Source organism: Ammospiza nelsoni, chromosome 2 (genome assembly GCF_027579445.1).
Source record: "Ammospiza nelsoni isolate bAmmNel1 chromosome 2, bAmmNel1.pri, whole genome shotgun sequence".
NCBI classification, from domain to species: Eukaryota; Metazoa; Chordata; class Aves; order Passeriformes; family Passerellidae; genus Ammospiza; species Ammospiza nelsoni.
In genome coordinates, this window is record NC_080634.1 from 20,126,063 (window position 1) to 20,270,241 (window position 144,179).

Here is a 144,179-nt window from a genome sequence, read left to right on the forward strand (position 1 = left end):
AAAAAAGAAAGTAAGAGGGAAAGTTTGGTTCAGTTTCATCCCACTGCTCACTTGGAAGATCATCCCCAGGCTCTTTCCCTGTCTCCCTGATGCTGCAGCTCCTGTGCCAAACTGGCTCTGTAGCTCCCACTGCACCAGTCCCCGGTCAGGGCATCACAGGGATGTTACAGCAGGCAGGGACAGTCAAGGGGGACAGGGATAATTACACACTAGCAGTAAGGGAAATGCCCACAGACAGCGCATTTTGTAGCAGTTCTTTGCCTTGCAGATGTTCTGTAGCTGTCACTGCACTGGAGGCCTAATTTATTGCAGCCCTTAGGATAAGAACATCTACTTTATTATTAAAGTATTTCTACTTGTTCTAGTGGTGTTTGCTCTCCTCAGGTCCCAAGAGAAAACAGAAAAGTGAGACACTGGCTTCATCTTTTTAGTGCCTTCATGTGTCACCATGTTCAATATTTCTGTGCTGGAAGAGTCCTTGGGCACTTCTGACCATTTCAGTCAGTCACTTCCCGGTGTTTGCTGGGTGTCTCTGTTTGCACTCAGGTATTGCTGCCTCATTCTTTGCATTGTTTTCTGCAGCGAGTGGAAAAGGCACATTACCCTGCAAGCTAAAGGTGGTGCAGACTCTTCTCAACAACACCACTTACAGAAACCTGTACAGGTAGAGATTTTGGTATTTTGTTTAGACCTGCACAGAAATTTCCCTTTTTGCTGCTGCTGTTACAAAGTGTACAGCTCTCTGAAATTGCTGTTTGCCTGCTAAAGGCTTGCTTTCAGGAGGCAGGAACTAGTATTTACCATTCATTTCAGCACAAGGCTGTAAAGGAAAAGGTGCTTTTTGACTCATTTTGACATGTAGCTTTTGATATTTTTCTTCCAGACTGAAGAAAATGTTAAAATAAGACAATTGCAAAACAAACATGACACTTCACTTTCACAAATGTTGTACTTAAACCCGATCTTTTTCTGCTAACCGTGTCACATTAAGACCTACTACCAAATAAATTATTTGATGAAAATGTTTGAGGGTTTTTTCTTCATTGAGGTTTTTTTCTTCATTGTTCATGCTTTTATCTTATTAGAGAAAGGAAGATATAAAGAAGGAAATAAAATTGAGTCAGAAAATTATTAATGACTTCTAAATGAGTTGCATGGGAAAGTGAGAAAGTTCCAAAAACAAGGCACTGGATAAGGATCACATGTATTAAGAAGAAAATGTAATAGAATTACAGCCAGATGTAGAAGTTCACATTTCTGGGATATAACACAAAGGAAATGATAAGTGAAACAAATGTTTGAGGAGGCATCAGTGCATGTTAAAGTTAATATGGTTTGAAGAGAGAGAAAATTAACAGCTAGGATGAAGTTTTTTTGATGGGGTAAAGAAAGAAAGAAAGTGGTTTCTGATTGTGGTATGCCTTCCACAGAAATGAGAAAATTAAAGATCTGAAAAAACTGCAACATTGATGACAAGACAGGAGGATTAAAAAGAAAATTACTGCATTCTATTTGCCTGTCTTTGCCACTTAGTGCATAAGATCTGGCTGATTCCTTGATGGCACAGCTTCAATGCGGCTGTGTAAGGGGCAGAAGGAGAATGAGCCTGGGCTCTGAAAACACATGAACTGTTCAGGGGGCGCATGCCAAACAAGGAATCAGATCTTTTTAAATGAGATCTTAAGAGAAAAAGCAACTTTCGTCAGGGCAGGGAATGGATATAATTTATTTTATTGAAGCTGACAGTTCTAGGTAATTTATGGCTAATGTAAACTATTAAGACAATATTTTCAGTTTTAGGTGGTTAAATGAAGGCATTTAAGTTGATTTTCAGCACAGACAGGAAGGAAGCTTGGTTTTCAAAAGCCACAACTTCAGATGGGCTTATTGGTGCTCTGTCAGTTCCTAGCTAGCTGTCAAAATATGGACTTAGGAGCCTGGTCATAGTCAGCCAAGACAAAAAGTCTAGTCACAAAATATACTGCTGAGCTCTCTGTGAGAGCCTTAAAAGCTCAGAGCAAAGCTTTGGAGATAAACACTATATATACAACAAATTTTATTTCTTGTTCAAATATCTGGGCTGATTTACGTGATCATTTTACTTGTTAGACTACTTCATCAGTATGTGGATGTTGTCCTTTCAAACAGGTGGATTTTCTCTTACCCTCACTGAGTCACCTTGAAACTTTGGCTTGTTAAAATGACAGTGCATCTTTAGCAAGCACTACCATGGCCTGGTCTGACCCCATCAGCTGGACTTGGGCAGGGGGACCATTGTGGGTTCCTGAGCAATGCCAGGTGGAGATGGCAAGCCTTGGACCATTGTTTCCTAGTGCAGGGCTCCATCCCCAGCCCAATCTGCCCCTCACACAGATTCTCTCATTTCCCTCTCCTCATGTGAAGCCTGTTGAGTTGTGTCAGCAGCACAGGGAGAGACTTGCCCATAGAATGCACAGCATCTTCTCCCCTGAGAGGGTCACAGTGACTCCCTCAGGGCCCCTGCTCTGTGTGCCCAGCACAAACAGACCAGAGGTGGGAATGGGGAGTGGATAGGAGAAGGAAAAGGGGCAAAACAAAGCCATAGGTGAAGTTGTTACCTGTTTGGAGTCTGTGTTCCTGGGAACAAAATACGTGACAAATCCTAGAATTGCTTGTCTCACATTTTTCCTAATGTATTCCCTTAAATATTCTTATGTTTCTCTGTACACAGGCAAGGAACAAACAGCTCAGGAAAGACATTCATTGGCTATTATTTTAACCTGAATTTCATTTACACTGTTCTGTGGAGAATTAAAGTTCCTGTATGCTTCTCCTCTAATCAAAAGGCAAAAGTCTTTTACAATATGGAATGATTAACAAATTAAGTTAAAGTATTAAAAAGATGGAAATAGTATCATTTAGTTTACCTGAAACAACCATAATTGATTTATTCTACCCCATTAAATTTTGAGTAGTTAAAAACCTAGGCTTCAGCTATTTGTGAGAAACATTAGATTAGAAACATTAGATCACTCCTTGCTGACTCATGAGTTTTCCCCATCATTAGAACAAGCCCCCAGTTTAAAAAACAAAAATGAAGCTTTTGTTTAAAGGAATCTCTAAGGTTTATTCTGAAAGCAGTGTCCAGCTCAACACTTTTTAATATTGATCTATCTGAAAATCACTGAGGAACACTCAGATACCTAAAGTCAATAATAGGTAAACTGAGGGACCAAAAAAAATATTGGTCCATGCTAGACAAGGAGCACTGAACACATTTGTTTTGTCAAATTAGGAGAAGATACACAACTTACAGGCTTCTAGCAATGCTGTAAAGGAGCTCAGGGAAGTTATGAAGCTGCAGGAGTGCCTTGCTGAGCATGATAGTTTTCATCAATGAAAAGCTGGCAGCATTCACACGGCAGATTATACTGGTGGTTCTGCATCTGGACATATTTTCTGCCATGCTTTAAAGGTCCAGGTTAACATGTTTCTTCTACATAGCAGCATTTGAACATCTCTTTGTGAAAGTGGCTGGAGAAAATGAAGGGCACCAGAAGTGAACAAAGCAGTCTGAAGTGCATATATAACTGCCCTGTAAATAGCTGATAGAGGTTTTTGATAGAGACACTATCTGCACAAGTGCATTAAAAGCCACACTGAATATCCTTCAGTGTAACTAGCTGCAAGATGAATTTAAGCAACAGTTGAATAGACAGTCAGGACATGATACCCACATTCAAATCCCTGGATTAGCCCCACAGTTTACATAATGCAGTCCCCGAGGTCCACTTTGTAACTGTTTCTCATCATCCAAGATTTTCCTTTGGATTCATGAAAAGATTAATGTCTGGAAATCCTTTTAATTTCCTTTCAGCAGCATGAGGAAGCAGTGAAGTTATTTACCCAATTAAACATCTCTGACTTCCCACCCTTATTTTAAAAGTGGTGATTTGGCAACATAGATAAATGAATATTAATGACAATTGTCTGCCCTTCCTTGGCTTATCTGTGCTTCATCGTCAGCTGTTGCTAAAACAATTTGCAATTGTATTTGTATTTAAATGTATGTAAATAGCGGTGCAAATTGGAGTTGCAGTTTCTGACAGAGGTCTAGAAAAACATCATTCCAGAGATGCTTATTCTTAAATGCAGAAATGTGAACAACTTTCTTTTCACAAAGTCCTCCCTAGACTGTGAAATGCTGCTCTCCCTCACAGATTTCTATCAGAGGATCTTTCAAACAGCTGACCACTTTCAAATCGGGCTATTGTCCCTACCTGCTACAAATAGCTTAGCCAACTTTGAACCAAAACCAGTCTTTTCACTGGATTATGCATTGCAAAAGGCTTTGGATTATTTTGTGTGACTGGAGCCCTTATTTACAACAAGAAGATTATGGTTTTAAACAATAAAGAAATTTTGGACTCATGAAGATTCAGATATTTTAATTAATTTGCTAAACATTTCAGGATTGAAGGATCTTGGTAATCTTCTAGTGCAATTGATACCATAGCAATTCCTATGTTTATGAACACTTTAAAAAATAGTATGTGCAGCCCCTCTGGTACCCTGGGTGACAAAACAAGTCCCGCTCGCTTATGCTATGCAGATACTGACTGAAGCACCCAGGCTTGTTAACTTGGCTACTAGTTTTTAAAAAAAACAACACTGGAGACCTCATAAATTCTGGCATTAGTTATTACTCTGTTGCTATAACATTCAGCTGTCTCACAATCTTTCCATTTATTCATGGTTATTTACCCATGGGATTTGTAAATGAGATGAAACTCCCAGTGGTAGAAGAAGGTCCCCAGCAAAAAGTCCATTGCACAGGAGGTTCCACAAGCACCAGACTGATGAGGCTTCATTTCCTGTGAAGTGTTATCTCATGGTTCACTGTCTTTGATGTTTTCATTCTGAGACCAAAATGAAACTTCTGCCATGGTCAGACATTTATTACACCCTTTATGTGTGCATTTTCATGTCTGTATTAAGACTGGATCTTAAATGGCAGCATTTACCATAAAAAAATGCAAAAAGGGTCTTGTTCACCCCTGTGACCCCTTATTTTCATTACATTTGTTGAAATTGAACTACCTTTTCAGCTGGTATCTCTATTCAAGATTATTGGAGTTGGCCAGCTTGCTCCCAGTGGCAGGAAAGGTGGAACAAGAGTAAATGCCCACTAAGAATGCCAACTACTTTATTTACACCACAATTGAAATCAGCCCATGACCCTCTGCCCTGTAGGAGTTTTGGTCCAGCCTTTGCTTTAATGAATGTAGCCCCACAGGGCAGTAACCCAGAGAAATGTTTTGCTGCTGCACCATGCAAACTGCACTGCCTCACAATCTCTTCTCTTACTATAATAAGCAGTAACTTTGAAATTATTCAAACTGTAAATAACTTCTGGGGCTTATCAGAAAAGGAACAGTGTGGAGAATGATAAAATTGTTACTGCAAATAATAGTCGGAGAACTCCAGGTCATCCTCACCTACAGTGAGGCAACTACCTACCTTCTCATGGAAAACAACAGCAGCTCCCTTCCCTGAGACAAGGATCCATGCTTTGAGAACAGATGGCGTTACTTCTGATGCCAAGCACTCTGCACTTCACTGTTTATTAAATTGGCCAGAGAAGACTAGAAGATCAACTCTCAAAAAACACACGTTAGCCATGATGTTTGCACAGTGCACACTGAACCAGTGCTCACTGAGGACCTTTTACACTGTAAAGACATGCAATATGCACAGGTGGAAATCAGGCCCTCTGGGACTTTTACTCCAGATGATTTTTTTTAACTCTGTTTCTATTTTGTTCATAGAATTTTCTTTTCATTTAAATAATTTCTGGAAGATCACAGCAACTGCCTTATAATGCCCCCAGTACAGATGGTGTCTGTGTCTAAAGCTGGTGGAGAAGAAACACTATTGCTTTGACTTCACATCTTTCTGGCTCTCCTTTGAATCCCTCCTGTGACTTAGGTACAGAGTTCTTCATGACTGCTCTACTTCTCCCTAAAACAAGTGCCAGAACTCCCAAGTGCCAGAATTCCCAGTCTTCAACATTAGCATGCCCATAGTTTTCAGCAGAGCAGAAAGCAAACCTCCTAGCTTTCCCTCTGCTCATCTCCTCAGTAGTGACCCAGTGTCTGGGTCACTGGCTGAAGTCTGGAACACTCAACAGGTTACAGGTATTTGCTGTTGTAGAGGTAGTACTTGAGACATTTACACAACTGGCATTTCTCAGGATTCAGCTTGGTTATCATATTTATCTTCTCAATTTCAATTGTCTTTACAGCACTGTAGTATACCACAGTTTTATGATCTAAAAAACAAAAAAAGAGACATGAAACAGTTAATTTCTGTGAAGGAGCAGTTTCTGGAAAGAATAATTCCTGTTATTAATTTTGACTATTTGGTATTTATGGGATTTTAGAGATTGCTCTGAAAAGAAAGTATGACCCTGATGTAGAAGTTTGTAGCACTTCACCACAGCCTCAAGTACTTGACAAATGCAGTTATACATTACCTGTAATCATCATCTACAGGGGTGTCTACATTGCTCTCAGCAGTGAAAAATCACACATTGCTCTGTTAGGAATGCCTGGCAGTGGTAAAGCTCCTGGGAGAAGCTCTGGACTTTCAGCTTGCGTGGGTTGACTGCTGAAAGATGAAAGTTGTTTAACAGGGCCTATGCCCTCTGACCACTCCTGCATTCACTCCTTTGGCTTCCCTTCCTTTTCCTTTTTTTTTTTTTTAATTTAATTTAAAAGAAACCCCCAAGTCTGCCTTGTGATGCATTAAATACCATGTTTTTGTTCTCAGTTTGAGGATTGAAAATTGATCTCATTACAAATAGACATACATTGGACAACCTATCTCTTCAGGTAAAGGTTTTCCAAGTCTATGGAAATCAAAGTGGCTCTGAAAATATTAAGTTGGAGAAGCTTCTTAGTGGTCAAACTTCAGGTTTACAAGCCAGTGGATCCTGCATAATCAAATCAGGTCTCAGAGTTGGTTCCAAAGTCACATCAGTGGGCAAGGTGGAGAAGCTGCAGGATGGGTCTATTGAAACCCAGAAGCCTCTGGAAACAGCAAGCAGCAATGAGAGGGCAGGGAGAAGGGAGCCAGACGAGTCAGCAGGGAAGCAGCAGAGGAACTCTGACCTAAGACCACACACTTTGTTCCATGTGGCTGGAAGCCATTCTTATTTCAGGTTCATTATTCTTCACCAGCCAGAGGACTTCAGGAAATCAGCTTTTTTCTTCTTTAGTCGATTCCTGGCTAATGCACAAGCAGAGCTTTGCTTGCTAAAAAGAAACATTATTTACCGGGATTTTGACATAAAGTTGGGTTTGCACAGGAAATCAAATCTACCGAGCATTACAATCAGCCACTGGCCAGCAGCAGTGGGGGTACCTGTTGTAAGAGCCCTTGCAGTGTCAGCTTTCCCTGGATAAGGATAGACCCCTAAAGCCGCAGTTTTGCTCAGTTTTTAACTTCCAGCAGGCCAGGGCCCTACATGACCAGCACAATATGTACATAAATTGTTGTAAATCCCACACCTCACATAGAAAAAATTTCTTAAATATCATAGCTACAGACATAAGATGTTCCACAGTGGCCATTTCTGGAGGAATGGTTTCTATTGTCTATTTACAAATGTTTTATGCATGTACAATCCAATCACTTCAGCAACAGGGACGTGTTGGTACACTCCAGCCAGGATGTCAACAAACACATTTAGGCATAGAAATTACTTTTATCAGGGGCAATTTCTAGATCAGTCTACAGTTCCCACTGGGTGGGCTCTGATAACAATCAGTCAACTACTGCATTATGAAGGTCCAGTTAATCACTTAGTTTCAGTTTAGTCCATTGTCTCAAGCTTGTCCATTATCTCATCCATGAGGAGACAGCTGGGATATTCCTGAACCCCTCAAGAAATTAATGATTTGGTGTGCACATAGGCACCGTGTTACCAAGCAGCACCAAAATTATAACTAAAGAACAAGCTTGCTTTCACTATTTATAACTCACAAATTAAGTCCCACAGTTCTTGTCACACCTAGTTGTCCTGGATGGAAGGGAAAAGATGTGGAATAGTTTTCCTGCTCTTGATGATAAACAATTGTCTGCATTAGAATGTCTCACTTGCAAATAATTTAATCAGCCAAAGCAGAGGATGACCACTCAGATATTTGCCTGCCCTCCTTCAGGGTAGCTGTGGGGAACTGAACTTTCAGCTGTAAGTTGGAATGTCTGACTTGTGTAGTTCAAAGGGAAGATAGCAGTTCTAGCATACCTGTTATTTCCTCTGCTCTGAGAAAAGAAAGAATTGAGAGCATGATCTGGACTTTGATTAGGCTGCTTTAATTAAAATATACTGAATTTTTCAACTCTCAGCCAGGCTGAAAGAAAACTCAGATTCAGTCTTCATTCTTCTACTGGATATACAATTTATTAGTATGAAGTTAGCTTCTTCATATTTGAGAGTTACAATATCCTATAAAGTCTACTACTCTTGATGCTCATATTTCATGAATAATACATTTCTAAAGTCATACAGAAAGGAAGGGAAGGGAAAAGGAACAGAAGCTTAAGGGAGGGAAGAGGAACCAAGGGATGGAGGGAGAAGAGATGGCAGATGAGAGGAAGGGAGGGGAGAAGGCATTTTCTATATATTTCAATGTAGTATCACTTATTCTAGCAAAATTGCCATGCTTTATACTAAATGAGAATCTAAATTGAAGTAACTAAATTGGTATATATGCCTGACTCAACTAAAAACAAATTAAAAAAAACCAAACAACCTGAGCATCTACTGAACCTGACACTTTCCCTTTTGATATGCATTTATGTAAAACAATTATTAAAGGCTTTTATGGGAGTTCATTTACTTCTGTCTCTCCAAATAATGACATTCCCATGGTAATCTTTCTTATCTTCAAAGCTTTTATCCTAGCTTTACAGGATTTTTGTTTGCAACAGCAATGCTGACTGAAAGGTATCAGCAATGATATAATTCATCAGTAGATATTCCAGTAAATATTCTTTGGGACAGTCATCTTCTAATATGAAAGGAAATATGTAGTCAAAGGGAAAATAATATGAAACTCTCTCCTTAGATCCACATTCTGCAAACACTTGAATATTCTCAATATTAACTGATCGACACATGAATGTACAATAGTCCCTCAGTGGAAATAATCTGGAGCTCACAGAATCAAATATCTTGTTTTAATGTTAAAGCAGCTCATGTAAATCACATGTAGCCAAAAACACTCCCTATTCAAAATTGTATGATTGATTTGTATCCAAACAACCAAGTTTTAACCATAGGTATTCAGACAGCTGTCTGAATGTCATACATGTCTTTTTACATGTATGTAAATGGTCATTAGAATGTCCAATAGCTTCCCTGGAAGATTAGTGAGATTTTACTCTGGGGTTAGCTAATAAAATTAAATTGTTGAAAACAAACAAACCAAAAAAAAAAAAAAAGAGCAAGAATAATTGTCACAGGAATTAGATAAAATAATCCTGATACAGTTCTTGGGGAACAACTCCATTCCTTCCTTCGGCAGCAATCACTTCCTGAATAGTACATTAAGCTGTGTACAATGTTATGTGTGATTTCACAGAGCCTGACATCAGCATCTTGTTTCTAATTGCCTTATGATGGGATGCATTAACTTAAAATACAAACCTATTGGAAGTGATTCTTATCTCAACCTCACTATCAACAACATAGTACCAAAAGAGTCACTTGAATTGTCAATATTTTACTTTCTACATCTGCATTTGTCCAGCTATAAAGAAATTATATTCATCACTTATTAAATCACCTCAAATAAATAGATGAAATTTGCTGGAATTAACAAATATAATATCAGGAAAACACAGACTAATTCAATATGTATCTGAAAATATGCTTTTATTATTTTAGAGGTATTCTATGAACAAATGTGTTTTCTTATTATATGTTTTATATTCAAAATTGCTATAAGTTAAGGTGATCAGAGTTCTAGCTAGCTAGCTAGTTGTTTGAACTAAAATTCTTTCACTAAGCTTTTGGTTTCTGCTTTTCTGTCCTCGTTACAACAAAGATCTTCAGATTTGAAGTAATAAAATGCCATGCATTCCCATGGATAAAACCAGAGCTTAAAAAAAGCTCAGCAAAGATTTTGCACAGTTCACATGTCAGACAAACTTGTGCGGGCTCACATTGCAGCAGAATACAAAGAACAGAAATTCCTAGCAGTCTGTACGTATGCATTCACTGAAGTTGTCTGTAATTTTCAGGTGATATTGGCACAATATTGCACAGCAGAAACACAAGCATTTACAAAAATCTCCTCTACTAAGAGTCTGAGAAGACAAAAGCAAGCAAAGACAATAAGAAGCCTGGGTGCAGATTCTAAAGCTATTTTAGTCATGGGAATGCAAACATGGGCCAGTCGTGTTTTTCAGTAAGACGAAATGAAGCGAGTCAGAGATCAGCATGGTATTACAATGGCATGGATACTGAAAATGTAAGAATTACATACAAATATTACAAGGTGAAAGAGAAATCTCAAGTTACATCATTATTTGCAAAAATAAATGTGAGTGTGTACACCATATGCAGACTCCCTCCCCCTGACTTCTAGTACAGAAAAACGTAAAGAGAAGATTTTCTTATACTCTTTTACTTATATTTTTTCTAATGTTGGACGACTTTGTCCTCCTTTCAGTCCTGTTTCCCACAGAAAGGTGTGGGAAGGAAAGGAGGTTCCATTAAGAAAATCCAGTCACTGTAGGCTGAATGGTGAATCTAAGGAACTTTCGTCTAGCAGATAATTTACCTAAGAGGTTTTCTTTCTTTGGGTACCAGTCCTGCAACAAAGATCATTTAGATGATAATCAGAAGGGGTGGGGGACACTGGCTTTTCTATGACTATGTGGCTTCAGAATTGTATCAGTATGGTTTCAGAGGTCTGATAAATATCAAGAGTAACTTTAACACTGAAAGTCTAATGGCTGCTTTTTTGCACAAGAATTACAGAAAGGAACATAAATTGCATTCTTGAAGTGCACTTCTTTCTCTAATACATATGAGCATTAAGCAGGACTAGATACTGCATTTCATTTTTCGAACCGGTCATTTTTTTAACTTTGCCACACATTTCTTCATCCTGAGAAACACAAATTAGACTCACAGTTTTTACAGGGGTATTCACCATAACATTTATGATTAGAGCACTTTCCTATTTTCACTTAGCATCCCTGTGTGGAAGATTGTAGTTCTGTACCATCATTACCCTGAACAGTAAGAAACATTTAAAAAAATATTTTTAATTTAAGTGACTACCACTTAGACAATAAAGAGTTTTACCTACTATACATGAGAAGTAATGACCCAAGTGAAAAAATTGAAAATAAACATCTTAGGTGATGAACATAACATTTTAATGCACCTTGTCAAGATACTGATTTGGCTTGAACTCTGGAGTGACTCCGGCATCTTTTTATATATCAGTATTCTCTATATATTTTATTGGCCTACCTTTTAGGTTTCTGAGTAAGCAGTGACCATAAATAGTAACAGGATAGAATATGTTAGAGCATATTTAAGTAAGGATAAGATGGTCAACCAAGACATCATTCTGAGACAGTATTTAATTAATTCTATCATGACAACAGGAGATATCTCTGCTTAACTTGCCCTATTTTCCAGACAAGCTTATCCAAAGGACTCAGGCTTCTGGTCATTAATGATTGTAAAAGTGCCTAATGAATTAGTTACACTCACAAATTTCAATATTCTGGTCAAACTATATTTTAGAAGTGTATGTTTCCATTAAGTCCTCTCAAATTTTCCATTGAGGTTTTAATTTTTACTTCTTTAAAATATCTCAGCAATGGTATCCCTTCCAAACACCCATGCCTTCACTTGGTTGTGTTGATGTCATAAATTTGAAGTCTTGTGAGCACCTGTGAAACATCACCATGTCTGATCGTAGTTTGTTAAGATTTTTTAATTTCGCTTCCTGTTACTGTTTTTGGTAGGTAGTTTTTTCTTCAACAGAAAATGTCTGCACTCTATCAAAATATCAAGAAACATCACTGGCTGTCTCAATATTAATCTTATTTGTGGTAAAATGATAAAAATGTTCCCTCTGAAAAGTGCAGAAGAGATGTTACAACAGCCATAGGAGTTAGTTGATATTGAATCTATTTGATACGGGTAAGAAATTTTCATAATAACTTGACAAATGTTACATGCCTCAGGTTCAGAAGCTACTCAGTGTCATGACTGAAGTTTTAGTGTACGGCACTAAGCTGGAAAAGCAATCAGTAGGAGGTCCATAAAAAATTACTTTGATTGCATGTCACTGTGCGTAGGTCTCCAAAATGTTAAGCTCTCCCAAACTATATCCTTCAGTGGAACTAAAGGCTTTGTCATGTGAATTAAAAATGTAAGGGTATGTTCTGCAAATTACTTCTCTTATGGGATGCCAGAAAACAGAGAAAACACCATCCAGATTTCACATTTGAGATGGATGCCTCTGAAAGGAGAAGATTTAGAGTGGAAAATAGGTTTTTATAATTATAAAAAATTATAATTTTTTATAATTAGTCAAGGGTAAATCTCAGAAAAGAGTGCTTTTACACATGAACTCACACATACGTGTACACTTATGTCCTCATACATATGGAGAGAAGAGTAACAGCACAAAACCTTTTACCAACATCCAAACAGGCCTCTGTGCCCTTCAGAGCCTGACACCCCGTACGTGTGTCTCATTAAAAGGTGCATATACAAGAGCAGCATATGCACAGTTATGCTTGTGATTCAAGTCAGACAAAACCTCCATTTGGAAAGAAGACTGACGGTATTAGTGCCTCCAAGGTTTCAACAGAGGCTGTTCCTTACTTGTGTATTCCATGAAATTGTTGCTCTCAGTATCTTCCCTGTATGCTGATAGTGTTTATGTTCTTATGGGACAGTAGAAATTTTTTAAAAAAAACCTGACAGGAATATAAAACTTCAGATAAGTAGAAATAAGTAAGGAAATTCAGAACTTCCAAAAGTTAGAGCTACTGTATTTCTTGTGCATGTGAGAAAACAAGAGTCACTTCTGGCAATTAGTGGAGCTCCACTACAGAGCTGCTCAAAGATTCAGCGCTGGGACACAAATGGAAAGAAATGCTGCACCTTCCCTTCTGCAGCAGCTCTGAGTCTGGGTTAGTTACAGCGTGGTGCCAACAACTGGCATTACAGCACAGCAGACAATGCACACAGCCAGCAGTGACCACAGAGGGCTGTAGTCAGAAAGGGTGCAGCATCTTTCCCCTTTGCTTTGTAAACTATAGCCCATTTTCACTTTCACACACTTCTCAATTTCCTTTTCATGACTATACAGAGGACACTGAGGTTGTCTCCAGTCACATAAAGTCTGTTCAGGTGCAATGTTCATACATAAAAGACTCGCAAAAATTGTGATGAATCTCGGCCCACAATATATTCCTAAAACTTCCCTTTCCCTAATTTACATGTCTATAATGCCAATGCCTGCACCTGAGCTAGTTAGTTCAGCTTTTCTAATTGCCCAAAGTTAGAAGCAAGCACTTTCAAAGGTATGTTCATCTACTTTATTTTGATTGTCCATTTAGAATGAGATGCACTGCACCACAAAGATGCTTTTTCCTCTACACTGTCTTTGAAGAAAATCCAGAATGGAAATAATAAATACATTTTTCATCAGATTAATCTCTCTATATTTTTCAAATCAAAGAACACCTTATAAAAGACACTTCCTCTAGCTGTCCATAGGTTCATCCTGAGCCTCAGTCTTTATGTACAATCCATGTGATAGTTTAATAACCTTAGCTAAGTTTTTCCTATCCTGCTGTGAAATTTTTATTCTGGTTGGTTATGATGGGAGAAGGGGGGCACTCCTTGTTGAATTACTAAACTTTTTAAGAAGCTATCAACTGTTACAAAGCTTCCACAAAGCCATGTAATATACCTTCAAGGGAGGTTGCCATAACCATCTGAACAGACAATTAGCCATAAACTGTGGCTGCACCGCCAAACACCTTTACAAGGTTTCCTAGTGGCAACTGGATGTGCTACAGAGATGCAGTCCATGGATGGGTAAGTGCAGTTTCCCTAGCTCTGTGCTGTGTTTCTCTCCAGGAAGTAAAATCTGTCTCAGCCATTCAGACGCTGAAACTGGATCTGTTGTGTTGCTGGGGTTCCATCCATTAATTACCCTGAGGATTAAGTTTAAGGCCTTCGACTGACTTTGGGAATAGTCTGGAACCAAAAGAAGGAGAGTGGTAAGAACCTCTCTTTTGCAAATGTCTGAAGCTAGACAGCAGAAGGTGCTACACTTTGCAACACATGAATTTGTCATCTTCGCCTACACCTGCAAATTCTGTGAATTATAGTTACTTTGCATGGAGGCAAACAATGTAGGAACCGTTCTATTTTGTTAATTAGTCCCATGAATTTTTACTCATATAAAATATCAGAAAGTTGCACATTTGCACCTACATGGATATATTAATGTCATTAGTTGTCTATTCTGAATGAATTGAATGAACTTTAAGCTGAATTTTGCATAGAGAGCAACAAAGTTCTTTTTGTTAGAGAAAAGAGCTGGTTTTGAATGTTCATATTCCTGTTTGGAGGGATCTATGGGTAGTCTGGAATCCTAACACAGGGAGTATTTTGTAAAAAATAGCTGGCTGCCTGATTGAGTCAAAAAGTAACTGCTGCTGCACTAAATCTCTGCCAGAGTTTAGCATGAAGGCATATCTGAATGGGGAAAGAGAGCCTTGCATTTTAGAAGCATATATGAGAAATGAAAGTGTCACAGGTGACAAAAATGGCTATTTCACCTGGGAAGGAATATATATAAAATCAAAACACACCATGAAATTGGAATCTGTGATACATTTCAAAATGAGGGGAAACCCAGCAGATTAATGTTGTTTGTACATTTTCAGCAATCCTGCAGTCACCTTGTACTTAGCATTAGCCATGAAATGACAGCAGAATCAAACCCAGTAAATATTTATTTAGCCCTAAGGTATTAAGACTAATCCCTTCTGTTGTCCCCTCTGTTGTTCTTTCACACAAATGTGAAAGAAAAAGTTGGCACATGCAAACTTTAATTCATTAATGATAACCAATGGGGATATAGAGCTATTTTAACTTACAGAGGTACTTGCATAAGCAGTTACAAAATCATTATACTGTTCCTGCAATGTAGGAGAAAAGGTTAAACTTTGTAGTGTGGTGGCTCTTAACTGACTGGTGGATCAGAGGTTTTCTGTACAAAGGCCTGAACCCCATCATCTCATGAGGAGAATTTTATGCTGAGTATTTTTGTGCTGCAACCAGGAGCTGACAAATGCTTGGTGGGGTTTTACTGGATCAGCTTTACATTAGTTCAGAAAAAAATAAGTGAAAGAACATGGTCCAAATCCTTTTTGTCTTTTGCATCAGCACAGCTTTTTTAATAGTTAACACTTGTGCACCCTGGAATTGTGCCACATATCCTAACTCTTCTCTGCCCATTTTATGGGCTCTGTGTGTTCCACTTCCATGCCAATTCTCTGAAGCTGGGGCCTGGTGTGCTCCAAACACATCTTCTAGATACTCACTTCTGAGTGCCATGAGCTTTCTGCTTGTGTAGCTATTTCATTCTGCTTCTTCAGCAGATCTCCACGAATTCAGGAAATACAGCAAGCTTACACCTCCCCCAGTATCTGTCTATGCAGGATGGCCTTAAGACAGTTTTTCAATGAACTCTGTGGGCTCCAGATGAGCTTCTTATCATGGCAGGTTTTTTCTGCAAAGCTGCCTGGTCATACCCTGTACATCTTTCAAAGGACAGTTTGAATTAAGCCAGGCCTATTTGAAATCCTGACCTCATTCCTTGCTCTAACATACTTCAGCTCTGAGGAATTTTGCTGGTCATCCATTCACACATGGTCTAGATACCTTTAGCCCATTGTGTTACCTGTGAATATTGAAAAAACAAATTAATTTCATTGTCACACACTTATGAGATGGGCTTTTTTCATTCAAAATGTAATTGGGTCTAAACTAATAGCCATTATTGATGCCTACAATTATTATTAATACAGCAGAGCAAATTATGATTCTATTTAGTTCAATAATTGCAATAAAAATATAGAAAAATCTTCTACATTGAATTAGAAATTGATTTGTTCTGTGTTTTTTCATTGTAATGCTGCATTTTGTTCCCAGATTATGTGCCTCTAATTATTTTGTCTTTGAAAAATATAGACCACTTGCCAATGAAAAAATGTTGTTTGAAAGAAGAAACCCAAAATGATTCATTAAAATATGTCAAAATAAGCAGTTGGTGATTTTAAAATGAAACATTTCTGATCTTTTTACACTGCTTCCATATTTTTTCAGCTGCAATTATTTGCCAAATTACATTCATTGATGTGAACAATTTTGGTCACTTTAAAACTGTACTTTCGGTGACTTTCACAGTAACTGAAAAAAAAAATACCTCTCCCTGCTGTTATAACAATAAAGGATGTAAAAATATTCTCTGCAAAATGGAGCAGGAACAGTCATAACAGCTGAATAAGAAAGAATATTTCTGTTTCGTGAAAGTATTCCAGTAGGCATTTTCCATCCTGTGTGAATTTAACAGTTGTGAGTGCTCTACAGCTGTGATCTAAAAGCTTTCTAGCACCTCACGTAAAACATTTTTTCATCTCCCAGGCTGAGGTTCCTCTCTTGCCTGAGTTAGAGTCTGCATTTGAGTCTCAGATACATACCCCTGAATCAGTAATTTAGTGTCTTCTTTCTTTATCAGGGCCCACACTGTCTTCTCTGTCTACTGAATATGTTTAATGTAATAAACATAATTTAGTAAATAGGGGTTTACATATTTCAGATAACTTTTAGTCTTGGAGATTCTCACTCACCAGAAATTCCAGCTTTTTTGAAAATGGTGTATACTCCCTTGTGAGAAAATCTGGTTTGAATTCACCTACATTTTCTTATTATAACAGAAGATTTTGGTGTAATTTCCCAACTCACTGTAATCAAGTCAGATCAGCGCTTCTGTACTGCTAAGATTAACACATAGGCTGAATTCTACATGCACCAGAGACACTATTTTTGTCATACCAAGCATATAAAATAAATCATGTGCATAAGTCTTTGCAGGATCAGGTTACTTTTAAGAAAAGTTGCATCTAACACACCTATTTATATAAATACATTCATACACAGGTAGAAAGATGAGAGATAGAGAAGATATGAGAATGATGACTGGGTTGCCGCTAGAATTCTATTTTGTGTAGAACACAAGAATTGTTCCTCTGGTAGTGTATAACTAGGAAGCCATAAATTTCTCTCTGTCTTCTACCTCTGAGACCTTAAATTTTAAAAGATGTACTTATGTATTACTGGTCAGGGACATATAAATATTTAATGGCATAGAGCTCTGCTTATAATACACCAAGATTAAGGACTATAGTATTTTTCCTTCTGGAAAGGAGTTGTGCAGTACATAATTTATCCTATTCTCCACACATATAGTGGAGGGCACAATGTCTTCTGTTTATTGACTGAACAGAGCACCAAAATCACATTTTGGCCAAAGTTCTAACACCCCAGCTCTCATGCAGGGTTCACATCCTTACAAATGAAGTTATTTACTAGTGCCTCACTTGAGTTATTTGCTTCCCTCATGGGTTCCTTATGGGTACAAATTACTCCTGTGGACATTCTAATTAGACACAAGATGAAAATTTTTCAGAAAGAGAATAATCAGCCTCTGGAATCCTGCCAGGGACTCCCCAACACTGGACACTTTTAAGATTCAGCTGGGCCATCTTTTCCACACCATGCTTTTGCCAGAAAAGATTGGACCATATGATCCTTGATGTCCCTTCCAAGCCAGAGTTCTATGATTCTATGACTGTCATTTCTGAGATTATTAATAATATTATTAATAAGAATATATCAATCAAGTCAGTCTGACTTTGGAGAAGCTTTTTTATTAATTCACCTTTGTGAGAACTTAAGACCTTGATGAAGGTGCTTCATGGAAAATGGAAGTGATACAACCAACAAATGGTGCAGTTAAAAATGGCTGTCAGGGTTTAGAATGAGTATTTTAGATCAGTCACCCACAAATCCTTGGAAGTTTGATAACAATTGGCTACACATTTTGCGTTATCACAATGTGAAATTTTTCTGTCCTGGCAAAAATGTGCTTGGTTTCTCATTGAATATATGGTTTTGGGGGCTGTTGGCATTTATGCCTGAACACCGCCTCTCCCCAACAAGATCTGTTAGAATCACTCCGTTACTGATATAACCACAAGTATTTATGCAGTTTATTTAAACCTCATGCTAAAAAGGCATTGCACCATTATACATCTCATGACAAACCATTCATTTCTGATATGTTTAAAAGAGTCAGATTTGGGGTGCCAGGGATTCAGGATGACCAGGACTATCTGCTACTTCTCTGTATTTCCCATTTTACTTACTGTGAGTTTCATTTAATTGATTGCCAACAGAGAAGAACACAACTGATTAAAAATAAAGAATAGAAATAACATAAAACAATATTTGCAGTTTAAAATGTGTAAGTTAAATATTCAGCCTACTCAAGGCAGTGGTCTATAGTGGAACATGTAATCTTCTCTCGAGATGCAGTTCATTAACTGGATGATGCTCTTCCTGAACCACATGAAATCATTTACACAACAGAACTGCAAATATTAACAAGTTTTTTGTGATCATATTATCATAAACAGGTAAGAAATAAAGAAACTATGAGAAAAAAAACTCCATGAAGTTCCATGCCCTGCAAAGTCATGAGGTAATGACTTTTCTAAGATTTGTCATTCTGGGTGTCTCTGCCCATGGCAGAGGGATTGGAACTAGATGATCTGTAAGATTTTTTACAGCCCCAACCTTTCTATGATCCTATGATTCTACGATTCTATGATTCTACGATTCTATGTTTCTATTGCAAAAAAGACCCCAACTTATTTTTGCCATTCTGCCCATTATACCTAGGATTACAGCAGAAAACAAAGAAAAAATGGCGTTGTTCCTTTCAAGTGCAAAGTGTGACTGCATTTCATTCTGCTCCACCCCTTCTGCAGATTAAAGCCCAAGAGTGACTACTATGTTTTTACACCAAAATATAGATACATAAATAAATCACTAAACAAAACTGATCATCTGCTGCAGGACAGATGTTAACAAAGCACTTGTGGCACAGAAGTGAAATTGATATTAAAAACATTTGCAAACAACCCTATGACTGGGAAGCATCAAAAACCAAGAGATTCATATTTAATGTTGTTACTTTTCTCTAATTCAGATGTATTAAAAAAAGAGACACCATATGCTCAGGGGTGGGAACAGGGTGGATATACTAAAGTGACATTATATAGAAACTATAATAAAATCACTGTTGAAAAATTATTCCCATATGACATGCCGTTGAATGTGCTTGAATGTAAAGGAACTGACAAAACATAAATAATTAAATATATAATTAGATCTTAAAACTTCCTGTTGAAGGATAGTATTGAGGATGCAGCTAATTTTATGAGGCATTAGCAGGTATGAGTTTGTGGCTAGGAGAAATATGTTTTACAGCCTGTGTTTCTCAAGGTATTTCCATCTACATGTCACTTAGAGTGAGTTTTCTTTTAAGTGGGTTCCTCTCATTCTTAAAGTCACACAGGAGCGTGTTCTACCAACCAAGCCTCCATTCCTCCTGGACTGTGTCTGATAAAGGATGACATCAGAAGAATGTCAGGTGTTTCAGTTACTGCACACCTCATGTAGCATATTCCTTTATACTGATATATTTCATGTCAGTTGAAAAGAGGACTTTTGTATTTCTGTTACAGGATAGGCTGATTTGGATTACTTAATCCTTTCTGAGTGGATTGCTATAAATTAGGGACAAAAACCTCAGGCCTCATGAACACTTAAATAAGGTGGTGTAGGTGTACCCTTATTCCAGCCCCACTAGTTAAATATAACAAATCCAAACCTCATTTTTGCGGAATCTGAAAACATTTGTGAATTTGGGACAGCTTCCAGAAACTTGCAGAATGTCTCATTCTGGAGGACTGCAACAAGGAAACAGTAAATATTTCTGAAATGAAACATTGAGACTTCGCATTTAAATTATGCTTTTGTTGAAAAACTGACCTAATTTGAAGGGGTCAGAAATGCGTATAAAAGCCAAAAAGCCAAAAAATTGAGCTTTTTTTTTTTTTTTTGGCACAACTGAAATTACATTTTTCCCTGGATGACCAAATAAAAAAATCCACTGTTATGTGCTCTTAATCTACTCAGATTTTGAGCTTGTTACATAACGATTTTGATCAGGAGGTGATTTCTTCATAAAACAGTTATATAATTGCAATTTAGGTGCAGTTATTATTAATAAAGGAATTTTTTTCCTTGCAGGTATAAGGCTTTTTGCTTCCTCATAAATGCAGCTTTCTCTTGTATATGGGAATAATAAAAGGGGTGCAAGATATTTGCATAGATGAAGACTCCAGCCTCAGCAATGCCCTTGCGTGTACCAGTGTCGCTTTTCTTGGTGTGAAGACACACCTTGGGATGGATCTGAGGTTAAAAGAGCATTTTTGAGGCTTTTCACCTGCCTGTAACAGTGTCTATTAAAAAAGACATGTCGAAATGAAGCACTTTTGTGCACAGAGATCTGTTTTTAAAGCTTCATAATGTTCCTTCAGGTTTTTTGGGAGTTTTTTCTGAAAGGATCAAAAAGCGTGTAGGTGCATTCTGGGCTACCCTTTTCAGGCTGAAAGTAGAAGGGGAAATTCAGAATTCAATTACATATGTAAAATCATAAAAGTAAAGTGTAAAAGCCATCTAAAATTATTATGCACTCCTCTTTGCCACTCAAAGTTTTAAAATACTTGATCCATGAGATAAAATGTGCTCAAAATCATTCAAAGACTGAAACCTTCACTTAGTTTCAGGCCAAATCAATTTTTGTTGATACTCAAAAAAGGCAGAACAGAAGATGCAATGTACGCAGGCTTCATAAAGTAGAAACCTACAGGTATAACAATGTGACCTTTTATTACTGAACCATGCTATGCTTCAATCCTATGCTGGTTTTTGAATTCACAGAAGTTAAGATGGTTTCAAGAATCAAACATGGATGTAAGCAGCAGGAATACAGCATGTTACTGCAGTCATCTTGTGACTTTACCTTGATGCATCTTTCATACACTACATCTCCAAGCTGTATCCCTAAGGCATAGGCAGGCATAACCTTTTGGTTCATGCACTTCACTCATCACACAGTGGAAAACCTGCTGCATTTAACTATCAATCCACAGAGGAAAAGATGAGGAAAAAGAAAAGAACCCAAAGTTTACACCATTTTTAGTACTTAAATCCTTGCCAGGATGTGCTCATTTCTAAGGGTAAGAAAAAGCATTCTCAAGGAAAATGAAAAGATAAGGGAGGAGCAGTTGAGAAGATGAAGAGAGTAAGTCTAAAAAGAAAAAAGAGCAAGCTCCTCCAGGGAATTCTAAACCTGCTTCTACTTTCATAATTAAGTGAAGCTAGTGTAACAGCGCAGATACTAAAAATGAATAAATGTTCACATTAAAATGGATGTTAAAAATCTCTTTTCCTTTTCCTTGAATCGGGAACCAACTTCCTGTTGGGGCTGAGATCATGTCAGTGAATTGGCATAATGAACATATCACTGCAAAATGTAGGTATGCACTATAAAATTGTGACCTCATTGAGATATATATTTCTTTTTTGGGAGTCATCTTTCTTCTTTTTGGCACTGTAGACAAGAGGGCTGATGGTTATCTCCAGTTGTGGGAGAGCTCTGTGAAGATACCAATAATCCTCCTACAGAGCTGGACTATCCCTCCATAATCATCCCTCCTCCACCACTATATGAGGTCAGGGTCTCTCTCTGGTGCAAGGAAGTCAGCCAGAGGTGTGAGGTGTGCCTGGAGGCGTGTTTGACCACTGGAGAGACCAGTGCCAAGGGCAGGGAACTGCCCTATAGGGATGTCCACCTGGCACCAAGCACACTGGCAACATCCTCAGCTTCTGGCTAATAGTTTTAGCCAGGGAACAGCCCCAGGGTGAGTGAATCACTTAGCATTCTCCCTCTGCTGCACCAGCTAATCCCCAGCTACAGAGCAGGGCATGGTCCTTTGGTTTTCTTCCCCTCTTTCTACCTTCTAACCACATACCTGCTTTTAAAATGTCATAGTACCATAACAAGCCCTCACTCACTTATTCTCTTTTTCCTCTCTTCTCTACCTATTCCCTTCACTTTTCTCCTTCTTGTCTTCCTGTGGTCCTTCTACTCATCTTAGGTATATAATGCTTGTGCCTAGAATAGTTGTAATTTTAGAAGAAAAGTATGGAAATTGTGCATCTGTCCAAACAGACATGTATGAATCAAGTAAGTTTTGTATTTATTAGTATAAAATATCATACTTCAATAAAAATGCAAATAAATGAAGAAGAAAAAAAGGCAAGAAAACAAGCATGCAGAAGGAGAGCAAGAGACTACAGTAAAGGGAAGCAGAGCAGAAAGAAAACAGGGAAGCATTGCCTTGCAAATATGCTTCTGAGAGGAACCCTGAAGTTTTCTGTTCTCTCTGTCAATAAGGTAAGTGGAGACAGATCTAACTGGGATGTCTACCATTTCCTCACCTATTATTTTTTGTCTGCTAGAAATGTATGAGGAATTTACTTAGATGGCTGTGGGTTTTAAATCTCTTGGCTGAGACAACAGGAATCACAGTTGCACTGCAGATTGGATGATATGTACTCCTGATCACGATGTGAAACGCAATGCTGGAGAGTGATTATTGTCAGTAACTGCATTACTCTTTTGTGATAAAAAGCCTGAGGTCTGGAACTTTTCTGAGATACATCGAGAACTTGACCACTGTGAGCAAGAGAACCAATTTCCTAGTGGTACTTTGCAATGCAGAAGGAGTCAGACACTCATATTTATCCTTGAATGGATAGTCCTTGATTGAAACAAGATTTAACTACGTCACCTTTAATAGGATTGGCAAATAGATTTTAAAAATATCATATACCATGCAACTATATGTATATTATTCTTGGCTGAGCTTGTTCATTATTTAAATCAAAATATTATGATAGATATTTTATGAAGTGACAACACAGATTGGTTTTCATTATACTGTATGCAAAGAGTGGGAAACATAAGAATAATCCATCTTTATAATATATTCCTAATTTTAATCATTTATGCATAACAGACATGATTATTGAGCATCCTTCCCTCAAAAATTTCTCAGTGTATCCAACAGTATTAAAAACACACTCTACTAGTGGTAAGGCAAACTGTGTGCTGTGGGGTGTTGTCTGAGCCCTTCCCAAACACATCCATGGATGATCAGAGCAAGGAGTCCATCACTGGGTCAGGAAATGCATACACATAAATATGCAGACCATGTCCTTTGGTCTGGCTGGCACTGCTGTCAGTCACGCCTGCTGCACAGCCTACAGAGATGTTTTTCCATCGCTTTCTAGACATGGAATTGGACAGGCACCTTTCTCCATACAGCACAGAAAACAGCCCCTCAGGCAGCAGTTTTGCTGAGGCACACCCAGAGACAATTAGTCTGACTTCAGCTGGAGGGACGATGCAGAAGCACAACCACCTGTTAGCAAATCACAGAAACTCCCTGCAATAACAGGCTAAATGCCTCACCCAGCTGGAAGCACATGAAAAAAAGAGGCAGGTTTTGTTTGGTGTTGGTTTGGTGCGGTTTTATTTTAAAGGGTCATAATGGGTGGTGGTGTGCAAGCATACATTGCCAGGGAGGCGCTGGTCCCATCCATTGGAATGGAGGCAAGAGTGTTGAGAAAAGCACATTGTTCTGCAACAAATCTATTTGCCCATTCTCACTGAAATGAATAGCCCTTCATTCCAGTGGGAATTTGTGCCGTCACTTCAAATGTTATGCATATAAATTAATTTCACACTGCTTCAGGACTCTGTTTTCAAACTACCAAAAGGGTTAAGAACTGAGAAGGAAACACTTGCCAAACTCCCCGGTCTAAACTAAGCGTAAGAGATTTTTTTTATTTTTTTTTTCTTGGGGGGAAGGGCTGGTGGGTGAACAATGGCCAGAAAGAGAGGAAAATGGGGACTGGAAATAAAGTACAGTCTTTTGTATTTCTACAGCTCAAAGATGCTTTTGAACAGGACAGCTGCCAACTGTGGAAAAGCATCTTTTATGGAAAAAATATGCCAGTGACAATGGATTTACAAGAACTGAGCCAGTGTGTCCTATATGCATTTATTCCATATTATGCAAGATTAATTGTTTGGAGCATCATGCCTTCAGGAGTGTTCTAAGCATCGAGAAGCCAAATTTAGACTTGGTATCATGGAGTCAAATTTCCTTTTGTATCACAAACTCCCCAGGATGCCTGATTACAACAGTGCTGAATCTGGCACTGGAAGATGTTACCTACAGACTGGGCACAGTTCTGCTTAAATATGACAAATTGCATTTGCTTCCTTAGCCTGCATGAATTGATGTACATAATTTGGTGCTAGACCTTCAAAACATTTTATTTTAAACAGACTTAATGCTTTTTGTTGTTTTGGAATGAGAAGGAATAAAAATATAGCAGATGGCAATTTGAATATACTTGTCACAAACAGGATTTTAAGGTTGCACTCTCAATTACACTGTGGCCTCATTATATTCCCTACCCATCCTAGGAATGCCTTAAACTTGGTATAAATGTAATTATGAAATGTAATTTGTTTTGACTGCTAACTATAAAATGGGATTAATCTGTATAGGACTCATCTATACAGGGAAATGGAATAATTACACCCAATTAAAACATCTACCTGGGATGTTACATCAGCAAAGCCACAGCAGTATAAATTATTCTGCTACAATTATGCTCATTAGTTTTCCCAGGTAAAAAGGCTCTTATCATAAATAAAAATGGGTCTCTAATGATTAATTCAGTATTATATTTATCCAGGTTTATTGGCATGGGGGAATACATTGGTTACCATGGAATCAAAAGGCAGAGTCTAACAGCAGAATAAAGGACCAGGCATCAAAAGTATCAGCAGAGTGAGAAATGGTCTTTTAAACAAAAAGGTTTGCCATACGAACATATCTGTGAACCTTTGGACAGCATTCTGTGTACCACCTGAGCGACTCCATGTCCCTACTGCAAACTGGGACAAGTACAGTTCTGCACTAGCTGAGGATTAGACTGGCAAAATTACACTGATTTCATAAAACTTTAAGTCCTTTCAGTTATGTTGGTTTTCACAGCAAAATGTTGAGGAATGTCCAACATCCATCATAGCCAGCAATTTGCTTGTAGTAACTCTTCGCCTGAATTGTGTTTTGTTTCACAGTTACAAATAAATGAGGCCAGTTAATTGGCAAGCAGTGCGGCTGAAGACTGAATGAACATGCTATTGTGAGCATCTGATAAACTTAGTCAAACATATCTTTGAGAGAAACCACTCTTTATGTCCACTATTGAAAGAAATCAGCAAATATTTTGGGGAATATGTGGTACTTATGTGAAACCCACTCGCCACAGATGTTTCAACAGCAAGTATGGTATTTATAGCAATTCAGTTTTTTCCTTGACATTTTGCAAGGACAGTGCATCTGAAATGAAAAAGAACACCTAGACTGTAAAGAGGCAAGACTCTCAAGCCACTTCTTTTAAGGTTCAGTATTTTGCTGTTGAAAAATCTCAGCTGGGGATACATCCGTTGACACCATACCCACAAAACGATCAGCGCCGAGATGCAGTAAAGAAACTGCATTTCTCATAAAAGTCACCTTTAATTTTGTGACCTGGTTACAGACTGCTCTAATTCTCAGACAGCCCTTAGCTGGACTCCAGGGACCTCGGGCAGAGGCACAAATTTCCTCTTCACCTCGAGCAGTCACTTAGCCCTAACAATGCTCGGAGCATTGGTCTCCGCCCGTGGCTGGGGCACCATCGCTCCCTGCGGGGCAGCTCTGCCCAAGTCGGTGGCAGCGTTTCTCAGAGCAAAGCTATGTGCTGTGCTACAGCCAAGAATCCCTAAAGGCATTAGCGTGACAGAAACGCTGCCTGCTGCCCCCGGACCCCTGCCCGCCCCTCTGCGCGGGCTTCACAGGGCTGTATTTGGTATTCCTCGGTGAACTCTGCACAGGGCTCGCTCTGGTCCCAGATGGTTTCAGACCTTCGGATCCTGCCGTCTCTGACGGGCTCGGTACCGCCTCGGAGCCGTACGCTCCACGCTCCCCGAGTGCCGCCCAGACGTCGGCCCAAGCCCCGTCGGGAAGAGCTGCGGCAACGGAGCCCCTGCCCGGCCCCTCGCTGACCCGCACGGGGCTCTGCCAAGGGCAGCGTAAGCGACGCGAGGACAACGCCGGGAAAGTTTATTGTTGGCAAAACCAGTGGGCACGTGCTGCACGCCAGCGGCCCCAGTGCGGGGTTCCAGCCCAGCGGCCAGCCGCCTCCGCCAAGGAGGAACCGGCCCTCCACGACCATCCGGGAGCGGCCCCGGCCGGATGTCCCGGCTCTCGGGAATGCCCTCGCCCGGCATCTGGCAGAGAGAGTGCTGCGGCCGGTCCCCCGCCGCTCCCCGCCCAGGGCGAGCGCTACTAGCCGATCCCCAGCTCGTGGGGCAGTGGCCGCCCAGGCCACCCCGGCCCGGCGACGGGGACGGCAGGAGCCTAAGGGGCGGCGCGAGAGCTGGTCGCGAGCGCAGAGTCCGGCCGGCCGGGCGCCCCCGACCGCGCTCGGGCGGTGGCGGAATGTACCAAAAGCCCCCCGGGGGAGGACGCCGTTACGCCCCCTCCCACCAGCCTCTCGCGGCACTCATGATACCGACGTGAAACCCCCTCCCCGATGCGCGGGGCGCCTCTGCGAGTCCCACAGTGCGGGGCGGGAAAGGTGGGGGCGAGGCGACTCGCCCCGGGGCGGGGGAGGGGTCGTGGGGGTCGCGGTAGAAGCGCCTGGCACACGCGTCCCGCTTTCCCCTTCTCCCCCCTCCCTGCGGTGGGTGGTGCGGTCCGCTCGGAGAGGGCGGGAGCGCCGCGCCCCGCCTCGCTCAGTGACACAGGCTCCGTGTGGGGAGGCGCCGGTGGCTCGGGCAGCGGGACCGGGTGGGACTGGCCGTGCGTCGTAGCGGCGGCGACTGCGAGCCGAGCCCGGAGAATGGCAGGGGCTGGAGTCGCTGCGGAGGCTGCTGCTGGTTTCTCTCCTTCGCCGCCTCCTCGCGCCCGCCCGGAACTTTTCCTAGCGGCTGGTGGCGGTGCCTCCCCCCGGTGGTGGCGGCGGCGGCGGCTGCTGCGTTTGGCGGTGCCTCCCGGGCCGGGGCTGGGGCTCCTGGGGCTGGTTTTCTCTCGTTTCTGCTGCAGTAAGTGGAACTTTTCCCCTTGGCGGACGGGCGAGGGGGCGGGTGGAGGAAGAGGAGGAGAGAAACCCGAGCCCCGGCAGCGCCGGGGGACGCGGCCGAGTTGAGGGAAACTTTGTCTGGCGCCCGACGGCGGGGGCCGCCGGCCGCCCTGCGCCGGGGGAACCGGGCAGGACGTGGCTGGGATGGTGAAGGAGGGAGGTATGCGAGGCAGGTCCGAACCGGAGCCCGCACCGCCGAGACCTATGGACTCTTTCCTCCGGGAACATCCGCTGCGACCGCAGTCGAGAGAGCGGGTGTCCCGGGAGGCCAAGTATCCCTGGCGGTTGGGCTGAGGTGGCAGCGGCCCGGGTGGGGCAATAGGGGAAGTTTATTCTCCTGCTGGGGCTTCCCCCGGCGGACGGCAGGTTATCCGCTGTAATTCCCGTCCTGAGCGGCGGGATTTCGCTCATTTGCGGGAATTCACGGGTGCCCACCCCCCCACCCCCCCTTATTTCCCATCCTGTAGGAAGGACAGAAGGGTCTTGGTGTTTTATCCGGGTGTGCCTGCGGGGAGGAATAGAAGGCGCTTTGCCTCAGGAGGCGTGGGCCGGTGTCGTTGTTCCCTCTCAATGAGGGTGAAAACCGTGCTGGTTTCGGTGTGGGGTCGCCCGCCGCTGCCGCTGAGGTGGGACCGTGTGCTTGCTCTACATCACCCGCATCCTGAGCAGCTGCTGCCGGGGACACTGCGGTGCGGGCCCCGCCGGGCTTGGCGTGACCGCCCGCAGGAAAATGCCATCACCTACCCCCCCCTCCAGTTCATCTTCCTGTGGGGAACAAACAAGCAACGTAGCAGTTGGAAACTGAGCAGGAATTTATTTATTTATTTCTAATGTACTGCATGCGGTGTAGTGTTATTTTTTTTACAGCAGTGGAAGATGAGAGGGGATAAAAGTAGACTTGGACAAGAGCAAATCGAAAACCCTCATCCTGCCGTTGTATTTATTCCCAATGCAAGGGAATAGTTGGCAAGGATATTTTATTATAGGAAACGCTGTGTCCCTTCTCTCTTTAATGAAGGAGGAAGAAGTTAGAGTCTCTGGAGATTCATGTGATAAAAATACCCAGGAACGAGCAAGCCACGCCGCCGTAAAACACTTGTGTAGTATCTGAGAAATGCTTTCTCAGGGAGGGAGTTGAGGCGCTGTAGGATTGTGCTGGTGCATGTAGTAGTCTCCCCCCTCTGGCAATGATGTAGCTTTCAAAAAAGGTGATTGTTACTAAGTTTGTAAATATCGAGAAGGCAAACTTTTTGCACTAGCGCTTTTCTCCCCTCCCTTTGTTCAGTGTTATTTCTGCTTTTTTGCAATTAAAAAAGTGAAGTTACAGACTTGACATGACCTTGACAAGCTATTTTTACATCTAAATGTGAAGTTAATAGTAACAATGAAGCTAATAGCATCCGTGCCTAGTGTCATACAGCGACTCAACCATTTTAGTCTTGATAAGTGTAATTCGGGTTGTCAGTCTTCCCAGATTCTTTTTTTTTCCATAAGTGATAACTTTTCAGAACTTCAGCCAGAAGTGGCAATGTTGTGTTGAAATAATTCTGTTCTTTGAGCACAAAGTTTTGAAGGTAAAAGGGAAAACTTGAAAAACTGTTACAGACTTTTAGACTTGGAGGTAAGCAGCAGGGAAAGAGGGTTTTTTTGTCAATATCTTAGGTTTTAGTTTTCTTTTCACCTTTAAATTTCCCACAGTTGTTTTCATTGTATTTGTAACTGTAACGTGACTATGAAGGAAAAATATTAATACTGTGCTCTTAAAAGTGCTCTTAAATATGTTTTGAGCATGTTTACATGTTGATGGCACCCCAAACTACTTATTGCTTTTGGTTGCCTTTTGTCCTGCTACTCAGCTAATTCTGATAATGGTAGCAAAAGAAAGATTTGAAAACGCTGCCATAAATTATCCCAATCCTAGTAGAATAAAGTCGCTACAAAACCAAATAAATTTTTATCCAGTCATTTTGATTGACAGTTAGAAATTATTTATTTGAGCTATAATTCCTCAGAGAAATATTGCCAAAAACATCTCAACACTGACACCACAAAACTGAAGGGGGAAAGAGAAAATATATCAGGAATCTGAAATAGCAGCTTTTCTGTTTTTGAGTAAATATAGACCTGCTTTAATAAATGCTGTTTTTTTTACAAAAGTAAGACTACTGGCTTCAGGTTGTGCATACAAGTACTCCTTCCACTTCCCTGTCAAACAGGGCTCGATGCCACAAAGTGCATACTGAACTTACGTGGTCAAAGTAGTGTAACCTTGAACTAGGGGACTTGTGTGGCATCTATAGGAGCATCATCACAGCCTTTAATCTATAAAGTAACTTATTTTGCATTGCAGCAAATGCTTTTCAGCTGTGCTTATTGGAGTTATGTCCTGCAACATATACTGTAAATGAGGACTTGTGTGCTACTAAATAACAAATTCCTCATAATTCCTATGTCTCATTTGTTTGCACACAGTGAAAACTTTTTTGCAAAATTTTTTTTTAAATGTAAGCTTGAATTAAAAATAAGCAGAACTGTAAAGTGAGGTGAATAGAAGGATGTTCAAGATGCATTTTTCAGATATTTTGTTGAAGAAATAATTTTTTTTTTCAATTTAAATTGCTGGTTATGTTAAGCTTCTCAGTAAGGTTAGACAAAGAAGTATACATATGTCATCTAAGATCCCAATGAATTTTTTTTCTTACAGGAGCGTGGAATGCAGATCTCCAGACTGGCAGTAGAGCTGGAAGGATTGGGTTGTAAAGGTGTAGATAATATAAGAGTGCAGTGTACCATATACAAAAATAATTTAAGAAAAATAAAATCCCGAAGTAATTATTGATGAAAACAATCTGGCTAGAAACATTTTTACTATTTTTTCAGGTGAAGTCATGGCAAATTTGAATGTCAAGCAAAGCAGGTTGCCAACTTGGAAATGGGAAGGTGTAGTAGAGTTATCATCAAGACAACAGAATGTGTTTTTTCCTCATTTTATGTTAATAGTTAAGAAATCTGCGTATAAATATGCATTTATGTTTTGAAAATGGTATGGAAATGAATGCTTGTTTGAACAGGTGTTTGGTGAAGGAGTACAACAGCAGTGAAAGAAGGAATAGGAATGCTGTGGAAGGTATTTGAAAAGTTGGAATGAAATAGTGGTGAACCATGTAGTAGGTTGGGCAGTGTATGAAGCTGCTGTGTGAAGAAACAGAGCAGCTGCACTGGTAAGAACAACAGATAGGAGAGTTTAAATCTGGATTGTTTGATAATTAACAAAAATTTTTTTTAATGTTGCCAGAAGTTTGTCCAGACTGTACTTGAGGATAACTCATTGGAATATGAGGTGTGTTTTTTTTGAAAGAATTCTTTGCTGTTTCATTGTGGTACGTCTGCAATTTTTCCATATTACTGTTACACTGTGATGCTTTTGGTGTGCAAGAACTCCCATTTACATATAGAAATGAAGTACAATGTTATTTGAGTTAGGATCTGAACACCTGGAGTACTATAAAAGAATTGTGATGGTTATTTAGCCACTTATGCTACATAACTGTTGACCAGTTACTTGATTTAAACAGTGTTTCTCTCTTGCCTTCTTAAGCAACTTAATTTTATGTCATGGGATATGCATTCTCTTTGATAGTGGAAACAAAAGAAGCTCTAGCAGGATTTACTTTTTGTGAGATAGAGTGTCAAGTATCCTGTTTAAAAATGTGGTCAAATCTAGCTTGTTTTCTTTCTGATCTCTTATGTAGTATTGCTGACAGGGTGATATTGAGAAACAAAGGACTGTTCTGTAGGAGGAAAAGCAAAAATATGTAAACTTTATAGACTACTTGTACCAGCTGATTACCCTTCAGGTCCTGGTAGTAGAGCTTTTAAGGTAGGCACAATGTGATGTAGATTGCATCTGATGTGAGAAGGGAGTTGAGAGTGTGTTGCTTCAGAAAGCAGTGTCTGGGGCTAGTGAGTGGAGCATTTGTGAAGCTCAAAGAAAAAATAAGTTAGAAACTCTAGAATCAAAAGTCTGAATTTTAATTTGTAGAAAACAAATCCAGAGTGGATGAAATTAAGATAAGAGATGAGTAAAACTTGGTACACAGAAGATAATCTTGCTAAGTGCCAGCTGCCTGCAATGCTATTGGTAAAAGTCATTTTTTAGTGTTGGTTATCTGTTAAAGAGCAATAAACTTTGCATCTGCTGTTACACCAACCTGTGTAGGTGGCTGCTGTGTGGCTGAATTCAGCTTTGTCCAAGCAGCTTTTATCAGAAGGTATGGTTGCAGACTGCTTGGGTGTGTGTGCCAGCAAGGGAGAGTGCTGAGATTGTGGGTGTTCTCTGCTTGCTCTGGAGCCCCTGTGCACTGCCACTTAAAGGTGGCTCTGTGATGACGGATTACTTTGCTGTTTTGTTTGCACCTTAAGCTTGTTTCCAGCTTGGAATGAATGTGATGTATTGGATGAGAATTATTGGAACTTTGCTTGGTTGGTTTTTTACCCTGATGACTTCTGTTTTGATTGGTATGTGGATTGTTATGCAGAAGTTTCTGACAGGAATTTTCTAAGGCAGCTGATAGCTGGAAGTAAGTGACCAGATTTGCTACGTGAAAAATAGGTATAGGTGCAATTATTTAATTATTATTACTTGGTTATGCCACATGTTCTTGGATTTAGTGGTTGCTAGAGGTGGAGGTATATATGGTCTTTAAAGGTGCCTTTAACCAAAACACTTTTGTGTTTCTATGGTTTGTTTTTGGTAGGGTTAGCCTGTCTAAAACAAGAGTTTTTGAGCAGTACTTATTTGGAGGGTAGTTGTATTCCATGCCTCAGAGTTCATAGGTGTCTGAAATGCAGTAATGTATTTTTATTGAGAGGCTGGAGATGATGAATTTTTGATTAGGCATGAAATAGGTTGATCAAGCTTTCTTGTTAAAGGGATCATTAGTACTATTCTTTATTTCTGTTTAGAAAGCAGAAGGATTGCCTAGAAAATAGTATCATCTGAGTATGGGGAGAAATCACAAGAAAAGCTAAGAAAGAAAAGATGGGAATAGCTGAATGTGGAAAAATGCAAGGAAATATATGAGAAGCAAATAAAGAGTGACTTGTGCAGTAAAGGATGTGTCAGGGGAAATAATTACTGTGTTTCTGTCTCTGTCATGGGGACAGATGGTAAAGCTGTTGGGTGAAAGCTTGTTTTACTCCGCTGGATGTTCTGGATGGCGAAGGTGTAAAACACTGTGTTAAAAGGAGGTGGAGGTGTGTATGAGTGAGGCTCCTGAGGGGCCTCATGGACAATATTTGCATTCATTTGATTCTAAAAAAGGTGGCCCGTGGTTGCTTAGTATGTAAGCTCGTGATAAAGAGCTTTGAGGTGTAGCACAACTTCCGAGTCACGGTGAAAACACCAAACCCACGTTTTTGGTGTTATCGAATACATGAATGCTTCAGGAGTTACTTTTCAGGTAATTAACTTTCAGACTTTGGACTGCTTCAACTGTGAACCCAAAAATTCATCTTTCTGTCCATGAGTTAGCAATAGAAGAAAATTAGCAGCAGTAATGAAAAAAACCCTTTAATGTCTTAAAGCTTCTGTTGATGTCCTCTATCCTTTTACCTTGGTTTTTCCAAGTGTATGGGAAGGTAAAGCTAGGTAAAGTTTAGCCTGTTACCAAGAAGGTCACTTTTAGTTCAGGTATTGAAAAGCAGAAACAAGCTTCCAGACAATCCACTTTTATCATAGCTGCATACTTTTATTAAGTATTTCTGCTTCTTTTCAGTTGTTTTTCAAGTAGTGTGCAGGAGTAAGAGCAATTTTAATTCTTTAATAGTGTAAAATATCATCCATCTTATTTTCAGTGAGAAGACTAGTTGAGTGTAACTCTTGAATTGACAGGAATACTGAGATTATCTGCAAGCAGTAGACAGCTCTTGCCCATTTCCCTTCCCCAACCCCCTTCCCACATCAGATTTTCATTATGTGGCATTTAAGATAACGTTATATGTCTATAGGGATTCATTGTTTTCTCCTTTTCTGTTAGTCAAGGTTCGTATAACATGATAGCTCTTAAACTAGTTCTGGGATTAGTTTGTACAGAGCTGAGTGTTTTTTTGAAAGTGACTGTTGTTTTGAATACTTCAGTGTAATGCAGTGGCATGTGCAAAATTGAAATTGAGTCATTCAAATGGCAGTCTCCTGCTAAAGGTGAATAAAGACTAGTCAAGCAGGTCTCCATAGCTGATATGTGTACCAATGAGTGGAAAAAAACCAGCTGAGCTAGCTTGATGAATTTATTGGTTACATTTGGATTTGTTATTTTTATTAGCCCCTCAGTTAGAAGACTCAGATTAGTGTTGGATTTAACATTTTCATACTTTGTGTGGGCATTCTTTGTCCACTTCTGTTGCTTTTTTAACTTGAAATACCACCCAGCCATGCTACACGTGATGTATTTGTATAAGCTGAAAACTAATTATTGCTGGGACAAGCATAACCAAAACCAGCCTATTGGATGAAGAGATGCTGGAGAAAGGATATGAAGTTGACATGTTCAAGATGGGTAACTTAATTTCTTTCCAGTGTATATAATTTGGTAGAAAAATAGTAACTTTAATGTTGTAAAAGTTAAATTACATCAAATACCAAGTAACTTCCTCATAGCAACAGATTAACTTAGGGAGTAAGACTTCTGACTCATATATAACTTGGGGGTAATTTTTTCCCCAAATTCCTTTAATTTCTCCAACATCGACTATTGACCATTGCCACAATGAATCACTAACTCTGCTAAGGTTGGTTGCTAACAACTGGAGAAGTCAAGAGCTGTTAAGCTTAATATGATTTTTTAATATAAAGATTGCATTATAAAAATCCACTTGTCAACCCTTCACCAATGCTGCTGTTCCTGTGTTTTAACCGCTTCAATGCACTTTTGATTTCAACAGATAAACTTTCTTGAAACAGAAGTAATGTTATTATGACTTCATTAAGGCACTGTACCATTTAAAAAGACACTACTAAAGTAATCAACTATGAGAAATTGATGGTTGTGACCATACTGTGAATCACTTTTTGGGAAATTTAAATGCATCCTGTTGAAAGTTTCAGTGTGTTACTGGTAGCTGAGGTAGCATAAAGTAATCTGCCTCTGGTAACTAGCAAGTGTAATATAGCCATTTATCCAGGATAGGATCTATAGGAAGAAGCATACTAAGTTCTCTGTAGCTGTCTGAGGTATCCCAGGTGGTTTAGGCTTCTGCATGTGGCTTGTATGTTCTACTTCCAATCTTTAACATCCCTTCCAACCCAAACCATAGTATATCTATAGTGTGTGTACATATATATAATATAACACAACTGTTAAGTTCAACAGTTGTAAGTAATTAGGTTTTTTACTATAACCAGATTATCACAATTGATGTATCAGTGTTTCCACCTGAATATTTAATAACTTAAACTACCTCCTCATAAATCAGAATGTAATCTTTTGTGGAGAAACAGATTTGTGTAGGCTTTATGGAAAATCTTAAAATGATTCAGCAGTGTTCTACCTTACAGAAAGAGGTGAGGACTGTGTGAGTCTACAGAATTGTTAGTGAAAATTCTTTTTGTGATGAATCTCCAGAGCTACTCTACAGCTGCATATTCTGAGTCTCAAGAGACATGGCTTAAGTATAATAAGATGGTGTGGCTACAAATAAGTGAAAACTGAAGTGAAGTGAGGAAAGCAGTTTTAATGGTGTCTCCACAATCTGAGACTGCTGTGAAAAGAGGTCCTGAATTGGTTGCTGTAAGTACATGGGAGAAGATACTGGGCAAAAGAATAGTGAGTGTTATTAACCTTAAGGGGCTTTTAATAGGATTTCCTAATATTTCCTTGTAGCTAAACTGGTGAGATATGTTTTGGGAAGTGGATTATTAGATGGGGGAAAATTTTTGTGTCCTGCTGAACTCAGAAGATTCTGAGTCCATCTAGAGGCTGGTCACTGGTGGCACCAGTGCAGGGGCAGTTCAGCTACATTCTGACCTCTCTTCCAGGTTGTAAGGCACTTCAAGCAAATTTATGGATACTGTGGATGACTATAGGGGTCAGTTATCTGCTGAAAACTGGGATTAATTGAGTGGGATGTCCACAGGTCAGAAATAACTGTTGGAAACCTTGTGAAATTCAAAAGCAGATGTGTCTGGGGGGGATGACCCCATGCAGCAGCAGAGATGTGGTGCAGACTGGTGTCAGGTGCCTTTACAAGAAAGATCATAAAGGTCCTTGTGGGACAGTATGTGTTTTGTCGTGCAACACATAAAGAGCACACTGGGCGTGCTCAGCCAGTTCAATGAAGCAATTTGGACTTCTACTATTTAGAGCTTGTGAGACTACATCAAAAGTACGGTGCACAGTTTTGTGCTCCCAAATGTGCGGCAGGTGCAGAGGTGAAAGGCCACTAGGGTAGGGAGTCACCACATGATGTATGAAGAGGGCTGGAGAAGTGGGTTTGTTCAGCTTTGAGAAATGTCTGAAGTGGGGCACCCTAATTGCTACTGGTGTTGTTTAACAAGCAGTAGAGGGAAAACAATGACAGACTCTCCTTAGTTATGCAAAAGGAAAGGATAAGAGGCAGCAGACACAAGCTACAACAAGGGAAGTCACTATAATGTGTTAGCAGTATGTTTTCCCACACAGACAATGAAGCGCTGAAATAGGTTGTGGAATCTCTGTCCCTGAAAATATTCAGAACCTGACTATGGTATGACCCCTGAGTAATTTGATCTGACTTCAAAGTTGGCCCTTTCAGTTGGGGATGGGATTGGATAACTTCCAGAAGTCCCTTTCAGTCTAAATGAAGCACATAGTGTGCATGGGCAGGCATGAGCTAGTATACTATAGTTGCTAGCCTGGGAAGGAAAGTAGAAGAAGTTGGAAGTCTTCTATTTAGATTAAAATGTCAAAGTAAAGTCTGAAACAAGTTTTTCCTATAAATCGATTTGACTGCTAAAAACTTAAGTCAAAATTGAATCCCTTTGTTACTTCCTAATGTAAGTTACTTATGTTAGAGAATTTGTTAAATAAAGATCTGACTACATCTTTTCTGTTACTTCAATAAGTAGCCAGTAAGAACAATCCTGTACAGCACAGAGCTGGGTGATAGTGTGAGACATACTGGAAATGTAGCTTAGCAGTAAATTGAGCAGCTATTAAACAGCATTCCCTAGGCTTACTGTTGTGATTCAGTTCCTGGACAAAAAGGGGTTAACTTTCTGGAACTGCCTGCATTGAGCTGGCCTTAAGAGCTAAAAAAAGCCAGCAGTGTCAGCAATGCAGGGGGCAGCAGCCATCCCATAACTTTGTAATGTAACTGGTAACTCATCAGATTTTTTATGGACAGCTGAGATTTGCTGCTCCTGACAAAATAAGTTTGTTCTATATTTCATTGTATTACCACAGTTGTTCAATACTGACAGATAACACTAAAGCTTTACAGGTAATTGAAAATGTGAAGTTAATATTTAGCTGTCCTTCTGAAGTTGTTCGGGGCTTTGCAACATTACATAGAGCAAAGTACATCCTCCCTTTTTACATAGTGCAAAGTACAACCTCCCTTTTCTTCCTGCAGACCTCAGTTCTCCCCAGAGTAGGTGATGTGTGGAAAGACAACATACAAAAAGTCAAGGAGTGGTCTACTTGAGGCAGGTGAGGGCTGTCCTAGGGATTGAAGGTCTTGTTCCTTCTGCTAGGATGTCACACACATCAGTGTATGTGTGACACACAGTGCACCAGTGTTCCTGACCAGTTTCTAATGGCTTTCTGGTTTCAGTGTAGGAAGTACAGTGCAGGGGACAGGAAATGCTGCATGTTTACAACTGTTATTGAATGCTTAGAATGTTACTGAATGCTTAGAATTTCATGTACTACTTACTCATGTCACAGAAAAGCCAAAACAGAAACTCCCCAGTACCTAAAATCCTGATAACAGAGTGTTTATTTAAAGCAGTTCAGAAACATTGCTTGTACAGAAGTGTTTGGTAGTTATGTGGTCCATGTACTCTCATACCACTAAATGTAGTGGGAAGTCTTTGATTCTGCCATGTCCCTTTCTCCAGTTAAAGTTGAAGAAATATTCAGTTCTGAGTGACTTGAACTTTTACTTTATTGTTCCTACATAAAAGTAATATTCTACTGAAGACAAAGATATTAATACAACAATATTTCCAGTAACAAAATAATTAAGTACTGATATAGCACTGCACAAGTCAGTAAATACAGACACAGAAATATGGTAAACTTGATTTGTATCTTCATTGCTTCTCCTAGCCTGCTGGGTTGACCATCATTTCAGCATGTGTGCTGTGCAGTCTTACAATTAATATGTGAATTCTGGCTGACCATTGCAGCTCTCCTGTGCTACCTGGTGTAAATACTGTGAAATGCATGAAAGATCAGGTATTAATTATTTGGACTTCTCTAGTCGCTGAAATTTCCCTGAGGAACAAGGACTACTGAACCAGAGGCAGGGTCTGTCTGATGAAGTAAGGTGGAGGGTTCTTATCCAAAAGCATTGCTAGCTTGTGAGGAGGGTTTTAAACTATGCATGTTGAGATGACCTTTGATTTTTCACTAATCTGAAAAGAAGTAAAGCAAGGAGCAATCAACAAGTGTCCAAGGGGGATATGATGGAAATTGGTTTTTTTCCCTTCCCTTGTGAAGGCAGCACAAATGAGCACAATTGCAGACTTAGGATCTCATTGGAATTGCAGTAATGTTGTGGAATAGTTTGCATGACTGGAGTCATGCAATTAGCTAGCTCCATTTGTACCTTCAGGAAAGGCAGGCTGGCAAGGTGAAGAGGAGTGTCTAGAATGCTTGGAGCTAGACTGGCATGGCTAAACAGAGAGCTGGAATTCAGGAAAAGGAGAATTCCTGAGCTTTGGAAGAATGGGCAGGCGACTCAGGAGGATATGATGTTTGCAGATGGAAAATTAAAAGCACCAAAGCCCAACTGTGATTTAATCTGGCTACTACTGTAAATGAAAGTAAAAAAATATTTTTACAAATACACAAGCAACAAAAGAAGGGCTAAGGAAAATCTCCATCCTTTTTTGAATGTGGAGTGAAACAGTGACAAAGGGTGAGGTACATAATTAATTTTTTGCCTCAGTATTTAAAGTTAAAACTAGTTGTTCTCTGGGTACCCAGACCTCTGAGCTTGGAAGACAGGGATGGGGAGCAGGATGAAGCCCCCCATAATCCAAGGATAAATGATCAGTAACCTGCTGTGCCACTTAGACCCACAAAAATCTGTGGGGCCTGATGGCATCCACCCAAGACTACTGACAAAGCTGTCAGAATGCTCTCCCAGCCACTTGGAATGATTTACCAGCAGTTCTAGTTCACTGGAAGTTAGCAAATGTGATGTCCAGCTACAAAAAGGACTGGAAGGAGGATCAAGGAGACTACAAGCCTGTCAGCCTGACCTCAGTGCCAGAGTTGGTTATGGAGCAGATCATACTGAGTGCCATCACTCAGCATGTGTAGATGTGGCACTTAAGGACTTAGTTTAGTGGTGGACTTGGCAATTGTAGCTTAATGGTAGGACTCAGTGATCTTAGAGGTCCTTTCCAGCCTAAACAGTTCTGTGATTTTAAAGTCTCACATCTGGACTGAGATAACTCCATTCAACTGCACAGGCTGTGTTCCAAGGGGCTAGAAGGCAGCTTGGCAGGCATAGGTCTAGAGCCCTGGTGAACAGCAAATTGAGCAGTATCAGCAGTTTGTCCTCACAGCAAGGAAGGGAGACTTTATCTTGGTCTCTAAGCATTACAGCAGATTGAGGGAAGGAATATATTTTGCCACTAGAGTACTGTATCCAGTTTATGGCTCATGGTACCAAGGAGACACTACCAGAGCAAGCCCAGAAGTGGGTCACTGTGTCAACTGGAGCACAAGGTGTGTGAGCAGAGGCTACAAGAGCTGGGCCTGATCAGCCTGGGAAAGGGAAAGCTGCAGAAAAGGAGCCTTTATTTGGTGCCTGATGAGAATGTATTAAGAATGTAGATCAACACTTTCTTCAGACACCCCACACAAGGGAATAGGAACAAGTTGGAGTGTGGAAAATCCTGAGCCAATGTAAGGAAGTAAAACTTGTCTGTGAGTGAGAAGGTGTCCAAAATATTTGAGGAATCAGTGTCAGGTGGTGATATCCCAAACCTGACTGGACCAATCTTCAAGCAGTCTGATATAACTCTGAGCAGAACTGAATGGCCTCTTGAGGTCCCTTGCCTCTTTACCTACATGAAATCATTATTCTCTATGTCAGTATTAGAGCTTGTTTAACTTTGCCAATGATAAATGCATTATAAAGAAAGCTGTGCCTAGGAGTTAACTTGTGTTTGTGGTAATTGCTAGGTGACCTGGTTGGAAATGATCACTATAGCTTACATCTGACAACATGACCTGTTGAGCACCTTATCAGAGGATTTCCGTGGAAGTTTGGTTGGTTGGGTTTTTCCCTCCCCTCTACAGGCTTGTACTGATGAGTAGTAATTCCAGTGATTTGAGTCTGAATGCTTCAGTCTGACAAATGAAGTTAGAGTGATTAAGTCAAGAATATCTTAATAATGCTTATAATTTAGATTCTGGGATAGACATGAGTTTTTTGGGTAATCTAGCAAGATGCACATTATAATTACCCTCATGGTTAGGATGGCAGCTTATGTAAATACCACTGTGTAGCAGGAAAGTGACTTGCTACTTTATAATGAAAGAGAACAAACAGCAGTGACAAGAATCCTATACTGAACACTTTGTATTTTTGGGTTCTGATTGAGTTGCCTTTTTTTTTTTTCTGTTAGTCTGTGAAATGGCAAGTTTATTATATGGTAGTGTTGAAACAACAGCCATTTAACTTGGAAGAAAGCTGTTTTTTGGACTGGGTTGGGACCACCAACCCATGTTTTTGCAAGTTTGTGGCTAGGTGGAAGAGAATATGGTGTTATGTCATTAGTAACTTCCACATTTTGAAATTAGGCAGAAGACAATACCTCCTCAGACTTCTGCAATATTTTAGTGGTCAATCGGTCAATCCCTTACCCCCAATTTCTCTTCCCCTCAAAAAAACCCAAAAAACAAAAAACCAAAAAAAAGAGAAAAAAGTGGATATTGTAATAGCATTAAATTGCCTTTCTAACTAAGGAGTGGAGAGGCATGAAGTCTGGAAGGAAGTGGCAGGGTATTTATCTGACCAGATCACATTTAGCAGTCATCGTGGTCTGGGAAGTTCTTTCTGGAAGGATTTGTGTGGTGGAAGGTATATTGTAGGTGGTGCTGGAGGATAGTAGGATCAGGTCAGTTGCATTTCTTGGAGTATGAGGTGCCCTAATTATATATAAGAGCTAGTTACTCATAGCAAATTGGAATAAAGATGAGTTACAGAATCTTGAAGTACCTTAAGAAACTGAGGGATTGAATAGTTAAGCAAGCTGAAGTGTAGATGGTTGTTCAGTGGTGCCCATGAGGCATCCTTTGTGAAGGAGAGTATTCAACTTTGTGTATGAATTGTTATAAATATTAAATATTTGTATAATTGCAAAGAAGACCTTGAGTATGTGGTGGTCAGTTCTCTGAGGTTTGCCAGAGGTCTGGTTTGAAGGGGCTGCCTGTACAAGGTCTGAACTAGGCAGTGCACTGTTGGGAAGGATGTCCTCTGTCATGATGTTGTATTGGCATCCTCTTTGAACTTGTCATGTAGTAATGCCAGCTTTGAAATTTCTTAGCTCTGAAGAGTGTACTAGAATTGAAACCTTTTAAAAATGAACCGATGTTCAGAAAGTGACAAATTTTGTATAATGCATGACATTGTCTGTATCATGAGAGGCAGTTCTATATATAGAAGTCAGAAAAGCTGAAGCACTAGCTGACTAAAACTATATGATTGGGTGTTCTGTAGCTCTCCAGAATGGAATTTCTTTCATTATCTTGAACTCACAGCTCTGCAAATAAATGAAGAGATTGGGCTTTAAAATAAATTTTAAGCAAGCAACATTAGTTATATCTAAGCATAAGGTTATAACTTGACTTATTATCAAACATGCTCAGAAAGAGTTACTTTTCTCAAAGCTGAAGGCTGTCATTTCTCCTAAATCTTACTTGTTGGTGAGAATAAGACTTTTTTGTAAGGAGTGATTTGTGGATGCCACAGTGACTCAGCTGAGGACAAAATAAGGCTAACAGATTTCATGGGGAGTTAAATATACAACAAACCTAAAATTTTGAAGAGTTAAAAGCTTTTAACAAAACACATGACAAAAGATTAATATCTGCTTGTGGATCAGAATAAAAAAACATCAATCATGGAGGAGACTGGTCACCTGCTGTGAGCTGGCTGTCCCTCTGATGAAGAGGAGAACCTTTACTGAAAAAAGTAACTAAAGGATACAAATAGAAGGAAATGAGAAATACGTTCGATAAGAAAGGAGCTATTTTATCAGCTTGCAATGTTTGAGTTAAACCAAATGCAAGCTGACCTGAGCATGAGAAAAGTATCTGAAAGTGCTCTAAGTAATTATGTGTTAGCAGAAAGTACTGGCATTTTGTTTTATAATTTATTTGAAGTTCTACTTACTGAGTATTAAAAATGAAATGATTTTGCCATTCTAGATATTGTCAGTGTTAATTTCTATTCTATGTTTTCCCTATTTTGTTCATGTATATCTAGGTTGTATCTTGATTTGCAAAGCAGGTGGAGGATAGTCTTAAACACAGTTGAAGAAACAGCAGTTTTCTAGGAAGAGGACTGGGACTGAGACTTGTAAAAGGAGTGCATTTTGAAGTCTTCTCACAGTAGCTAGAGCTGGATGAACCCAACAACCATGCTAGAACAAGTGATATAAGTATATGGGATGGAATGTTCCAAGTTCCTGAAGTGAGAACTTGTCATTAAGTCCTTCAGCAAGTGTGTCATATTGGCTAACAAGAATTGTAAGAAAGACTAGTTTATTACTTCAGTAAAAATATCTATTAATCTTATTATAACAAAGCAAATAAAATCCTTGATCATGTGCAGGATCAGCTTAGGTTAGTTTCTTTTTTTTTTTTTTTTATTTTAATTACTAAATATTAAACCTTTCTAAAGTAAAGGGTGTAGAGGTTTGTTATTTTGGCCAGGGTGTTTATTTGAGGAATTCATATACTGTAGCATCAAAGGATTTCTTTATTTCAATGGGCTTGGTTGCTTGGGGGATTTTTTTGCTTCTGTTTTTGTTCTTTTTTTTACTGCTTTACTAGTTCATCTTCTTCCTAATCTTCGCAGGCATTCTCTTTTTTGCAGTGTAAGTTCTTTCAGACCTTTATCGGGTTACCTTTTATGAGAATAATAATGGGTTCTTCCAGTCCTTTCCTGTAGGTCATGCTTTCTGGGCCTGTGAGTGCACTTTGCTTTCAGGCTCTCTAGATGGCTGGTATATGTTGTGTGCTGTTCAAGCTGAACAACTCCAGATGGAGCCTCACTGATGTTTGCTAGAGCATGGACTTCTATGTTAGCATATTCTAGAGTGTCATTTTCAATTCTTGATATGTAATCACTATGCACTTGCTGTAGCTTTCAGAACACACTTTGCTCTCTAACCAGTTATTTAACATTCTTAATGTGTTACTTAGACCTGTTCCTGCTGGCTGCTAGTCTAATTTGGACCCGCTGCAGCTTGAAGGTATTTTTCTGCCTGACTGGGAAAGGTTTGTTAAGTGTAGCTTCACTTGTTTCTTTGTGTATAATGCATTAGTCATCAGCCCCACCAAGATTCAGATGTACAATTCTCCTTTTGACCTCAAGTCTTCTGTTAAATATTTTGGTTATGTGTTTAAGCTGGATGCCACACAGGAGGACTTCAGCCTTTCTCACCAGATCAGTTTGTCAGAACTATTGACTCATCTTTTGTGTTTCAAAAGATTTCTAAGATCATCTGGAACTCTTCAACAAACTTTCCAGTAAGATGTTTGAGTTACATTAAGGACTGCTTGTTTCAATGTCTTCTGTGTATTTATACTTATTGCTCTGATACTTAGGGATTTGAATTTATTTAAATGGGGGTGTGAAGCATTTTGTAGTGGTTAGGCAGTAGTGGTGTGTATATGGATAACTTTTGAACTACTTGTTTACTCTTACTACTAGTTTTTTGAGGGAGTGGGACTTGAAATGAGATGTCTTCCTCCAGTCCTGCTTTTGTGCCTGGCCTATTTATGGGGAAAATAGTACTTCATTGTCCTGCTTATTCCTTTTAAAGGAGATGGGATTGGAAGACTTGGTGAAACAGAGTTGGAAATATTAATTACAGAAAAACTTCCAGCCGCCTTACTTATTAGTTCAACATATTTTAAAACATCTGAAAGTTTAGTGTCAGCATAAACATGCATGTCTTAATTTGCTGTGTGTTAATATGTATAAATGATTATAATGTTAGAACATGTAAAATGGACATTGATGTTAATATCGTCTAAGTCAAAATTCCACACAAAGTTTTAAAGTTCATGGGACTTTGTAAACATTCTTAGTGAGTAGTTTGATTTAAAGTTTTGACCTTATAAAATTGGCTTTCTAAGAGTGTCCTTCCCAACTCCATTTGAATCATGAGCCTAACATTCCTTTTTAACTTCCTCTAGTGTCTTAGCTTGTCCTGCTGCTTGATACTAAAGGTCTGTGGAGCATGGTGGTAAGCAGAGTATGCAGGGGCACAAGTGCTGTCTTACATGGAGATAAACTAGAACAGAAGCACTGGTTCACATGTGAAAATGGCATTCTGAAGTAAGAATGGTGGGTAACAGCCAAGTCTGACTCCAGGGGCAGAGTGTTTCTGATGCTCCAACTCCTGCCTCTATGAGTTGGGCTCAAGCTAATGTTAAACTCTAAGTTGTAACTACTTTTTCTTTGACTTTGTGTTGCATTGGAGTAAAGTGTCTCTTTGAAATCTCTTTCTTTGCTTTCTGTGTTGCAAATGTCAGTCTTGTAGGTAATTTTTTATTGTGGAGCTTTGCATATGTTGTCATCTTTGACTCCTTTGTTCTAGGATGACAGTTCTTTGTCCAGTATTGCATTACCTGGCCTTTTAACAGGCAGTGTGAGTTCTCTCTCTGAGCTCTGGATGCTATCTTACGAATGGTAGCTGTAGCTTTCCCAACAATTATTTCTATTCCTTGCTCCCTCTATGTAGATACACATGTTGATGCAGCAACTAGAGGGAGATAACTGAGAGTCTCTTCCATCAGCTGTGGGGAATGAAGGAGCAGAGTAAGACAAGCCTCCTGGCTGAATAGTGTGATGTCTTGTCAGCTGTACCTTTAGGAGCAGCCAGATGGTGGTTCAGAGTGTTTCAGAATTCTGCAGAACATCCTGTGATAGCACTTAACTGAGAATCCATCAGTCTGGATCTTGATGTTAGTAAAACCCTTCAGCAACAGCTAACTTTTGAGACTGCACTGAAATTGAGACTGACCTCTTCACACAGTTCTTGTTGCCAGTCTCTTTGAATTTTCAGTTGCTCGGAAAAGATAAACTTTGTGCAACTTTATTTTATAATTTTCAACTAGAAGTTATATTCCCCTTTCTATGGTTTTTGTAAGAAGTCAGGCTATAGTCACCTAGAGGAGAGCTGCTCATGCCATAAACCATAAAGTCAACACTGGAACCTCATTTTGGGCCATTTGCAGGCATAGGAAGTTAACATTCAGAAGTTAACCATTTGCAAGTGGTGGATTTGCATGCACTACATCATAATGCTTTTAGTTTCCTGTCGGTATTAGGTAAAGTTGATTTAAAAGATAGAATCCCTTGAACTTCAGTAAAATGAAAAAGCAGCCTGAGAGAGCCTGAGAATTTCAGTAGTCTTGGCTTCAGACTATCGAATTGCTATGCATCATTTCACTGAAACTTTTGACATTCAGGTAGGCTTCTCTATGCCTGTTATACTGTGTGCTAAGCATGGAACAAGGTTTTAAGTTGAAGTTTTGAGATGGAAGTAATACATTCCTGGTTTTCTTCTTTAAAAAAATAAGGCAAGTTTTGTACAAAAAAAAAAAGGAACTTGAGCTGAGTCCTGTAAATGCAATGCTTATAGAACCTAATCTCGTGCTGTTCCTGATCTGAGCTCACTTGTCCTCAAAAAACTGATTGACACTCCACTTCAAGCAAGGATTGCGATAAAGCAGATCCTTAGGTGAGAGTAACACTAGGTTATAATACTTTCTCTTTGATTTAAGTGCAGTTTTTTCCTACGTACTTGGTTAGCACTTCTAATTGGAAGCTGATGTTGAGGCATTTTGTACTACTTAATCTTGAATCTCCTCCATTCCTTGGTTCTGATCTTTTTTTGACACAGTAATTTGATCATGCCCTGGTGCTCAAAAGACACACTGACTTCTTCCCAGTCATTTAGGCATATATTTTTATAAAGCCTTAAGTTGAGGTTTCAGCTTGTTTTCTGCAGTGTCTTTGAGTGATTTGTTTTTCCAGTTAAACAAATCTGAAAATGCCACTGGATTTGTGGAGCTGTGTTCATTGCCTGTGTTGCATTGCCTCTTGTGATTGGCTGGGCTAATTCAGAAGGTTAAATTGGGAAGAGAACAAGTGAGTTTTTGAAGGTAGGGGTCTCTTAGGCACCTGATGAGTGCTGACACAGGAGGAGGAGGAGGACTGCAAGAATAAGCTTTCTGATGTCAGCTGAAATTCAACTGGCCAAACAATAATGCTTAGCCTGACTTTTAGAGTGTTCTGCTGACATAGCAACTTGCTGTCTGCAAAATGGAATGTTCTTGTTGTTTTGCTCCATTTGTGATTGGGCCTCTTCTGAGTTCCCTGCCACTAGTTTGTGCTAAGGCCGTGTATACCCATGAGCTGAATAACTTGCTGATAGAGGGGGAAAAATTCATTTTTATGCTCTTCTGTAGTTTGGCTTTGTCTTGTGGAAATAGTTGGCAGGTTATGGAAAATCAGTGGCTAGAAAGGGTCAGTATGGTCACCCTGTCTTGCCAGAAGGGTGCTGTTAAGTGGGTTGCAAAATGCATTGCTTTTATAGTTAGACTTGTGCATGGCTGCTTCATATAGAAAATCTAAATCTGCTGTTATTTATTGCAACAAATAACAAGCCTTAAATGTGGAAAGTATTCTGTCATTCCAAATCATGAATACTTTGTGTTATGAAGGTTGTTATAATTCCTCAGTATCTTTTTTTCAATTAGTAGTAGAAGCTTAATTCAGAATTGATGTTGAAAATATTATCATGGTCAGTATTTGATAGCACCTAGTTCTGTGACTTTTAATGCTGCAAGTGAGCCTTAGGGATCTTTTTGCTTTGTTTACTCTTTAAACATTCTGTCAAGTTGCATGAGTAGAGTCATTGCCTTGCTGTTTCAGGTAGTATTCTTGACTTTATTGCCAAGCATGGCGTTGGATCACTGTGATGAAAAATCAGGTAGTGCATAGGGATTTAGCTGAAATTGAATCATGTTAAAGTGCTTGAGATGGCAATCTCATCAGGCTCTGTGTGAAACAGTACAATTTTATGTATTCCAAGGAAGCAAAAAGGAAAGGGAAGGCACATCTGTAAAAGCTTGGGCAAATATAAAGAAAAAAGAAAGAAAGAAAACCTCATGATGCTGTGTTTACCTTGAGAATTTACAAAACATCTTGATTACTAAGAAAGTACAAAGTGTATGCAGAAGTTTTGTTGAGAATGACAGACTTCAATATTGTGAACCTGAGGCAGAAAAGGTCAGATTTCAAGAGGAGGAGGGCCAGGCCTCTTTAAAACAATAAATGCATGTTCTGTGCGCCTGTGTGTCCTAAATTTGGATCAGTTAAGGACCTGAATAGTGTGGTCTTGAAGTGACTTGTTCTTCAGAACCTTGTGCATTATGAGCCTCTAAATGTGTTATTTTGGGGGAGACATGTAGCTCGTTATTCAATTACAATCTGTGAGCAGAATACTGACTCTTGAGTGGAAGTCTTTATGTCAAAGGAAATACTTATCTTAAGCATCCTGAGCCTTGGAGAGCCCTGAAAATCTGCATGTTAATTAGCTTGCTAGTTTGAACTATTAGCTTGATTGCTCTGCAACTACAGCTAGTTAAATAATAACTGGATGGAGATACTGTTCCAAATCAAATATGTGGCATTGGCATGTCAGATTTGAACTATTTCTAGCACTTTAAACATTTTGGAGTCTATATACTGTTTTATGAGCTGTATGTAAGCTCAAGTTAAATAATTTGTAAAGATAAGTTTGTTTGTTTGTTGGTTTGGGTTTTTTTGCTCTTTGGAGTCTGACCATGTGTCAGAAGATAAGATGAATGTAAAAATGTAAAATTTGGAGTAGTGATATGTTAGCTTTCTACTTCCCTTGCTGGAGAAGGGGAAGAAAAAAGATCTAACTGATCAACATTCTATACCTGCAAGTGTGTTTATGTCTATAAATATATATGAGTCCTGCTCAGTTCAGTCTGTAAATCTTGAAAATAGCAGCAATGAAAAAGTTTGACTTCTGAAAATACTCATGTAATTCATGTGAGAACACAATGTTCTCATAGCACAAATGAGCTGTTAGAAGTATTCCTTGGTGGGAAAATTGAGTATTGACTTTTTAAATGTACAATGGTCATCTTTATGTAGCTAAAGCCTCCAATTAGTGGAAGCAGAGTTGTCAAAAAAAAAAAAAAAAAAAAAAAGTAAAAGGAAGCAAAAGAGCTCATGTGTTCAGTTAACCGGGATATTTTTTCAGTTTAGTTTGTTACCTCTGCAGAAGTGTGAACGGTTTTTGTAAGTTCACTTTTGTGTGGTTTTTCTGTACTAAGCTGTTTGGGGTTATATACAACGAATCACTATGATAAATTATAGGTTAAGATTCAGTAGATTTAGTGTTGCAGAAAGCAGATTCCTGAATGAAAGTGTTTTTCTTTGCTTAAATTACATTACAGAATATTTATATCCTATGCATTCTGAAATTCATTTCACAAATGTAACTTGTGAATTTATTTATAAGGTAGAAAGCAATAATCAAATATTTATTAAGACACATTCCACCTTATGTTTAAATGTAGCAATGGCAAGTGGAGCTGAATTTTGGACAGAACTCTGCATTCCAGTTTGCAAATAGCTGCCCTCTTTCCAGTGTCTGTCACAATAATGTGTTAGATAAAAGGCATGAGGAAAATAGACAGAATGTTCTTGCACTACTTGTCATGGCAGATAGTCTCTATTTGAAACATGTTATGGGTTTTTTTTACTTTTCTTATTATTTTTGTCCCTTCACCAGCCCCACTTACCTACTGATGTATCAACAATATTGGTCTGAATTTCTGGCTTAGTTTGACTCATTTGTGTAGCTTAAGGTGTTCATACTATTGATGTTAGTCACTGGTTTTATACTGAAGAAATCCATAGCTAAATCACTTTTTTGGGTGACTTCATTGACTGAGAAATAGTTTGAACGATGAAAAAATCAACCAATGGGAAGGAGAAAGCTTTTAACAATGGATTTGTAGATAAAGGCTTTTAAGGACTGATTTCCTGAATGCATGGCTTGCTTTTTGTATGAGTTTGGTGAGTGAAAAGGCAGCTAGCTCATGTCTCAAGATGGATGACTTCTTCATGCTTATGAGCATGGGGCTAATAAAATTTATACTTGACTTTTGCTTCATCAGTGAACTTCTTCAGTTACAGCTTGAGTACTGACTTGGTATCTGAAGAGAGAATCAGAGCATTTGAAATAGCTCTGTTAGAATCTGAGCTCAGAAAAAGGAAATACATTGTGGACTAAGACTTAGAATCCTAAGCAAGCGCTTGCCTATGCCTACTCTTGCATATTTACTGTCTGAGACAAGATCTTGTGTGAAGACACACCACTGCACTGAAGCAGAAGGATTGCATATGTATGATGGTAAATGTCTTCATTAGGAGGTAGGGTAGGAGAGCTCAAGTTGAGGTCTTTGAGTGACTGTCACTGTAAACATGGAGTGGTTTGTGGGATTTTGATAGGGGCTTTTTTGTTTGTTTTTTTAATTGTTGCTTTGCTGTTTAAGTATTTACTGGTATGGTAAGTGCTAGAAGTTTCACTTATTTCTACTTATAAAAGATATGACTTCATAAAGATTATTTAAGGAGAAACACGTAAGTGCAGTAGTTAACATAAGTTTTTGCTTGATGCTCTAGATCAGTAATCAGACTGCTAAAAAGTACCATGTCTTGTGGTTTTGGTAAATCTGAATTCACAGAATGTTCATATCCAGTTAAATTCCCAAAAGACTGTTACCCAGTTACACAATTGTCAGGTTGTTTTTATATGAAGTTGTGTATTAGTGGTAGTATCCTCTGAAAAATGATTGATCTGTGCCTAGGTTTGATGTTTTTGCTTGAAATGTGTTTCTGTAGTATTCTAACACTGTTGTGAATCAGTTAATCAGAAAAAAAGCAGGAATTCCCTTCTAAAAAGGTAAGCTAATTATGGAAGAAGGCTTACTGTGAAAACCAAGCAACATGTCTTTCTTGTGTAGCAACTAACACTTGTTTTGTTTTTAGGTGCCTTAGCTGGACCGGTTGTTGATCCACAAGTGACAGCAGTTTGGGGGAAGAACGTTACACTGAAATGCGTAATTGATGTAAATGAAACAATAACACAAGTTTCTTGGGAGAAGATAGATGGTAAAAGTTCACAGACTATTGCTGTTCATCACCCTGAATATGGAATATCTGTTCAAGGAGAATACCAAGGAAGAGTGGCATTTAAAAACTACTCACTTACTGATGCAACAATCATCTTAAAAAATGTAAGCTTTTCTGATGCAGGAGAATATGTTTGCAAGGCAGTTACATTCCCACTTGGAAATACACAGTCATCAACAACTGTAACAGTATTAGGTAAGTCAGCTTTTTTTTGAAAGCAAAATTCTGCAAATAACTTAAAAATAAGTTGAATTTTACCATTTAACCTAAAGAAAATGCAAAATATGTGTTTGCTGGGCTTTCGTTACAGTTGTACAATTTTTACTACTGTCGTAGAGGAGACTTCTTTTGGTTCTTGCTTCTTTAGAACTTGTTATTTGACTGTCTAGTTATTAAAAATAAATAATGAGTTCCTATTTAGGCATTATGCTGAAAACAAACATTCAGTTTGTATTAGCAGTGTTTTAGAGCTTTGACAGACAATGCTGATACCAGGGACTTTTGTGTATGTGCTGGGAAGCTGCTGAACTTGGGTTTAGCTACCGCCTTGGCTAAATTCCCTCAGTTAGTAGTGGGTAATCACCGGTCTTCAGAACAAGCAGGTATTTCTAAACCTTGTTGATAACTGTTTATCTCAGTGAAATAGTCCATCATCTGTAATGAGGTTAGAGAGCTCCCAGTGAGGGTCGATGTCCCGTGCCTGGAAACATTTGGATGGGACTTTGCAGCAGCCTGGTGTGGTTGAAGATTCCCCTGCTTATTGCAAGGGGATTGGACAGGATGACCTTCAAAAAGTCCCTTCCAATGCAATTCTATGATTTTATAAATATGCTGCTAACATGATAATTTTGTATAGCTGCTTAGGTCTGGTGATGCAAACTGTTCTTTGCACAATGTAAATGTAAAGCAAAACTGTCTATGACTGCTGGGAGCTGTGGAAAGAAAGAGTCAATTTAAGCTCTTGACTGTTTGTGGATAGTCATAATGTGAAACTTTGATAGACTTGAGGGTTTGTTTACACTAATTTTCTCCATCTTGTTGAGGGCTGAGTATTGCTGTCATAAGGAATTAGTGCTGAAGTGCAAGTAACTCAGGTGTTACTGCAGTGTAAAGGTAAAATTAAGGTAAAATTATTACCCTGAAACTTGAAAGCCTGTTATTAAGTTGCCCTCTCCTTACAAGAGTGTTCTTCTTGTACTGGTGTAAGGTACTTCTGTATCTCTTAGCCCAGGAGTAAAATGATATTTTCTGTAGCTGAGATGGTTGTGAATGACTATTTCTGTAAGCAGGTGTGCTTTTTAGGATCATCTCTTGCTCTTTGATACCAGCTTTTCATAGTAGTAGAATATTCAATGGGATTAATCAGAGGGCTGTAGCACCATATGTAAACTGGTTTTCACCACAAGGTGGGGCAAAATAAGTGCATTAAAGCAACTGGCTTAATCCAATTTGAAACCAGTAACTTCACCAAAATTCTGTGTGATGCACAAAGCATGTGGTCTTATGGTTCTCTTTTTCACCTGACTTCCATCAGTAGTGCAAGTGGCTATGTGTGTGGTTATTGAAGCAGTCTCTTCATTTCAGGTTTCAGCTATCATGCTTTACCAGTAAGCTGTGGGAATTTGTTACTACCTCCCCTCACCTTTTCTAGTCAGTTCCTCTTTCTAAGATTGGGGTTTTTTTCAGGTAACATTAGTTATTGTGTCCATTTTGCACTCATAATATCAGGTTTCTGGAGGAACTTGGAAAGCACATGTATGTTTCATGTGCTTATTATTCTACATTTGGAAGAGTAGAAGGACCACAACTTGTTTCATTGAATATACGTTATGAAAAATTGCATTTGAAATAAGCAAAGAAGCATTAGTCAGGCATGCAGTGGTTCTGATCATAGCTTTTTTCATTTTTGATGTAGATGATTGCCAATTGCTCTAAGTCTCTCAGGACTCTCTAAATGGCAAAACCCAGCTGTTATTTGCAAAGATGCTTTTCCATCCTAGTTACCAGCAGCTTTGCTTGCATGTACCACTAGGTAGCTAACCCTCTGTTGGACTTAAATTCTATGGCCTCAGCTGTGTATTTTCTGTCCTTTTAGAAACTCTCTGCTACACTGACTTGTAGGCTTAAACTGTCAAAATACTGGGGAAGTAATGATGTTCAGAATATGTTTGTAAATTAATAAATTGTGAACTTTGCTGGCCTGAACTCAGCAATTCCAAGCTCATCAGAATCTTAAGGCATGCAATTGCTGTAATTTAAATCTTGATGTAACTTAAAATAATCTTCAATGATACATTGGCTGCATTCTCCCACTGGTACAAAAAACTCTTCCTTAAGTAAGGGAAAAAGTTCCTGTCCTAAGACTGAGGCTGTTTCCAGTTGAAGTAGGACTGCCTTTTTTCCTAGTCCCTGTCTGTTCTTATACAGCGAAGAATTTGTTTCCTTCCCCTGTGTAGTGGACATACTTAGTCATGTACTAGATGCTTTTACACTATAAAGTGGACACACTGAAGACAAATGGAAGAAAGAAGTAACTGCAAGATAAAATGCCCTATGTTTTGCCACAGCGCACTGATCACTTAAGACCATATTTAAAACTTCTTGTTGTGTGCCCCAAGTTTAACAGATGAGCCATGTTTGGTGACTTTGCCCACTCCCAGTTTGCTTTGTTTAGTGCTTCATGTCATCTTAAGGAAATGCACTGTAAAAGAAGAGGTTAAGACAGTAGAAATACGAAAATGCTTTTAGAATCAAACAGATATATTGAACTTTTCTGAAACTTTGATTTGCCAAACTTACCTTGTTAAACTTTGCAAAAAATGGCAAATAATTTTTGTGTCAAGCTGTTGGTTTCCCCAAGATCCCATGATGCTGACCAAATGAGGCAAACTGGTGTCTCAGGGCACAAGAAAGGGCTTGTTGCTGGGTAGCTTGCAGAGCTGATATAATTTTTATGTGATTAACTTGAGTGCTGCCCATGACTACTTAAAATACTTGGTTTGGTTTAACTCTGTCTTGCTAAGTTGGATTTCTTATCATGGGTATTGATCAAGTAGGTCTTGTTCCTCTGCAGCCTAGCTCTTACCAATGCTACAAGTGAGGAATGTATTGTACAAAGGAGTGTCAAAGGCATAGGTCATGAATTAGATCCTAGACACTCTAATGCAGAAAGTCTTCCAATTAGGAATTAAAAGATTATGCATGTCAGGCAGTATAGATATTGGGTACTGCAGAATACTCAGAAGAAAGAAGTATCAAGTAGATGGCAAATTAGCGAACTTACTGGCCTTAAAACAAAGAGGCAAACTGCTTCCCCCCCAAACTATTAAAACAAGAAAACCTTAATAAGTTAATTATTAAGTATTAATTAGCATACAGGATAAAGTACACAGAAAGATAAAGCTCCTGGTTTTGAGGTGAGAGAAAATAGAAACTTGAAATACTGTTTTGGAAAGAAGTTAATGAAGTGCATGTCAGATGCGATGAAGAAAACGACAGTTTCCAGTGTCATGCTATTGCCAAGGAATCAATGAATTTAATGTTGGGACGAAATAATCCTGTGTGTGTTGTAATCATGCCAACATCATCCAGACCTGTGCCCAGTGTGCACAGAAAAATAGTTTTAAAACCAACAGAAGCAATTGAAAAAGGCTTATGATGTACAGGAAAACCAAGAAGCAGCTTTTTGGCCTCGAAACTTGATGCAGTAAGATTTAATGCTCATGTCTGGATGCTATATTCTGTTCATTTTCTATAAAAAAGTATAAGGACCAGAGCAGCAAGAGATTTCTGGTATGCCTATGTTGAATGTAAGGTGAAGGTTGAATAAGCTGGGTTAAATTAGATGGTGGTCATGAGTCTGTAAAAGGGCAAGCAGAGATGGGCAAATTAGTTGAGACCTTTTGAACAACTGCCCATCTTCCATGCTTCAGCCATCCCGTCTTTAATACTCAAGTATAGTTCACGCCATAATGTTGCTCTCACACTGTGGAAGTAGGTCTTGCTTTTGCATCTTAGGGGATTGATGGCTCCTTTTTCCACACAAAGCATTGTCCTCACTATCTTTTTAATTTGGCCTAAATAGAGCATAAGGTTTCTACTGAGTGAGTGTAGCAGCTTCTCTAATGTTCTCCCAGCTGCCTCTTGTGGCCTCCACCACCACTGTGGGCAGAGAAAGTCATTAAAAATCACACTCATGTGGTACAACGAATGGTCCTGGGATAAGAGGACTGCATATAGAAATTACACTTCCACAAAACAAAAAATTAAACCAAAAAGAATGCCAAAACCCTGCTTTGGATAATCAGTTTTCCAAATTGAAAATGGTAAAACTGTTTTGCACTGTGAGAGATGAGATGTCAATACCCCCTTGTAATTATGGATTCATTAACCAGATACTTCTTAATCCATGACTGAAACATCTAGAAAGGCCATAGAATAAGTATCTGGGCTTCTGCTGGTTTTGTTTCAGTTGTTGGGACAGAGTAGTCCTGAATGATAAACTATAGAAATAAGTATCCTAACAGCTGCTTTCAATTTTTCAGTATGTGGTTATTTAGTTACCTTGCAGTTGATGTGTCGTACAAGAATCACAATTTATGAGAAGATATGACAATAGAAGCCTAAACATTTCTGATGTATAAAAAAAACTAAACATGGAAACAGGTAGGACTGGGAATAAGTGTGTTTTATGACACTGAGTAGTTTTGAATTGTTTACCTTTGGTGTCTAGTTGACAAATGTAAAACCAAATATTGCACAATGAACTCAAACTGACAAATCTCTGGTATCATTTGAGAAAGCAGGTGTTTAAAATTAGTCTGTCATGCTGCTTGAAGGCTTCTTTTTCTAAAAGTACAGTATTGAGTAGTCTTCTTTGGGTCTGGACATCTGGACAGCAACTTAGTTAAGAGTTCTTGTTTACTTACATATCCCTTCACAAAGAGGTGGAGAAAAAATTACACAGTTGCATATTTTGTTTTGAAGAAAAATCAAAGGAATAGAACATATCAAGCTTTTATTTCCAGCTGAAATTATTTGAGTCTAAAGTTTTGGCATGAAATGCTAATGATAGCTGCTAATTTAATTTATTTTACTATTATGGAAATCTTGGGAAGGGAGGAATACAGCAAAAATTAGAACTTTCATGTATGTAAAATTCTAAATATAAATTTGGTTTATACTTCTGCATTTTAGTAATGCTACAGAAGCTACTGAATAAATCTCTACCACTGATTTTGGGAGGACAAGGTAGTAGAGTTCATGTTAAATCAGGAAAACCAAATTGTGGGTCAAATAACAAAGCTATGTTATGTCAAGTTCTCCATACTAGGTTTTAAAGGCTTGTTTGGTGGATGAGACAATGCTTCAAGTGTACATCAGCTCAGATATGCAAGCTTACTGCACAAAGCTCTAGCTGTTGCTGGTGTTGCAGAGCAGGGAATCAGATTTTGAAAGAAGCTGTATTAAAAATACTTCAGATCTAGAAGAGTGAGTGTGCAACTTGGTAGAAAATAACCTGCTATTGGCTTATTTTCAGTAGTGTTACTAACAAATCTCACAGGGTGGTCATTCAGAGAAGCAAAGTAGAATAATTTGCTCTTGGTATCTGCTCAAACAATCCTTCAGTTTCATAACAACTTGTTTTCTTCAAGCATTTCTATGCATAGAACAGAAGATACGTTTTTGTAAGGTTATCCATTTAATAGTTGCCTTTTCTTTTAGTATAATTGAGCAAATGATAAACCAACTTGTTCAGACATGAACAGTGTTAGACTGAGCAGAAAACAGTCAAAAACTGTTCCTAGCACTAAATGGGCTGAAGCTGAAAAAATTTGTTATCTTTGGAAGGTATAGGTAGTTGGAGAACTTGCCAGGTACGGTACTTTGCTCCGTTCTCTTACAAGATGTGTCTGTGGGTCAGCTTCAATTTATTGGAAAGAAATTCCATGAACTAACTTTTTTCCTTCTGATACTGAAAGGCACAGAACTTGCAAGACTTATCTCTGCTTTGTGATTAGTGAGGGCTGATCCACTGAGGTGGATTCTGAAGCATTATGGTGAGTAGCAATGACCTTCCTTCAGAGGACTTCAGTAGCCAGATTAGAGCAAGAGACCAGGATTGTGGAACAGGCCAGTACACTACTGCAAACCTGTCCCTTACAGAACTGGTGACACAAATGGGCCATTCTAAAACAGCCCAGCCATGGTTTGTATCTGAAGCACCAGGTAGTTTTTCTGACTTGGGCTGCAGCTGGTGGGTGGCTTGTACAGGGCCAAAACAGATTTGCTAAAGCAAAAGGAAATTTTTTGGAAGCTTTTTAGTCTATAGTCCTCAGCAGTAGACTTGTCCATGAAGAGCTCAACTTCCTTTTAGAAAGAATTGTGTTCCCCAAGTTTTTAAAATTTTGGGGTGAGCAGTGGCTTTATGAGGAGGTCACTTCCTTCCACATGCAAATTACTTTAGTCTTAGTATTGAGTTCCATGTAGGCAAAATATATATATATAGGCAAAAAATTTATTTTTATATAAAACAATGAATTTTATTTTTATGGTATTTTGTTACTGGAATTTTATTTCCATATAGCTTACTTTGTATATTAAAAACTTAAATAAATTTCATGTACAATTGCATATTTCTGTGTACTTATTAGATCCTTTATTCAGTGTGTAGTTTGTATATATAATAAAGATGCAGCTTGGAAGTAATTTCTATAACAGTGATCAAGAAAAGCTTAAACTCCTAATGTTAGAACACTGAAGTAGATTTCAAGAGACACAAACTGACAGTACAGGTAGTGTCAGCAGGCCAAAGCCTTGTGGAACTGTCATCTCTTGAGATACGCGTAGTCTTCTAGGATGTCTGATTAACATGAGCATTTGCAAGCGGATTAGATCTTGTTTAACTTAAGTAGTGACACTTTCAAAGATGTGGAATTCTTGTTTGAATCTCTTTTTTTTCCCCCTCCTTAGTTGAACCTGTTGTGAGCTTAAAGAAAGGACCAAACCCTCTAATAGATGGTGCAAATTGGACAGTAGCAGCCACTTGTACAGCAGCCACTGGAAAACCTGCTGCGCACATTGACTGGGAAGGAGGCCTTGGTGAAATGGAACCCACCTCTACTTTGTTTCCAAATGAAACAGTGACAGTTGTAAGCCACTATGTGATTCTCCCGACACGATTTGCTAGAGGAAGACACATAACTTGTGTTGTGAGGCACCCCACCTTTGAAAAGGAGATGCGATACCCTTACGTGTTGGACATACAGTGTAAGTATGCTGTGAGGTAATTACTCCTGGTTTGTATCTTGCAACTTCCCCCTTAATCAGTGTTCCACGGGAAGGAGATGAGCACTTTCTGCTTCAGGAAAATGGAAACTGTATAGAAAAGCTGCGGTAAGAGGCAGGTCAGGCAGGAGTAAAAACCTAGGGTCTCTGTATGGAAAATAAAGTCATGAAGTTAGAATACTGTTACATTTCTACTGTTTTGGATATTGAATCATAGATATACATGAGTGTTGACACAAAAGCTGTTTATAGCGTCTTACAATTTCAGCAGTATTCAAAATGCTAATGGAAATTCATGTATGAGATGCTAAGTTGAAAATAGGTCTTAAGTTACGTTCAGATTATTTACCAAGCTTTGTCCACTCTAACTAGCACAAGGAAACAAGAACATAATAATATAATTCAAACCTGCACAGGGCTTCTTTAAAAAATTTATGGCTTTTAAAAGACGTGAATACAAAACAAGGTGGTTTACAGTGTTGCTTAGTTAAAACCAGTTAAGACAAGTAAGCTTTAGGCATGTGGTCCCTTTTTGTTAGACAGTACATATGTGAACAAAACCAGCTATTTTCGTGTTGGTCCTTTGGTGGCCTGTCTTGGCTGTGTGCTGCTTTAAAGTTCCTAAATCACAGAAGTCTGTCAGTTCAAGTAGAACAAATGTAGCGGCTGGGAAAAGTAGACTTGGCTGTTTTGATTTGACTGGAGTTTGATTTTGGCTTGGTTTTGTTCTGTTTGGTAAAGAATCACTTATTTTGGCATAAAATAGTGATTAACACTGCTTTATTTTATTGGTCTTGAAATAAAGTTCTAGGTTGGAGGGTCATTGATACAGAAATAAAACTGAAGAGGATTTGTATTGTCTCAAACAGTGAATAAAATAATTGTTTCCTGTTGAAAATGAAGTGAGGGTGCAAGTTGGTCTTCAATATTTTCATCTGAGATTAGTGTTAATGCATGTTTCAGAATTTCTAACAAGGTTGTATAGTAAGGTATGCAGCAACAAGCAAGAAGCAGCGTGTGCTCTTCAGTCTTCCCTAACACTTATTAGCTTTTGCAACTGCTTCTCCATTTTGGCTCCAGAGTTTATCCCAAATCATACTAGCTTGTCTGTTCCTTGGCTTTTAAATATTTTTCCAACACCTCTCTGAAATCACCTCCTGGCTTTTTAAAGCCATAACATAATTCTATATTTTGATGTCAATGATAATTTAATCTTTACAGTTGGCATCTGTGAACTTTTTGTTGATTTCTTAATTACCCGGTTTCTCCTAAGGTTGTTTCTGGTCCTTTGCTGTATCTTGTTGGTGAGGAGTAGTTCTAAGTTACCATTCCTCCTTCCCAAAAACATGAAACTGATTCTTTTTTTCTGAAGTCCTCTTACTTCTCCGGGTGCTGTGTGGTTGCTGAAAACACACTGGGAAAGTTGCACTGATTAAAACTTTTTGTTCACTACTGCATATTAATGTTGTAGCTTGGAACTGTATCATGCTCTCTGTGTATTTTGGTGGTGGTCTTCAAATTAAAAACAAAAAGGCAACCAGCAACTAAAGCACACAACAAAAAAAAACCACAGGAGAAAAGTACCTGTCTGTTCTAATAATCTTACACATGATTCACTTTTAATGTAAAAATTGTGATTGTTCATAGATGATTTTTTTTTTTGTCAGATACCCCAGAAGTTTCAGTAACTGGGTATGATGGAAACTGGTTCATTGGAAGAGGAAATGTTCAGCTCAAATGTAATGCCGATGCAAATCCATTACCTATGGAATTCATGTGGACCAGGTAAATATTTATGAAAAGGGACTTGGCACATGATTCAAGTGGTGTAATCACTTTGCTTACAGTAAATGCATGTTTTGAAAACAAAGAGTATGTGACTTATATTGGTCATATTGGTTTTATCCAGCTTTTTAAAAGGGGAGTACAAGATGTGTGTTTGTATGAATACAGGTGATATCTTGTAAATTTATGTGCCTAAACAGTTTGTCATTACTCTCAGGGTAAAGTGTCTTTAGTTACTCAAGGCATACTGAGCTTTCTGTGTTACAGCATGTAGAGCAAAGACCAATAACTCTAATAAGCATCCAACTATTATTTACATATGCCTCTAACGAAAAAATTTAAAAGCTTATGTATCATCCACATTTCATGAATCTGTGGACTACCATCCTAGGCTTAGCTCAAAATCACTGTGATGAGAAATTTCAGCGCATAAAAACTCCCGTGTTTGAAAAAAGCCCCCAACAGCTATTCCATTTGCTTCTTCAGATGCACTAGGTTCTTAGTTCTCTCATTTGAATTTGAAACATACGTAAGAACTAATCAATACTACAAATGTTCACAATTCTAGAAGAAATGAACCTATTTAAATACATTTAAAGCCACTTGAGCTTCAGAGATCACTGCTAGACTTCCTAAACTTAAAATGGAAGAAACTTTTACAGGAAATCTAAATTTTCTGGAGTAAACCTGGTATGCCTTTCTGAGCACCAACAAAACCCATCCAAAAATCTAGTACTAGTGAATAAGAAAGTTCATGTGTAGGGGGGAAATCCATGTAAAAGAAGGGTAGCTTGAGCTTGGAGAAGTGCTGTGTTGGAGAAGTGTTGAACTGTGTACTGTTTGACTGGTATCAGATTACAATAGGTTGTAGAACTACCTTACCAATGAGATTTGTCCCTTGGAATCCAAGATGGCATTGTATTTACTGGGATAGTGAGATTTTCATGGTTAGTAATATTTTTAAATGTTGCATGTATGAGAACTTTATTTGGATAGAGCTTTCAAACCACTTGACTGTTTTTATAACATTTCTTGAAATAAGTACTTCTGGTACTGTGAATTATGAAGTATGTGACTGATGACTTTTATCATCAATTCTGGGCAATAATCATAGCAAAGGACTAGGGATCTTGTCTTGAACTACATTTTCTGAAGATTGTATTTAGTGTTAACTGTCAAGTGTTTTTCTTTTCCTTTGAGTACCTGTTTTAAAGTGATGGTTGCCTTTTTGTTCAATACTACTTTAAAGAAAATCACACTTTCTAAATGCTTTCAAGATATTGTCATCTAGTGATCTAGTTTGAATATTGATTTAGGCCTGCTTGGCCATTAATAGGTACTTAGATAAATCAAAATGGATTTCAATAGCATGGAATTACAGATGTTTAATGGACAGTTGGCAACTCTCTAAGAATAGTTCCAGGGCCTTTGTCCTTCCCTTTTTCTCTTGTGTTTGCACAGTTGTTACTGCAATCTCAGACAGAATTGTACAGGGAAATGATAGATTTAGAAAAGTCAATTGATAAAAAATAATTATTCAACCAGTTGTTTCCCCAGGTGTATTGCCAAGTACCACATTCCATTTCAGTGCTGTAATTTAGACAGAAGAGTGATGGGAGGTAAGAAAATACAGTTCAGGAGAGGAGAAAGTGCTGGAATTCTTGCTCAGAAGTTCTAGTCAAAATGTCCTCCAAATTAAGAATGTATGGACAGAAATATCTACTGGATGCAAATGAACAGGCAGCTAATCCTGACAGCAGAAGTGCTTCTTAGACTGTTAGTTTTCAGAGCTTGGGTTGTCTTGTTCCTCCAAGTCCTTTTGAGATGTTGTTTGCTTAGCTGTAGAAGTGTTGATTTTAGACAGCTTGCTAGTTCCAGCAGATCTGACATTGAAAGGATTTTGCCCAGAAATTAAATACTGAGTAAACCTTCAGGTGTACACTGAGAATATTGAAGGGAAGCCCACTGGAAGTGTCAGAGCACAGTGAAAAATTCATTCTAGAGATTATTGGCAATACTATTTTAAACTCCTTCTGTTTAAACTAGTTGTAAATATACACATTTGAAATAGAACTGTTCTTTTAGGTTGGATGGACAGTGGCCTGAAGGATTGTTGGCTGTTAACAACACTCTGCAATTCAGCAGCCCTTTGACTTATAACTACACTGGGACTTACATCTGTAAGGTGACTAATGCTCTTGGTCAGAAAAGTGATCAGAAGACTATCTACATATTAGGTAAGTTTTACTTCTTAGCAAAGACAGTATGTTAACTTGGAATATTTTTTTGTCAGTGGTCAAATGAGCAAACTGAAGAGCCAGTTGTTGCATGAAATATAGGAAAAATATATGCTTTTTGTGTGAAAAACCATTGAAAGTGTGGATTTAAAAGCTACAGCACAATTTGGGATTAAACTGACTCTTGAATAGGAACATATAGTGGAAATTCTTATGGCTAAGGTGCTTCTGAGATGATTATTTTCTCTTGGTAATTTTACTTTTTGTGCGGTGTTAACCTGTGTTTGACAAGACACATTGACTGCAATAAGTAATACCTTGTCTTTAATAAATTGAGAAAACAGATGTTAGTGGAAGGAAAACAATTATGTTTAGAAAAGCTAAACATGCTCTTTTAAGGAAGTTAGAGTTATGTTCTGAATTGTGTCCATTTTATACCAGTTACTTGTGTAATTTTCTCAGGGTGCAGATACCCAGTAATCCTCAAGTTAAATACCTCATGCAGAACTCTTGCTGATCTACTTAGTACCATGTAGAGAATTTGTGTGTCTGTGTAGCACTACTGCTGCTGGAACACACATTCTTGCAGCATTAACACAATGTAATTAATGTTTTACTGTGACACCTTTTATGTGAAAGAGCACTATGACTTACAGTAAGCATGAATACTTCTATACACATGTGGAAAAGCTGTTCAGATTTCCATAAGGGATTAAGTAAATTAGCTTGATGAATAAATGCTAATATTATCGGGGTTTTGAAGGAAGATAATAGACGTGAAAATTAGAACTTCATTATCTTGTATTGTGTTGCTGCTTTCCAGTAAGTTCTTGACATTAGTTATTTCATTAAGTAAATTAAGTCAAAGCACATGTTGGCCCATTAGAGAATGCAGAGATGGTGGATACATAGATGACTTCTTTGTTAAAACTCCATTTGAACACTTAAGAGTTAAAATGAGAATATAGGACTAAAACTGTAAGTACAAAATATTTGAAACCGTATCAGTCAGAATTCACTTTTGACAGTTCTCTGTATCTTTAGAATGAATGATAATGTTGAAGTCAGTCACTGTAGGCCACTGTGGAAAGCTAGTAAGTTCTAATTAACTGTCTAGTCAATGAGCTAGTTAACTGGAAACTTCTAAATAGTTTGAGACAGTTGAATTACTTGTAAACTACTTAATACCTAGAATTTTATATAATTGAAAAGATTTCAAGTGCTGCCAATTGTTATGAAAGTTATTTCTGTGAGAGTTACTTTTGGATGTTTTGTTTCTAAGGCTGCTTCTACGGAGAAGACTTCATGGCTGCATAGCAGTCTCAAAACAAGTACAAAAACTGGCACATTGTAAGAAATATCAATTCAAAAAATTAGAAAATCATCATTAAATGGGGTAAAAGGTTTGACTCAAATATAACTTTCAAATACACTTGCTCAAAAAATAACAGTGCAGTTTATAGCTCTGTTCTCAGCCTTATTCTAAGGAATGGGGAAAAGTTTTTTTCAAGTCCACTCTTCAAGTTGTCAGTTCTGTAAGTGTTATGTGATCTAAATAGACCTCATGCTTTTTACCGTGACTGTCATGCATGAAAATTAAAGGTTGTCATTCCAATTATGTTTTCAACTAACAGGCTAAAACAGGTCAACCAGGAAATCCTAGATAATATTTTCTAAAATGAATCAAGTTTTTAAAATGCAGGGTAGGCATACAGGCTAGTTGGGCTGTGGTGATGGTTTGTGTTCTAGCCTAATGCAAATCTTACAGAGTTTAAAACAGCTCAGTGCAGAGATAGTTAAGCTGCAGCAGTTGGCGTTTGCTGTGAATTGATGGACGCTGTTTATGTGTGTGCTGCTTTTCAGCTGTGCTCAGCAACTTGGTTTTACTGTAGCAATTTAACTGCAATTAGCAAACCTTAGCTGTTTTCAGGGAGCAACAAAACTGAGCCTCACTTATTGTGCAGTCTATACAGTGTCATGGTTCTGCCAGGTAGGTCCACCTATAATAATAAAGGTTTTAGCTCTCAGTAAATTTCAGTCTTTAAAAGTGTTATGTTGATCATGCTGACAAAATTATTAAAAGCACTGTGTATAAACTTTTTGTATATAGGAGATTTGATAAAAAAGGAGAGGTGAAGCAATTATAAGTGTAACACCTGTATTGTTCTCAGAAACAAATACTAAGTACGTTCTATTGTAACTCTTGAAAATAACTTTACAAAGTGATTGGTTCTTTAATTGAAAAGCCCTTAAATGATGCAGGATGGGCAAGTGACCAATAATCAATTCACTTACCACCTGTAATATTTGACTTAACTCACCAGGTATCTATTAATAGTAAACATGGCAGTGATGTACTGTAGAGCAATAAGCTGAAATAATCAATTACCTTATTTTTCTGTCTTTGCTCTTAGCCACTGCATAAAACTTGGTATAAAATGTGAACCAAAACTTGGAAGTTAACAGACAAAGCTGTATGATCACACCATCTTTCAAATTTTAATTATGAAGCTGTCAAAAAGGATTTATGAAGTTAATGTTTTTGAACAGTCACCATGCTCGTAGTTGTTAAGCTTTTTAACTGCTAGAAAAAAATACCTATTAAGTTGAAATGTGTTGTAGGTTTGGAATATAGCTGAGCAAAAGATTGGTTTTGGTCCTGATATTCATTGTTAAAGTCAAAGCTACATTTTTAATAAGTTCTGTTGTGATCCTAAATCTTGTTAATATTCTTGAAGTGAAATACAGAAATGAAAGAGAAGTAGTTGACAGGAACTAAATAGTATCTTCAGCTTCCGGCTTCAGGAGATTCTACATCATTATAGGAATAGAGAAATACTCAAATAGTTTTTGAAGTGTGGTACTTATTTTTATATGGCATTTAAGGCCTAGTCATTTTTGCAATTTTTATTAATTCAATGAGGTAAAGCTAAACTTTTTCCATAGTTGTCCAGCAAAAGCAAGTCATGCTTCTAGTGGACTTCAAGCATTGAAGTAAGTTTTCTAAAACATGCTGTCAATTTGATATATAAAGCTCTTCCTTGTGCAATATTGATTTACTCAGTTTTCTTACACAAGGAATTGAATTTTGTTTTCTTGACTCTTTCACCTTCATACTGTATACTGAGGCTTTCCCTTTCTCCCCTTGCAAGGAAGAGGTGACCTGTGAGGCTTGCATTAAGGTTGGAACATACTTCTTCTGTCATGACAGCCTTTGGAAGAGATTACTTTTGTTAAAAGTAAAACCAGCCTTTGTTAGGCAGCAATCCTAGAAAGGTGTATTTTGTAAGCACAAGGGGTCACCTTCTTGTAGAGTGGACACTGTGAGGATTAACATAGCAGAGACTGATAGTTGGTTTTAGGTTTTGCTGCTTCATATATAAACCTCTGTTCTGAGAGCACCTTGTGAATACGGGCACTCTCTTATTTTCTAAATTACATATTGGTGGGATGTTGACAAACTGCTCTTTAGCAAAGGGCTTTTGCTCCCTGGTCTAGTAGGCTTTGAATTTTCAGTGGTCTTCCTGAATAGTCTTCCATGCTGGAGGTTACAATAATAATAAGTTTCTCTTGAGTCCCAAAAAAATACCAAAGTCTTTTATCTGATGCATGAAAATCCCAGCTAGAAACCACAAAAGCACACTGAACTTTGAAAGTGGCTGATTGATGAGAGAAACTGTTGACAGCAATATTAGTATTATGCTGCCAAAATAGAGGTGGGGGAGCACACACTGAAAAGAATCCTAAGGAAAATGTTGAGCTGCAGTGTGAAACCTTTGTAGGCAAGACACTGTGGGGAGACTGTTATGCAGTATCCTCACTGACTACTTGACATTAGAGTAGCAGTGGCTGGAGAAAGAAAGAAAGAAAGAATCATAAATTTCCAAATCATTTGCTCTCAGACTTTGAGTCTTCCTCCATGGAAAGCTGACTTTCCTGCTGTCATAAAGGAGTTGCTACATAAGCTTTTCAGCAGTTGAAAGAGCTGATTTCTAAGACCTAACTGCACAGAATTATTATTCAATTTTTAAGTACTTAACATCTAAGGATGATTTAGCAAGAACAGCAAATCAAGACACAGTAGTATGTATGTATCTGTGCAAACATACAAGTAATACATATACAGGCAGGTCCTTGCCACTCAGTAAAATGGTGTATGCAAAGAGAGATCTTGTAATTTGTTCAAAGCCAACTCACTTGTGGATTAGATGTAATTGATAGCAGATCCTTGTCTTGTAGGAGGCAAAAAAAGGGGACATTTGCATCTTGAATGGTGTGGGATTGGTTTTTGCAAATAGAGAGAACTATTTCTGGCCACTCTGTTGTGGCTTTTGGAACCAGACAGACTTTGACTGTCTATGTTAACACACAGCAAGTCTCCAAGGAACCTTTTTCTCCAAAACTTTTTCTGTAATATGACAAATTCTAACCCAAATAAATTATGACAGTATTGAATTATCTTACCTGTTGTAGAACTGGTCACTTTACCTCTCAAATACTTCATAGTAGGCTAAATCCAAAATGGTTTTTGGTTTAAGAGTGTTGTGTTCTGTTGTTGACTTTTTTTTTTTAAACAATGATAAGCTGATAATACCGAGACAGGATTTAAACCTAAAACTTTGAAGATAGTGATCTGATTTTTAGTGATGATTTATCCATCTCTTTCTACTTTCTTCTCTCTGACATTTGGCTTATTGTTGGCTTTGGATTGGCAACAGAAGCAGAAGTGAGTCCCAGAAATTTGAAGGATGTGGTGTAGCAGGAGGATTGAAGCAGGGAGATGTAGTGTTTGGGATGCGAAACATGTTATGTTAGTTGGATGCCTCTACTAAACTTAATGGTAGAAACTCCCCTGCCCAAGATAAGTTGTTGGTATTGTAAGACCTGAGAAAACTATATCAAGAATAGTCATTTAAGGGAAAAATAAAAATATCTAGCTGACACTGTTGAAAGTTGGTACTGACTTTGATGGGAAACATCTGGAAAACAATTAAGAGTGTGAAAACTAAGCACTGCACTGGGACCATGGTCCTTTAATTTGAGGTAGTATCAGAACTTCATTTGAAATCAAGAGCAAGTCTTGCTTTTATTGGCAGAAAACGGTGTCAAAGGCTTTGAAACCAACTAGGAAATGGAAGGAGACAATTTCCTTGCTATATTCATACCAGAAAATTGGGTTTTGCTTTGTTCAATTATGTCTCTTATTTTAATGGGGGTGGTAGCTATGTAAGAGTAGAAAAATTTTGTTGGTATCTTTGCTTGTCTTCATCATTACTGCAGGGTACATGTAATAAGGATTTGAACAGGCCCCAGAACATAGTAAGAAACAAAAACTGTAAACAAGATGTATTTAAACTAAACCCAGGTATTTTCCAGAATTTGATACTTTCAGCTCCCTGACCCACATGGATATTTTAATATGTTGTGCTTTGTGCAACAACAGAAGCCTACATCAGTGAAAGAGATAAGAGCTGTTAAGCATTGGGTACGAAATAAAGTGTTAAAGGAAGTCATCAGTAGGAAATTGTTGCTTTTGAATAAAGTGCCATATGAAACAAAATTTAAATTATGCCCTTAATGTTTTGTCGAAAGCATTAAGAAGTCAAACATTTATCAGTGATTATGTGAAATATTAAAGAACTTGCTGAAATGAAATAGTGTCATCTTTCATAGCTACAGATATGAGTGGCATTTTCTTCATTTGGAGATGACATCCGAGATGTTATTTGCAAGCAAAATATTATGAGGTGGACATAAAACTTTGGCATTCCTCATCTTAAAGTGGCTCTCCATTTGGGAAACTTGCTTGGTACAGGAAGAAAAAAAAATTAGCTTACATTTAGAAAGTTCTGGGTGATGTCAGAAGTGGACTCACATATTCTTAGTAGCAATTGACCTTGTAAACAAGAAGGTACAGTTTTAATTTTGTCATTCTTCAACAATAAAAAGTACCAAAATAAATAAATCTTAGAGCTATCATGGTTATGTATTGCAGGAATACATATGAACAAATGCTTAATTGATCCTGTGTTTGCAATTGATTTAATATGTTAATTAGTGCTTGTTGGTAATGCAGCTGGACAGCCTGACAACTGGTGAATGAATGGGAAGTTTTGAAGGAAAAACTCTTGGTAAAACACTGAATTTCGAATGTATTAATAAGGTTGTAATTGCCACTGTGCTTATTTCATATATGCAATGGTAAAATTTGCCAGGATACAAATACTACATCCTTGTGATTGTAGAGAGATAAGACTTAGGACCTCAGTGTCAGAGGCAAAACAATTACAAAGCCAAATAATTAGAGCCAAAGAACTATATATAGCCTGGAAGCATTTTACTGGTACTGTTTGAAATTGTGTTTTAAGGTCATAAATCTTGTGTCTTAAGCAAATACCTTTTCAAGGAGGAGAGATTTGAACTTCATGACCTAGGGATGTGTGGGACATAGAACCCTGGTAAACTTGGATTCTTTAATCTCTACTTCTTTGTTAAATTACCAAACTCACTTTAAGTCAATTTCTACTAAAATCATAATCTGAATTCCTCTTATTCATTTTGGTAGTGCATCTTTCTTGTTCAGTTTCCTCTCTTCTGTCAAATTAATTCCATTTATGCATAGTTCCCTAACGAACCATCAGTTCTCACGTAGTTAAGGAATAAAATTTTGCCCTTTGAAAAACTGTGTAAACCTTTACTTATGCTTAAAATGTTGCATTCAGCAGCAAGGTATGTAGTAATCATGACAAATGTGAGAATTCTGTCTAGTATGAGAAAATTGCATGTCTGTCTCTGAGTGGTGAGATTAAAAATCATACTTAAGGCTATTTAATTGTGATTTGTCAAATAACAGAGCTTGACAAAGATCTAGTTCTATCTGGTTTACTTTATGGTGGTAAATTTTGGGTACTTCTAATGTGGTGGTAGTACTGCTTTCATGGATCTTGCTTATGGGCATTTAACTAAATTACATGATATATTAGGCTGTCCATGCAATATTCTCTCTGAAAGGTTCAAGTTATAATTACATGCTTAGAATTCCTTTTTTGATTTTTAAAATAGTTAACTTGTAATGGGCAAGGCTAAAAGTAACTTCTTTTCAGTGTGGCATAGAAATAAGAAGTGGAGTTGTATATAATATTGTGGTTGATTGGTATGGTCTCCGTGTCATCAGCCCATCACTTGGAACCTTGCCTGCAATAGAGATGCATACATCTCCAATAGACCTAAAGAACAAAGGAAAAAGCTGCATGCTGGAGAAGCTTGGTATCTGGCCGTCTCTTGTTTACATGCATAACCTGACATGAAATCAGTTTATATTTTATAATGAGGAATTAATATGGAAATTTCTTTGTGCATGAAGAATCAAATGGCTTATAGAAGGAATGCATTGATATAATTTTTGGTTCAAATGTTTCAATTTTTTAATGTTTTAAAAACCTGAAGGCTCCTTGCTCAACATAAATGTTACTTTGAGATTAATACATGCCATTTTTAACTATGCTTTCACTAATCCCAAGGTGAGGCTGAGTAAGTTTTATTAATGAAACAAATGTTTTTTGAGAGAATAGCTTAAAATCAGTAGTTCATGTGACTGAGCACGCAACTCATGGTTTTTCATTCTTATATTCAGTGCCCTGAATTATTTCTAAAGGGGGAATTTAATGTGGAATAGTTGACACTGTGGCATAGTGAATTAATTTGCTCCAGAATTCCCTATGGCTGGATGGAAGGTTAGAAGACTGCTTGAGTTTTTCCTCCTTGGAGGAAGTAAATAATGATGTTTAGTCAACATCTGAGTAGAAAAACTCCATCTCCTTATTTTGAGGAGGGCAAATTTTGTACCTGAAGGTTATTTTTATTTTGTTCAATCCTCATACTCGCTGTACTGCTGCAGCTTAACTCCAAACCATGTGTAAGGAAGCTAGTTCAAAGCTTGTGAGTAATTTAAGACTTCTGTAGTGCCATGAACTTGAGAATGAAAAACTATTCTTGTAGAACATACCCATCAACTTTGCTTTCTTATAAACCCTTAACTGATTTAGCTCGCATTGACATTCTGTGCCTTTTCTGTGTCTTGTCTACTTCTTTGCTCTTTCCATTAGATCCTCCTACTACTACCACTCGACTGCCCACGGTTCCCTGGCATCCTTCGACTGATGGCACGACAGGTTTAGCAACAGAACCTAGAATAATAAATTTCCCAACATCAACCTTGCCAACAAAGCAGGACGACACTTGGGGTATCGTTGTCGGTTGTGTGGTGGGTGGGGTTCTTTTGCTGTTACTTCTTGGTACTCTGGTTGGAGCCGTCTGCTATAAGAGAAGAAAGACGTTCCGCGGTGACTACTTTGCTAAGAGCTACATTCCACCATCAGATATGCAAAAAGAGTCCCAAATAGATGTTCTTCAGTCAGATGATATGGGTTCTTACCCTGGCAGTATAAAAAAAGAAACAAAGCACCCAATGAACTTAATATCTAAAGATTATTTAGAAGACCCTGGAAAACCTGAGTTGAACAATGTTGACAATACTAACAGGTACCAGGACCATTATGAAAGACCAGTGGATTACCATGAAGGTGGAACATTTGGAATGGGGTTTATGCATGGTGAATTTTATGAGGAAGATGACTTTGTTTCTCACTTAGATGGCGCGGTAATATCTCGGAGGGAGTGGTATGTGTAGTAACCACTGAAAACTAACATGTACCTGTAGTTCACTTCATTGGCTGGTCACTTTCAGATTGTTTATACTTACACAAGAGGAGGAATAAACTTTTTGAAACTTTTTTGGAAGGTTTTTATATTGTGACTTGACACAATGGAAATACTGAATCTGGGGAAAATGTATTTGAGCTGCTTTTTTTTTCCCAATGCTGTACTACTGTTTAAGATTTGAGTTTTAACACAGAGTGCTTATATTGGTCTATGTCAGAGTTAAAAAAAAAAAGACTAAATTGAAGTTGCCATTCAGTATCGTTTAAGAATAAAAAATGGCTGTCTTGCCTCTCAGATTTAAAAATAAGTTTACCCAAGGCAATGATCAAATATAATCTTTGGGGGCTTTGAATTACTCTGATCTAGGTACCATCCACAGTAAACTTAATGCTTCTGTATGGCAAATATTTTACCAATTAAAATGAGTTACAGCAGAATTAAAGCTTTATTTTCTAGGGTTTTTTCTGCATAAAAATGAATACCTCTTAGCATTTTAATGAGCCTTCTTGTAACTATATACTTAAAAGTTAAGTCATTGCACTGAAACTAACTTATAAGCAACATTTTGAGGAGTAACTGGAGTAACTGTAAACAGGTCAAAGGCTTGTATTTGAATAAGATGAAAGGTTATTTTTTTAGTCATTGATTTCTAAAGCTTACTTTAGTGTCTGTATATATACATACAGTGAGATGTTTTGTTAGGCCTGTAATTGGCAGGGTGTCAAAACTCATTAATGCATACAAGATGCTCTTTGCAACTTCACAGTGTGCAATTTTTGAGACCTGTTTTGGAGGCTTTGTTGGAATCTTACCATTGAATTTAAAAGCTGGTTAATTGGACACAGCTAAGGAGAAAACACCCCTATAGATTCCAAAGCTGGAGGCTGATGTGAATATGCTTATTTTCCCAGGTGCCAAAAAGCATTAGAGTTTCTATGACCAGAAGTTAAAACAGCGGTTTTACGCTGCTTCCGACTAAGTAACAATACCTGCTTTGAAGAGGGTAGCCAGAGTTTCAGATTATTAGTAGGGAAGTAGACACTTGCACTGCTACTTTAGGTATTGAAAGCGCACTCTTTAGTGGTGCAACTAGAGTCTATGAAACAGGAATTCAGTCTCTGTGCAGTCTCTGTACCGCAGTGGATTTGTTTTCCCTGCATATAATCCATACTGATTTTACATGTTCTTTAAAATGACATTGTGTCTGTTATACATAGGAAATCTTGTCTGACATGTGAAATAGTTCTCCTTTATCTTGAGCAGATTCACCAAACTAAATCTGCTGATTATGTGAGGAGGAATGAAACAACTTTAGATGAATTCCAGAACAACAATGAATTCATAAGTAGAATATTAAATCTTTTAAAGTGCCATTTTTAAATGTTTAGCTTGAGGAAATTGAAGCTGATATGGCTCTATTAGTATTTGAAAACTGAAAAGGGAGAAGTCTGCTACTGTTGATGTGAAATAGGCTGCATAATTACAGCTGCTCCATGAGCATTGATGCTGGAAGTTCTTTTCTGTCCTCATGATGTTTGGTAGCTTACAGCATTTAGAGCTTCCCAAAAATAGTTATATTGAGTGTTGTAGACAATACACTGTGATTGCATATGACTGCATGTCTTTAAAAAAGATTAAGACAACAGCTTTATTTGAAATTCAAATGGAAAAGCATCCCTAAACAACTGAAGTTTAGGTTTGGATTAATGGAGTACTGATACATGATTGACCAGTCTCAAAAACAATAGCAAGTGATATTGTGGTTATCTGTAGTTTGAGTGCAAACACAAGAAAAGGAGTGAAATTTCTAGCAGAGGGTTCTGATCCAAATTATCTCTGGAATAAAGAGATTATACCTCTCTTCAAAAAAAACTTGATATATCATCTTTAAAAGATGGTTTTACTTGGAAATAAACATAACCATAAACCAGTTTTCCACATGGGATATCTTGCTTTTGTCTCTGTGGATTTTTTGCTTTGATTTTTTAAAAATATATATATTTAATTCCTATGGGTTGAGAAGTTGAAATGTTCTGGAGTTGAAGTTATTAATAGGGATAGGGCTTACGTGCGTTGCAATGTTTTGTACATTATGTCTACTGTAAAAAGAATTGATTGTACGTACAAATGGCTGTTGTGTGAATAAACTTTTTCTTACATTCTGGAACATAGGTAGTGTTCAAAAGTGTTGCACAGGTCTGTTCTTAAAAATTGGAGATGGAAAAGCACAATAAACCCAGAGGCTGGATAGAATGAACTAAAGTGTTTAAGCTGTTTGAGATGGGCTGTTTAGTATTCACCAAAGAGAGCATAAACTTATAAAACAAGTGTCTTCAGAAACTCTTTTAAGATTAAGAGAATGATTGATAAATGGGGGTGTTTGCCATCGAAAACATTTGTTTTTAAGCACAGCTGATAAACTAACTAGGCATTGCATACATCAAAATAGTCTTGTTTTTTCATTCTATTGTCTTTGTTTGCTTTAACCATATTTCTTGGAATTAATCAATTCTCATCTATTTCTGACCATCTGGTGGTTAAATTGCTTTGGTGCTAGCACCATACATGTTAGGTGCTCTCTGGCTTGTTCAGCTTGTCATGGTGGTCCGGGTTTATGATCATTTTGCTGGTTAGACCAATGTTTTGCCAAAGCAATTCAGAAAACCAAATGAAGTGTACCCTGTGATAATTGCATTTAAGTTCTTGTGTGACACTGTGCTGGGATGTTACTATTTTTCCTGATGTTCAGAAGTAAATGGGTGTTTGTCATCTCACCCAAAATCAGACTCAGTGGGTGGGCTTTGATTGAAATTATAGCACTTTATGATATCTTGACATGATAGCAGAATTTACTAGAAGAAAAGGCACCATGAAGTTAGGATGAAGCAGTCAAGGAACTCTTCTGATATAATCACAAGTCCAAAGCATCTTCAAGAATTCTACACCTAAGAATGTATATTAGTTAGTTGAGATTTTCACACTTCAAGAAGAGGGCACCCAATGTAAACTAAACTGAAGCCAGTTAAAATGCAGTAGTTAGGTGACCCTTCCACTGATTCACGTGCACTTTCTTCAGGAAAAATTATGTATTCTTGTGTCATAGTTTAAGCCCAGCTTGCAGCTAAGCACAACACAACTGCTTGCTTTCCCCACCCCCATTTCTTCCCACCCTGCTGGAATGGGGAGGAGAATCAAAAGCAAAACTTGTAGGTTGAGATAGGAACAGTTTAATTGAAAACAAAGTAAAATATAATAATAGTAACGGATAATGAAGTGGGGGAAACAAACAAGTGATGCACAATACTTCTTTCTGGGTAATTTCCCCAGTTTATATACTTGGTATGTTCTGTGGTGTGGAATATCCCTTTGTCCTCTTCAGGTGATCTGTCCCAACTATGCTCCCTCCTAGTTTTCTTTTGTGCAGCTCCTCACTGGCAGAGCATGAGAGAGGCACACACACAAAAAACAAAAGTCCTTGATGTAGGATAAACACAACTTAGCAAAAATCAAAACATGGTGGGTTATCAGCACTATTCTCATGCTGAATCCAAACCACTGTACAATCTCCTGAGAAGAAATTAACTCTATCCCAGCCAAAGCCAGGACAGTTTATAGTGTCCAGGCTGGTATCTGATGGACACATGGAGCTTATGCCAGGAAAATCGATATATAAACTAAGGGTGGTATGTTGCGTTCATCTTTGAGGAGCAAAGTAACTTCTGCAAGTTGTTACTCTAGGACTTTATTTCTTAACATTAAGGAAGTCACAAAAAAGAGCTTATTTCAGTTTTTTTCAAGTTACTTAAATATACTTTGTGAGTGCAATCCCAGGGGAATGTTCATGTCAGATCTTTGATAAGCAGTGAGGGGACCAGAATTGTTTATTAGAGTGCAAATCAAGTGTTGTATTTTAGTTTGTTTTTTTTTTTTTTAATTGAGGGGTTTTGCTCAGCTTTCCAGCATGCAGGCAGAACAACGTAAGAAATCTGAGGAACTGATAAATCATATTTTATAGTCTCAGGGTTTTTATCTGTGAATAGAACATACAGCTGAAGAGGTTCTCAAAATTTCTGTCAGTAAGAGATTAAATAGAGAATGGTTGTGTTGCATTTGAATAATAATAGACTGCTTTAGAAATACATTGAAGGTAACTGTGTTAATTTTCAATTTCTTCGCTGTTGAATTTTGTGATTCAGTACTCAATGTAAATGAGAGCATTATTTAATGTATGCTGCCTAAATTTTGTAGGTAAGTGTTTAGTGCAGCTGACATGAATTATTCCAATTGTGAAACTTTTTGTTGAGCCTGTTGGCACTAGTTTAAAGCACTGATGATTTTAAGTTAAAGTATGTTAGCAGCTTTTCCAGTTTTGAGACTTAAAATTTGATTTCTAAGCATAGTGAAAGGAGTGGCCTTTAAAGACTGACAAGTATGCTAATTCAGTATGGGAGTTGTTCAGCATTGGATTTCACAATGCTAAGTTCAAAAGAAAAATGCTGTAAAAGGAAAAAAACACAGCTTTTTCTCTCCCTTTATTAAAATTTGTTTATAAAAATTACTTTCTTGTAGCTTGAAGTGTGAAGTCCTTAAGATGATAGGTGGTCTTAGGGTTTGCTTTAATAAGTGTAAGCCAAGTATTTAGTGTTTGTTTGCATATTCATTGCTTCTAGTAGTTAGTATATGGGGTTTTTTACCCTGATTTTAAGTTTTTTCTTTTTTGCTTTCTGCAAACTTAAGTGCCTTTAAAGGAAGATTGTCAATAAACCATAGTTGCCTAGGTTTTTGAATTAACACCTTGTTAGCTTATTTAAGTGCAAATCATATGTTTTGTAATGTCATCTTACCTTGAAACTGAGAATGAAAGCATGCTGCTCATACTTAATAAAAGTAGTCCATAAAATTTTTAAAACAAAAATTTTGATTTCATGAACTCTCTTAATTTCCCCAGTTGTTTAGTTGGGTAAGTTGAAGCAATACTGCAAAAGTGCTAGTGCAGGGCAAGGTTTTCTGTTTGGCAGTGGAAGGAAGAAGCATTTCTCAGAACAACGCTGAAGTAGCTTATCTGAGTTTTAAAAGTATATGAACTTCTTATAGTTGTAACCTATGCTATCACATTGCAGATGTGCCCTTTAAGCAGACATCTTCTGTTGCTGTAGCAGGGGCTGTGATTGGAGCAGTCCTTGCTCTTTTTATCATTACCATCTTTGTGACAGTGCTGCTGACCCCAAGGAAGAAAAGGCCAGCCTATCTTGACAAAATGTGAGTATGTGCTGGACTTTTTTTCTTACTCAGTTGAAAGCGATATGCAGAAAGAGTTTGTTCTGTACAGTAATTTAAGTGTCTGACTTAATTTAGCAGCTATTCAGCTTTTTTAATTTCAGGGCTCTATTTTCAGAGTACACAAATGTGAAATCACACATTTCTGAAAAAGAAATAAGGAAGGTAAGAATTACTTTGGAAGTAATAAAGAGCTTTATCTCATGAGAAGTTTGGGGTTTTTTGAAAGAAAACTATTCATAGATTTAACTGGAGGGCAAAAAAGGGTTCCCTCTTGACTGGTGCCAGTGACTGCTAGTTTGTTGTAACTGCAGATCTAACTTGCAAGGTAAATTGGCCATGCTTTGCAAATGTGAATGCCCCCTAAAATAATTCCTGAAATGTTTGTAAAATTAAGCAAGCTTCCACAGATCCATGCTTACTGATTTCTTGTGCTTTCTGGAATTTTGGTTATTTCTTTAAGTCTCTGGCACAGACTTGCAGTTTACTTTGTTCAATATGATCAAACAAAAAAGAAGGAAACAAAAACGTCTGAGAAGATGTCAGTTAAAGGGGATGATGTCTAGATTCTGTTTGGAACATGCATAAAAAAGTAACAAAGGCATACAATATTTGTAAATATATGTCTTTTTACATCCCATATACAGTTTCTTAAATCCCATATACAGTTAACACTAAAACTGAATTAGAAATGTTGTTCATATAGTTAAAGAGAACTAAAGTAAAATAACTAAGAACCTTTAGCATAAAATAAGTTTCCTCATTTGGATTGAGCTAGCAAGATGAATCAAGAGTCTTCTTTTAACATGGTTTCTCTTAAATTCTGTATCTGAAGCTTATTTCTATGAATGATCTTAAACATTTAAATTATTTTATAACCACTTGCTTTCACTGAGAAAGTTAAAATTGAAAAGGTCTTGCATGTAAGAATTGCTAGTAAGGCTTTGTCAAAGGATTTCTAAGGGAAGTCTGTAATTTAAAAAGTTGTTCAAACTGTATCTCGTAACTTAGAAACTGTTAGATACCAGTAGTTTCTAATCCTCCTTAGTTGAAGTGTTTGGGGGGAAGTTCGGTCTGCTAAACACAGGATGCAATAAATAACAAATTCTGGATAGTGCTTTTCTACAAAAAGTGTCTTCCTGAATAATAGCCAGTGGTAGACATATTCCATTACAATATATCACATCTGAGTCATTGCTGACTGAAAGGTGTTTGTCCCCGAGTACTGAATGCTGGATGATTTGGCAGTTATTTTCTGACCATTCAATTGGACTTGACAAACATGATGTGTTATATTTCATTCCCCCTTTTACTACAGGATTGATCTTCCACCCACTCACAAACCAGCCTCATTTGGAGAGAGAACGTTGTCAGTGCCACAGAAAGAAGCTATGCTTCAGGTGAGTAAGTGTTTATATGCATCTTAAATTGACTTAAGGAAAGTGTAAACTTTGCTTTATTATGTTAACTTGGTCTGATTTTGTCTTCCCGGTAATATATGGAAACCTTTCAATGGTTTCACAACCAAGCTGTTTCCTGGATCTTCTAAAAAGAACTGTAGGGGAAATGTCACTGCTTTGTCAACCACAACAGATGATCAGTTCAGCCTGAGTGGAAATGATAGGCTGCACAAAGGTGCAAAGTAAAGGAGTGAATTTAAATGGTGTCTTCTGCATACTCATAATAACTTAGAATTGAAAGTGGACTTATTCAATTTAGGCTGATTCTGGTAAGTTTTTATAAATAATGTGCTAGTTTTTCAATCATCTCTGCTGTTATTCAAATCATGGACAAGTAGCTTTTTTTTATCTTGTTAAGTATTTAAGATTCAGTACATGATGCTGAAATTCTCCTTTTTGTACTCCAGCAATCAGTATTTAACTGATTTTATGCATATCTGAGTCAGCAGGTGATGGCATTAAAATGAAGAGAAATTAACTGGACCTGTGAATAGTACTGGACAGCCGGTATTATTCATGGATACTTCTTGAGACTTGGAAACTTTCAGTTTACTTTAAATATACATTCTCATTTACCTGCTTGTGTTAATAATGAGCTACCAGTATGTACAAGTACTATGTAACTGAGTACTCATAATTTCTCTGTACTGGTATTTGAAGATACCAATTCATGTGTTCTTGTGAGTCACTTCAGAACTGAGAAAAACTGGTTCACTTATGGCCCTAAAAGAGGAAGGCAAAAGTCCAAAGTGTAAAAATACAATGGAAAAAAAATACATTATAGCTTTATTTACTATGAAGACTTGTCAACTCTTTTGTCAACAGCACTGTTACTTTTGTCCAGGTATTCTTTTAATAATCATTGCCATGGAAACGCTATTCTGTTGCTCAGAACTATCTATTACAGGTAATGTGAAAGAGTGGTGAGCAGCCTGAAGGTTATGTCCTTGCTGAGAGAGGAATCTCTGCTTAACAATGTGGGTTTTGAGGCGAATAAGGAAGAAGTTGAGCAATGGAATATTTCCAATGGCTTAAACAGGAATTTTTCTATTGCATAATATTTTAAAAAGGAGTGTAAGAGGGTCCACTAATTCTGGGAGTCCTTGGCATCATTAGAGTAAGCTTCACTGTTTCAAACAATATATTGCTAAGAAGCAAAAATTTATTTACTTTCCTCTAAACATGCTCAAGATGGGCAGTCTTTGACAATGTTAAAGAACTGAAGTTATTATTAATTTGACAGGTACTTCTGAAGGAAAGAAAAAAACATGTTTTGCACAATGCAGTGCAGCATTCAGAGTTGTTGAAGGATTTAGAATTTAACAAGGCTCTTCTATAACTATAGAAATAGGAGTGGATAAGGGAAATGCAGCCCAGTAGGTATGTCTGGCCATGAGAAGACTGACTTGAGACTTGCAGGTTGGAAGAATGCCTCACTATTTAGACAAGCAGAGTTCTTTAACTGTAATATTTGTATTACTGATCAAAACAGGAAAGAAAAATATGAAGTTGTCTTAGCACCATTAAAAGTATCAAATACCATTTATCAAATGATGATGTTTCTGAATCAAATTTGAAAACATCAGCCACTGAGCCCTTAAACCTAGTATAATACTGATTCATTTATGGATTATGGTTCTCTTGCACTCTTCTATTTCTTTTCCTAATGCTTTTTATACAGGTGGGAATATCTCTTCCTTGATGAAAAAGGAAGCAGTATTGTTATTATTTGCCTTAAACCAAAGAACTGTTTAGACAAACAAGATTGAATGGAAGGGAGCACAAAATGTGCATCAATAAAATAATCTTGCAATAGGAAAAACAAAATTACCAGATTGGGGTTAGAATGAGGCACATGCTGTTCTGGTTTCCAGTGAGTCTCTAAATCATGTCCACATCCACTGTTGGTAGAATTCCTCAAGCAAGCAGATTTTTTTGTTGTTGTTTTGTTTTGATTTTTGTTTAAAGAACATTAGCTTTTGGTGGAGATGGGACTTTTTTTGTTCCCCACGTGTGTTTTGTCTCCTTGTGTGGTGAACTCATGCTCTCATCTCAGGTTTGAAGGAGCAACACTGCCTGCTAAGTAGTAAGTCACATATTCTCAGAAATGCAGACTGCATTTTAGGACTTGAGAAGCAAAAGCACGTTGACTTTAAGGGCAGGAGGGGATACTTTGAAATAGAATTATAAGACAAAAAGCTTGACAAACTAAAGTTGAAAAATAAACCTGTGAAGATGGTGAAAAATAACTGTTGGACGAGTGGAAAAGGTTAGGAAATATTAAATTATTTTTGAAGAAATTTTACATATTAAAACTTAACTCAAAATTACTTCAAAACTTTATTAAACAAATGTGGAAAGGTAAAAAGTTAAGAGGAAGGAGGAGAAAGTAAGAACAAAATATTACTGAGATTGGGTTCTCTTCAAAATAGTTCTTAAAAGTAAGAATATGGATATATGACCACTGGAAATGTTACCTACCTGTATGAATACTTGTGGAGGGGCTTCTGCACAAAGATCAGCAACCTAGCCTACTTTGTGTTGCTGCTACCACTGTGATACTGTTGGGAAAAGATGGAATTTCAAAACAAAAAATACATACAATTGTGCGAAGGTGTTGCTTTAGCCTATTGTGGTCCTGTACTAAGTGTAGCATAAAGGAAGAACTTTACTAGGAGTGATGATACCAGAGTACAAACTGTACCCTAAATCGTAATTCTTAGATGGCATTACTTGGTGTGATTTAATCAGCCATTAACTCAGGTAGTTGGTGATTAACTGGATGTTTGAAAACAGTCCATTTCACAAATGAAGTTTTTCTATCATAATGGTGAAGAAAAAAATAAATGTGAAAGAAGGGAGATTTCAATGCTTCTGCATGAAGTAACTTCTCATCCACCAACATTCCCAAGTCCTGCTCCTCAGAACTGCTCTCAATTACTTCTCTGCCCAGCTTGTGTTTGTGTTTATGATTGCTCTTACCTGTGTTTATGATTGCACCTGAAAGGTGCAGGACTTTTCTCTTGGCCTTGTTGAACTTCACAAGGTTCACACAGAGCCACTTCTCAAGCCTGCCAAGGTCCCTCTGGAGGGCATCCCTTTGCCTTCAGCATGTTACCACACCACACAGCTTGGTGTTATTTGCAAACTTGCTGAGGGTACCTTGATCCCACTGTCATGTTGCCAAAGAGATGTTAAACAGTGCTCGTCCTGATACGGACCCCTGAGGAATGTCACTTGTCACTGGTCCTTGCTTGGATTTTGAGCCAGCAATGAGCCATCTCTGAGTGTGACCATCCAGTCAGTTTTTTATCCACTGAGTCGTCCACCCATCAGATCCATGTCTCCTCAGTTTAGAGATGTCATGTGAGACAGCATCAAATGCTTTGCATAAGTCCAGTAGGTGACATCAGTTGCTCTTCCTTTTTCCACCAACACTATGATCCTGTCATAGACAGCCACTAAATTTGTCAGGCTCAATTTGCCCTTAGTGAAACCATGATGATGGTTACCAACCATCTGCTTATTTTCTATATGCCTTAGCATAGTTTCTGCTCCTTCATCTTGCTGGGCACTGAAGTGTGGCTGACCTGTATTTTCTCAGGTCATCTGTTTTTAGACCTGGGGGTCTTATTTCCCCTTTCTCAGACAGTGTGCACCACAGTCTTTCCACTACTTCTAAAACAAGATGGATAGTGGGTTAGTCACTTCCTGTGAAAGTGTCTTCAGAACTTGCAAATGTATCTTATCAGGTCCCCTGAACTTGTTCACCTCCAGATTCCTTAGCTGATCTTGAACCTCATCTCTTATTGTTGGCAGTTTGGCTGGGGTGGAACTAATTTTCTTTGCAGTAGCTGAGTAGCTGGTATGGGGCTGTGTTTGGGATTTGTGCTGAAAATAGTGTTGATAACTCAGGGAAGTTTTTTATTGCTGGACAGCCTTGGGACCTATTCTGCTGCTTGTACTGCCCTGCCAGCAGATGGACTTGGGGTGTACACAGAATATTGGGAGGGAGACAAGATATTGGGAGAGGGAACACAGCTGGGACAGGTGACCCTGACTGATTCTCATCTTTTTTCCAGTCACCATTGGATTGTAAGAAGGATTCTAAATGATAATCAGTTAAGACACTACCTAAGGCAGAGTGTATTTTGGGATGACTGGTGGTTTTTTGTATTAACCAAAGCTGTTCTGCAGTTTTGAATCTTGACTTGTTTCCCCTGTAACTTTTCTTCTTTCAGAAAGAACATTTTACTTTGCAGAGCCAGTACAGAGAGAGAGATGCTGGAAACTTGCAGCACATGGTAAATAATAAGATGGCTTGAATTCCTGATTGAAGCTTTGATTTCATCTTATTCCATAAAATAAACTTATAATGTTGGTTTTCATGAACAAAAAAAATATTTGTCCATCCTGGTCAATAACTGTTTGATTGTGTGAGTTAAGTGAAAAGTGGCAGTATCATTTTAATATCCTATAGTAGTTTGATGACTAATTCAAATACTTAAACACTCCAGCTTTCATTTCTTGGTGAGTAATATAAAGCAGAGGAGTGTTGACAGACATTTTTGTAGTTGCTGGTTTGCTCTTTAGATTTATTGATATTTAGAGTCCAACTTCATTTGAAACAAGCATTTGAAGTCAACTGTCTCTTAGGGAAATTTATAAGTTCCTGTTTCTTTATTCATAGGGCTGTCTTGGAGATAATATATCTTTGATTTTGCTTAAAGCTTTACCAAGAATAGGAATTTCAGGTTCTATACATGAACTATGAAACTTATTACTTCTTATGTGTGTTTAGAAAACTGTGAATGGAAGGCAACTTACTTGTGGGGCTGAAGAGCCACAGGAGCAAGAGGGTCTTCAGCCTATGTATCCTGTTTATCAGCAAACTCACTACAAAAATTGGAGCAACAGATACCCACAAAGCTCGGGACCTGTAAGAGCCTACATCAATACAAGGGAGCATTATGTATGATTCTGTACTCAGATGTTTTTAACAAGGAATTTATTACCTGTTGACTCTATGATCTTCATGTCTTTTTGGCTTTCATCTCTAAAATAATTGGGTTTTTTATGTGTGGAAAAAAATGGATGGAGAATTTTATACAGGTAAACCATATGGAATTTAAAACTTGCCTCTAGTACTTGGTATGTCTGTGTTTTTGTAGTAATATTGATCTGCCAAATGAGGAGAGCAACTTAGCTTTTTTAACCTTCACAGTCATAATCTGTATAACCTGTATTAATTGTTTGGCACGTGCCAAAATGTAGTTAAGCTTTTTTTGCTGGCTATCTATGGGAGCATTCTCTCTGGATATTTTAAAAGAACCTTTCCCATATAAAAGTGAATAAATATGAGCAAGACAGCTGAATCCCTTGTGACATTAGCAGTCTCAGGCTGAGCCATCTTAGCAACTTGAGATATGAATTTGACTGGCCTTAGCTATTGATTTCTCAACCAGCTCTACCTCTCTGTCAAATGAAAAACTAGACTACCTCTCAAATACTGACTGGCTGGTCCATAAACTACACTGTTTTTCTTCTCACCTTGTTAAAAGTGAAGCAATTGCCTTACATCAAAAGCTTTTTGTTGTCTATTGATTCTGCTTGTTGCTGGCTTTGTTTTTACAGTTAGTCTACATGAAACCTAGTTGAAAGAGTTAGATGACTAGGCAGACAGAACTTTCTGTAAGTGTCTTTTGTGAAGCTACATCTGTGTTCCCAAATATGACTCCTATTTTAGGTGCTGCAGAGTTTATTTTCCTTGGTAATAGATACATTCCTTGGTTTTTTCTTAGTTTACAACAAAACTGCCTGTGATGTGTTCTTATGTCTTAGCAAGAAAAGAAAAGCTTCATCAACTTCAAATGCTTGCTAGCACTATCCTTTAACCTTAACCAGTAGTGTGAAGTAACTGGAGAATGTCCTGACATTACCAGTGCTAAAAGTATCCCACATGAATCTTTTGTGTCTGTGGTAATGCTTAAAAAATGTGCTCATGATCTTGCTAGAAAAATAAGTCTTCCTGTGAACTAAAAAGTAAATATTTATCAAGTAAAAATATGTATATAATGTGTTAGTGCTGAAATGAACTCATAGGACAATCTTAAAATATTTTAAGACAGTAGAAAAATGGGTTGTATCTAAAATTTGCCAGAGAAACTTAAGACTTGAGTATTCTCTAAGTACATTATGCACATAAGTACAGAATGATGATTTTCAGTCAGATGACATGAAGAACAAGATGTTAGAATGCTTGGTGTCATGCTGAACTACCTGTTGTACAGAACTGAACATTACTTCTGGGGTATTAGTGTGTTTTTCTGCAGATGTTTGAATTTTTTTAGAGGCCAGAGTCAAGCTGTAGAAGCAGCAGAATTGAAAGCTAGCATAGGTGAGTGTGCTGCAGGCAGGGGGCTGTTGTTAAACCTGTATTCAACCTGCATTCATCTCCATCACTGTACAAGTTCATGAGACCTCTGTCCACAATTGGGCCGGGTAAATAAAATTCTTCTAGTTTGTTACAGGTAGCATCTAGAAGATTATGGCTAGGGTGCCTGTATACTGGACTCTGTAGAAGTAGGTATTTCCTGTTCTCTTGCTAAGCAGCTTTCTGTTAAATGATGTCGTTGAACTTGACAGCTGAAGGAATGGCAAAAAGAAAGGTTGGACAGAACCTGCTTCTTAGGAGCTATCTTTGAAGCACTGGCACCTTGCTTTTCTCTTGGGAACTGGGCACATTCATGTAAATTGAGCAGCTGTTTTCAATTTTAAAGTTTCCTGCTGTATTTGAGACCTAAAAAAGGGCTTGTGTCCCTCAAAATTGTTTTTCCATAATGTTAGTTTAAGTAGCTATCTCTTTACGTGAGCATTGCCTCGCCTATCCTTACATTACTGCAGCTCCAAAAAGCATCAGCTGTCAGAACATTGAAAGAAAACAGTGTCGTGGACAAATGAATGACAGAATGCAGAGAGGAACTATACTGCTTAAGATAATTTGATCAATATTACTGAGCAAAACTTGATACCAAAAATATTTGAATAGACATTATGGAATGGCTCAAAACTTTTGCTGTGGCAGTGCTTCCTCTGCATTCATTAGTACAGTGTGGTATTGAGCAGGTGATCACTTCAATCCCTTTTGCAAAAAAACATTTATTTTAGATTCAGAAAAAATTCTTCTACTGCTTTTTATAATTATTTGCAGATACTTTCCTTTCTGTTTTGTTTTTGTTTTTTTTTTTTTTTGAAAGAGATAAAACTTTAGCGGAAGGAATAATGCTATCAACAAAGCTATCATTTTTTTTTAATGTGTAAAAATAGCTTAAAAAATAAAAATGTAATCCAACTGTGTTGTCCAAGTTACATATCAACAAACTACAGAAAGCTTGATTTGCAAACTACCCATCAGAATGTAGTTTGCCCTAAAGTCATTAAGGAAATACATTACCACCGATTACAGGTTTGTTATCTGTGAGAAATGGTTTCTTTGTAATCTATTCAGGGACATTTAGTATATTAAGTTTTTGAAATGTTACTTTTAGATTTAAGTGTGGCTGAATTTGGGGGAAGAAATTGGGCAAAGAATGCTCAGAAGAGAACAGAAAAAATGTCTGCTAATTAGGCTTTCTCACTAAAAGGATTGTACATATAGAAGTAAGTTTGATCTGCTTTTGTAAGATGTAGAAAATGTCCTTTTATATTTTTGTACATTTTTAAATGCTTGTATTTGTAATTTGACTGGAATAAAAACATTCAAAATATAACATTTTCTTCTGTTGTTTAGATTTAAGATTACTTAAAATGCAAAGTCTGGTAAAATGCATCCACTTTTTTGGTGTTATGTTTCTTCTGTGATTGTATATGCAGAACATGTTCTTTTTACTAACTCTACCACTTTGAGATATTGTGGTGTTGCTTGCTGAAATCCTTCTAACTTTCATCTTACATAACAGGAAGCATATAGTACTGTGTGAAAATGCAGTACTGAGGTGAACTGAGCACCCAGAATCTCTGGTGAGGGAGGAGGGGAAGATTAGTAATTTGCATCTCTAGCATTGGTAAATGTAAATTGTCCTCTGCCCCAGTATCTCTAAATTCTATAAGGTAGTCTAATTGTAAAAAATCTAAGATTTTAATGTTTGGAGTATGTCCAGAATGACTGTGGATACAATACAAATTTTCATTTGTATCCACAGTCTAAGAAATTGTACTACTAAAAGTAAGGAAATACCTAACAAAATATTATTAAAGGACTCCCACTGTTCAGTCACAAATGATCTAATGTATTTTGTGTTGAGCTCAAGTAAAGCACAATAAAGATGTGTGATAATTCACGAAGAGCGAAGGGAGACTTTTCACCTTCTGACTTGTGTACTTTGCCTTCTTTCTGGCAATGTTACTGCTCTTTTGTCCTCTGAGGGATGCAAGTTCGGGTGCTATGTTGTTACATAGGTGATTAAAATTTATTATAGTAATTTTTAATGCCACAAACCTGAAAGCACTCTATCTGAAACATTGTTTTATGTGAAGGCTGAGTGCGTGCTCTACCAAAAAGCATCTGCAGAGCAGATGAAGTTGTTTTGACAACTTGGGCCACTTCAGAGGTTCCTGACAAGGACAGGTAAAGCTCCAGGTGAAAAAAGAAATGTCTGTGTAGTTTCCTTCCTGATTGCCCTGTGGGAGGTGGCCTGGGGTTTTCTGTCCACCTGTGGTACATTTCCAGAGTATTGGGAGACTGGGTTTAACTTTCTGACAGAAGGTAAATATGTGATATTTCTGCATTTATTAAAAGGTATGACATGGTTCTTGGTGAAAAACTTGATACCTTTAGTTGAATTATGTTGCCAATGCACAAAAATAACCTGTGAATCTTAGTAGTAATTATTCAAACAATGTGAAAAACCCACTTAGGATGTGTTAGGTATTTTAATCTGCACTTACAACCCCACAGTGAATTTTTTTCTGTATTTGTTTCTACTTGATTTTATGCTATATCTAAATCTAGATCCTTCAATTGCCACTAGAAAATAAATTGTATTTAAAAGCCTACAAGTCAAACTGTGACTCTTCTATCCCTTTGTGGGACTAGTATTCAAGACTTTAAATCAGAATTGATTTCCAACTTGGTCTCAAAATAAAGCAGACTTCAGCTTCCTCATCAACTGAGATGAATTTGCATATCTGCAAGGCTACACACAGAATGCATAGAGTATGCTAAATATATTAAAACATCATTTCAATTTGACTGAGTTTAGCCATAGATTTATTATATTCCAATTTGAAGTGTACTAGGTTAAATTAGACTTATTATCTAACAGAGATTTAAGGGAAATAACTTCTCTAATACTGATTGTCAGAGGAAGAAGTTTAAGATATGCTATAAAAGATTCCACTGACTTTTCTGGTTGTTGTTTTTTGTTGTTGGTTTTTTGGGGTTTTCTTTGTCCTTTTCCCAATGTTAGATTTTATTTGTTTATTACTGTTTTGGATCTCTGAATAGTGAGATCTCTAATAGTGTTGCCACATTAGATCCTGTTCTTAAGGTGTGCCTGCAGCTTCAGTTTCCCTGACACTTCATCTTGCCTCTCCTATTAAGAAGTCCTTTGTATGACTTCAGATATTCTGTGCTTGAACAGCAAAGTATTTTGGGCCAGTATTGTTTACCCAGTTCAGCTTATAACAAATTCCAGAAAATTACTCTTTCCCTGCTGATGTGGACTATGTGCAGTAGGAGGTTGTGTGCAGTGCAGCAGCATACCCACAGAAGATGCTTCAGCCCTGCCAGTTGTCTCCTGGCTGGTCAGCAGAGAGGCAGACCTTTGTCCAGATGGGGTCTTTGCTGTCACCATAGTGTTTTGTACTCACCAGAAAAAGAATTCAGAGATATACATAATTTTTCTGAACTGCTGTCATAATTTGGGAATAATTGCTTTCGGGCACTATTTGTGGCAAAAGCTTAATTCATTGTCAAGTAGAGCAGTTGAATTTCTGTCTTATGTTTGACTAACCTGGCTCTTTGAGGACCAGACTTCAGCTACTGACATGACTGGTCTTATTAAGCATAAAAACTGAAGGAGCCTGACTTTAATCCCACAATTAAAAAAGTTCTTTGCTTCTTTGACATGAATTGAGAGGTAAGAGAGAAATGGCCGTGGGTAAATAAAATGTCTTTGTATTAGCTTTAAAATTCAGATTGATGAGTAGCATCAAATGTAGATTGGTCTATCCAGCTAGGCTAAGCAAATGGACAAAAGGCTTAAGGGGTGGCCAGAGGAAGGAACACACTTTAAATGCAATGCTTTAGTAATGCTTGTGACATCTCATTGTGTTGCTTACTTTTATTTTGGCCAACAATACTGCTAATGACACTGCATTTGTGGCAAAAAACCCAAATATTGGGCAAGGCAACACGTCTCACCTGTTTGGATGTGTTCTTAAGAAATTTTAAATCTGACTATTAGAAGATTGCTTCTTAAAAGTCCAATCTTCTAATAGAAGATTTAGCTTTAACAAAAAGTCAAGCCGTCTGCTTTACAATTCCCCCTACTCTGAATTTTTCCTGGGTGGACTTCACCTTAAGTCATGTAGCACAGGTGTATCTACTGCGTGTAAAAAAATTGACTGGTCTCTCATTTTCTAGGATTGGTGTGGCCATTACCAAGGTTTGTGTGGACAGAAATATGATTTTCCAGAATTCCTCACTGTGGGATTGTTACTTGATCAGCCAGCAAAGCCCCTGGTGGCCTCTGACTTTGTACACTCAATGGTATAAGCCAGAAAGTTCTCTTTCTTGCCTCTGTTCTTTCACAATGTGTTTCATTCAGTCCCATGGAGGATTAGTAATGAAAGTGTTTCACATTAAAAAGTTGTCAGGCATCTTAAAAGTGCCTGCTTGTTTCTGTTAATTTGGTAGGTTGTCTGTCTCCTGTCCCTTCCCTCTACCTTTGCTCCTTCTATGTCCTTATGGTTTTTCTTTGTTCAGTCATCTCATATCTCTCTCTTTTCCAGCTGGGAGAGATAACAGTGTCTTCCTTAACCTCTTCCATTCTTTTTTATATTATTGGCCAAATTATTTCTCACTAATACACCTAGTTAGGGCTTTATTAACAAAAAAAAAAAAAAAAACAAAAAACTAATGCTGTTCAAAAATGGAGAATAAGTTCTATTTTGTCCCATATTTTTCTCTTACCTTTCTGCTCTGGCTTTTTGGGCCAGTGTTAGTTAATTTTCAACTCGATATGGAAATGGTTGAGATTCAGTGTTGCTGAATTCTTTTTCTCCTCTTTCATATTCTGTAACAGCTTGAGGAATGTGGAGTGTCTGTGTTTAACTCCAAGAAATTTTCAAAGTGGAAAATGGGTAACTTGTTAACATCAGGTATTCTCATTACAGCTGGACAAATTAGGATGATGTGACATTGCAGATGGTTTAATCACCTGACTTTCAGGTGATACGTGATTTATAGTAAGCAAGACAAATGGCAAACATGGAATGGAGCTTGGAGGAAACACTTCCTGCTTATACAGGAAGGTGACATTTAGACTGCTTGCCTATTCCTTTCTTGAGACAGAATAGCTGGTGATAATAAAGTGTGGTATAATGATAAGATAATAGTATGGCTAGGAATCAGCAAACAAACATAAAAATATTGTTCTCTATCAAAGCAGTGACTCTGTTTTCTGAAACAATTTTAAATGAACCAAAGGTAACCATTGTCTACAAAGCTGCTCAGTTTCGGATGTGTCCTAGTAGCAGGAAGAATCTGGTTAATCTGGATGTTGATGCTACTTAGCTGATTGTTGCAGGTTATAGTAGGTTATCCCAAAGCCAGTTTGTAGACAAAGTGAGAAATTTAGAATTGTCACTTTCAAATGTGTTACTATGAAATCACATTCAAGTTTCACCATCTGCTTAATGTGGGATTTCTATACAGCTTAATTAGCCACATAGCTCTGCCCTAGTCTGTTCAAAGATTCATGTAGAAAGCCAAAGATAATTGGATTTCTAGTGTCACTGATCACACTCAAGTGCGTGATTTGCACAGCAAGTGTAATTGACCCCATGTGTATGTGAAATAAAATGCCCAGTGGATACCTGTATCTAAAAGCATTGATTATACAGTAAGTAGTTTGAGTTACTGTATTGGGAAATACTTCAGTCTTTTCAACTGAAGAAAATCTAATTAACCAAGAAAATCTATCCTTTAAAGACTGCTGAGGGAGGAGGGTGGAAGAAGCTGCTGTCAACACCCCAGAATACAGAGTCTCAGGTGAAAGTCGAAAATAATTTCAACTGCAACTGAATAGCCAAGCAAGTAGTGACATTGGCTTCTCTTGTAATGGAAGCTTCAGCTTTCAGGTAAGTCTTCCTCTTGGAAGACAGAAGATGAATCAGAGCTTTGCAAGCCTTTGCTTAGAAAAGACATCAGCCTTTGGTGTCTAAAGACAAAGCTGGGGATGCACGATGGATATGCCTGGATGCTGCACGTGCTCACTGCACTTTTGACTTCCCCTTCCACTTGCCCTGTCTGTGAGGGTGGCTGGGAACCTGGGCAGAAGGGCTTCCACTGCAATTCAGCTTCTCTTGACATCAGCAGTTGGATTTAACTCTTTCTGCTTTCTGCCTCCCCTTGCCCTGTCCCCTCTGCTGACACCTTTACCAATATTTTGGGTTTTGTTTTTTTTTTTTTAATTCCTAATGTTCTAGAGTTAAAGGAGCTGATGTTGGTGAGCTTTTGAGATGGTGACTTATACAAACTATTGCAGACCATGGTATATGATTGTGCAGTAGTAGGCTAAAAAATGCCCTGAGATGTTTGGAGCTGCTTTGGACCTACTCCAGCACCAATTGACAAGTACTGTGAAACAGTTCTAATATGCTTTAAAAGGAAGAGCTTCCTTAGGAAATCCCATGGAGTCATAGAGGTGGTAGTGCTTTTTTTCTGCTGTTAATTTTCTTCTTGTTTGATTACAGCTCACAATATAATGTTCATAGGCAGATGGCACTTAATTTGATCACATACAATTCATGTCTTCCAGTTCCTGAGTAGACATTTGGTAAAGGGGAAAAAAACCCACTGAGGTGATATGCAAGTAAACTTTAATCTGAAATGAGCATGTTAAAGGCTATGCTTAAGCAGTTTCTATGGGAGCTCACTGATAGTTTAGAAAAAAGTCAGACAAGCTAGGCACTTACCTTAAAATGCCAAGCTATAGAGAAGCCAAACTTTGCAAAAAAACTGGGAAGAAAGTTTTTTAAATTACATTGAACTTCCCCTAACTCCAGCTGGCCAAGTTGCTGCTTCTGTAAATAAAAATATTTCAGTCATGTCACACAGTAATACTTTTTTTTTTTTTTTTAAAGATTCAGGGAAATAAGCAGAAGACAATTCTTGTAAGGTTCCTACACACAATATGTATATGATGAGATACATGCTGATTGATGCAGTTCAGGAAACTGGTCGCTGTCACAAACTCCATCTTGGCATTTCTTACAAGTTTAATTGTATCAATAATAGCACACTGCCACAGCAAATGTTTGCTGGCTTTTATAAATGAAATTTTGGAATTCTCTAGGAAATCTAAGTATTTTTCATATTTCTTCTGAAGCCTATTTACTACTTTCTCTTACAAAGATAGGTTTTCTGCTCCTCTGCATTTAACTAAGTATTGCTTTATTTACTTGGAGACAGAAATATAATTTTGAAATACAAGGTCACTGTTGCCCATGCTTGACAGACATAACTAACATGTTCTAAACGAGACCCCTGTATGTGGGGCTTTTGATTAACCTGCCCCCTTCCCATTGTGACTTGGAATCTGAAATCTTTTTACTGAGCTTTGTATTTTCTGTAAATCTGTGCATTTAGCACATGTATTTGCTTTGATTTACAGTTAATTTAGACTTTCATCTTCAAAAATGTCAGGCATGTAACTGAAAAGAAGGAAAAAAAAACCTCATTAAAAAAATTACCGAACTGGATGCTGGTATATTCTACCCCCAAGTGCTAAAAGACCATTTTAAGAGCTGCCGCTGAAGTCCCACTTGTTTACTAGAGCACTAAACAAATAAAGCTGAAGGGAATAGTGATTGTTGAGGACTACTGTGCATCTGGATAGCACTCACCCTATCTCAAGATAGCTTCCGTTATATTAAGAGCTTGTATCTCACCCTGATTAGCAACAGGAAATAATTAAAATATAATCAGGCTCTCTTCATTAGAAATGTTCTTGAATACTTTGAAAACTGTCAAATAACTGTCTTCAAAACTGAATGTTCCTATAAATAAAGAAAAAAATGTTGTGTCTCTGATTTTTTTTTTTTAATACATGTTTGGCTCCAATACCAGGATAAGCATACATTGGTTTTGTAAATGCAGAAGACTAACGCATTTTGGATATTTACACAGACTCAGACTAGCAAGGACAGCTCTTCCATAAGGCTGAGATTCCAGAAAGTCACCATTTCAAGTCAGCTGGTGAAGGGATAAAGATGGAGTTCAGCCTAGGTGTAAAATGTATTTAACTCTGAGCCATTGGTAGATTGATACTGGTAAGCTGCTTGTCCTGCTGTTTGGATCTCCCCCTGGCTTGGGCACTTGCCCAAGCTGAAGTCCTTTCTTAGATAAAAAAGTATCAAAGGTATCTTTTTGTATGTTTCTCTCTGAATTGCTCTGCTGTTATTGAAATACTTCTTGTTCAAAAAATATGTTCAGTGAACACATGGGACTGCCTGTAATAACTTTTATGTATCTTCAATTAAAGCAATAAATGTCAGGACAAAGTGATTTTGCTTCCCCTTAGGCCTGTACAGTTGGTTACCAAAGAAAGCTGGTGGTTACTGCCAGGTAGGTGGTCAGTGCTGTTGCCCTCATTAGGTCTGTGATTGCCTGGAGTAATTATTCTGCAGCTTAACATTTGTGCAATCAGCTGGAAAATACAGAGAAATATAAAATGGTATGACCCTCATGATACAATGCTGCTGTGCCCCTTCAAGTGAATTTTCTCTTTTGAAAGACAGATTTTTCCTGTTTTCTCCTATTTGAGAGAGCATTGTACGTACAGTGACATTGCTTAGTGGAAACTGAAATGCTTCTTTATTTCCCAAATTGCAAACCTTGGAAAAAACATAGGTGAAGTTCAAATTTGAGCTGATACTGAAATTTTTCAAAAGAATCTACACTTCAGCCTTTGTGAAATCTGAAGATATGTGGTTTTATAGTGAATTGAAACCTAGTTGTATTCCACAGTCTTCTGCAAATTCTGTGCATCAGATTACAAGGAAAAAAATGTCTGCAACACAAGTAAATTTTAGGTTTATTTCTCTGCTGTATCAAGTTTGTGTTCTTCATCAGTATCCTCCATCACATGTCTTTGCCCTTAATAGCTGTCTCTCAGAAATTCAGCTATAATACTTCTTAATAATTACAGATTTTTTTCTGAAATTTTCCTTGTTTTTTTTTTTTTTTTTTTTTTTCTGGTAAATGAAAGTTACAGTGTAGCCAAAGCATAGATCTCCCTTTACTTACATATTTGTTGATAATTCCACTTCTCCCTGTTTCCATGAATGCACCTTGGCATGCAAGAGTGAACTGAGGAAAGAAAATCCTATTCCATCAGGATGAGACACCTTCAGCAGCTGTAAAAGGTACTGCAAGGGACTCTCTGTGCCCAGAAATGTGCTCCTTGGTGTGCTGTGGTCTGTAACAGGTAGAAGAGAGTGAGACAGCAGATAGAAACTGTGAGACAGTACAGGGGGTCTGTCTGAAGCTCATGGCTTAGCAGGTGATTTCGGTTAGTGTGTCACCAGTGCGAGCCACACTGAATGTGCTCTGTGCACCCCACACATCCCTGCTGAATGCCAGGATGAGCTGTCAGCCCTGGCAGGCTGCTCCTGTGCCTTTGAAGGGAAACCATATGGAGTGTGAGTGCAATTAAGGCACTACTGCTTTTGCACTTGCTTGCAGTTCCAAATGACTAAAAATGCCCTGAGTACCTAAGGAATTGCTTAAAATATAATGATGATCATCTTAAAGAACACAGGAGAAAGTGGTGGGATGCTTCTTTCAGATAGAATCATGTATGATGCCAGAATAGCCTCCTGATACTGAACTGATGGTATGAATTTACAAATGAGAAGGTTTGCTGAAAAGGAAGTGTCCTACTTTAGCTTCAACTGCACACTTCCTTCATTTTGGAAGTCTGGGATTTTTTTGTCAGCCATAGTCATTATAAGAGACTTGCCAATTTCTGTCTTGTATTGGAAGGACAGAGATAGACAGAGTGCTCCCCAGGTGACTTCACAGAGAGTGGAACTGGCCTTTTCCCTTGGCCTGCTGACCAGGGCACACTGCTGCAAGGTGGAGTTCACCAGTGCACCCAGATGTCTTCCTGCAGAAGCCAACACTTGCTCTGTTCTTTCCCAGTTTCTGCATTTCTTATTGTATGGATCAACCTGAGCTTCTATAACTGAGGAACTGAACCCTGTCATACACCTGGTTTGATACAAGTGTGCTGCGCATAATAGTGTTGACGGGTAGTGTCACTGAACTTCAACATTGATAAAAATGTTGACTCTCTTAAAAAGGGAAAATTTTCTTTGTGTGTTTGGTCTCACTGTGGGTTTGTGGTTTACTTGTCACACTGCAAGGGGAATGCTTCATTCCTTGCTGCCATGGTAATGAATCAAAGTTATCAGCAACACAGCAGTTGTGGTAGGTGTAGGTCAACTACAAGCTCAATCTCTTATAGTGCCTTTAATATCAGTTAAATATCTCCAGAGACCTGCTCTGGAGATTGTCTTTCAATACAATAAAAATATTGTATTTCAAAACAATAAAAATAAATCATTATTTGTAGATAGAAAAAGGAGCAATGGTGTCATTTGCTGCCCCTTTTTCTTCACCATTTTGTTGTAAGGACAGAACCTCTTTAGCAAATGATCACATAGCCTGGCTTATTGCAATATGTAGCTTCATAACCAGGATAGCTTCTAATAAATATATGTATTGACAAGTATATGGTCTTTTACCTTTCTCACACATCTTGGGTCATTAATTTGCAACTTAGACATTGTACCCAACTTTTCCTGGTGTTCAGGAAGCAGTCTCTAACTTGCAGGCTTATAAAACTCCTTGTACAATAAAATCATCTTTCACATGTTTACTATCCCTGAATCTGCCTGATTATTGTGATCAGATCTAGAAGGTGGAGGTACCTGAAAGGCTCAGCAGCCTGATCCATTGAATTCTGCTGTCCTCTGTGTTTCCTTCCCTATTGGCAGAATCTGGATATTATCTGGTTTAGGTTAAGTCATTGGTGGATTTTGCTCTCAGACTCACTGCAACACTCAGATTCAGGATTTATGGAAAAGGAAGTACAGTGGTTACGAGTGGAAAAGGACGTGGCTCACTCTTTCTCAGAATAAAAAATAATGTACCTCTTGGAAAATCTGATTAAAAAAACAAAAACCAAATAGCAATATGGTATACACACACCCCAAGTCCCAGGAAACAACTCCTGAAAGCAGCATGATGGAGTTGGGGAGCAAAATGTATATTATTGGGCTTCATTAATAATTATGTCATGGGGGAGGAATGGTCCACTACAAAACTGTAGAATTTTAAACTATGCTTTTTATTCTTTTAACTGTTGATCCATTCTGCAGTTTCTGAAAACATGAGTTTTGGCCAGCAAGGAAAGAGTAAAAGGTGCAGTTTGTTACTTTGGGTGAGTGGCTCATAGGGTTTGTGGGTTTTCATCTCAATTGTAATGCTAGCTGTGGAAGATAGCTGTTCCCAGACTTTACTGACTGCCTGAAAGTGACAGTGCAAACAAGCTTCTGAATGATGTGATGAACAGGGAAAGAGGGACAAGGATTAGTTTTAAATTGCTATTTAAACATCCAAGCAGACTTATATTGGAAACTCACTTAGGTAACATTTATGAACCTGGGGACAAAAGCTGTCTGAACTGACAGCAGCAAATGAAAGCATGGCTGCTGAATTGTCCAAGCTATAAAAGAAATCAGAGAGAACATGGGGTACTTGTTGCTTTGGGTGTAACAGATGTTGCACTATGTACCCCTCCAGCCTTACAAAGTGCTTACTGTGACTTTGAAATTTTTTGTGTAGTTCCAGATATTTTATCTGTGGAAATCCTAAGTAAGTAGTAGCTGTGCTTCCCAGAGAGCAGAAATGCTTTCATCTCTCTGGTTTAGATGGTGGGTACATCAAAGCCTAGAGAGTGAACTGCTTCCCTGTTGTTAAATGCTTGAGCTCTGAGACATTGGTGTCAGGGGTAGTTATGCGAGAAATGTCCCAGTAAATCTGCTGGGACATTTGGAGTACTTATAAACTTAAAACTAAGACTAGGGAGATATCTCAGGTTGTGAAAGTAAACTTGCTACTGTCACTTCTAGTTGCTCATATATTCCCTTTCACTGACTGGCACTGCTTCGTGTGTAAATCTGCTGGTTTGTGGAAGGCTGTTAAAACATGTGATGGTTCTGCTGGCTGGGACATCCTGATTTCAAGCTTATAGGTGCATTTGGTAAATTCATACTATTTCCTCTTACAATGAATTTTCTTCAGTTTGAATTCTTCCTTCCTGGTGTTATGGCCTCTGTAGCCAGCAGCTGTATTTCTCTCTTGCCCTTCATGGGCCTGGGTTAATGAAGTTCAGCTCTCTCTTGGCAACGCCAGACTATTGCATGTAACCCCTTAAAAGACAAATAGTTCCTGAACCTTTGGCTGGCCTGCTTTGTTGTGAGCACTTGTAACTTTGGTTTTTAAATCTCATACCAGATATCAAATCTCACACGTAGCATCCATGCTTTAGTTAGTGTTATTTATTAAAATGCAGAAAAGGGTGGGAGTTTTTTTCCCCATCCAGACACATGGGAAACAGTTTGAGGTTCTTTAGCTGCATGGGCTTCTTTTGCCACATATGGTGGCATTGTAAGTGTTCCCAGTGGCTGACAGAGTAATTAACCTGGCTTTAATTATTTGAAATGCTATATTTGGAGGAGGAGGATACATAATATGAACAATGAGGCATTAGGATGAAATTAATTCCATCAGAGTGGCCAGGAAGCCCTGCAGAGCAGAGTTGTAGTGCACTTGAAATCCTACCAACCCTGAACTCTCTGGGCCTTGCTTGTGTCACTGCCTGCTAATATGTTGGCTCAGTAGAGCACCTTAAATCAGGCATAGCTGGAACTGTAATTGCCTATTTTCCCCCACCCAACATTCTTCTGTGGCCTGCAGGGCAACTGCTGCCAGGGCCTTACTCAGTGATTTGTGCTGCTTTTAAAGCCTGGATGGTTTTGTATTTGGAATAGATCACAGTTCTATATAGATACTTTATTCACCAACAATGGGAATGGGAAGCTGGTGGTTCTAACAGCAATGGTGTCTTTGGAGGAGACTCCAGGAGCATGCAGCAGGATCTCAAACAGTGTTGTTCAACTCACTTAGAAAGCCCTGCTGTTGACAATGCACTGGGGGTCTAAATATAACCCTCCCACCCCCAGCATTTTTCACAGTAGAGGTACATCCAGTGAAGATCCAGGGGTTAGGCAGTGCTTCCAGGCACTGTGAAGTTCCTGTGTGTCCCCTTGGCAGGGGCAAGAGACAAGCCGCAAGGAGCACCCTTGAAATGTGAAGGTTTCTTCTGGTGTGGATCTGTGATTTTGTACAAATAATGGTGTGTTTGCTATACAGAAAAGAGAATTTAACCACCTCCATTAAGCTACTTGGTGGGCACAAACAAAGCTTTTGTTCCTGCCCCAGTTAATTTTCAAAAGAAGAAAATCTTCAGTAAGGGGTGTTCAGAGCGACTAGAACAGAGAAGCGATTATTAATCCTGAAGTTTAGCAACCACAAACAATGGAGTTGCATGGAAAATTAAAATTTGGGATTGGCTTTTTTGACTCCATAGTACATAATCTCATATTACTTATTAATTCTCTTGAGGTTTTTCTGTCTTCTTATAAAATAGCAGTAGGTCCCCAATTTATTGAAGTAATGAGGAAGTATTTGCAACTTTTGACTTTTTCAACATCAATAACTTTACAACCCAGAGAGAGTAATAGTAATTTTGGTTTTGCTATGTGAGTTTAATGCTTTGTGGCAGCTTTTGATGTCTGCTAAGCCTCTATTGTTATGCAACTCAGAGGAATTAAGTGCTGGACAAGTTATTAGATGTCTTGAGTGTGTTTCACCAAATGTACAGATTGTCTTAGGATCTTTGAACATAGAAAACAGTTTAAAGCCTAGGTGCTATTTCTTATTATTACTGCAAAGTGTTAAATGCCAGGAGCATGGTTAAGCCAAACAATGGGAACGTTTTAAAGCAAGGCCTCCTGTAGAGGGGCAAGAAATAAATGGCCCTTCCCCAGTGGCTCAGCTGCTTAGATGAGGATGGAACCCAATATGTTCTGTCCCTTGCTGTTGGCTGGCTTTCTCACATGTCTGAAATAATGAGTCAACACTAATGAGCTGCCAGCCCCTAGCACAGGGCCAGTGAGTCACTGGGCAGTGCTCAGGCTGCCAAGCACTGAAGCACAGCACAAGCTGGATAAGCAACTCCTGTCTCATAGAATTTGCAGCCTGAGAGCTCTTGCTGCTGGTGTAGCTGAATTCATAGGGTTTGTGGGTTTCTTCTCTTTCTGAAACTAAACTTCACAAATCAATGTTGCCATGGAGAAGTGCCTCCTCACCATCAAGGGCAGACAATGAACTAATTAATTGCAGAAATCTGACTGCAATAGTGATAATACCCCTGGGATATAAACCAGTTACCATTAAATTCAAATAGCCATTTTCAGGGAAGCAGTACTTCCTTCAGCATAATGTAGTGTTGGCTAATCAACTATGATATTAAAATATAGGCACTGATGGCTTTGTAACCAAGAATGTGGATGTTCAGCTAGTTAAGAGTGAATAGATACATCTGATTTATGCCTTCATTTCTACAGATGTGGAAACAGGAAAATGAAGAAAAGGTTCTCTTATGCACATTTGGAGCACACACTGAAGATACATAATTTTTTTCCTTCCTTTGACATTTTATTATTGGTAAAAACATGATACTCTGATGCAAGGAACTTTCTGATTGCTGTGGGATTTCTACATAACTGTTCTCCCTCTCTTTTTTTCTTGCTTACCAGTTTGGCTTTCGTCTAGGAAAGTCCTTTGCCTTGTCTCTGCTGTCCTAAGTTGCTTGCTGAAGAGCATTATTAAGGAGAAGAATGTTACAGGTTTAAATAGTAGTGCTATTTTAAATCTTGCTAGCATGAAAACATTGATCAGTTTTTTATCAAAGACACATTAAGAATGTCAAACAACTGGAGAAAGAGGTAAAATATCAAGTTGCTTGCAATTTGAAAAGGAATTTTTAGTTGCTATGGAAAGCAGGTTAAGCATGGGAGGGAACCTGCCTTTGCAATGGCTATGGGAAGAGGAAAATGAAAGATGCCACAAGCACCATACGGGCTGGTGTGTCAGATGGAGCTGGGATGCCCTTTCAGTATACTCTGCAGCTCAGAACATGCAGGCTCCTCAGTCACTGCAGAAAAGGGCAGAGAGCATTTCTTTACCTCAGAAATGCCTCTGAAGTGAAGACCGAGGCTTTTTTAGAAGAAAGTAGGGATGCGTCCTTTCTGGAGATAAATCTGAAGGGGTACGTGTCATCTTTGTCGTGGTGTGGTTATATCCCTTGCACGTCTCCTTCTGCACCTCAGTAAGCAGAGTCAATCTGTAATTACAGTGGCAAATCTGGAAGACCAACATCGGGATCTTTTACTGAATGATAAAGTTTCAACTAATCAAGCGGTCCACAAGTGCCATGGCATGTTGAGTAGGATGCTTGTAAGGCTCTTTAAAATTTTAGGTAAGTTGAGAATTTGCCCAGAGAGTCGGAAGATGCATTTCTGCAGTTGCTTTAATGTTTGAGCTTCACTTTCGGCTCTAAAGGTGGATCTGTCAATGCCTAATGAGCTCTGTCTGAGCTCCAGCTGCATGTGACATTGTAAACAGTGCTGGCCTGTCCCAGTTCTCTGGTGGCTCTAAGTAGGAAAGCAGTGCACTAATGAGGGGGCTTGGCTGTGTTTCCTGCCCCCCTTCTGCAATTAGGGGCTGCCTGGCTGGGCAAGGAGGGAAGCTGAGTGCTATGGGTTGGTGTTGGCTAAAGGCACATGGAGAAGGGTGACCTTGGAATGCAGGGAGGAGGGTGACCTCCTGACTAACACCTCTGCGCCTTGCTTAAACTATTGATTTTGGGGGAGTTTGTTCAGCAGGGAGGGTAGTGCTGCTCTGTGGACACTGTGAGGCTGTAGCTGTGAGCCCTGGAGGGAATGCACGAGGACTGGCTGACATCAGGTGTCAAACCTGTTCTGTTCTGCATGTGTCTGCAGCAGGAAGAGCTGGCTGTTGTTGCAGTGAAGCTACTGGGCTGGATTAACCAATGGTTTGAATGCTGAGGTAAATGGTCCTTTCTCAGGACCAACTGTCATATCAGTGTTTGGAAAACTAATCCCTTTGTAGTGAAGGAAGGCTAAGAGAGCAGGCATTTGCAGCAGACCTCCCTACCTGGAGATCATCTTAATTGTAAAAAAATGTTTTTACATTAAAAAAAAAAGATCAGTAGGTGCCTTTCTCATAGGTGTCTGCTCATTTTGCCTAGTTATTGCAGTAGGGCTGAATGGAAGTGCATTTGCACAGGATTCCTCTTCCTTATCCTCTGTAGCAATGATCTCATACTTTAATGTATCCCTTCCTGGAATAACTCTGAGAAGGGTAGTGCTTGTAAACGAATGGAGAAACTAGAAATCATTGAAACACTTTGAGGGTATTCTGGTCACAAGACAACATTTGAATGCAGATGAGTAAATAACAGAACAAGAAATTTATGAGAAGCTGCTGCTTGTGGTTAAGAACAGTGAAAAGTCAAATTAGCATAGAAATGGATATGCATAGATTAGAGGAATGAGGAAACTAAAGTTGCACCTGTAGTAAAGTGAATTGGTAGGATAGAGTGTTTCTATTGACTGTGAAATAAATAAATAAATAGGAGTTCCAACCAAGGTCATGTCTTACCTAGAGGCTAATACAGCCTTTGTGCTGCCAGAACAACTCTGTTGGATTCAAAGCTGGGAATTAGATGCCCTAGATGAGCTGCTTATAGAGAACAGTGATAGAAATGCTGAATTCAGGAGTCATACAATGCCACATGATAAAACAGTAACGAAGGCAGGTAACAGTCACTGCAGTTGTCTTGCCAAATTAGACTGAGGGGTTTGCATCACACTGAGTTCCAGAGGCTAAAACGACTTCATCACTGTCTTGCTGGACACCAGAGTGATCTCTTGAAGACCTATCCTCTCCTGTCCTGTATCACACCATGCCTCAAAGCAGTCCAAGCAGCTAGAAGGCTCAAAAAACCTTCTTCAGGAACTGGAAGTCCTCCAGAATGCTAAGATCTCTCCTTCCATCATATATGTTTTCCAAAGACTGTTCTCTGCACAGGATACGTTTGTACCAGCAGGTAAGGAAAGCTGAAGAGAGTCCTGGGCTACTTTGTATAAGCAGAAATAAATTCTTAGAGGGACAGGTGAAGTCATTAAAATGTTAAGGTACAGATGTAGTGGTGTTTTTTTCCCTATTAACAGATGATTTCTTTTGGTTCTTGACTTAATTTTCATTGACAAGTATCATTTTTAATTCACTTATAATCGACCTCTCTTCATGTCTTTTCATGAAAAGCAAAAAAGGCTTTTTTGATGGAGAAGATAAAGTTACTTAGGTGGAGTGTGAATAAGCTTGAATCTGAAGCACTGGGGTATTTGTCTCTGTGATCAGGTGATGGCTTTTCAGTTCTGATGTTCACCTAGGAGAATATCTGTCCTGTTTCAAAATTCTGCATAAGACCCCCAATTTCACTTGATTGTGTGATACAGAAGTGTGCTGGATTGCCAAGCAAATTGTATTCTATTTGCCATCTGTATGGCAGTTGTCTTTTGTTAAGTGGGCAGTTTTTCTTATCTCTTCCACACCCACTCCTCCCTCCAGGGAAACATCTGCTTACAATAAGCTATTGAATATCACTGCATGACTGATAGGAGCTATAGTAGCCCATTGTGAGATGCTCCGCCCAGAGGAGCATCCTACACAGTTATAATCTTGAGTTTCTGGAACACCAGCATGGCTTTCTCCACTGGATTTCCCAGAGGAACAGCTGCCTCTTCCACTGAATCTTCAGAGGAAGACTACACCCTTTCTACAGGATCCCTGCTCCAACGGAACCACACCTCACACTCCAGGAGGACTGCAGCCACAATTCCAATTGGACTGCTACCAACACCCTGACCAACAGGGTGTCAGGTTGTGCTCTGACTCTGTCAGCATTGTTTTAGTTTACTGCATTGCTTATTTTTATCTTCTAATTTTCTTCCCTAATAAAGAACTGTTATACCTGGTCCCATATTTTTTACCTGAGAGCCCCCCTTAATTTCAAATTTATAACAATTCAGAGGGAGGGGGCTTACATTTTTCCATTTCAGGAGAAGCTCCTTCCTTCCTTGGTAGACACCTGTTTTTCCAAATGAAGACAAGGAGCTGCTTCCTTGCACTGGGCATCAAATCCAACATTCATCTTGTCTGCCTGTCAGGAAGCTGACAGCTGAGTTCACTTCAATCTAATCAGTAGTTTAGGGAGGTGTTATTTTTCTGGCTGGATCAAAGGTTTGCACCGCAGCCACCTTACTGTTCAATCCAGTCAATGGGAAACAGGGTGAATATTTAGGCAGCAAGAGGCACATTTGGGTAGCCAGACCTCCCCTTTGGCTGTAGCCTCCTGTTTGGATGGATTAGGCATGTTCAGTGTGAAAGCTCTAACCACTAAAATTTAACACCTTGTATTCACCTAAAACTGAAAAGATATAATGAGTAAAATTTCAGCGTAATTTTCAGCGTAATTACAAATTTCAGTGTAAATCCAGAGACTTTGTTGCTGCTTCTTGATAAAGACCAGACACAAATTAATTAACCTCGTTGCAATTACTGGCCCTCAAAATCTTTCTTCCAGGGTGACCAGTAATTACTGAAAGAAAGAAATAGAGGAGGATCTTGAGCACATTAATCTATGTAAACTGCTAGAAATTGAAAATATCTCCATACTTTTGTAATTCTTTAGAGGGCTAAAAGTGGACCTGCTTCTCAAAGTAAACCAACTTCATTGATATAATAGTTCAGATTCATGTTGCTGTTCCCAAGGTGAGAATCTGGACAGGATGTGCCATGCCTTGTATCAAGTGCAGTTAGAAGAGACTGCACAATGCACAGACAGGTGGAAATGGGAAGAAAATTAATTTTCCATGTGCAGTTCTGAACCCTTTCAGATGTTCTGTTGCATTTTCTCATGGAGTCACTAGCAGAAAAGTGCAGCATGTGTCAGTGGCTGAGATTTATTCCCCATGAAAATTTTAAAGCTCACTGGAAATTACAGAAAACTTCTTTAGAGGCCAATAGTGTAATGAGGTGATGTTCTCTGATGCATAGATGTTAGATTTGAACATAAGGTTGCTACCTGTAAACGTTTGATTTAAAATCTCCTTCTTTACCAAGGGAAAAAATCTCTTCACTTGATTTGTTTAGGCTTGAATCTGTAACAGCTATTATCTCTCCTAACGCTTAGCAGAATGATCTCTGAGCTCAAGGCAGTCTCGTGTGTGGCTCATGTTGTACAGGAAATGAGTGGTGTTCATGGCAGCAGTGCAGCATTTTAGAAATGTGAACATGCAACCAGGCACATCAAAGAGCCACTTTTGTCAAGAGCTCTAAAATGCAAGTTAACCAATGCAGTCCTTGCACAAATCACTGTCTGATAGAAAATCTATCCTCCAAGAAGTTTTCTCCTGTGAACTTTTTCTTTCATAATAAATTAATCTTAGTGAACGGCACACTTGGCATCTCTCCTACTGAATTATTTGTTCACTTCCAGCACTTAGCTGCTCATTTGAAATCCTGTCCTGTCATCTATGCATCAAGGAAACCGTTCAGTCTGAGGAATTGCTCAGGCTGCCCACATCCAGTTTAGCTTTCCTTGGAAAGAGGATGCTTTTGGAAGTGGAGGTCTTCCTTCCTTCCATCTCCTTTGGAACTCAGGAGAAAAGCAAGAAGAAAATATGGTGTGGAGAACTGACGGGTTTGGGCTTGGAATGGAAATAACAACTGTACAAATGTTGGATCCTGCAAAAGGCTGAGGAACTGATAAACTTGTATGTGTTACTGTTCTCATGATGTGGTTGTGATGGCTGCATAGAAAAGCCAAGGAAGAAGCATCTGTGAAAGATGAAATCTAACATATGAAAACTCAATTTGAAATTATAGCTTGGGATCTGTCTGATTGTTCTTGTAAATGAGTAGCAGGAAAGCCTTTCAGGATAAAATTGATGGTGCTGCTGCAAATCCTGCTGTCCAGTGTTCTGTCACTGTGAGCTTGTCCCAGCAATTTTTGGACTGAAGTCTGAACCTGGTTGCTAGTTTTCTGCTTTTTTAGGACTTGAAGTAAGTCCATTCAGTTTAATCCTGGGTGATTTTTTAATTAGTTCTTTTAAACCCTATATTAACAGCCCAAGCATGTGTTCTAGAATCTGCCACTTGTGCAGACTAACATGAAGTATTTCCTCTGCACACGAAGCATGTCCATTTTGTTTCCTTTCCCTCACTCAACATGTGGGAAGGAGGGACAAATTTTCCATAGTGCATAGATGTGTCCCAGAGGCTGCTGAATGTCTCAATTAAGATTTTCAGACTCTCACAGGAGTGATGCTGGAATGTGAGGCCCTCAAGAAGATGATCTACTGAGAAATGTGTCATAATCTGTCCTCCTGTGTTTTGCAGCAGGGTTGATTTGCACCTCTTTTCATCACCCTCCTGCTGAGTTTTGTACCACCAGCAAGGATTGGAGCAAAAACAGAGCTTAAATGACATCGTTTGAAGGATGGGGAGGGTAAGAAAAAAAGCACCAAGCTCTGTGTTCTTACTGGTTTTGTGCTATCATTTGAGCAGGAGTGATGACTGACAGCATTTAAAATTCATGTGCTCAGGACAGTGGTCTGGGGAGGCTGATCTGCAGATGTTGTGAATTGTGCAGGTAGCCCTGGCTTGTCATGGTATCACAGGGTGCCAGGAATGCTTGTAGATGAAGTTGATACCATGTGAGCCGGCAAACAGCAAATTCTGTATGACCATGAGCTAAAATAATTAATAATCACTACAGTTGAAAAAATTAGATTTCACAGAATTTCTACAGGGTTTTTTGAAGGTTTCCCGCCTTGTTGGGGAGGGCGATGCCATCAATTAAACTTCATTAGCACTCTGAAGATACTGCTGGTATGCTGGGCTTGCAAACAAAGATTTGTTTGTGAAGATGCTGGCTTAATCCCCATGTGAATTCTTCTGGAAAGATAGCAGGGCAATATATTTTTCCTTGCAATAAATTATTCCCTGGATAATGGAAATGAGGAAAAAGTATTCTGCCATAAAAGCATTCTAAAATAGCTTCTACCTGGAGTCAGCAACCTTTTTGGTGTGCCAGATAATGATTTGCCTTGCCAAATTATAGGTGAAACATGCCCACAAACAGGGCTAGAAGCTAGAATATTGCCTCTTGGATGCCACTCAGCAGCCAACAAAAAGTGTGTTCTCCCTAAAAGAAGGCAGGGCTCCTGGCTAATCTGGCTCAAGCATGTGCCCAAAGCTGGAGGCTGCTGTCTCTCCCCAAACACCATGGCTTCCACCAGTTTTGAATGTCACTCCAATCTCCTCACAGGCTCTGTTGGGCAGATATTCATTCCACTGGCAATGAAATCCAGAGATTGCATGGACTGATCTCCATTGTGAAGCTGGATCAAGAGAAATTTGCAGCACAGGGAACTTGCCAAAATCGCCCATCATGGAACACATACACATAGTTGCCTGTGTGGTTGCAAAGTCTATTAGACCTGGACGCTTAAAGGAGCTGCTTGGAAAACTGTTGCTCAGTCTGGAATAGATTTTCCTGTAAAAACTTAAAATTAATATTTTGGGAGAAAGGTAAGTTTTTCTATTAGTGTAAATAATGACAAGGAAATCACAAAAGGTAATTGCAAAGACCAGGCTTGTGTTACGAGGGATGAATCATTATGTCTAGCTTCTTAAAAGTTATTGTATTAATACTTAGTGTGTATTGACATAATCTCCAGGAAGTTTTCCAGCAGTGTTTTATCTCTAACATTTTTGGATCAATAACACAAAATTAGAAATGGTAAAGCTTTTTCTCTAATGGCCACTGCTAACAGGCTCAAAAAAGGATTCCAGTCAACAATTTTATTCAGAAGCCATTGTCTCTAATTGTAAGTTGCTGATTGGTTATAATAATATGCTACCAACAATTGATGAGTCATACCAATAGTCAGATCAAGAGGTTTGAACAACAAACCTAAATATAGCAGACACAAACAAACTGGGGAGTCTGAAGTCTATAACCAAGGGCATTGCTACCACAGCTGTTGGAATACATGGGGGAATATAATAAAAATTGTTTGCATTACAAAAATGCCAGTAAAAACCTGTTTCTTACAGGGATTGATCTGACAAATAACTTAGAAACTTCTAATTCAAACACTGGTCCCAGGGTGCTTACTGCACATGAAGTTTAATTTTTGCTGCAGATGCTCAGATTGGATTCTTCAAAATCTGTTGTCATATGCCCTTTTCCCTTTTCTATTTAATTTTTTCCATTTGTAGAAGTGGGCATTGAAGGCCTCTTCCTGAGACTTTTCAACCTCAGAGCACATATTGTGAAATGTGGTGTCGAGTCCTGAGCAGGTTGTAGGAGGACTCGTTGCTTTGGCTGTGTTTAGGTGTTCAGGAGGGGGAGTGCATGTGGACAGCAGCTCTCTAAAGGAGCAGAGGACGTGGCCAAGGGATACAGATAACTCAGTCAGCCCTTGTGGGACACGGGGAGGTGATGGAGTCTGTGGATGGGTCTGCTACACACCACCCAAAAGTCTCTAGGGATAGGAGACTAAAGGAGTAGCTGCTGCAAAAATTCAAGCAAGAAGCCTGGAAGAAACAAAACCCAAATGTAATTTGGTTAAAAGAAGAGAAGCAGGTGAAGCACTGGTCCATCTGCTAAATATAGAGGAAAGGGGGAGCCTTGAAAGGCTCTGGTGATAATGGCTTATTTGTGGGTGTAAGGGGCTGGAACATGGAAATGCATGGCTTCCTCTAAGAAAACAAGTATTTACCAACCTGTCCACACATTAGGGGGACCTACATATGTAAAAGTGCTGCATCTCTTCACTTTGCTTTATCTACTGATAAATTAAATGAAGGTCTTGTGTGGATCCAGGTGATGCTTTTGATGCCAGTGCAGGGGAGAAAATATTGAAACACTTGGTAAAATATGATAATATTTTTTTTAGAGTTTGTATCTGAAGCTGTCTTGGGAAGTAAAAATGTTTCCAAACAGTGGCCTCACATTTTTCTTATAGGGGTGTAAGGGAAATAAATATGTAGCTGCAGAAAAGGCTTTGCTATGAGTATGTGTTAACTCAGATAATCTAGCAGGGGCCCAGGGTGTGTGCAGCTTGTCTCAGAGGGCTCAAAGAAGCCTCTCTGCCTTAAGAAAATAAGCCTAAATAAGTGTTTGATAGAGCAGCTATTCTTTTAGAAGAAAGGATTGCATCCCTCTCTGCTTCATTTAGAGAATGGGACTTGCCTGAATGCCAGCCTCCATTTCTACTGCTGGAGAGTGGCGTTCCTGTGCTTTTCTTCCCCCAGCTGTAGCAGAATTTGGGAAAGATCCCAGATGAATGAGAAGGCTGAAGCGAGGCTGTCTCTAGAAAGAGTGTGCCTGTGCACTGGCTGCTGCACGGGAGCCTGAGCTGTGTGGCTGCAGAGCTCCAGAGGTTTGGAGAGCCACAAGCTGGCTGGTGCTCAGAGGCTGCTGCTCCTGAAAGGCAGAGCTAATTCCTCAAGGGGCTGTGGCCCCAGGACAGGTCATGGCTGATGTATTGAAAAATTGCTACATGTTACTGTAACCAGCAGGTGAAGCAGGTCACTGGGCACTAAGGCAGTACGAGGTTTCCTTGCTTAGCCCACTGGCTACATACCAAGTGGGTTGATGATTTACTGTAGCTGTTTCATGGCATGTTGATCAAACAACAACTGCATTACATGAGAGGGAAAAGGAATGATGGCAAATTTTACAAATTCAGTTTAGATCATGCAGGAGTTGCTTTGGACATCATATGAAGTTAGAGGTTCGAAGGGCTTGGGTGTGGAAAGTGTGATCATTTCAACACTAGAGCTATACTGGCGGGAAAGAAAACATGCTCATTGCATATCCACATGCCTCAGTAGGTCCGGAACATGTTTGATGTAGATGATATTTAGCTTTGTAGATTGAAGAAATATGAATACTAAAGTATTTTCTTTGAAGGCTACCTTGAACACACCTGTTGCCTCATATAACAAAAAAAAGGAAAGATGTTAAGGCAATAAGACAAATATTAATCATAATTTTCTTTCTTGGATTACTCTTAAGCAGCTGTCTTATTCATTGCTTCATTTCTACTAGAAGCCAATGAATTGGAATTACAGTACTTTTATAGCTGCATCTGCCTGAGTCCACTTCGGAAATGTTAGCTCATTAGCAGGAAGCCACTCTAAAATGCTCCACCTTATTTGTCTCCAGCTCAGCACAACCAGTGCAGAGAAAGCACAGATTTTTCTCTTGGATAAAATGAAAAAAAGGGTTGCTGTTGAGTTTTGCTCACATGGATCATGCAGCATGGACTCAGGCCCTCACGGCATGTGGTGGAATGCAAATTAGTTCTAAACAGTCCTGGAGGGTGTGCTGCGAGTGTGTGGGAGGATCCACATAGCTCCACTGGAAAATTAAGATCAAACTGTTTCATAACGTTTCTGTTGTTTGCATTTTCCAGCTGGGCTGTTTACACTAATAATGTCTTTTTTAGTATTGCAACATGTGTGCTTCCCTCGTTATTCTCCTCTGCCACCTCTGTGAATCAGCTATGACTTGTATAAAAATGAAAGGAGAAACAACTCGGCAAGTACTCAAAGGCTCTCACGGTTTAAGAAGGGATGGAAGCAGATGCTCTAATGTGACTAATCCTGCTTTTTGTCCTTTGTCAGCAATGGATGTTTTCAGCCTGGTGCTGCTTCTGAGCCTGAAGCACAGGAAATAAACACAGGGTAGGCATAATGCCATACCAACCAAGGAAGTTTTTTGCTTAAATTAAGCCCTTTGAGGGTTCCAGGTTCAGATTGTAGGTGGTTTCGATTGCTTGAAATTTGCAATTGGCAATTTCAAGGCATTTTCTCAGCTTCTGGATCAAGAACTTGCATTAGTGCATGTAAACCAAGCTCCCTGGAAAGAGTAGTTTATACAGAAGACCATGGGAACAGTGTTTTAAGAGAGCATCAGCCAGTTTTAATTGAGTTGAAAAGATTTCCAACTGCTCCCTGCCATTCCTTGGTGGGAAGTAAATTGTACTAATATCTCAAGGACAATGAATGAATGCCAGTACTTACTAGTCCAGCCTTCTTGTGCCATTATCCCAATGTGACATAGGCATATCTTGTGGACATGGGTGGTCTCTGCAAGAAATGAGGACTCTCTATCCTGCACTTGTATGAGTTCGTGGGCTCAAATCACAGATCATGCTGGAAGACAGTTCTGCAGACAAGGACCTGTGAGTCCACATGGACAGCAGGGCGCTCCTCTGCTCAGCACTGGCAAAGCTGCATCTGGAGAGAGGTGTCCAGTGATGGGCCAATAGAAGAGAGGCAGGGACATACTGGAGTCCAGATAAAGGCCACAGAGCTTTTTTCACATGAGAAAAGGCTGTGAAAGAGCTTTGGTTTATCAGCCAGAAGAGAAAGCTTGAGAAGATCTCATCAATGTGTATCTGATAGGGAGTGAAGAAGTCAGTGGCAGACTATCCTCAATAATCATTTGTGGCAGGATAAGAAGAATTGGACACAAATGAAACAGAAAATTCCATCAGAAACCACTGCTTTATAGTGTGCATGGTCCAGAGACATTATGGATTCTTGGGGATATTCAAAGCCTGACTGGATGCAGTCCTTTGCAACCCACTCCAGCTGACCCTGCCCAAGCAGGGGTTGAACTAAAGGATCTCAAGAGTCTCATTCCCACCTCAACAATTCTATGAAAATACAGTTGGATTCTGTGACACGAGAGCTTGAATGAGGACAGCTTTATTTAAGTATAAATAGGAATAAGGTGAGTAGGTTTAGCTGAAAGCAGAGCAACCATTCTGGTTTTGTGAATATATGTAACAGTAGATCTCCTCACAGGCTTCAGTCTTCTACAAGCTGCTCTCTGTGTGGTGCCTGGCATAATGAGGATGTAGCACTGCAGACACTGCTGAGCATAGAAGGGTATGTTTTTCAGTAGCTTTCTTCTTTTCTTCTTTGTTTTAGAGGAGAGCTGTAGACAATTACTTGCTTTCACAAGTTGGACTTTTCTGGATTCCAACAAGTATTCCACTGTGCAGGCTCTTCAATATGTATTAAGACACTGTTTTGCCTGAAAATGTGGGGTTTTTTCTCTGCCAGAAGGTGGTAACATCTGCTTCTCTAAACTACATTATACTTGAAAAAAAAATCTATTTCATTTGGTTTATGCTGCCAGGACCTGACTGACTTTTTCTCAGCCCTTTAGATTAGGATCCACTATATTTAGTTTAGTGAAAGCTGCTTAGTCTTGGCAAATGAGAAGAAAATCTGCAAGTACTTTGCAGACTTTAGATATTGCCCAGGTACTCATGAAGGGAAAGTAGACCAGCAGCTTCCCCTCCCACCTACTTGGAGATGACACTGAGGGGATGCGTGACAAGTGACATGGGCTTGTTTTGAGCCCTCCTAAAGCTGCAGTTTGTTTTTGCATGGTATATTTCAGCAGAATTGACTACAAGTTTGACTAAAATTTGGTGCCAAACTTGTGTAAAGTGAGGCTGCAACAAGATGACAATTTATGTGTACTCACAATGAGTACAGATTATAAACACATCAACAAACATTAAAGATCTTGTACCCAGCAGAAAAGAAAAAGCATAACTGGCTGACTAACAAGTGTAACAGGTGCACAGGCAGGAGAAGCTTACATGTGACTGACCTGTTCTTGGTGCTTGTAGTCCACCTACTGTGGAGATGTTTGATTTCCACCTTTCCAGCTGCTCACGTCATGATCTCCACCCCTGTCAGCCTGATCCATACTCATAACAGCCAAAGCAAACCCAATAACCATCTGGAGCAAAGGCTGCAAATTAAAGAACCTGGTGCATTTGAATCAATTTATAGCCGGATCTGCGTGGTTGGATTTGAGGTGTTTCTTCCTAAATCATTTTAGTTACATCCGAAACATTTTCTTTGCCTATGGAGGGATGTAATTGGCTGCATGGGAGTGGACACAACACAGGCAAGTTCACTCTGCCTTTCAGTGGCTGCAGCTGTGCACAAAGCTCCAGAACACCTAGACATGGGTCATGATGCTTTGTGAAGAGTGAGATATCTTGGTTGTTATAGCCCTGTAACCTGTTTACTTTGTAAGGACTGATTCTTGTTAGGCTCTTCCTGATTTTATCTTAACCATCCTAATGCTTTAGGTCTTTTTTGTTTAGCAGCAATATTTCTTTATTATTTTTTAATGACAAGGAAGCTGTTAACTTATTTGTTTTGCTCTTGCTTAATTTTGTATAAGCATGTGGAATTAGCTTAATTTTGTATAGGGAATTATAAGAAGCAGTTATTTGAATTTAACACTTATTATCATACCATAAATTAACATGGGATAATGTAGGTGTGGTAAGACAGGAGAGGCCACCGGTGGATCAGAGGATGTGGTACAAAGGAGTAGAGACATGGGGCAATGGAGGGGGCAAAGGATAATACTGGAAGCCCTAAGACTATTGATGGCCTGACTGTTCTCAGTTTAAAAACTGCCAAACACACTCAGTTAAAAAATTGTAGAGCTTGACAAAGCCAGTTTTAGTCATACTAAAGAGAAAAGGAAGAAGTGTTCAATTTATGGAGAGAATTTCTTACCTATAGCAAATCTGAATGTTGCACATCAGTGCAGGAAAGATTTAGGTATAGAACTGTCCTAGAAAATGTATTAAATTACTCAAATGGGCACCCTGGAGGGAGAAGAAAGAAGCCATTGGTGGCATAATCCTCAGCAAAGGAGAGGAAGAAACCCCATCATGAACATCTTTCTAACAAAGGACTGGGAATGCTAACAAAATGTTTCAACCTTTGTCCCCCGTCCTTCCCCGCGAGCTGATCTTTGAGGCTGATTTATGTCACACTTGAAAGCCTGAGGAACACGGTAAGGGAGAGCAGAGCAGAACATCAGGGAACATTCCTGTACAGTGATCTTTGCACTATTGAGCTATGCACTGTGTTGTTTAGACAATTGGGACTCCGAAGGTTAGTGTCATTGCAACTGCACTGTAGTAACAGTTTATTGAATTTTAGTTAGGCTGTTAAGATTTTAATTAGTCTAATATAGAATTCCTTGCTTCCCAAAGGAGGCATTTTCCCTTTTGCCCATAATAAGACTTTGAGTGTAATAATTTGTCACATGGGTACTACAAGGACTGAAGAATGATGAGTGTGTTCACAGAGAACAAAGGACTGTACTGACGCAGTGAAAGAAATCACAGAGAGAAGCAGACAAAGCCAGAATGATCCCCTTCCCAACGACTAACGATAGAATACTTGTGCTGTATTACTTATGTTATTTTAGCAATCTCCTAAGAGAAACCCAGTGGGAGGTGTTCCTGGTGATGAATAAAAGAAGCCAGAAAAAATAACAGCTGTCTGAAAGAATTTTCCTGCATTAGGTAAAGCAGGGATATGATGATGGGAAAAAAATGTTCAGCTGAGATAGCTTGGTTGTTCATGCCAATTTCTTAGTTTAGCTCACAGTTGATTGGCTTCATTTGCAGGGAGTGGAAGCACTGGATGTTCCTAGGATAAGTCTTAATGTTTGTCTGGTTTTTTTTCCAGATGGGCAATTTCAGCCATGTGATAGAACTGGGAATTGACATGAAGCTGACATCAACTAGAACCAGACACAAATTTAGGCAAAGCCAGCTGACTGATTAGGTGCAGAACTGTAATAAGTCAGTAAGAAGATAGTAAGAAGATGTGAAGGAGACTCAATCCAGCACTGTCCATGCAGATTCTGACCTCCTTGAGAAATATTCCAGCTCCAGAGCAGACATTTTTCACATGAAAGCAATGTTTGTAAACAGCTTCCAGTAGCCATGGTATTTTAGGGTGATTTAGGTCATACACATGTGCCTTTACCTGATGCTGGTACCTGAAATTACTGAGTGAAAGATTATGTCAAACAATTTTTAGCTACATATTGTGACTATTCCTAATCAGCAAACAAAGCCTGATGTGTTTTTTGGATATAATAGAAGGCCTTGAAAGAAGACTTCTTGAAAAAGATACTTTTATGCTTTAGAGCTTTACTGGCTTTTACTGTGACACCTAAGAGAAACTGAGTATTGTTACTTAAGGCTACAGATGGTGAAATGTTGCTTGTTTACCCTTTATCTGGAAACTAATTATTCCTTTTATTCTCAATATATCATCATGAATATGGAGAGTGTTTTATCCATAGGGTAGAAACCTTAAAAATAAAACACACTGCCCCCAAACAAAAACCCCAAAAATAACAACCCCCAATCCACAACCATGGCAAAAGTAAACAACTGCAGACTAATGACAATATGTTAGAAGCAAGTGGAAAAGGTAAATCTGTAATGTAACTTGCATGCTTGGATACTTTCTTGCTGCTTGTAGTGAAAAAAAATGTTTCATAGTATCTCTAAAAATCTTAAGATTTTAAAAAAATATTAAACTGAAATTAAGATTCCCCCCCCCCCCCCGCCGCCCCTTGGTAACAAGAAGGAACAAAGCTTTTTTCCATATGTTTAATAATTTAAGTTTCTTTTGAAACAAATGTAAGGGAAAATTTGCTAAATTATCCAATTTGTCCTAATTTGCATTTTCTGCATTAACCTCCAGGAAAATATTGTCCATGTTTCCAGCAAGCGGAGGCATGCCAGCAGTGCAGTGGCAGTCCCAGATCCAAGCAATCACTGAAGGGTGGCATAGCAGCGAGCTGGGAGCCCGCTGCCAGCTGGAGAGACAAATGAACCCAGGAGATAGCGCACAAACCTCATGTGGTGCTTCCACGGGGTGGGAGGAGGAGAAGCTGGCGTGGCCCATGAGCTGTGCTGGCCTGGCAGGCTCAGCCAGGGGTGTCAGTGGTCGCTCCTGGAACAGGGCAGTGGGCAGGGCATCAAGTGCCTGAGCTCTGCCCTTGCACATGCACCATGAGCATCCATGGTGACCCTTGGTGGCTTGTCTTCAGGACATGGGGCACACTGAGGGTCTTCAGGCACCGGCATCCTCTGCAGCCAAGGGCCCTCAGCACATGGGGAGAGGAGGTGGAGGAGATGGCACTGGTGCAGCAGCTCCAAGTTCTCGGCTGGGTGTGTCTCTGTGGGGGGCTGATGGGTTGTCCTGGTTTAGGGCAATTTTGGGAGAAAAACCACTAAAGGGGTTTCCTCTAGAAAACAAATTCAAGTGGCCCCTCTCCCAGCTGGTTCAGGAAAAATATTTCCTTGGAGAAAAGTAGAAAAAACTATTTATTTAACAAGCAAAGAGTTCACCAGCACCAAAAAAATGAACAATATTAAGCGATAAAACCTCTCACTGCTCCGAAAAGATGACAAACTCAGCAAGTTCACTTCATGGGCTGTAGCTCAGCTCAGGCTGTTATCAGTCCCTCGGGTGCTGGAAATGTCGCAGGCCAGGCCCGGCCCGGTGGGCCACAGGTGCAGCTGCCGGTACTCTCCTGGGTGTTCAGTCCAGAGCAGGTTCAAACAGATCCAAAGAAAAAAGAAAAACCACAGTCCAGGGAACTTCTCTGCCTCAACTAGTTAGAAACTAAATAAAAGCAAACGAGAGCTCTGTCCATCCACAGACAACACAGTCCAGGATAGGATGTGAGGGAGCAAGTAGTTTCTGCTTGCAAAACTTATTATCCAGCATAAACAGAACAGACGACTGGGGATACAAGCACCATACAGCCAACCCAGGACAGGGTGCAGGGCTGAGAGCCTCTCCTGGCTGCAGTGACAACCCCTAAGCTCAGGGCAGGGCAGGGAAGGAAGACCCTAGGAGCAACACTTCTCCCAGGGTGGGAGATGCCAATGTTGCCAGGAGAGATGGAGGCAACCCAGTGTGCTGAATGTGCAAAAGGAAGCAACTCTGGATCGAATACTCCATAGGCATGGCTGGGGCAATCAACAGTGGTTGGTACAAAACCTGGCAGAGACCCTTGAGTTGTGACAGAGCTCTGCATTGTGCAGCACCCCTGCTTGAGAGACCTGAGCTCCACCATCACAACAGAGACAGCACTTCAGGCTCTATTCTTGAAGCAGGAGGGCTCCTAGAATAAAAGATTTTCCTCTTTGCTTACAAAGCAGGCACAAGGGAATTGATCTGATCTAGCAATGGGAGCTGGTACTTTCTTGTGCAGAACAGCAAAAGTCTTTGTTCAGTGTGTGTGGAAGAGGGTCAGACAGACCGGCTTCACTGACCGGTAACAAAAAAAGGAAAATATTGATTTCCTTTTGCCGTATACTGAGGTCCACAACACAGGGGTTGTGGGTTTATCTGTTTGTTTTTCCCCCTCATGCACAGATGGACTCCCAGGCTGAAGCTGTGGCATAAGGACATACTGCTCTTCCAGTATGAAATAAGGTCTTAACCTCAAAGTCTGGGGTGAGGTGATTTACAGTGTCTCTTCCTCATGAATTATCTTTAATCTAGAAGAGAACTTTTGCCTTCCAGTGATGCATCTGTTTTGCTTTCCCAAGCTGACAGTACTGCTGATCAAGTGTGTTATTTGGTGCCACAGGAACGCAGTTTAAGAGAAAAGTGAGTTTATAAATTATTATTAATCCCTCGACATCCACAGGTACAGGTGGTTAGTAATTTGGTCTCCTTCACTGCATGAATTATTCACAGATTTGTTAGAATTTGTAGGTAGACATTAAATGATTCTTCTATACCCAGATGAAATGAATGACTGGAATAAACACAAAAAAAACACTATGCAAAGAAACATGCCTCTGCTCTGTCACGATATGACATGAAATGAATGACACATGCTGAGATGTTTAAGGTAAAAAAGAGTACGTTTATTTCTTGACTTCAATATTTATAGAATTTCAAAGGTGATCATGGATTGGAGGATGAAATTGCTAATTTTCCAACCACACTGGTCAAACAAACAGTCCATCAATTCATTCCTCCTCTAGAAAGGAATGCAAAACAATCATTATTTAAATGAAAAGCACGTGAGAAACTCTATGACAAAAATGTACAGAATGTACAAAAATGTACAAAAATGACAAAAAACATCAGAAGGCTTAGAAAAACTTTAGAAGAATAGGGCAACACTGCTCCAAAATGCAAAGCCAATACATATTCTCAAAATTATTTGAGAGGTTGTATCTTAGAGCTTTGGGTCATGGTGATCTGTCTAATGAATTTGAGGAAAGGGGAAGGTGTTTAAAATGATGGAGAAACACTTAAAAAAATAAAGGAAAATTTAATAGGAATTAATGAATTTAGTACTACTTGGAAGCTGGTCTGACATAGATATATATTCCTCCTGCAAACAGTTTGTTGGAGAGAGTCTATTTTAGGGAGGTGGTTAAGCATAAAGTATGGCATTAAGTATCCAGCCTTGGAGGTATGATTGATTTATTTGGAAATTATGAGTGATCGTGTCCTAATGATGTTTTGAAAGCCATGAAATGAATTGTGTTCCACTTTTTGGATGACCCTTGCAATTCAATTCCAAGAGATGACAGTTACTGGGCACATCAGTGAGGGGACAGAGGGGAAAACTGGCACACTGTGGTACTGTAATCACTGTGAAACTGCGTCACCTGTTTGGTTTTAGCAGCAGACTCTCCATGAAACCCAAGGAAACTGTAACTAGGGGGTGGGTGGGAAATAGATAAACCGAAGTGCTTTGATTCTTCTTTGTGGAAATAGCTTTGATTCTTTTTTATGGAAATAGCTCTGATGTATTTATACCTTCTGGCCTTTTGCTTAGGCGCTAGATCATGTGAGGTAACTGGTTTGCTCTGAATCCATTTTTTGTGATTGATTTCTTCTGGTAGTTTGGTTAGTATTTGCAGTCCAATTCCTGTGCCTCCACTAATACTGTTGTGTTGTGAGAAAATCCACTTAGCTTAGCAGCTCTGTGACTGGTCCTCTCTTCCACCTCATTTTTTGAGGTAAAGATGCCAAGTAAGCAATAGTCATGATTCTTGCAGACCTCTGAGGATATGTTCGATCAGAAATATCCTTGAAGACAGGGATTTCCATTGAAAATAGTTGCTGAACAGAGATCAGACCTACATCTTAGAACTCCATCCCAATAAGATGACAACATGTGGGAAAAACATTTGGGAAGTCTTCACAGTTAGAAGTCGTCTCTTTCCAACAGAAAGAGATAGCATTAATGAATCAGCTTGCCAAAATACTGAGAATCCTTTTCAAGTGTGAGGCTGAGATTTTAAATTTCATTTATAGTGGAAGATCTGATTTCAGGTTACGCAGACCTGCTGTGTCTTCACTTGCACTAACTGCAATGAAGATGCAATAGTCAATAGGGGAAGTATAGAAATATTATTTGTAAAGATGTTGGCTAGCAGATCATCTCTCCTCTTACTCTGCAACAAAGGTGCTATATCCAGATTTGAGCATCACACTTTCAGGAAGAGAAGGATCAATCAGAGGAAGCCTTGAGGATGAAACTGAGAGGGCAAGGTCTAAAAAACTTGTGGTCACTCAGAAACACCCCAAAGAATAGACTAACAGGGCACATAATAGCAGTCTTCAAATGCTTAAAAAGATATTGCAATATATAGGAAATTTGTTTCCTCGATGGATAGGACATTCTGCAGCACAGGAGGTTCAGTATGGACTTTGGCAAAGCTTGCTAATTATAAAGACAGCAAAGCCTCAGCAAAAGTGGCATGCAGTGGCATGGCTGTGGAGTCTATATTAATGAATGTTAAAAACAAGCCAGCAAAGAGACTGTCCGGAATAGCTACTATTAATAGGTGTTTTTACCTCTGCCTTGCTGCCTTCAGTCCCTTCTTAAAACGATATGATATTTCTCTGTTATATGTAATGTATTTTTTTTAGTGTATTGTGTGTATTAAATTACAGTCATTCATCAGTAAATTGCCCTTCCATGTTCTGTTATTAATGGTATTATGCAGCTCTAATGTGAAGGCCATAATGCATACTGGGAGCTTTATCAGATCATAAAAGCCTGTAGGAAGTCCTCATGCTAACAAGCTGCAGCTTGAATAATAACCAGGTGCAAAGCATGAGATGGAATATAGTAATTTTTGCAAAAAGTCAAGTTTTCCTAAAAAAGCTGTGACCTGAAAAATGTCTTTTGAAACCAGGTATCAATGTGCTTTTTGAGGAACTTTAAGTGAGGCTGTAGATGGCAAGTTTTACCAGGTTTCTTTCTGGTTAGTGATGGATTATAGCTTAAAAGTCTTAGCAAATCTGTGTTCAGAAATTATCTGTTGAGAGAGATGAGAAAAAAAGGAGAACAATGCAACACAGCCATATAAGCTTTGTTCTTACACATGGTTTGACTTTGTGGGGGACATTATTCTCCAGCCTGTCAAAGCTCAGCAAATGGTAAAAAGTTCTGATGGAACGGATAGTCCTTTTATGAGCAGACAATGCTCAAAGGAAAATTCTCTACAGAGAACAGACCGCAGACAAACAGCACTGCAGTGCTAAGCATTTCTGATATCTCTGAAGGATTTGGGTCTCTTTTATAGTATCTTAATCATGAAAGCTTTGCTTTTAAGATTGCTCTTAATTGAATACACTCGTTTAATGTACTCCTAGTGTGGGTTTCCCAACTCCAGCCAACAGGTGTTCCCTGCAGGCTGAAAATCATTTAGGTTTTTTTCTTACATGTTTAACATTTTTTACACCAATGCATGTATCAACTGTTTGATTTGAATCCATCAAACGGAGTTATCAAATGCACTTGATGATCCTTATGAGTCCCTTCTAACTAAATATTTTATGATTTCTCTTCCATGTAGAAAGATTGCTAACAAGAGTGACCACTTAAAAGCTGGGCTCACAGCTCCTACTCTTAAATGCTCTTTCACTACTTGAGCTTCAAGCTCAGAAAGATGAAGGTGCAAACCGAGACAACATTTAACAGGAGGTATTTGCCTAATTTGCAAACCCTTGCAGTGGTGCTGAAACAGTCCTTACAGGAGAGTAAAGAAATACAGCCTGCACTGGAGACAAACACTGTAGCAAGAATCAAATGCCCACGGTGTGTTCCCTTGGCACAGCTCCCTCTGTGCTGGCACAGGTATCTGATGAACAAATGTCTCTGATCCCAGAGGGAAAATTTCCATCCCATCTGGAGGAGCTCCTCAGCCATAGCTGTCAAACAGGGCAGTAGATGTTGTTTAGCACAAATGACTTTGCCCATGGAGCTTTCTCGTTGCACAAGTCACTTGTCATGCCGCACCTTCGGCAAAGACCAAACTCTGGAACCGGTTTTTACAAGGTCCTCCGTGGAGGAAAGAAAAAGTATGATTTTGAACAAATGCCATAAGATGGAGAGTCATGTCTTCTTGTTTTGATCCCACTGCCCAGCCAGTTTAGAGGCTGTATGCATGCAGTTCACCAGAATACACTGCCTTCACTCCATCTTAGCAGGGGAAATAGAATACTGCTTGTCAATACATTGCTGATAAAATAAGTGTTTTGTCTCTCATGGTTGGGCATGATACTGAAGCCTTGGCTGGAAGCCTTTTCTTTTTGCTTTAAACATGGTGAAGGGAACAGAAGATCGAAAAAGTTAAGTAGTTTTGATTGCACCAGAGTTGTCTAGTTTTATTGCTTTCATTTTTTTGCACAAATTGACCAAAATGGAAATGAAAATTGACTGCTGTTTTCTAATGGGGTCAGTAAATATGCAGTAAGTTTTTTGAAGTTTAAGATTTTGGGTAATGAATGCACCTAGAAGTCTGGAGTTTGTAATGTTTGTGTGATTTATCCTCTCTCCAACTCCACAAAGAAATATAGTAAAAAAAAAAATTTAAAATCTATAATTCAGTGCTGCTTCAGAGGCTTTTTCTTTAGCTCTGAACAGCGTACTAATCGCAGACATTTAACAGCTCTTGGGTATTCATCACGTGTACTTGCTCTTACTTTAGATATTTAATTTAGTTGCAAAATAATTCTTCGTGAATTAGTAATTGCAATAATTGCTGTTAATAACCTGGCAAGGTAGTTGGCCTTTGATATTACACCAGGGGGAAGATATGATAGTAAGATAGCTCTTGCCTGAAGACTTAGAAAGCTGGAGAACATTAGGGATTGGAGGCGGATGGCAGGGTAATGAGGAAGAGAATACCAGATACAAGGCATCATGACAGGCATCTTGGGGTGTTTGCAGTTGGGATTTATGCAACAGGTTTATGCAATTTGGCTGTACTACTGTATAGAAGAAGAAGACAAGGTGTCAGATGGCAAAGAAATAATAGGGAGGATGAGGAATATGAAGGCAGGAGAGTGTGAAATGACAGACAATTGGGAATATTTTGTGTTGTAGTGTGTTTTGTTGGTTTAGTCCGTTTCTCCCCCATTTCTTCATGATGGTTCTGCCCTCCCAGTTTTCCCCACCTTAGTTTCTGTTTATCATTTAATCGCTATGGTTTTCCTTATGTTATATTATTTCCCCTCCCTCTATCTCCGAATATGTACAGTTCTTTCTCCTCCCTGGGCCCAGTCAATCACTCCCCACCCCTCCTAGTTTTCCAGAATGTTCCCCTCAGTGGGAGACGTGATTGGCTGTGGTCCCGGGGCCCCTCCTATACTTTGTAACTATTGGTTTTCCCGTCAAATCTGTTAAATTAGGCTCATCCCTTGACTTTCCCTGATTGGTTCATTGTAAACATCTCCCTTTATCACACCTCCCTCTATAATCCCATGCTCTCCCAATGTTCCTTGTCACTCCCTCCTGGTTGCCATAGGGGTTAAACCTGTTTAGACCCAAGGAAGTCCGACTCTCATTCCCTCATCCGGATTCGAAGCTCTCCCCCGAGACCTCGTCCCACAGGCACAGCCCGAGGCCTGCGCCGCCAAGGGGTGCCTGAAGCTGTCAGCCCTGGGGCCCTGCCACCAGGACTGACACCCCCCGCTGCAGTGGGCTCTTGGCCGCCTCTTCGCTAGCCGGGTCAAAGGTTTCAGGCTGCGGACCACGCTGCAATTTTGGAAGCAGAACAAAGCCATGTGCTGAGAGTGATACCAGTGGAAGCTCATATGACAGCAGAGCAGAAAGTGTTTGTCCATGGGTAGGCAGCCCATCTCAGCTGGAGTAAGTCACCTCCACTAAGGTGTAATGATCCTACAGTGGAATGGAATGTGTGGGCTTTCCAAAGCAGTCAAACAGGAAGAATTACAAGACACTGAGATTTTTAGTGGTAACTGTTACCCCACAGCGGCCTCCTATTTTGTCTTCTTTTCTTCCGGAGAGTATCTCTTCCCCTACTTCTCCCCTGATACTGCCTAAAACACCAGTGATGTTGAGAAGCCAACTCCAGGACATGGTTATGGATAAAACAGTGCAGGGAGAGGTGTGTGCCAGAGGCTGATGCTGCTGCGCCCTGCAGCTGCCGTCGCAGCCATGGCTGGGCACAACTGGCTGTGAGGACACCTGAGCCAGAGGGACTGGAGACCAGGGCTCACCGGGGCTCTCGGGAGCTGCGTGCTCACCCCTGTGGCTCTGCCTTGTCTCCAGCCTTCTCAGGCAAGAACTGACTGTCACAACCTTTGAGTCAGCAGGTGCTGTTTCTGGCTTGGGACATGTGTGTGATGTGGTTTTGTTCTAACCAAGGATCAAGGCTGTTCCCCCTTCTTGCCTGTCTTGCTTGTCTTGTGTGATGGTTAACAAAGCAGACAGAATAAAGAGAAAAGGGACATAAGGGACTGCAAGCTATGCCTTGTTTGTAGTTCAGCCCTTCTCTGCCCTCATGGGTGCTGTGTGACCAGAGGCTGGAGAGGTCACCCTGTATCTGGCAGCACCTGGCAGCAGGACACCCTGGCTCTGGCCTCAAAAATCATGTCCAGACTGGTGCAGCCAAGGGCTGCTCAGGGCACAGACATCCCTGGTCTAGCTAATGAACTGCTCTAAGTAATTTCTTTCACTTCATTTGAAAGGAGAAACATCTTTCCTCACTTGGTGTAATTGTAAAAGTGTAGTATCTAATTTTTCTTCTGCCTGAGAGCAGAATTTAAATCCTATTCTATTCTTTAAAACAAGGGTATGCATCTCATTCATAGAAGTTAAAACTTTTCCTGTTCAGTCAATGAGGAAAAAAAATTGAGCTCTCCCTATTCCAAGCTGTCAAAGCATGCAAGCGCAGCATATAGATTGTGGGTACCATTAGAAAGCATTAATGTCTAATTGCTTCAACATGGACCACAAGGGAAGATGAAAGTTGTCTATTCCTGGGGCTGCTGTTGTTTCATTTGTCAATAGGCACATCAGCCTTTGGCACTCATTTTGTCTGTGAGGAAGTATGATTGATTAATAAATGTGTGTTCCTTTGTAGACAATCACAGAATGTTGGAGTATTTCTGTAGCAAATTCTTACTGGAGAATCTCAGAAACAATTTTTTCCTTATTAATACAAGGGGAATAAAAATCTATTTCTACACTCCTCAGTTTTTAAAATTGGATTGTTTTGTTTTGTTTTGTTCTTAAACCTAGGCTGATAAAATCTTTGCATATATCTTTTCATTTTCAGTATAGTCATTTGAATACGTGACCTCCAAGATCTGTACAGAAGTTTTAGATTGAAAGGAGCCATAGCCATCCAAGGGATGGCAAGACCAGGCTATGGATAGATCAAGTGGAAATGATTCACAGGCTTGTAAATCCAAAGTGGTGGCCTTCGTGTGGCTGTCAAGGTTGTGAACAGAAAGTCAATGGCTTTGATTTTTAAAAGGATGCAATTCCTTGATAAAACACAGCAATGTGCCCTTATGTGATGTTCTGGAACACAGCGAGTGTTTAATATGACTTTCTTCCACCTGAACAAATACTGCTAATTTGTTCTTGGACTCTTATAATTTGCTGCTACATAATTTCTCTTTCTTTGCTTCTACCTCACTCTACTACATGTCAAGCATTCCTCGATGAAAAGGAGTGCTTATTGAAAACTAAATCTGATGACGAATGTAAGCCCTTAAAAATGAGACTTGACACGGTGAGAGAAAGTTTGTAGCAGATCAGAGCAATGGCCTGTGTAATTGCCAAGTCAATCAAGCCATGAAGCAGAAGGCAAAGGCTTTGATTTCTACTGCTCCCATTCACAAGTACATGCTGGGCTGTCACTGCCTTCAGCTCCTACCCTTGAAATCTCTTGAGCTGCCTTTCTGCTAATTCATACTTGTAGAAATAGATTTGCAGCGAGAGCATTAATGTATGTTTTGAAATCACACCTATTAAATTATTTTTCAGAAAAAGAAGCAAGTTTTAAAGGAGCAAAATTTTCTTCCCAGAGGTCTGGCAAGAGACACCTTGCATGACTTTGTAGGCTTTGATATTTAATTATTAGAAAAGGTACATTTTGTTTTCTTTTCATTATTTTTTCCCCACTGAGACAGTCAATCTTATCAGTTGATTTCTCTAGGTTATCAGGGACGTGTTTAGACAGAGAGCAGTTTTTAAAGAAAATCTACATACAAAATGTTCTGCTACTTACTGTCTGATCTTTAGCAGTCAAATAAACTTGGTGTATAGGATCTATCTTCACCTTTAGATTGATTCCTTTCGCTTCTTTTTTTTTTTTAATTTCTTGTGAAAGGAAAACATTACAAGTGAGACAATGTTCCAGAATTAGCTCAACTCAGCAGAAAAAGACTAATTGCTACTTGATTCGTGTGGTCTGTTTTATCCCCAGCTTAGTTTTTAAGGAATGATGTAAAAAGCCTTTAACATTGTCACGTTTTGTGGTAATAAATCATCTCCTGAGCAACCTCACAGAGTAGACACGAAGACTTCATGCATAAACTTAACTTCACACTGATGACTTCAAAGCTTATTGCCCCAGGCAATAACCAGGGAAAGGTTAGAGTTGCAAATCTGTTTGGTTCACTCTCAGAAAAAAAATTAAGGGCTTTGGCAGTTTGTCTAGGACGTTACTGAAGAATCTGAGAGGAAAAGGATTACTTTCCTTCGCTGCTGTCTCAAGGGATGGGTGTAGTTCAAATGAGCCTGGGAAGCAAGAGATGTCTCTTGTTTGGATCACACTGGACTAAGGGAAGCGGCCTGCAGGAAGTGCTGCCTCATGGACAGGGTTTTGCCCATTCGATGAAATCACACAGCAAAAGGTGTTGAAAGGCTCCTCTAGAGACCATTTAGCTTTGTTCCCCTGCTCAAGGGGGGTCAGCCAGAGCAAGTTGTCCAGGACTGGGACTCCAACAATGGTGCCTCCACAGCTTCTCTGGGCATCATGTTCCAGTGCTTGACCACCCTCACTGTAAAGAGATTTTATTTTTTCTGTTCAAGTATAATCTCCCGCACTTCAGTTTGTACTCACTGCCTCTTGTTGACAAATAATGACAAACTTCTTCCAAGTTTGGACACATCTGTTGACATTAACTTTATTTTCTTCTTAGGCCCTAGTTTTTTTCTTTTCTATTTACACTCCTAGCCTTTTATTTGACTGTTTGGTTTATTGATTCAACTTGTTCTTTGAGGCTGCAGTCATGTAACTTTAAAATTCCTTTGTTTTGCTGGGAATTTCTTCTCCTGTGAGGTAAAGGGTAACAGAAACTCTAAAACATACTTTTTTCATGTACAAGCAGCAAAACCAAAGGTCTGGGTCCTGCAATGAGTTGTTAGCATGTAAAAAACAGCAGCCTTGGTCATTCTTACCATACCTGCTTTTTGCCAGTGTATTGCTGTTTTCCCCATTTTGTTTTATTTTCCTTTAGAATGTCTCTCAGTCCCTCCTATAGTTTGATCTTTGCATATAACCATCCAATTCTTTTCTTCAGATTAGAGAAAATTTTTGTTTTTATTATTACTAACACTGCGGGGTGTACCTTTAAACATTTTATATGTGACTGTATATATTATCAGAAGATTAACAATGCATAGATTACCTTGAAGACTGTATATTTTGAGGAACTTATTCTCAGGTTATAAAGAAAATCAGTTTAATAAAATACCAGGTGAAATAAACAGGGCAGGACACTTTTTCTTCTTTTAATGCCTTTATTAAAAGTGAGCAGCTCAGGATTGGGCAGCTCGATGGGTCTGCAGTCTCCATCGTCTCTCCCAGGGCGATGAGAAGGACATGCACAGCTTTGTCCACTGAGGCAGAGCTGGGGGTCCACACCTCGTGGGAGCCTTTAAGGATGTGACCCCCGGTCTTCAATTCCGCAGCTTCGCCCCCCTTCTCGGTCCCGGCGTCAGGGCGACTCCAGCGCTCAGGGGGAGAGGTCACGAAGGTCTCCGGCATCTCTGCAGGCTCAGCACTCCGTTCCTCACGTCCAGACATCACTCCCATCTCTCAACTCTATGTTGGCTCGTTGTTTTGGGGGTCTTTTTAGCAAGCTAGAAGCAGTAGCTTCTCATGGCATGCTGGTCTTGGGGTTATTTTGCATGTCTCCCTCCCCCAAAGTCTCTTCTCCTCACTGTTTGGGGAGGTCACCACCCTTCACTGTCCCACAGAAGTGCCATTAACTCGGCCCCAGCTAGGGCTTTTACCGATACAAAAACAACTATTAACGAGAAGGACCCGTAATTACCATAACAAACAAGCAGCATCACAGCAGCAACAGTGGTAACCTTTTTCTCACAAAAAAATTGGCAGAATTTTTTTTATAACACCAAGTAAAATCCTATTTTTACTCTTAAGCACTCTTGGAAATGGAATCACTTGGAATGGAATAAAAAAAACCAGTCTTTTCTTAGATTTCATCACAGTGATTCTGCCACGATGCCAGATTTCCTCAGCCCGGCCAGCCCCTGACACCGATAGCACGGGTGGGCTGCCCCCAGAAAGCCGTGGAACCCAGGGTGCAGCTGCAGGGCACGGCGGCTCTACGGCTCGGGTGGACTGCAGACTGTGCCGAGGGTAGGGACAAGGACCAGGGAGAGGCACTCCGTATGGTTTCCAAAGCAGTTTATTCCCAGAGGTTCAGCAACAGAAAGGGCAGACTCACCACCATACATCAGATTATAAGAGGGAGGAGGTCCCAGGGAAGAATACAATCTTTGACCAATTGGGAGAAACTGGGGGAGGAACACAAGGCAGGGAATACAGTGATTAAACCAATAAGGAACTGCAGGGGTGGAGAACAACTTAAACAAACCACTGGGGTTTTGAAGGACACAAGATTGATAGGGAAGTTTCTGGAGAAACCTGGGGGCAGGCTTGGGGAGGGATTGACATTCAATAGGAGGAGGAACAGGGAACAGAGGGGCAGATCTTTGGGGAGATGGACAGCTAGGGCAAAACCAATAACACGGGGGGAAAGGAACAATCCATCAATAATAAAATATGCTGTAACGGTACAAAATAAGAAAGATTACAAAACTGACTGCTTGAAATGTATTACAATTAAAAATCACATGATGCTACATGATTCTGCAATGTTATATATATTTCTAGAAAAGCAAGAACAGATTTTAACCCTTATTGTAGAATTTACCTCATATTTAAAAATGTAGAGGTATATATTGATTTTTTTTAAAACTATAATTACCCTTGCAGAAGCCAGAAGGATTGCCGCCTTGACTTTGCATCCTTTACAATCCTAATTACCAATGTGATCCACCACTCCATTTGAATTTGAAAAAAATATTAACCACTTAGCTTGGAACTACATTTCCATTTCCTAGAAAAACTGTTTTCTTTTACAGAAAAAAATAAAAAAGCAACAACTTTTTTATTTTTTATAGTTCAACTAATATTTTCCCATCTGTGCTTTGCTTCTGTGCTCTCTTTGTGGGGAAACTGAAGTCACAATCAGAATGCCTGGCAACAGAAGCAATGGACTTGATATTTATATTAGCACTGTAACACATGGACATCTGTTCTATCTACCCTTTAGAAGATATTGCTTATGAGGTCTGATATTTGGCTTTTTCTGCTGTGGGCTTCTGCTGATAGGTGAGGTTGGTGGGAGTCTTGGAAAGGACTTCACTGCATCCCGTGGGGCAGCGCCTGTCCGGCAGATGCCCCAAGACAGACATGGAGATAGATGGACAGACAGAGGGGTCTTTTTCCATCCCAGGGGCTGAGGCAGTGCTGGGTTGGCCTCCTTGTAGTGTTGGGGCAGAGCTGCGTGACAGAGCCTTCTTCCCAGTTTGCTGCTGATTTGCAGAGATTGGGATGTAATCCCTTCCTTCTGTCTGTTTCCTTGCACTTAAAACAAGAATACTGAACCAACCGATTTTGATCAAATATTTTTGAGGAAAAGTGCTGGTGGCAGAGCTTTTCTATCAGTATGACATTCACCTATAAAACACAGAGGACCAAGGAAGTTTCAGTAGAGCAGGGAGAATGCATTAAGCCAGAGATTAGTATTCACCCTTAGTAAGTGTAAGTGCTGTTATAAATTATCAAATCGAGAGCCAAATTTATAAGAAAATTTAACAAAGATTTATTAATTTGTCTGCGAGACTGAAGTTCGGTCTTCAAAAACCACCCCAGCCAAGGGTCAGCATCGAGCCCGGGATCGGTGCCGGGTGAACACGGATCTGACCTCCGAGTGTCAGAGTCTCCCCGTTCACGAATGCTGCCTCTCACAGCGAGTTTTTATACAGTTTATTCTGCCCGAGGCAGAGGTGACCCAATGTTCTTTGTGTCTCTTCACAGGCATAACCATGGCTTTACACGTGCAGAGGTAGACAAAGACCCAGTCTAGGTGTTTCCGATCTTGTCAGAAGACTTCGGGGAAGCCAGCATTCACATGTTTTAGGGTGGCGCCATCGTGGTAGATGTAATCCTGGAGGCGATAATCACTCTTGAGTGGTCCCAGCAACCCGGGAAAGCTGGCGATTATTCTTACATTAACAAACCCCGATGTTATCTCAACCAAGTCCAGGAACTAGGTGTATATGAATGAGACAGTGCTCCCAGCCAGGATGGTCAAAGGACATAGTTTGGATCTTACAATATTTAATATATTAATAGTATTAATTATCTCTACCATATATTACAGTGCCTAATCAAGTTAGTTATTTTCCTTCTGATTTAGGGTGAGATTTTCATGGCAGTCAGCTTTCTGTAAAAGAGCAGTTTGGAATGAATAGGTGTGGGCTGGCATGACTGCACTTTGCCCTTTCCTTTGGGAGCTTAGAACCTGTTATCCCAAAATACCAGCTCCCTGTGTTGAAAGTCCCATAGGAGCTCAGGCTTCCTAGTGCTGGGTTCAATTCCCAAACACACATATTCATACAGCAGCTAAATTACACAGATTGCAGATGTGGATGCTGCACTGTTTCTTATCTTCCTTCTTTAAAGTATGTTTAAGGCCCGAACCCTAAACTGTGACAACAGAAATACCTCACATTTGATGATACCTAGACAAGATGGAAATACCTGCTCCTGGCTAGCACTGAAACTGTGTTGCCTGTCCTTAGGGCAAATGCAGCAGATAAGCCTGTTCTCTTGCCAAAGAGGTGTTGGATAGTTTGCATACCTTCCTTGCATTATTACAAGAAAGTAACAGGCTTAGTTACTCAGAGGCAAAACAAAAGTGGTGAGAGGACATATGCAGAGACTTTTTGATAAACCACAGGAGCCAGGCTGCACCCAAACAGGTGCCCTGCCTCGGAATGCAGATTGATTTGGGCTTCAGAAGTCTATTTGTAGCATTTCTGTCCAAATAAGAGCATTTTTGAGGGGTAGGCTGAGGGGCAAAAAGTAGCACAGGGAAGATAGAAAGAATGTGTCACCCTGTTTTCTTCCCACAGTTATGTTCTTTAATTTTCAACTGCCATCTAAAACGGCATTAGAGATTGTGATGCCCAGGTATTTGTCTAGCAGGGGCCAGCTCATCCTGCCTGTATTCCTTCCCTCCTAACTACGGCCCTGGACATTTCCATGACCTCTGCAGTATTCCCTGATGGAAAATGGGACATCTTGAATGAGCATCCAGCATGGGGATGAAGCAAGTGTTAAAAACGGGACCAGACTCCCGGTACTAAAAGTGATTTCAGCATTTATTATAATAAATAGAAAAGGCCTAAAGCATGGAGGCTTGCTGGCCAAGCAGGAGCATTCCCGTCGAGGATGCTGCAGTGCCAGCACTAGGTGTTCTTCAACAGAGATGTCCCCGGTGTTCCAAGTGGTGTGGCACAGCTTTCATGGGGCAGATGCCCCTTTTTATCCTGTTTTTTGTCCCTTTGGATTGGTTTCTTTTTGTATTCTTCATTTGCATGAAGGTTTTAGGCCCTTGATTGGCCCATTACAGTTCTGTCCAGGTTGGCTCGTTTCGCTTGGGGAGAGGTGCATTTTACTTAGGTGTAATACGGTACATTGAGTACTGTAATTCTTAAAACAACCCTTTTAACCCCTTTTACAATATAACAACCAAACTAACAGTACATGCTTAACAATTATCAAGTATTTTACAACAATTTCTAACCTATTTTTAACAGGAGGCAAAATTATTTCTGTGCATGGGAGGTGGGGGAGTTGCACTGTTCCTGTATTGTAAGGCTGGCTTGCAGTGCTCAGGCAGCAACAGAAACAACAGCAGGGAAGAAAAATGCTGCATGAAAAGTGAGACAGGGCATTTTGAAATGGCTGTGATTCAATGATAACCTTGACATGAAATGTTTGGGAACTGGCTCATGGATTTACCTCTCATATGACTGAACAAATAAAGAAACAAAAGATACAGACTTCCCTATGAGGAGTTCTTGAAAGCATTGATGTGCTGCTTTTCACCTTGGTAATGCTTCCTTTCCTCCCCTGTACACACCTATGCCAGCTGGTAATTGCCTGAGCTTGAGATGTGCCACAAGCTGGCACCTCGTGGTCCTTCATCTAGTTCAGAGATCATTCATCCCTAACTTAGTGCCCTAGAAATTACAGTAGACAGTGCAACAGAGCACTGTAGTAACAAAAAAGTCCCTTCCCAACTCAGAGCATTGTGGAAGGAGGAGGCAGAGCCAATGAATCAGGGTGGTGTGAACATCTGTGGGGATTGACTGCCAGCCGCAGCTCTCTAGTGATGGGGAGACCTCAATGCATGTCCTCAGCATGCAGCAAAAGGGCTCCCTTGTGTTCCACTGAGTCCTCTGAAACCTGACTGGAGAGGGGAGAAAGGGCATCAGGGAGAAAGGGCATCAGTCTCTTTCCTGTCCTTTCTTTGGTGACTAATGCTTATGGAATCTCAATTGCATTGTGTGGGTTAAAAGCATAAGCATGGAAACATAGCAGCTTCTTTCAGCACCAACAAAACCAACCTACTTTTCTCAATTTATTGGACTTTTTAAAGACAAAGGTATAATCCTTCTAATTAGGGCAAAAAAAAGTTGAGTTAGCAACCAATCTGAGAAATCAACAATTTGTGTGGCCCAATTTCATATCCTTGTTGCAGGTGGTGCCAAGCTGTTTTAGTTCAATTTCCTTAACAGAAAGTATAATCTTAGCCATATTAGTCTGGAGTTTGATTGCTGTCTTTAAGCCTCTTTTGTAATCTGCAAAATTCTGATGAAAAAGCCCATGACAGAAGCTTCCAAGAAATATAATTGCTTGCAGACAGCTAAACAAATCTCTGCCTGAAACAGGTAAATCTTATGATAGTAAATAAATGTAAAATGGAGGAGGAACTGTAGATTGGCTAGTTCAACAGCTGAACAGTTTAATGAAATAGTTAATTTAGAATTCAGACAGAGCTTGGACTAAAACTATCATGATAAATCTGCATCGTGCATTGATGGCCTTGGTAAAATTAGTTCTATTGTTTTGTGGGACTGCATATCTGATTAACAAGAGAAATTGAGTTGATACAGTTCACTTGCATTTCTCTGAGACATTTGGCTACAAATGCCATATGACATCTAATTCTTGTCTTTGGATAAAAACTCCAAAACAAGTTATATCATACAAGATGTTAACAAAAAATGGATACATTTAGAACTGATTTAGTTACTGGCATCCTTCAGCCTGTCAATGGGAGGTCGTTCGTGAGCTCATAGTGATGGTTTTTTCCTGATTTAGAATTGCTGGATGTTTCTGCCCTGTTGCCAATGATTGGAAATCTGAGTCAATATACAACTTGCAAGGGACAGGGTACCAAACATTACATACAAGGTTGTGGAGGTACTAATCAAGATTGTCTACTTGTGCAGCTTCAAAAGGCAGAATAGCCCTTCCCTTCAGTTCTGCAGCTTTGTGTCTGCTCCGGGATTGCATCAGAGCAAGCCTGTGGGAGGTGTCCTGCCAGGCTGCCCTGGCAGGGAGCTGTGGTGCATGTGCTGTACTGGGATCAGCTGGGTGTGCTTGGTCTGTCCGGCTCTGTGTCCTTGGTGGTCCTTCCACCTCCAGTAATTCAGTCTTAGGGACTGAATGAAGATTTTAGTTCTCCCTTTCCCTCTTCACATTGAAAATTATTCTGGGAAGTTTAACTGTGTTTGCTCACTGAACTGTCACTATTGTAGCGGTATTTGTTGGGGGATGAAGACAAGAGATGATAGTTATAGTTTTCAGTTCCAGGCAACCTTTTGGAATATCTTGGCACTAATTTGGTTTCCAAATAATGTGCCTGCTTTATGGGAAGAATTCCTTATGTATCTTGCTTGTAACACCCAAGACCTGAACTCTACTCTCTTAATCTCCAAAGTCCCTGCAACTTTCTAAGCTGAAGGAAAACTCACGCATTTCTGCAAGTAGCAGACTTTGTAGACAGCCCAGAGACAGAAGCAAAGACAATGCATCTTTGCTCAACAACATGTGATAACTTTGGGGATTTTTCATTGCTGTTTTTCTTCCCTTCCAGGGATTAGAAATAAGCGTTTCATTAAATGGGCTGATGATTGGAAGAAGACCAGACAAATCTAAGACTGTTTTTTTTGAGAAGCAGATTTCTAGCCACTAGAACACTTATTTGCAGCTGGTTGCAGCTGCACACCTTTCTACATCTTTATTTCAGTAGCTGATGTAGTTATTTTGGTGAATCACTTGCTAATTTTCTGCAATACAATTGCTTGATAGAACATATTTTTAGAGATATGACCTCTCTGAAGCTCATGACTGCAGTTTAGGATGTCTGTTCTTGTGATGTGTGAAATACATTCTAGTCTATAAAGGTCAAATGAATTTTCACAGAGGCAGGGTCTGCAGCCAAAGAATTTATACTGATTAACTGCTTTTTGAGAACCCCCTGCATGAATTTCCAACCTTCAAATAAGTCACCACTTGGGAGATCATTGATGACATGGACACTTGTCTCAAAATTCAGCCACTTGATCTTTATTGAACTTGATAGGCAAACATTTAAATGATAATTGAGACAATAATTAAAATGCTGTGCCTGTACTCTTGGTTATGTATTGAAAGGAAAGACTAAATTATTTAATGACAATCTGGGGAGTTACAGGTGCAGATCTTTAGCAGACTTGTAAGAAAGAGGGCTTATTCAGATGTTTGAGCACTGCTGCTGCTACTGCTGCTCCAAATATTCCAGTTGATCCCCTGGCTTTACAAAGGCATCACTAGGATCCCACTCACCACAGTTTTCTAGCAAGTGCCAGGACATCATATCTACTCTGGTGAGCAAAACTGAAGTGTGGGGACTTGGTTTTGTTTTGCCTTTTCTAGTAATTTTCATTGTGCAGTCTTGATACTATTAATCCACATCTGCATTTGTAAGTTCACCTTCATAAAACATGATCTGGCTCATGACTGCAATCAAATTGTCTAATTCTATGTTTCAAATTATTTTGAAACATAGAACTAGACAATTCTATGTTACATATGAAACATAGAATTAGACAATTCTATGAAACATATATCCCTTTTACTCTGATATACATTCAAAATAAATTAGTTGCTTCTTCCTTCATTTTCCACCCTGCCCTTTATCATTGTTCATGTACATCCCTACATTTCTGCTTGTTTTCCCTACTGACACACTCGTGGCAGCTGTTAAGGCGTGAGGATATTAGACCTAATCAAAATGTCTCAAGTTTTTAGTAAGTCACATATGACTGTATTCACAAATTACTTTAGAAGATTATTCTCTCAATGCAGTCACTTCTCTGCTCCACTGTCCAAGAACCAGAAAAGTGAAAATCAGGCTTCGCACTTCCACAGGGATCTCAGGGGTAGGTAAAAATTTCATCACTGCCAGTGATTTGTTCCCTGTGCAGAACAGATTTGTCAACAGTGCCTGCAAAATACTTACAAGCTTAGTACAGCACCAGTTCTGCTTCATCCTTTCCTGTCCTTTCTGTACCAACAGTGTGTAGCAGATCAATTTCCTTCACTGGGGGGAGTCAGGAACTGCTATGAGAACAGATGCTAGGGAAGCAGATGGGGCAAGGGTTGATTTGGAGCAATGACAACTCCGTAACCTTTTGCTGTCTGCCTGAGATTGCAACTTCCCTGTATTCCATAGCAGAATGCAAGTCCAGGCTTAGCACTGTACTCAAGCAGTAGTAGGTGGCAGCTGAGCTTCTCAAGCACAGTGTGGTGGCCCTGAAAAGGCAGTTCATGCTCGAGTGGGGCTTTTTATGCATTAGGTTCCAGCCTGTATTGCAGGCAGTACCTCAGGTTTTTTCAGGAGTTTGGTCTCACAGGGCTTGTCAGCCCAGCAGTGCTGTAAGCTCTTATTTCATACATGCTGAAACAGAGACTGTGAACTGATCAAAAGTTGCTTCTCTAATAAGGGACATCAACTCCTGCACTGATTTGTCAGTGTGAATGAGAAGTGTGTGTCCCAGGCCAGCCAGAGGGTCTGGGGCAGAGCAAGGTGTGCATGTAGATACACAGCCTCCAAGCCCCAGACAACAAGCAGCTGTCCCCCACTTCCCCAGGGGCAAAGACAGGATTTTTGTTCCTGTTTGTCTTTTGTTAGGGTCAAGGGCATGCTTGGTGTTTGTGTTTGCACATTTTGTAGGGGGGAAAGAAAAAGAACACTTTGGTTCTCCCCGTGATTTATCTGGATTGTTCATAGTATAGTAGAGAACTTCAAAAGTCTAAGGATGTAAGTCTTCAGCAACAAAATAAAATTTGTTCTTTCAGCCAGGTAAAATGCCATTTAGATGTACTCAATTAAAAATCAGGATTTAAAACATTTAGTAAGGTTACAGAGAGTTCCTGTATACGTATCCCAGATATCCTGGGTAGTTTATTCAGGATGCATTACAAAAGATTTGTTATGTCAAACTACAGGGTTAAGGCCAAATAAGTGCTTTTGGAATCAAATATTTATTCTTTCTGGTGACTGATAAACAAGAAGATCATGAAGATTGAGAGGTACTCTGCATTTTATTTAAAAATGTACTTCAGATCTGGCCAAGTGATCATCAAAATAATTTCTATTTTTTCAACCTGATCTTTGCCTTGAAATATGTTTTAGTTAATGAATTTCCTCTTCTGAAGTTGAATGACCATTAACACAGAATCTGTCTAAAAAGCTGCCTTAGTATGCATGATTTATTTGCCAGGGAGCCAATGATAACATATTAGAACACACCAGAATGTCTTTGGTCCCACTGTGATGAGAAGACTTAAGAGCAATGGCATAGATGAGATGGGACTGGAAATAAAAATGTATGTAATTGTGCATTTAGTGTACTTGTTCACAGAGCTCCTGTAGATTTTCTTTATTAAGTGACTGTCACTTGAGAAGCAGCAGAAGTGCAAAAATAGATTACTTTGTACAGCACACTTTGGTGTGCTGTATTACTCTTCAGCGTAAGATTTTACCCTGTGTCTCAGGACCACATGAATCATAGTGAAGGGAAGCTGACAGCTTTCTAATGTTCTTTTTGCATGTGCCTGTCTATCCCCTTACCCTCCATTCATCCAAAAACCAAAATTAAACTAAACCAAACCCCAATGAGATGTTTGCCTGAAATGCTTTTCTGTAGACCTAAGCCAGAGACTTTTCCTAGGGTGCTGTGTGTTGGGTAAATTGGAATAAAAATGCTGTTCAGCTGATGGCTCATGCTGGTGGCACCTGCAATTTTATCAAACATCAGGTTCTTCATGGTGCTAAGTGGAAGGTAATGCCAAGTGTGCCTGAGTGTGTTACCAGCTGTCAGGCTGAGCTCGAGAAGTATGATTAAGGCATTTCACTGCCGGAAGCTGGGCCACAGTGTGGGGTTGCTGTGATTTTCTGTGGTGGACACAGACCAGGCTCCTCTGAGGAGATGTGACCAGAACTGAGCTTTGCAGTCCACTGCAGTGGTCAAGGTTCCTAATGTGACACTTGTCACTGGCCAACTCCAAAACATTCTCTAAGATGGAAGAGCAGTTTGGAGAGTTATTACAATATTAGCTCAATACTACAATGTATGTCCCTGTCAGACATTGTACACTGCTGATTTACAACTTTAAAAATTTGTTATTGCTTGAAAAGGCTGGTATCAGCTGATAAAGCTGATCTGTGCCATTCTGAGAAGCCCAGTCTCATCCTAAAAACTTGTGGAGGAACAGGGATGGGTCAGCAGTTGGCAGTTCAGAGAAAAAGTGTCACAACCTATGAATATGTTTTCTTACATCATGAAGACATGCTAGGAGACAAAGATGAAAACCAGCTTGTGAGGATACAGGCAACAATTACAGAGAAAATGCTCTGTGTCATGAAAGGGGAGGGAAGGAACACCAGGGTCTAAAACACTTTTGGGCGCTGCAACCACGAGAAACCTCCTGAAATCGCTCAGCCCCACTCAAACTGCTTTTAGTAAACGAGTGACTAAAATTCAAGCACTGCCTTTATAAAGCCTCTTGGCTTCAGAGAAGTGGCTCACTGTCTGACAGTTCACTGCGAGGTTCTTCTCCAGGACTGCTTCCCTCCTTGGGGAGCCGCCTGGAGAGCGGCTCGCACGCTGCGCCAGGCAGGCCTTGCCTCCCCCAGTGCCACCTGCTCTGCTGAACGCCGTGCCGCGCTGAAGGCGCCGCCATCTCGGTGCCAGCTCTGCAGGGCGGCTCCGCACGTCGGGCTTGGCTGCTCGCCCGCGGCACGCAGAGTTTGCCGAGCCCTTTGGCTCAGGAGCACTTGGCAAGCTCCGGAATGCACTCCGCTGGGCAGCGGCACACGCATCCAGGGCGCTGCTGTTGTGCCCCGTCCCGGGCGCTCCCCGCAGGCTGTGTGTGCCTGCGGGGCACTCGCTGTGCGGCTGACACCGCCCTCAGACAGCAGGCAGCCGGAGCCATCGCCGCTGAAGGGTTAGCAGGAGAACACGCCGCAGTCAAAGTCGAAGGCTGAATTGAGATATAGGTGGGGGAGGCGGCTATGATGTTCCAGCTCTCTTTTACAACCATTCTGAGACTTGTAAGGCATTGTGTTGTGCTTGTTGCTGGATTTAAGGCTGCTGACTGTCAGGCGGTGAAAGTCACTTTGTGCTTTCCTCTTTAAGGCAAGTTGCTGTTTATATTACCAAGAGACCAGCACTGCTGACTAACTCTTGGCATGTTAACCTGGGAAGCATGTTCTCTCCTAGGGAAAAGGTCTCCCTTAGGACCCGTATAGTTGCAGAGTTGTATATCATGTAGGTGTCAAGCCCAATCAGAGCTTCCTTGTCAGGATGTGTCAGGGCAGCTGCCTGCAATCTGTGTGACAGTGCACATCTCTGCCAATGAACTACTTTTGCTCTCCCTTACGCTGTGTCTGCCATCTGCATGACTGTTGGAATGCTGCCAGGGAGAGAGAGCAACTGCATGCACAGAGGTGTCTGGGTGGCACCTCTTGTAATCTGTGTTCTGCACGGTGTATTGATTGGCTTTGTGGAGGGATCCCTGAACACGAACATCACGTACCAGAGCATGACATTGTAATCAGAGACATTTTTAACCACTGGGAGCAGCTCTGGTAATGTCTACTTTGAAAAAAAAAAAAAATGCTCCAAAGGAAAAAAAATGCATATGCTGGTTAAGAGCTATGTGCAGTTCAATGTAGAATACAAATAAGTAGGTTGTGCCAGGGCCAAGTGCACTTTGAAGTAAAGCTGTAGTGAGTGCAAATCAGTGATACAAGTGAAGACACTGAAATAGGGTTTTTGCATGTGCATCTGCACAGACCATGGCTAAGCAGCAAAGCCTGCACAGTACAGTGCCGTTCCTGTCTGCCAGCTGCAAAATCACTTGTCTCAGAGGATGAAAAGGTGTTCCACAGGAGATGAGGCTGACAAGGCGCAAGAGAGACTTTAGAAAAGTTAGATGGAGTTTCCTCTGTATTTGCAATAGTAAAGAGTTGTGAGAAAAATCAAGCTCTTTTGGGGTTGGTGTGCCAGGTAATTGCACCAACATTTTGAATAAGGATTGAAAAATGACCACCTCAGAAACATCAGGGAAGGTTATTCTCTTCCTCAGCCCATAACAAGCTGTGTAGTAGAGTTTACCCTTCTGTAATAAAATCTCAGAGTCTCTAAAGAGCTCTGTTAACCTTGAAATCTGTGTAGTAGGTTACTTTCCACCTGCAAAGTAGAAAGTACCACTTATTCACAGGCATGAATGACACCAAATGTAGTCCGGAGGCAGACTTGAAAGGACATTTATCTGATGTTTGTGGGAATTTAACTGAGAGGAAGCTTCTGAAATACGAAAACAGAAAGAATAGTAAAATTATTCCCAAAGCACTGCCTGCCTGCTAATTGCTGGCCGTCTGCTTTTGTAAAAAGAAGGCAGAGAAAGAGTTCACACATGCAAAAACGATTGCTGACTTCTGGGGAAAACTGTTCTCTTTCTTCTCTTGATTTCGGATATTTTAAATGAGGAAAGCAACATATCAGAGTAGGGAGAGAGGGAAAACCGTCAATGTTACCTTGGTATCTGAGGATCAAAGATATGTCCCCTCCCTGCAGTGCCCTGAGAATGGCAGCACTTGTTCCTGAGGAACTGCTCTTAGCTCAAAACAGGCAATGTCTCTTCATTCCCTGTGCTGCCACACACATCAGGAGCTGCCTGCCTGCCTTGGGAGAGCAGGATATGTAGCTTTTCCCAATAGAAACAGGGCAGGATAACCAGTTATCCTCTGCCAATGAAAAGAAGCAGGAAGATAAGTGTCAGAGAATGGTTATTCCCTGGGTGGTGACACGGCTGACATGTATTTTCTTGTGAAGATCCGGTGAGCTACAGCTATTAAATAGCCGGAATTTATAAAATTCATGGCCAGCTTTCCTACTCACCTTCCTTTCAGCATTTGAAAAGTCTGTGATTTTTTTCTGACTACTATACTTTAAACACAGAAGATAATAGAAGCTAAGAGAAACATGGGTTTGTTCTTTGCATTCAGTTACCACTTTACTGTGTGCATTTTAACACTCAAAATGTACTGGCTTTCACTGACATTTCCATCATGTTGGAGTGCCTGTATGTCCCTCATGTTTCTAAAGAGGCACAGAGTATAGAGAATATAAATGACAGGAAATAGGCTGCAGGTTTTTTAATTACCAAAATCATATATATTTTAAATCTCTAGCCTAAGGTTACAGCACAACAAAGCTTTCTTCTGCAGTTTACTTGAAAACTAGGACCAAATTTCAGTCTCCCCAGGTGACAGAAAACAGCAGAGTTCCCAGTACAAAAGCAGAGACCCATACACCATCCAGCTCTCTAGTCTATTTTCCAAGAATTCAGTGACGCCTTTCCTTGTAGAAGTAAAGCAGACGAGGGCAGGACAGACAGTCAACGAGACAAAAGAAAATGGAGAAAAAATTAAAATCAGTCTATACTGTGAAGACATTAGGTGAGGGTGTTCAGGACCTGCTGTGAGAGACCTAAATCAAGACATGCATAACAGTTTCCCCCATCTCACCAGGCAAAGGGTTGCACTGACTTTGCATCAGAAATGATGAACAGCATCAGCTCGCCTGAGTTCTTAATACACATCACACCTTTTGTATAAAATTTTGCCAGAACTATGGGACAATTTTCTGAGATGAGAATTATTTTTTGTCACCTGTAAATTGCACTTTTGTGAGGAGAAATACTGAAGAAAAGGAAGGTGAGGTGTCAGTGGTGTGAGCTGGTGCATCAAGGCTGCACAGCTGACAAATGAGATTTCTGACAAGGAGAGCTGTAGGAAGAAAAAAAAGAACCAAGTTCAATTCCTGGTGATTTGAACAGACTGCTGAATTTGGAGGCTGTCATTGGGAAATCCTGGTTTGCAGACACAAATGGACAGTGGACATTGACATGAAAATGCCAGTGTGAGTCAGTCTCTGAATTATGTTTTTAGGTGTAAATAGTCTTTTACCTGGGTCTTGGCAAAGGGTTAAGACAGGGTATTAGCAAGGTCGTGTTTACTGCTTGCATTACAAGGCATGTTCAGGACCCATCATTCCAGCTGCAGTTTTCACAAGCAGTATGTATTGAAGCTGTTGTGTTTGTACACATAAATACACACATAAATACATGTATACAGGCTGAAGCCTCCTGAGAACCATTAAATTCATTTGGAGAGATGAATGGCAATGTAAAGAATTTGTTTATATTCTACCTATAGAGTTGAACCTGGGGAGGAAATAAAAACAAAAATAAACACTATCTAAAGTATCTAAAGATTTCTTATTCCTTACTTCCTTGTCCTTTGTATTTTACCAGAAAATGTTATTGGAAATCTTCAATGGCAAAGGGTGTCTGTGGTATCAAGATTTTTCTTGTTCTTTCTGATGCATGGAAGAGTTGCTGTATGATGATGGAGCAGGAGCAGTCCAAAGGCTTTTTAATTGTGTGGACACATGGTGTTGGCACAGTAATCTGTTCCTTGGGCTTGAACTTCCATTAAGTCAACTTATGCTATAGTACTAAAAATGTAACAAAATTGAATTTGGGGAAGGCAAAACTGATAAGAGATTTGCCGCTACTGGGAGTGTGAATCAGACCTTTTCTGTAGCAAAGTTGCAAACATTATCTGAATATGAGTGCACAGAGACAGTGAATTTCTTTTCTTGGTTTTAGCTCTGATTTGATAGAGGGGAGTACCTGTTTGTTTCTGTACGTAAGAGATTGTCTGCAAACTAGCAACAAAAGGATCTATCCAAGATGCTTTTGATAACTTCCAGGCAGGACAGCACAATGAGCATAGCAGCTATAGATGTATGCTCTGATATCAAGCAGTGAGTGCTTTTTGAGATAGTGAGGTGGATTTTGTTCATATTCAGCAGTGCCTTGGACTATCATTTCTGAGACATTTTCACATCTATCTTTGATCTGAAATGTGTTAATCTAATGAGTGGGTAGAGAAAATGAGTTACTATGGGAACAATGTCTTTAACTTACTGGCCCAGCTGGTTGCTCTGGCAGTCGAAGCACGCCGCAAAATGGAGTGAGGCCACCAGAGACAAACGTGCATTTCAATCTTAAAGGAAGCACTCACCTTGGGCTTGGGGTGTGAAGGATAACAGCTGACCTCTGGGAGCTCCATCATGTGCTTAAAGCAAAGAGAGAGGATGGGGAGTGTAGGATCTGACTCTGATAAGGAAACTTTTCTAGTGGGAAGGAAACAAAGGCTCTTCTTCTGGGTTTCTTGGGGTGTAACTGATAAATTATAAGGACAGCTGTTAAAGCTTAAAACTTTTAAATATGTTCTGGTGGTCATTGGCAAGGTATTTCACCGTTAAACAGTTTGTGACCTGATTTTGCTTCCTATTTCTTCTGTAGGCTCACAGAAGAAGCCCTGAGTATGAAAAGCAGGGGTGTGTTCACCCTTGACCTGGAGAGCAGTGGTACCTGCAGTGGTGGCTCGTGATCTCTGTGGAGGAGTTGTTGGCTGGGAAGCAGCATCCTGTATTGGTATTAAATGTCCTCTGTTTGCACCTTCCTAAAAACTTAATGCACAGGGAGAGGGAAAAGCTGAATTTCTTATTACTGCTCATTAAGGGGGGAACTTTGCTCTGAGTGGGAAAGTCTTAATTTTCTCTTATTTGATTCCTGTCTTTGGCCTATTACCTGAACAAGGCAAAGGGAAAAACCAGTGGGCATCCTGCCTCCCTTCAGCTCACTTCTTCTCAGTGGCATGTGAGCATTGGGTGAGTACTCACCCCAACTTCAATACCTACAGGTGAACAAGAAATAGTTCCTCTGGGTAATTTCTTTGATACCTACATTCCTCACTATGTAATGTGTGTCCTACTTTCTAATGTGGTTTTTGCCTACTTTCTCTGGAAAAGCACTGTACAATTTATGTGGTTAAATCAAATCAGGATCTAAGCATTTTGACCTGCATTTTTTTAATGAAAAGTAAGTGAAGAACAATTAATGAAACATTCTGGATCAATATCAACTCTGAAATACAATAGAAGACATGCAAACATTATCAAATTACTATGACTTGCTGGATTTCTAACTGGGTTTTGACCACCACTCTCCTATTCCAATGTTTCTCTCCACAGTCACAAATTTTTGTACCTTCTTATTTTTTCAAGTTGATTCCTGCCCTCAAGGTCTTTTAGCAGTCCCTTGCTTGCTGTGTAACCAAGCTGGCAATCAGCCTAAGGTAGATTAGTCATTGATAATTTCCTCCCAGCGCTGTGAGCTTTTGGGTGATGCCTTCTCAAACAGCTGCAGGTCTTACACTGCCCCAAGTTATGTCAGTGTTGATCTTCTCCTGGCTTCTGTTGTCCAGGAATCACTGTGGGTCTGTGTGGATTCCCCACACCCGCCCTCAGACTGTCGTTGGAGCTATGCTGCTCTGCCTGTGGCCCTGGTGCTTGGATTCTTCTGATTTCTGTGTTGTTATTGTGTCCCTACAATTAGAACTTCTTCTCACTGGTACTGTTTCTAAAGTTTAATGTTCTGCTCTTTGCTTGACTCATTTATTTGCTAACTTTGTGTGTATGCATCTCTATTGGAAACCTCAGGGACTTGCCTAACTTTGAGCTCACCTGCCCAAGAGCACCTAGCTGGGGAGGGCTAGGCTGCTTTTTCATGTGTACATGGCAAGGGAAGGGTCTCACTGTCTTTAGTGCCACAGGCACACCTCCAGGTCAGGTAGGGTCACACTATGCAAGAATTTGAACACAAGGAGACTGCCTTTTTCCTGGTTTGAGAATGAAAACACTGGTGAAAACAACTGATAAAATCCATGGCACCCTGTTGTAAGCACCCTGAGCTCAGTGTTGCAACACCTGCATTCCCAGTCCACAGAAGTGCAACTGCATCATCTCCCTGCCAGCCTTTGGCAACTGTGCCTCTCCACCTCTGGCATGTTCCCAAGCTCTTCTCTGGAGAGCTTTCTATGATGCAAAGAGGTCAATAATACAAATAATTAATGTCAAGTGGCTGTCAATAGATACTAGGTCTGAAAATGTAGCGCATGTAAGCCCATATTAATTAATTGCATCCCATTCTGAAATCTGAACATCAAGCAAACTAGGAGGGATGGTATGGTGATAATGATCAATGCTTACTTTTTCCTGAGAGATGCTGAGAAGCAGAGCAGCTTTGACACAGTTAAATCCTAACTGAGTTGATTTATCTCTCCCTTCTTCTGAAATTGAATTTTTAAATATTTGATAGTTAATGGTGTAATGCTTACTTTACAGAAAGTTGAGGTGCTCAGGTGTAATATTAAAAATTCCTTTAATGTATTGATTTAAAATACAAAAAGAAGAATTACACAGGAAAGCAGCAAATGAGAAATTAAGTTTTTATCTCAACACACAGACTGCTTTTTTATGTGATCTGATCCATGTTTTTGCTATTTATATTGCATATTTAGGCCTTGCATCTGGTGCATTTAGCCCAATCCAATTCCCTGCTCTTAGAAGCATTTTATGAAGGTGGAGGAACAGGGATCTCATCCTGGCACATACAGACCTTGAAAAGGGTGATAGCAAACAAGACAGATCAGACCAACACCACCACCATGTTCAAAAGAGCCCATGTAAAGATCTTTCCCGTACAGACATATTGATGTCTGTATTGATTTGTAGGCTGGGAGCTGTTGGATTTTTTCTATGATATTTCTAAAGCAGATATCTGATAGTGTCAACTTTTCTACGTTGCAAAACTTTTTTTGCCAAATGGGAGGGAAAGAGCTACAGGAATAAAATCAGAGGCTTTATAAAGGCCCTGATTTTTAATATACAAAATAGTCTCACTAGAATGAGAAGGAGGGGATACATGGAGGAACAGAGTAACATATTTTTTACCTTCAGAATAATGCAGACCTTTACTCAGCTGTAGAAACATTTTAATACGAGATTTTTTCTTTGCATGCTGAATATGACACACAAGTAAAGGCTTCTGTCCACACCAGTCCCTGTGTCTCTTTGCTGCCCCTTCCCTGCTGGTGGGTCTAGGTCCCAGTGAGAGTGCAGTGAACAGAATTCCTTTCCCAGGGCAGTTCTGAGGGCGGGGAGCTGTCACTGCGGTCAGGCTGCAGGGGACTGGGGTGGCTGAGGGTGGGGAGAGCCTGGAACACATCTCCAAGTGGTTAAGAGTCAAGGAGCCTGCCTGTTAGGTGCCACTGAGCTGAAATTACTCTGCTGGTATGAAAATAAGTTCTCCAGACTGAGATCTTAACTTTGGTCATGCTGGATATTCTTCCAGCTAAGCAGCATAACTTGTTGAGCACAACATTTTTCCAGAAACTGCTCTATGGAGTCCCTTTGGGTGCTGAGAAACTTCAGTGTGTGGTGGAGTAGTCAGTGTTATCGAAATGCATTGAATTGCAGTAATTCCTACAATTACTCATGACTGATTTATCACTTGATTGTAGGAATTCAGTTTAAATATATTTTTTCCATCTCTCTTGCTCCCTAATTGATTATTTTTTTTGAATGCTGAATGTTTGAGTTTCTCTCATAAAGTAGATTAAAGTCATTATAGCTGTGTGCTTTTTAATCATTCTGCTGTATAATTACTGTTGCTGCCACTCTCTTCTGGTTTACATTGCTTCTTTATTAGCAACTTTTATTGCCAGAAGCTTTAAACATTTAATAATCTGTCAAGGTGGTAATTTGTTGTCTTTTTTTCTTTTTTTCTTTTTTTCTTTTCTTTTTTTTTTTTTTTTCTTGAAGACATTTTCAGTGATATCTTCAAGCACCTGGCCTGTCCAGATGCTTTAATGTTCACTTATCTCTGTCTAGTTGGCCTCATGTTATTTTTAATTGCCCTTCTTCTGGATAACAAAAGTTACCCATTCATCTCAGAGTATAAAAAAGTTACATGCAACTGCATCAGGCAGTAGGAAAACAGACTGTCCAGAAACAGTAATGAGGTGATGGCCAGAGATGATGGATAGGCTGTCTGTTGGCACCAGCAAAAGATCATTATTGGCGCCTGATACAGCATTCATAGTAAATGCAGGCTGTAGTGGTTTCCATACCATGGAGGGATTATGCCCCAATTTCTTCTTTTTAATGCTTTTTGGGGTTTCCATTGAGGGTCTCTGCAGAAACACAGCCATCCTTCTCCCTGAGCTCCCAGAGGCTTTTCCTATATGATGCATATATGGAGTAGCTTGCCTTTCTCAAAAGCCAGGAAATGCCAAACAGTTAATGGGCGGTATTTTATGTCTGTAAGAAGCCCTTGGACTGCAGTTCTGGCCAAGATGAGCAGAAGTCACTGGGCTATGGCTCCCTGAAGAGCCTGAGGAGCCCTGTTCCGTGGCAGCTGTGTATCCATCAGCCTTCATTGTCGCTGAGGGGCAGCACTGCTGAGTGATGGCATTTTGCAACAGTGGCAGCAGTGTCCTCTGGGGTCACAACCATGAGCTGCAGCAGTACCCAGTTCTCATGCAGTTCTCATTCACCCAGCACACCCTGTGCCCCACTGGAACAAGGCACCATTGGTTCT

At 39.5% G+C, this 144,179-nt stretch overlaps 1 protein-coding gene across 2 annotated transcripts; it reads left to right on the top strand.

Annotated features, from left to right (window-relative positions):
* Nucleotides 1–27,241: 27,241 nt before the first annotated feature.
* On the top strand, nucleotides 27,242–84,739 carry NECTIN3 (nectin cell adhesion molecule 3). Of its 2 annotated transcripts, XM_059493872.1 has the most exons (9): nucleotides 27,242–27,470; nucleotides 50,060–50,398; nucleotides 57,176–57,472; nucleotides 59,158–59,275; nucleotides 61,361–61,512; nucleotides 75,354–75,492; nucleotides 76,829–76,910; nucleotides 81,212–81,274; nucleotides 81,772–84,739. In XM_059493872.1, the coding sequence occupies exons 1-9, from the start codon at nucleotides 27,269–27,271 to the stop codon at nucleotides 81,946–81,948; spliced, it is 1,569 nt and encodes a 522-aa protein (XP_059349855.1). In that variant the 5' UTR covers nucleotides 27,242–27,268; the 3' UTR covers nucleotides 81,949–84,739. The 2 variants fall into 2 exon arrangements, with proteins under 2 accessions (XP_059349855.1, XP_059349854.1); XM_059493871.1 differs by lacking the exons at nucleotides 75,354–75,492; nucleotides 76,829–76,910; nucleotides 81,212–81,274; nucleotides 81,772–84,739 and adding an exon at nucleotides 69,618–72,560.
* Nucleotides 84,740–144,179: the final 59,440 nt, after the last annotated feature.

Bases quoted from the DNA above. Each gene is read 5' to 3' on its own strand.
- NECTIN3 (XM_059493871.1), top strand. From the start codon at position 27,269: ATGGCAGGGGCTGGAGTCGCTGCGGAGGCTGCTGCTGGTTTCTCTCCT. The intron at 27,471-50,059 runs GTAAGTGGAACT...TTTTGTTTTTAG, and splicing joins TTTCTCTCGTTTCTGCTGCA to GTGCCTTAGCTGGACCGGTT. The intron at 57,473-59,157 runs GTAAGTATGCTG...TTTTTTTGTCAG, and splicing joins TTACGTGTTGGACATACAGT to ATACCCCAGAAGTTTCAGTA.